Source organism: Cibotium barometz, chromosome 62 (genome assembly GCF_041138505.1).
Source record: "Cibotium barometz isolate CiBa-2024 chromosome 62, ASM4113850v1, whole genome shotgun sequence".
NCBI lineage: Eukaryota > Viridiplantae > Streptophyta > Polypodiopsida > Cyatheales > Cibotiaceae > Cibotium > Cibotium barometz.
The window spans coordinates 36,237,835-36,382,013 of NC_141107.1; the positions used below are offsets into that span (position 1 = coordinate 36,237,835).

The 144,179-nt window shown below is 41.4% G+C and overlaps 1 protein-coding gene across 1 annotated transcript; it reads right to left on the reverse strand.

Moving 5' to 3' along the window:
* Positions 1–35,404: 35,404 nt before the first annotated feature.
* On the reverse strand, positions 35,405–95,887 carry LOC147604422 (uncharacterized). Its single transcript, XM_086795135.1, has 3 exons — positions 95,002–95,887; positions 37,084–37,124; positions 35,405–36,928 (listed from the first exon to the last, which is right to left on the reverse strand). The coding sequence occupies exons 1-3, from the start codon at positions 95,525–95,527 to the stop codon at positions 35,945–35,947; spliced, it is 1,551 nt and encodes a 516-aa protein (XP_086651261.1). The 5' UTR covers positions 95,528–95,887; the 3' UTR covers positions 35,405–35,944.
* Between the last annotated feature and the right edge of the window lie 48,292 nt (positions 95,888–144,179).

The following is a 144,179-nucleotide window of genomic DNA, read 5'->3' on the forward strand; positions in this document are numbered from 1 at the left end:
TACCCAGGATCGACAGAAGCAGTATGCAAATAAGAAGAGGACAGACAGAAAGTTTGAAGAAGTAGATATGGTCTTCATTAGAGTACGACCCAAAAGAAGTTCTCTATCTCTTTGGAAGTACAAGAAGTTATCCCCCAAATATTGTGGACCATATTTGATTACAAAGAAAGTAGGTGATAAGGCCTACGAGCTTCTTCTGCCTCCTCATCTCAAAGTTCATAATGTATTTCATGTAAGCCTTCTAAAGAAATATGTGCCAAGCCCAAATCATGTGCTTGATGATGAAATCCTAACCTCTTCAACCCAAGGGCAGATGGAACTCCAACTTGAAGAAATTCTTGATGTTCGAGAAAAGATTCTCAGGAATAGAATTCTCAGAGAATTATTGGTAAAATGGAAGTTCTATCTTTTTGAAGATGCCACCTGGGAGAATGAAGCCGATCTATTTTGCGGGATTACCCCCAGTTTGCGAGATGGAGGGAATCTCGCATTTTTGAAGTGGGAGAGAATGTAAGATTCCTCCCCACACTCTCAAGATGTCCAACATCTTCCCCTGTAATCAAATCCCTCTTTAGAAATATAAAAGATCTTGTTTCTACCAATTTTGGCTTAGAGAGAGAAAATATTCTAGAGAGAGAGATTATTCAGATTTTAAATATTTTTGGATAGAAAAATTTCTCATCTTATTAAAATAAGTTCCCCTGAAAGAGAAGTTCAAAAATATTTCCAGAAGGTGCATTAGAAATTAAGTATAATCTGTTCAAGAGGCATTATCCTGAGGGTCAAGATTTTTTTAAAATTTTAAATTAAGGTTCCTATGGACCAATAAGATTCATCCAAATGCAAGGAGGAGATAAATAGAAGAATAAAAGGAAAATCTCCCAAAAATGAGTAAATATTCACATAAGATGAAGAGTTGACTAAGGACAAGATTAATAGTTAAAAAAGAGAGATATTTAGATGAAATGATGCATTTTTGACACCTCAGTATGGGGGAATTCCCCTCATGAAGGAGGTGCCTATTTCACATGCTTGAATGAGTTTTAAACTCCCAAGTAATGAGATATTTTTATCTCTCCTCTCTCTTGTTTCAACTAGATCCAAAAAGTGAGCAAAACTGACCTAAAAATGGTCAAAAATTGACCAAACTGATCTGGAAAATTCTAGAATCAGTTGGCTTGGTTAGAAGCTCACTTTTTCCTATAAATTGAAGAATTCCCCTTTGTTGAAACTCAATAGTGTTTTGTACTGTTACCCTACCTCTCCCAAGTGCCAAAAACTGTGAATTTTACTCATAATTCATTAGTTTTTGACCTTCCCTCTTCTAAAAGATTGGTGGCCACTTGTTTCAAACAAGAGTAGAACCCTCAAGCCATCAAGCCAAAGGAAAGCTCTCAAATTATCTATGTAAGTTGGAGATTCTTCTCTTTTCTAATTCTTTTATGATTTTTTTATGATTTTTGCCTTCTCTAAATTGAATGGATGTTATGCCTCATTGAAAAAAGGCATTCCCCTCTCTTTATCCTAGATGATTGATTATTGGATGAAATCAAGTTTTTCATAATGTTTCTCTTAAATAAGTAGAAAATGTTTACATTAGAATGATTTAAATACTCTTGGTGAACTTCTAATTAATTTTAGAGAGTTAAAAAACAATTCTCAAAGATGTCATTTGGATCAAAAAATGGTCATGAAACCTCTTGATTTTTATCAAATAATTACTTTAAAAATTTATGAAACATTTTCATAGTGAAATTACACTTATATGCATTAAATAAACATTCATGCATTATTAATCCTCCCTATAAACATGCACCCCTAGGTTTTGTATGAAGCATCGGTGTGTAAGAAACCCTATAAATAACAAGGTCATGTGTATAACTAAGATAGTTGAAAATAATTTTAGAAATAATAAGGTTAGGAAGCATGGACAAATCCTTGCTCAAAACTTTAGCAAAAATTAGAAGGATGCGACCTTAGCTTAAGTAGCCTTTCTAATAAATGAGTTAGAGAGTGTGGGATACTTTAATATAAGGCTATGTGAATATTAAACTTACATATGAATATTAAACCCGAAGTTGCATAAGTGAGACCGTGTGACTATTAAACTTACATATGTGGGGATACTTTAATATAAGGTTGTGTGAATATAAGGCTCACATATGAATATTAAATCAAAGTTGCATAAGTGAGGCCATGTAAATATTAATCTAAAATGTGGCACACTTTAATTAAAGGCTATAATCTAACCCATTGGGCTTAAGCTTCTTCGTTTTTGCAAAATTTGTGGGATTTTTCCTACATGCTTGTGAGCATTGCCTTGCCTCAAGCTTGAGAGCTTCTTGTCCTCTATTCCACACAAGCTTGACAATTTCTCTTCCTCTACTCCACATAAGGTAATCACCCTACTCTTCTCCCAAGCATTGCTAAATATGTATAAGTTTAATTAAGAATTAAGATTTTGCTTAGATGTTTGATTTTCTTCATTTATTCTTGCTAAGAGAGGTGGAAATTTCACTCTCCATTTTCTTGTTTTTGAGTTCATTTGAGTCCTTAGATGCCTTGTGCATGAAATCATTAGCCTTACAAAAATACCAGTTTAATTAATCTAACCATTGGATTGATGTAATTAGCAATTCTAAACTTCCTTGACCTATTTTTCTAGTGTTAGATTTCTTCTTCCTTCCCTTACTTATTTGGTTGCTTTAACCACTTGATTATGGCTATGTGTGGGCTGTATATACACCTCAAATGGTGCATTATTGGAGTAATTGGAGCTTCACAAAGTAAGTTTTTCTCTTCCAAACTTTGAAAATTTTAGAAATTAACAAGTGTTCAACCCTAAGGTGAGTTGAATTCTTGGATTAAGATAAGCTTGAATGCATGAATGCTTAGGTTAAGACAAGCTTGAATGCTTGAATACTTGGGTTAAGACAAGCTTGAATGTTTAGATTAAGATAAGCTTAAGTAATTAGATTGATATGTAAGGTAAACACTTAGATTAGTGAAAGATCTTGTATGATTGCTTATCCCATATGACTAATCTCACCTCTTGTGAGAATGAAGCCTTATTAAAAAGGGATTTTACCTTATAATACATTTTTTTATGAGACAAGTGATAGTGAAGGCATGTTTACTTTCCGTTACATATTAACATGGTCAATGTGCATGGGCTACTGTGCATGCTTATTTTCCATTACATATCAACATAATCAATGGGCATGGTCTAAAGTTAAGAAAAAGATTGGATCAACTATTAATTCATTTATAAGGCTCATCCAACTTATGTTTTTTTCTTTCTGTGGGTTAATGTGGATGAGCCCTCTAAGATGTGGTTATTTCGTATATAGAGTGAGATGCCCAAAGAAGCTAGTTGTTGTTATGCTAATATTTGTCGATGTGTGTGACAAGGTGGCTTACTAATTAGATACAAGACGCGAAGAGCCATTGGTATGGTAACATGGTTTACTTATTGGATAAAATGTGTTGAAGTAGAAACATGAATCATGTGTTGAATGTAATATGTTGAGAACCTAACACAAGGTTTGTTTAATCATTCCATTGTGTTGAAGTAGAAACATGAATCATGTGTTGAATGTAATATGAAACATGAATCATGTGTTGAATGTAATATGTTGAGAACCTAACACAAGGTTTGTTTAATCATTCCATTGTGTTAAGTAAAAGGATGTCTCACATGAACAAACTTTAGAAGGCAACATAACTAAGTTTCCTTTCTTTAAGTTTATACATTAAGTAGAAGTAGATATCTTAAAAAGTAGGTTGTTATTTCTTAAAAATAGTTTAATGTTTTACCTTAAGCATATGGGTAATATCAAGGTTTAATAAGTATTGATTCAAGGACAATATCAGATATAAAATCCCACAAGAGATAACCCAAGATCAATCATTTAATGGATGGAGGAGCCCTCTAAGTTCAGGATCTTTCTTCCTAAGACTCAAGAAGTGACTTTTTGAGATAGGGAAGTAGTTGCTAGAATGTTTTTTTTAAAGTTAGATTGTTCCTAAAAGATAATAGCCCTTAAGCATTGGTTAATACCCATAGATGTCTTACACATTAATATCCTAGGTAAATAGATGGAATATCAATATTGCACTTCTCCTCGACAATGTGAAAAGGCTTAAAGAATACTCCTAGATGTCTCACACATTAATCTCCTATGTAAATAGATGGCGTATCAACATTGCACTTCTCCCAACAATGTGAAAAGGCTTAAAGAATAGTTTTTAGTATTGATTCAGAGATAATATAGGATATTAAATCCAATATGAGATAACCCAAAGTCTGTTATTTTGATTCAAGGATAATATCATATATTCAATCCAACAAGAGATGACCTAAGGTCTTAAGGTCTATCAAGATAGACGAGGTTCGGGATCTTTCTTCCTAAGATCTAAGAAGTGAACTTTTGAGATAGGGAAGTAGTTGCTAAAATGTTTTTTTAAAGTTAGGTTGTTCCTAAAAGATGATGGCCCTTAAGCATCAGTTAATACTCCTAGGATATCTTGCATATAAGACCTGCAACTATGTGACGACATTCAATGGGACAGTGATATCTTCCCATGTTGAACACTGAACACGTTGAGGGATGGCATGCCTTCGATTGTGGAGTGAGAAACTGATTGCAAAGGGCAATCCTTGAAGTAATAGTCGATCCCATAGCTGTGTTATTATGGTGTCACTGTAGGCTTTTCTTTTGAGGGCATTCAGCCACTTGATGGGGTCCTTGGTAGAGGAAACATTGAAGAGGTGGTTTTCCTGCGGCAATGCTGCGCACAATTGGTTTAGGGTCCATTTGAGGCATTGACAAAGGGAGATGATGGGTGATGGGTGCCTTAGGGGTGGCGAAGCCCATGGGCTCCGAGGGTTTAGCAATGGACCTGGTTTGAATCTTTCAATGATCAATGGGTTTTTTTGGAGAGGCAACGGTTGGAGTGGAAAGATGGGCACTGGAGAAGGTCGCGGTGGCGCTATGGGTTAGCCAACCACCCAACCACTATATTGATAGGACCCATTTAGAAATTTGGTTATGTTTTGCCTCGGGTACTAGGGAAAAGAGTTCCCGGGCCCCTTGCCGGCACTTCAAGCAAAGTTCAAGATAGTCACACCACTTACACACCCAATATGAAATTGCCTTTTTCACAGATCCAGCTATCTTTAAAACAATCTTTTAATGAAACCATAGTATCACTGATCATAATCCTCCAAAATATCTAGCTTGAATTCCAACTTTCAATCATCCCTTCATCGGTGTACCTATGGCTTTATTGGCAACCAGAATGCTCACCACCTGCTCACTCAGGGGCCTTTTCGATAGTTCCTAGCTCATAGTACCCAGAAATATAATCACATAAGAAAATCCAGATGGACTCTCCGTTGAAGATCAGCAAGATCAACCAACAGATCCATATAAAAGAGCCATGGACTCATCCGTTGAAGACCAGCAAGGCCAATCAACGAGATTCATGCTCGTGTTCAGAAAGCAACTCCAACTCATTGTTCCATTTTCTTCCTCGACGCACGTGTGGGTATCTTTGGCACTGACCCAGAGCCTGAGCACCGTATGGTCAGCACCCTCTAGGCTCCTTCGTAGGTCACCTAGCGCTTCACTCATAGGCCGCTTCCTTGGTCCCTCATCCACCGTACTCGAAGCTTACCATTTAAATCGAACTGAGGCTGGTCAAGACCTCGGCCGACCTTGCCATGCAAGACGTCCTCCATTGACTCTCTGTCAGCTATTGCAACTTTATCACTTAGGTCCCCACACGACCTCATTCACAAGATGGTCAAAATGCTTTCCCAGCATTCTTGACATAAAACAATCTTTTAAAAACAGGTTTCATAAATATAGTTTCTAATAACGAACTCTCATCTTTCCACATTGTTCCACATCATTTCTCGTTATTCCACATTCTTCGACATCAATTCACATTGCTTTTTTCACATCCAGTCATATCTATTCCCATCGTCCTTCATCCATTTTCTCATCCAATCACATCTTATTACATCTCATCACATCTATCCACATGTATCCACATCACATCCAGTCATATTTATTCACATCTATCCACATGTATCCACATCACATCCAGTCATATCTATTCCCATCGTTCTTCATCCATTTTCTCATCCAATCACATCTCATCACATCTATCCACATGTATCCACATCACATCACATTCATCCACATCACATCTCATCACATCCATTTACATCTCATCACATCCATTTACATCTCATTTACATCTCATCACATCTATTTACATCTCATCACATCTATGTACATTCATTCAGATCCACATCACTTCTCATTACATCCATCTACATCCATTCAGATCCACATCACATCTCATTACATCCATCCACATCACATCTCATCCATTCACATCTATTCAGGTCCACATCACATCACATCACACTCACATCCATTTACATCTACCCAGATCCACATCACATCACATCCATTCACATCTCATCACATCACATTCACATCCATTTACACCCATCCACATCTCATCACATCCATTCACATCTTATCACATCACATTCACATCTCATCACATTACACTCACATCCATTTACATCCATCCACATCTCATCACATCACACTCACATCCATTTACATCCATCCACATCTTATCACATCCATTCACATCTCATCACATCCATTTACATCCATCCACATCTCATCACATCCATTCACATCTTATCACATCACATTCACATCTCATCACATTACACTCACATCATCACATCCATTCACATCTCATCACATTACACTCACATCCATTTACATCCATCCACATCTTATCACATCACACTCACATCCATTTACATCCATCCACATCTCATCACATCCATTTTTAGTACGGTTTCTCTACTTTTGATATACTGATAGGACTTTTCTAAGTTTCTGCCAATTGCTTGGCTTAGTTAAAGGCACTTTTTCTCGATCCCATTAAATCTAAGTATTAGAGTGTTGTTGAAGGTTCAAAAAGGAAAAATAAACCTTATCAAAATTTTATAGTAAAAACTCAAAAAAGAGCATTTACATATTGTGTTTTCATTCCTTAAGCTTCATTAATGAGGATTAATTCTAAACTTTTGTTTACTTATTGGATCCTCGATCCTCCCAGGGATTCCAGATTTCCTTTTTCTGATTAAGAATTATCCAAGTTTTCTCGATGGATATTTTCACATTCTTTCTCAAATTTCTCAAATAAGATATATTCAATATTCTTCTTTTTGAATAAAAAATTCATGGGATTTACACAAATCAATTCCACCCATATTTCTCAATAAAAAATGATAATACTCAAAATTCCACTTTTGATAAATAGTCATATTTTGAATCATGCCAAAAATTCCCCTTTCACCATTTAATTGTTTGGATCTCGAATATCATGGGAATTTCTCTTTTTGCAAAAAAATAAATTTATCAAAAATTTCTCTTTTCTCATAATTAAATAATTATGCATAAATAGTTAAAAAGCAATTTCCATGAATATGATGAAAATCATTCTTTTTGCATAAGATATCTAATCCTAGAACATGGTAGGAATTCCTCTTTTAGCATTATGCATAAAAATAAGATATGTATTTTTTTCTGAAAATTTTACCATAGCTTCACTCTGCTATAATTGATAATTCTCAATTTTCTTAAAAGAATAAAAGCTTGTAATGAAAATATGATAGAAGTTCTTTTTTTAAGCTTAAATTTAAACTATGTATTCAAATCATAATTTTAACCATAATTATGATTATTCCACTAGATTAAGCTAATTTAGACATTCCTCCTTTCCCAAATTATTAGGATAATCCTTTTCTCATTTAGAATGAGTTAAAGTAATTCTTTTCTACTCATAAATAAAATTTAAAGGAATTAACCATTATTTTTACTAACTCAAAATCATGAAAATAAAAATTCTTAATCTCTAGCTCATCAAGCCTAGAGTTTAGTTTTGAAATAAGAGATTATCATTGAGAAACATTCTTTTGCTAAAGATTTAGCCATAAAGAGGACTACTCTTTTAGAGAGAGAGAGAGATTTACTTGAAGAAAGCATTATAATTAAGCATAAAGATTAACTTAATGCTAATTAGATATTAAGAATCTTAGGGAAAGCTTGATTTGAATAAAAACATTCATTTTGAAAGCTTCTCAAGCTTGAGAGGGGTTGAGAAGAAGAAAGTCATTGAGATAATTGAAAAACCATAAAAATTAGTTTTACCTCCAAGTTTGGCTTGATTCTTAATTTAGTAGTGAAGCCCCCAACCAATCAATTAGTCCACCAAGAGGAGAAGAGAAACTTCAAGAGGTGTTGGAGAGAGAGAGAAGCTCCAAGCTCCCAAGAGAGAAAAATTTAAGGGATAATAGAAATATGATTATTTTAAGATAATACTGGCATGGTATAGCTCCAATATAAGGGTTTATTTATAGGTGAGGGAGGCCACTAACCAAGTCCAACTAGGTTCTAGAATTTTCCAGCTTTAGTTTGACTCAATTTGGACGACAAGATTTGGACCAGTTTGGCTCCCTTTTTGATCTAGTTTGCTCCAAGAGCGAGGAGAGATAAAAATATCACATTTTTTTGAATTAAAAAACCCAACCACACATGTGAAAAAGGCACCTACCTCAAAGGTCTCCCTCTCCTTACCAAGGTGTAAAAAATGCATCATTTCTCCAAAATATCTTCTTCTTCTTTTTTGTAATATCTCTTAATTTTTAACTAATAAACCTTGTACTCAGTCAACTCTTCATCTTATGTGAGCATTTACTCATTTTTGGGTATTTTCTTTTATTCTTTGGATTTATCTCATCCCAACACTTGGATTAATCCGATTGGCCCCATTGGAACCTTAATTGGACCATAATCCAAAAATTTCTAAAAATCTGGACCCTTAGGCTGAAGGCCCCTTATACCATTTTTAATTAATTCCTAATGCACATTGGAAAGTTCATTTTAAACTTATGATTCAAGGGAATCTATTTGTAGACATTAGGAGGATTTTTGTATCCAAAGATATCTCAATTTTGAATTCTCTCTCTAGATATTTTCTCTCTCTAGGCTAAAACAGGGTAAAATAAGATCTTTCTTCTATTTCAAAGAGGGGAATGATTACAAGAACAAAAGGGGAGGTTCTTACACCTTTACATCTCAAAAGATGGAGGGAGGAATCTTATAGTAAGTACCTCGATTCACGTTGCAAAGCAAGGAAAAAATTGAGTTACAAGCACTTAATGGACCATTTCCTCTCGGGCTTGCACAATCCAAGACTTCACGACCACATGTTGGAAAAGGGCCCCTCCACCTTTGATGAAGCTTGTAAATGGGCGATCTCTCTTGATGATAACATGTGAGAAAGCTATTCCACGCAACCACTGCACCAATGACAACCCACCATTTAGCTCATTTGTAACATTACCTTGCTCTCCTCTCGCACACCAAGTCTTATTGGTGGCACCACCCCCAACTAACTACTCACACATAGTGTCATTACGGCCTTCTCTAGTGCCCATCTTTCCATTCCAACCGTTGCCTCTCCAGGTAAACCCCATTGATCATGGAAAGATTCAAACCAGGTCCATTGCTAAACCCCTAAACCCCATGCGCTCTGCCACCCTTGAGGCACCCATCATCCATCATTTCCCTTTGCCGATGCCTCACATGGACCCTAAAGCAATTGTGCCCATCATTGGTGCACCTATAGGAAAACCACCTCTTCAGTGTTTCCTCTGCCACCAAGGATCCCATTGACTGGTTGAATTCCCTCAAAAGAAAAGCTTGCCAGTGACACCACAATGTCACGGCGCTGTGGGATCGACCATTACCTCAAGGATTTCCCTTTACAATTAGTTTCTCAATCCACAGTCAAAGGCATGCCATCCCTCAACGTGTTGAGCATTCAACATGGGGGAAGATATCGATTACCTCATTGAATGTCGTCACATGGTTGAGGGCCAAACTCAAGAAGGCCATATCTAAAAAGAAACAATGCTTTGAGCACATTGGCCAAGGTGACAATCGGGTTAGCATCTGCACTCGGGCTCAACAAAGACCACATCATCCTTTGAGCATCCTCCTTCGGGGGAGCGATGATTGTGCGCCGAAATGTCACTCCCCCATGCAGCCCCCCAAAAGCTCACTAAATGGCAAAAATGACTGGCTACATATCTTAATGCCTATTAAATTTGCAGCAATGTGATGAGCTATGGTGGATCAAATGCTAGAATCAACATCATTAACAAAGAGATTAGATGATAATTAAGATGTGATTAGTGAGCAATTAACTGATAGCTTAATGTAGGCATGGATAATAAAAAACCAGCAAATTCTCATTAGGCCAATGCCTCAATTTATAGAGTGATTAGTGAGCAATTAATTGATAGCTTAATGTAAGCATGGATAATAAAAAACCAGCAAATTCTCATTAGGCCAATGCCTCAATTTATAGAGTTTACATCTAAGCATCGAATCCCACTGATTTCTCCTTGATTCACTCCACCTCTTTTGCTTGATTCTCTCCACCTCCCCAGAATATCTCCACACCTCCTAAATCTCCTCATGCTACCCTTTATTCTCTCCCAGTAGATACTTCTCACCTTTTCACAGGTTCTCTCACATTTATAGATTCTCTTTTACAGCCTCTTGCCAAGGGCTTGTTCCCGCACACACCCTATTCACTTGTATATTTCAACATCTCCCCTCAAGTGAATAATCCTAGCACACCTAGACCCTATACTAAGTTTCCCTCTTAATTGATAGTCCGTGACCATTGCCTCAAGTCCCTAAACTCATAGTCCTTGACACTCTCTCTCTCTATGTGTCCAAGGCTACTACAAGTGCCCGCCCGTGACCTTGACTAAAGTGCTCACACATACATCTACCACATGGCCTACATCATCGGTGGCTCAGAGGTGGTTTTACTCTGTTGGGACATGTTACATTGGGTTGTGGAGTTTCACTCTCTCTCTCTCTCTCTCTCTCTCTCTCTCTCTCTCTCTCTCTCTTAGAAAAGATGATATGACTCCACTTCCTTAGGAGCCTCCATGAAGTTTGCTGATGTCGTTCCTTCTCCACTGGGTTTGTTGTAGCAGTCTCTTGCCATGTGTCCTGGCTTTCCACAGTTGTGGCAAGTGAAGGTCCTTCCTCCTACTCTGCCTCTTCCTCATCCTTGTCCTCGAGAGAATCCTCCTCGGGTGAAGAATGTTTTTTCTTCTCCTGCTGTTGAGTCTAGCCATTTCTTCTCTTTGCCTCTGGTCTCTTGGTCTAGTAGAGCTCCTTCTATCTCGTGTAGCTTCAATTCACGTACATTCTTTAATGTTTCTATAATGTTTTCATATTCACCTTTGTCACACTCTTCAGAAGCATTGCTAGTGCCTCATCATCTTCTACCATTTTGCCAATAGCTGCCAGTTGTGTTGCTTAATGCTTTTATATCTGTTCAAGTGTGTGATTAAGGTTCACTTTCCTTCATATTCAATTTGTAGAATTGCATTAACAGATTTATCTTTGATTTTTTAGCTTGTGTGCCAAATAATTTATTGAGTTCATCCCATGCATCTTTTGCCCATTGTATCCCTGTGATGTGATGAATGATTTCATCATTTAAACTGAGTGCGATAAGTCCCAATGCTTTTTCATTCCTACTCTTTCACTCATTTTCCCCTCTCACCTCTTGGCATTCATCTCTTCCCTCAACTAGCCCCCACAGATTTTTCCTCATGAGCAGATACATGGTTTTTGTTTGCCATGTGTAAAACTGCTTCCCATTAAATTTGGCTATCTCTTGTGCCGTACTCATAATGATGTGAAGGGGGTCTTACCTCTTGATCCAATTTCAAGATTCAAGGGCAGTGTCTACCCTTTTACAACTCAATCTAGTGTTTAGGTGATGATTACAAACAGATTTATCAGCATAAAATCACCAGAAATTACATTAAACCAAGGGTAACAAATCTATACGGAATGATTGGAGTATCAAACCATCTTCGAATTGCAATATGAAGTTATAGGGATGTGTATCAGATACCTAATGGATAATTTAAACCCTCAATTGCACCAAAAATATAGTGATTAGTATTGATTAATCATTGGCAAATTAATCCTCTATTTTGTGTGCAAAAAACAGAGTATGCGAGGAGTCCAGATCTAAGGCCTTAGAGTTCAAATTCTTTCAAGGCCATCAATAGCAATAAGTCTAGTAGAGGATTAAGCCAAGAAACACAAGATTTGACCAAACATTGAATGCTTAATCTCTATTTTACGAAAGTCACCTGCAGATTTGATGAAGAGCTTGGATCTCACTGTAGACTTGATCAAATCAAAATACGTCTTCACCAGCTTGTAGAGCACCCTTGAAAACCCCTAGGGCCAAGAGGAATTAGAGCCATTGCATCTGGAGCAGCAGAGATCTCATATTTTCTTCAGAAAAGTAGCGCTGGAAAAATCACGAATTTCTCCAGCAACGCTTGGCGGTTTGATGTTTTGATTGAATGGGCTGAAGCCCAATGGGTATGGCTATGTGTGGCTAGAGTGGTTTGGGCTAATTTGATGTATGAAAGGAGAGAGAGCTCCTCCACTAGCTGGGGGTACAGAGGCTACTTTGAAAAAGAGGTAAAAATCTTAATTTTCTACTAATCCTAATTAGCCAAATGATTAGCAAGATAATGGGCTCACAAATTGATGGATTCTAGGCTAGGCTCTGATACCATGTTAAATTTGTAGCAATGTGATGAGCTATGGTGGATCAAATGCTAGAATCAACATCATTAACAAAGAGATTATATGATAATTAAGATGTGATTAGTGAGTAATTAAGACATGATTAGTGAGCAATTAAGATGTGATTAGTGAGCAATTAACTGATAGCTTAATGTAAGCATGGATAATAAAAAACTAGCAAATTCTCATTAGGCTAATGCCTCAATTTATAGAGTTTACATCCAAGCATCTAATCCCACTGATTTCTCCTTGATTCACTCCACCTCTTTTGCTTGATTCTCTCCACCTCTCCCAGAATATCTCCACACCTCCTAAATCTCCTCATGCTACCCTTTATTCTCTCACAGTAGATACTTCTCACCTTTTCACACGTTCTCTCACATTTAGAGATTCTCTTTTATAGCCCGTTTGCCAAGGGCTTGTTCCCGCACACACCCTATTCACTTGTATATTTCAACAATGCCATCCTGGAGAAGCAATGTCTTTAGGAGGCCCAAGCACTGGTAGAGAAATACCAGGCTCAACTTGAATCACCACCCATTTTTGTGACCTTTGACCTAGTCACTGTGTGTGTGCCACCCCCATACCTACTCATGTCCGAGATAAGACCCTGAACTTTTGCACCAAGTAAGGCAGGGACCCTCGCTTATGCTCAAGGCTGAGCAAGGTCCATTAGCTAATATGATCAAACAAAGATCTTGCCCCACATTTGCCTCCCAATCCTCTAGTGCCTATTCCACGGGCGGCCAGGCCCAAATCCCACATTCACATTGAACCACTCGATGCGAACAATGACACGGAGTCCGACAGAGACTCACGGGGTGCCCACACAAAATTCTCTAAGGTATTTTACCCTCCTACATCACCCGAATCTCGACCACCGCCCCCGCCAAATAAGGACCACATTGAACTTCTATATAATATTGTTGGTTGACCTTATGATCAGGGCCTCGCACATGTGGAAGCTTCTCATCAACACGACCTTGCCAGACTCTCGGCCTTCCTTTCCTCCCAAATCCAAATGCCCACGGAAAGGTAATCCAAATTAATGGAATGACCTTTGGGATTGGATGGAATGAAAACTACAAGCTTCTATGGAAGAGGGAGCTAACTCAGATTCCTCGGATGAATTTGAGCCCCATCATCCTGAACTACTCCATCACCACAACCCAAAGGTGCACCCACAATTCAAGTAAATACACTGGGCTCTGCTACTTTGAAGGTGATGAAACAAATGTAACCCTACCCATTTCCTATAACCAGACATGTGGTTGGAGGCATCCTTTATGGAGGTGCTGGCGCGTAAGCATCCTCACATTATAAATAGACCCTCATTCCTTTGTATTTTCATCTTTGAGTAATTACATGCCAGTATTATCTTCATTTTCATCTTTGAGTAATTACATGCCAGTATTATCTTCATTTTATTGTAATTTCTATTATCCCTCTATTTTGCCTCTTCTTTTGAGGGCTTTGGAGCTTCTCTATTCTCCATCCTCTCTTGAAGATTACCCTCCCCCTCTTGGTGGCCAAGGACTTACTTGTGGGCTTCACTTCTATCCAAAGAATCAAAGCCAAAATCAAAGGTAAACCCTAATTTAATGGTTTTTCTATTCTTCTAATGATTTTCTTCTTCTCAACCCCTCTAATGCTTGAGAAGCTTTCAATGGAATGGTTTTCTCTTGAAATCAAGCTCTCCAATGATTCATAATGTTTAATTAGATTAATGCTAATTTTTATGCTTAATTATAGTAATTTTTGTGCTTAATTATAATATTTTTTTATTAATAATAAATCTCTCTTTTAGAAAGATATGCCAAGAATTCCACTTTTACCATTTAAATGATTGAATTCCAAATGTCACGGGAATTCCTCTTTTATCATTTAAATTTTCTCATGCATAAAAATAAATTTATCTAAAATTTCTCTTTAAATTTAAATAAAAATATCCATTAATTCAATTATGCCAAGAATTCCACTTTTACCATTTAAATGATTGAATTCCAAATGTCATGGGAATTCCTCTTTTATCATAAAATAAATTTATCTAAAATTTCTCTTTAAAATAAATATATTCATTATTTCAATATACCAAAATTTCTCTTTTTCCATTTAATTACATGGATCTCCATTATCATGGGAATTCCTCTTTTTGCATAAAAATAAAAATACCAAAAATTTCTCTTTTCTTTAATTAATTATTTATGCATAAATACTAAAAATTAGTTTTCCATGAATGTGATGAAAATCATTCTTTTAGCATAGGATGACTAATCCTAGAATATGGTAGGAAGTCCTCTTTTCACATTATGCATAAAAATGAGTTATGTATTAATTTCTAAAATTTTACCATAGCTTCGCTCTGCTATTACTAATAATTTTAAATATTTCTAGAAAGAACAAGACTTTGTAATACAATTATGATAGAATAACTATCCTTTGACTTAAATCCAATTTATGGAATTAAATCATAAGTTTACCATAATTTTATTGGCATAAAAGCATAAAAAAGCCATTTTCTTAACCTCTAGCTTAACTAGCATAGAGTTTGATTTTTGAATTGAGAATTTATCAATGAGAAGCATCCATTTGAATAAAGAATTAGTCATAGGAATGACCATTCTTTTGGGAGAGAGAGATATACATAAAAAGCATCCTAATTAAGCATAAAGACTAACTTTTTTATGATTAATCATTAGAATTCTTATAGAACCCTTGATTTACATTGAAAACAATTAATTTGAAACTTCTCAAGCTTGAGAGGGGTTGAGAAGTGAAATCATTGAGAATATTAATGAAAACCATAAAATTTCTTCTTACCTCTAGATTTTGTTTGCTTCTTTATCTTAGAAGGAAGCCCCCAACCAATCAATTGGTTTAGTATGTTGAGAAGAAAGCTCCAAGAATTGTTGAAGAGAGAGAGAAGCTTGTATTTTCATTCCTTAAACTTCATTAATGAAGAATTTTAATCAAAGAATTTGGATTTATAGATGGAAGTTCCACACTTATCTGGTGTTCTCGACGTCACCCAGTCACAAGATATGACTGCTTTCACCGTCGAGCATCTCATCTCTTCCGCTACAACTCAAACGAGCCGAGCCAGACTTGCAGGTCATTTTGAGGATTTATATTTCCCTAACCCTGCGGAGAGACGACAGCACAAGTGGTTTGCAGGATGGGCAGTATGTCTATGCATGTTATTTTATATCACCCGACGCCTCGAGATTTTAGACTTTCCTGCCATATCTACAGACTCCTTAGTTGCTTTATTCCTAAAAGGAGAAGATAGTAGCTTCCTTGGCAATAAGGGAACATTTGTATCGGGGCATGTCTATAGCCCAATACCGCCGTCTTATGCGTCTCTCGAGGAGATTTTGACTTTCTGGGGCCGAGCTGCTCTATGTACATATTGTAACCTTTATTTAAATAAAGAAAGGTTTTGTGGAAAAATTTCCTGTTGTAGTGATTGTTATTAAGTGATGAATTGTTGAAGCAAAATCTGTTGGGCGATCTAGCTTATAAACTTCTTCTGCCTCTCCATCTCAAGGTACATAATGTATTCCACGTGAGTTTGCTTAAGAAATATGTACCCAGCCCGAGTCACGTGCTTGATGATGAACAATTGATTTCTCCGACTCAAGACCAGATGGTACTCCAACCTGAAGAAATCCTTGGCATTCAGGAGAAGATTCTCAGAAGCAGAGTCCTCAGAGAATTTTTAGTAAAGTGGAAGTTCTTGCCTCTAGAAGACGTCGCATGGGATAAAGAAGAAGAGTTGGCGAAAGATTACCCCCACTTTGCGAGATGAGGACATCTCGCGTTTTTTAAGTGGGAGAGGATGTAAGATTCCTCCTCAGCCTTAATAATGAATAAGCTTTACTTCAATCCCCTGTAATCATTCCCTATTTCTAAATGCAAAAAATATTATTTTTTCTTGTTTTTGCCTAGAGAGATGAAAAATTCTAGAGAGAGATAATTCAATATTGAGATATTTTTGGATATAAAAATTCTCCTAATATCAAAAATATATTTCCTTGAAACATAAGTTCAATATAATTTCTCCAAGGTACAATAGGAATCAATTAAAAATGATTTAAAAAGACCTTAGCCTAAGGGTCAAGATTTTCATAAATTTTTAGATTATGGTCCAATTAAGGTTCTAATGGACCAATAGGATTAATCCAAGTGTTGGGATGAGATAAATCCAATGAATAAAAGAAAATACCCAAAAATGAGTAAATGCTCACATAAGATGAAGAGTTGACTGAGTACAAGGTTTATTCGTTAAAAATTAAGAAATATTACTTTAAAAAAATGAGATATTTTAGAGAAATGATGAATCTTTGACACCTTGATAAGGAAGGGAAGACCTGAGGTAAGAGGGTTTTTAATTCAAAAATATTAAGATATTTTTATCTCTCCTCTCTCCTGGATCAAACTGGATCAAAATGGGAGCTAAACTCGTCCAAATCTTGTCCAAATGTGAAAAGAGGACTTCCTACCATATTCTAGGATTAGTCATCCTATGCTAAAAGAATGATTTTCATCACATTCATGGAAAAATAATTTTTAGTATTTATGCATAAATAATTAATTAAAGAAAAGAGAAATTTTTGGTATTTTTATTTTTATGCAAAAAGAGGAATTCCCATGATAATGGAGATCCACTTATTAAATGGTAAAAGAGAAATTTTGGTATATTGAAATAATGAATATATTTATTTTAAAGAGAAATTTTAGATAAATTTATTTTATGATAAAAGAGGAATTCCCATGACATTTGGAATTCAATCATTTAAATGGTAAAAGTGAAATTTTTGGCATAGTTGAATTAATGGATATTTTTATTTAAATTTAAAGAGAAATTTTAGATAAATTTATTTTTATGCATGAGAAAATTTAAATGATAAAAGAGGAATTTCCATGACATTTGGAATTCAATCATTTAAATGGTAAAAGTAGAATTCTTGGCACATTTGAATTAATGAATATTTTTATTTAATTTAAAAATGAATTTTAGATAAATTTATTTTATGATAAAATTCCCATGACAATTGGAATCCAATCATTAAATGAGACAAATAGAATTTTAAGCTTATTCAAAAAAATGGATATTTGTACTTAGTTAAAAGAAGTTTTTTTATGGTATTTAAGTAGAGAAAGATTTGAATTAATTTTTGGTGACAAAAGAGGAATTTTCACCAAAATTCCACCTAGAGAATTAGAGTTGATAAATTAAAGTGGTAGAAAGAATATCTTTAGATATTTATGTGAATAATTCACCAAATTGATATTTTCCCAAAATTAGATTAAATGGAAGAAGAGTATTTTCATAAAAATCCGATATTCTCATATGAAACCATTTCTTAATCTATTATGGTTAAGAAGGAATGAAATTCATAAAGTTGAAATTTTCTTACGGTTAGAAGTTTAGTAGATGTTTATCAGAAGAAAATCCTTGTAAGAACTAAACCGAATGATTTTGGTTAGACCACGACTATGAGAGGGACGGTCAGTAAACCACTTGTCCATCTCTCGATCTGAATCAAGCAAAAACTTTGTGACCAATTCCAGTTCTTAATACAAAGAATAGACTATGTTGACTTAACCTAGTTTTCCCTTGACCGAAATCACCAAGAATCTAATTGGACATTCACTCAAATGATGGGTAGATTACCCTGATGAGAGATCAATGATTCTCATTATGAAATTATGGATTAAGGAAAAAGGGTTTTGTGGAATCAATCTTAAATTGGGAATTTTACTTGCATAGAACCTCTATTTTCTTTTAAAGGATTGTTTTACGCTAGAATGCTGGAGGAAGCATTTGGTATGTGTTTAACTAAGAAGAGGTTTTTTGCAACAGCTGGTGGGGAGTTGTCGAGGGATGTCACTCTCGCGGCGGCAAATCGTGCCGAGGTCTGGAACCAGTCTCGGTACGGTTAAAATGGTACACTTCCGGTACGATGGGCAAGGATCGATGAAGCGGTCCTCCCTGAGTGAAGTGCTAGGACACCTAAGTAGGATCCTAGAGGGTTTTGACCAGGTGATGCACGGGCTCACAATTTCTAGGACACCCATGCGTGCGTCGAGGAAGATTCGGATGGACTAAAAAGAATGACTTTTGTGAATCAAATTTTGATATTGGATCTCCTTGGTTGGCAAGCTGGTCTTATTTTGTAATACAATGGACTCAATATTTTGGAGGATTCTGACCAGTAATACTATGATTTTCATTGAAGGACTGTTTTAAAGACAGCTGATTCTGTTATAATGGCAATTTCATATTGTGTGTGCACGTGGTATGCCTACCTTAATTTTTGCATGAAACGTCGGCTAGAGGGCCTGGGAACTCTTTTCCTCGGTACCTGGGCAAAACATAACCAAATCTTTATAAAGGAATCCCACCAATACAGTGGTTAGCATGCGGTTGGCTAACCCATGGGCCGGTTGGGTTAGCCAACCGGGGGGATTAGTTACGTTAGTTAGATTAAGTCCTAGGAAGACCCTTGTTCTATGGAAGGGAATCAGCGGCGGCGGCGGCTGTGCCTCGTTAAAGGAGAAAAAAAGCGATGATTTTATGGACCAAGTGCAAGTCTCTTTTTGATCTGACCATGTGACTTCAGGTTCGGTCGGATCAGTTTGAATAGTTAAGACTCTGACTCGTTAGATTAATTCTTCCGTTAGATGATTTTTCCTAGCAGAATCGCCCGTGCCTTCCAGGCGAGGGAAGATTTTTCGGTTTCGATTTTGGAGGAACCGCCAGACTAGTCTCTTGTCCGAACATCCGTGGTGGGCAAGGCCCTGAGTGTGGATCCTTGCCCCGCGCGAGAGGCTGACGCTGCTTTCGTCGCTTGCGCCCTTGGAGGGGCCACTGCAGCGGGGGCGGGGGTCTCACAGCTGGTATCAGAGCTTTGGTGAAAGCTAATAAGGAAAATTAATTTCTTTTCATAAATTTGTAATAAAAACTCAGAAAGAGCATTTACGTATTGTATTTTCATTCCTTAAACTTCATGATGAATGAAGAATTTTAATCAAAGAATTTGGTTGTATAGATGGAAGTTGCACACTTATCTGGTGTTCCCGACCTCACCCAGTCACATGATATGACTGCTTTCGCCTTCGAGCATCTCATCTCTTCCGCTACAACTCGAATGAGCCGAGCCAGACTCGCAAGCCATTTTGAGGATTTATATTTTCCTGACCCAGCGGAGAGACGGTAGCACAAATGGTTTGCAGGGCAGTATGTCCACGCCTTGTGACCAGCATGCGATGCTGAGGCAGAATATCTCTTTGACCATGATTCTGATGAGGCTGAAAGTGATACATGGTGTTATTTTATATCACACCCGACACCTCGAGATTTTAGACTTTCCTACCATATCTACAGACTCCTTAGTCGCTTTATTCCTAAAATAAGGAGAAGATAGCAACTCCCTTGGCAGTAAGGGAACATTTGTATCGGGGCATATCTATAGCCTAGTACCGCCGTCTTATGCGTATATCGATGAGATTTTTACTTTCTAGAGCCAAGCTGCTCTATGTACATATTGCAACCTTTATATAAATAAAGAAAGGTTTTGTGGAAAAATTCCCTGTTGTATAAGTGATTGTTATTAAGTGACAATTGTTATTAAGTGACAATTGTTGAAGCAAAATCTGTTACCGGACATATGACATATGTCATAGATCTCCAATAAGATCATTTATCTTGTTTAAGAAATTATTTTCCGAACCTCTTAAGTCTTAGGATCTTGTGGACGAAATCAAAATAAAAATTTAATAATGTATCATTTTTGACCCCGATGTTCGTAAGGCTCTTCACAGAACTCAGCCAGGACCCTTCAAAGGTGAAGGGGAGAACTTGGGCGAGGCTGTGGAGGAATGGGTTGAAGCAATGGAGGAATATTTTGATGTTACCGGATACAACGAAAGGAGCAAAATGGCTCTTGCTAGGCTGAAAATTGTGGAAATAGCCAGGGTGGCATGGAGAAACCATTGCGACACCAACCATCTAGATAGGAATACCCAGTCTTGGAATGATCTTAAAGCCTATCTAAGGAAGAGATTTTGTTCCCCGGATTTTTAGAAACCAAGATGGATGAATTTTTAGAGCTAAATCAAGGGAGCAAAACCATTAAAGAATATCACCAAGCATTTGCTCTTCTCCTCAAATATTCACCACCGCTAGATGAAGAGCAACTCATGGCCAGGTTCATTCGGGGAATGAACAAACCTTTAGACACTCTGGTCAAGAATGCCAAACCAGTCTCCATGGCAGAAGCTATAAGAATGGCAAAGGACTTCGCCAAAGCTTTCATCTTAAAAGTCCCGTCGCCCAAAGCCAGCTCCCTCATCCTTCAAGAGATTCCAGACACCGAGAAGTTCTTCCAACCTTCTGCCTCCAAAGAGACACCAAGGTCCCAACCAGAATCTAGAGTCAGGAAGTTTCAGGAATGAAGGAAGACCTTTCCCTCAAAGTTCTTTCTCAGGAACTCCGGATCTTTCAAGAATGCAAAGGGAAGAGCTTCGAAGTGAGAGAACAAGTGCTTCAGATGTCACGGGTCAAGGATTTCCCATCTCCTTCTGTGGGCCAAGAAGGCCAGGGTCCCAGAATTCAGAGACAGGCTCCTTCGTATCAGTTCAATTAGGGTCCCCCGTGCCAAAATCAAGGCAACCCCAGAAGAGCGCCAGCTAAGCCTGCAACCTCCATGCAAATGAGTCTCCGAACTCCCTCCCAGAATTGGGGTAACCAAAGAGAGAGAGTTCCATCTCAGACTGTAGCACAGCTAGAGCCGTCACTATAGCTGAGGAAGTGGAGGAAGAAAAAAAACAGATCTATGCCGCAATAGAGTATCAGGGGAATAATCGTCAATTTTCTTTCAGTTCTCCAGACTCCAGCAGAGTACGAAGGTAAGCAATTGAAGCTTTTAATTGATTTAGGCAGTACTCGTTCTTTTATTTCCCCAGGATGTCTGCGTAAAATAGTCCTAAATCAAAAATCAGGGAAACCTATGCAAGTGGAATTGGCCAGTGGAAAGATTCTTTTCACATACCTTGAGACATACCTTATTCAGTTTAGTCTAGATGGGAACGTAACAGAGTGCTAGTTTAGAGTCCTACCCTTGGGAGTCTATGATGGAATCCTTGGAATGGATTGGCTCCATAAGAATCAAGCTAACATTCAGTTTAGTCTAGATGGGAACGTAACAGAGTGCCAGTTCGGAGTCCTACCCTTGGGAGTCTATGATGGAATCCTTGGAATGGATTGGCTCCATAAGAATCAAGCTAACATTCATTGTCACAATAGAACCATCTCTTTCCTTGACCTTCCACGGGAATAAAGTTCAAGGAACTGGAATTTCCAGATCCCCAGTGCTGCAATTAGTCAAGGCTTCTAAATTGTTAAAAGGGCTCAGAAAGAGGCAAGCTGTTTATGTAATTAAGATGAATCCAGTAGACATAAAATGCAAGGCTAAAGAACCAGAGTGGTTAAGTGATTATGCAGATGTATTCCCTGAAGAGCTGACTGTGAAGAAGTAGATCATGAGATCGAGTTAACCCCCAGAGCTCAGCCAGTAGCACAACGTGCATACAAAACGCCACTCCCTGAAGCCATAGAACTTAAGGAGCAATTAAGACAACTAGCAGGATTTGTCAAACCCAATGTCTCACCTTGGGGTGCGCCCGTTCCCTTTTAAAAGAAGAAAGATAGAATGTTAAGACTGTGTATTGACTACAGAGGATTGAATCAATTAACAATTAAAAATAAGTATCCTATCCCTAGGATTGATGAACTTCTGGATCGGTTAAGTAGGACCCAAATATTCACAAAGATAGATCTCAAATCCGGGTACTACCAGATCAGAATCAAGGAACATGACATCCCGAAGATGGCATTCAATACTCGCTATAGGCATTAAGAGTTCACAGTCATGCCGTTTGGATTGACTAATGCCCCGGCAACGTTTAATCATCTTACGCAGGATATTCTCAGAGAATACTTGGATGATTTTGTTCGTCTTCTTTGATGATATCTTGGTATACTCAAAGAATGCTGCAGATCATGAAGATCATGTGCGCAAGGTCCTAGAAATCCTAAGGAAACACCAACGCTGCGCAAAAAAGAGCGTGTTCTTTCTCTGTTGACTAGGTGGAATACTTAGGATTCATAGTATCAAAGGATGGGATTTCTCCTGTTAGATAAATTTATTTTTATGCATGAGAAAATTTAAATGATAAAAGAGGAACCCCCATGACATTTGGAATTCAATCATTTAAATGGTAAAAGTGGAATTCTTGGCATATTTGAATTAATGAATATTTTTATTTAATTTAAAAAGAAATTTTAGATAAATTTATTTTATGATAAAAGAGGAATTCCCATGACATCCAATCATTAAATGAGAAAAAGATAATTTTAAGCTTATTCAAAAAATGGATATTGGTATTTAGTTAAAAGAAGAATTTTTATACTATTTAAGTAGAGAAAGATTTGAATTAATTTTTGGTGACAAAAGATAAATTTTCACCAAAATTTCACCTAGAGAATTAGAGTTGATAAATTAAAGTGGTAGAAAGAATATCTTTAGATATTTATGTAAATAATTCACCAAATTGATATTTTTCCAAAATTAGATTAAATGGAAGAAGAGTATTTTCATAAAAATCTGACATTCTCATATGAAACCATTTCTTAATCTATTATGGTTAAGAAGGAATGAAATTCATAAAGTTGGAATTTTCTTACGGCGGTTAGAGGTTCAATAGATGTTTATCTGAAGAAAATCCTTGTTAGACTAAACCAAATGATTTTGGTTAGAGCACGACTATGAGAGGGACGGTCAGCAAACTACTTGTCCATCTCTCGATCTGAATCAAGCAAAAACTTCGTGACCACTTCCAGTTCTTAATACAAAGAATAGACTACGTTGACTTAACCTAGTTTTCCCTTGACCGAAATCACTAAGAATCTAGTTGGACATTCAGTCAAATGATGGGTAGATTACCTTGATGAGAGATCAATTATTCTCATTATGAAATTATGGATTAAGGAAAAAGGGTTTTGTGGAACCAATCTCAAACCGAAAATTTTACTCGCATAGAACCTCTATTTTCTTTTAAAGGACTGTTTTACGCCAGTATGCTGGAGGAAGCATTTGGTATGTGTTTAACTAAGAAGAGGTTCGTTGTTGCAACAATAGCTGGCAGCGCGGGGATTCGTCAAGGGACGTCACTCGTTGCGCAAAGCCTTCCGAGGTCTTGATGACCAGCCTCGGTACGGTTAAAATGGTGCACTTCCGGTATGATGGGTGAGGACCGACGAAGCGATCCCTGAGTGCAGTGCTAAGACACCTAAGTAGGATCCTAGAGGGTTCTGACCAGGTGATGCACGGGCTCGCCGTTGCTAGGACACCCATGAGTGCGTTGAGGAAGATTCGAATGGACTAAAAAGAATGACTTTTGTGAATCAAATTTTCATATTGGATCTCATTGGTTGGCCAGCTAGTCTTATTTTGTAATACAATGGACTCAATATTTTGGAGGACTATGATCAGTAATACTATGATTTTCATTGAAGGACTGTTTTGAAGATAGCCGATTCTGTTATAATGGCAATTTCATATTGGGTGTGTACGTGGTATGCCTACCTTAATTTTTGCATGAAACACCGGCTAGGGGGCTTGGAAACTCTTTTCCTCGGTACCCGGGCAAAACATAACCAAATCTTTATAAAGGAATCCCACCAATATAATGGTCAGCAGACAGGCGGTTGGCTAACCCATGGGCCGGTTGGGGTTAGGCTAGATCGGGGGATTCCTGCGGTACAAATAAGTTACAATTAGTTACGTTAGTTACATTAAGTCCTAGGAAGACCCTTGTTCTATGGGAGGGAATCTGTGCCTCGTTAAAGGAGAAAAAAAGCGGTGATTCTATGGACTTTGATCTCTTCTTTGATCTGACTATGTGACTTTAGTTTGGTCGGATCAGTTTGAATAGTTAAGACTTTGACTCGTTAGATTAATTCTCTCGTTAGATTATTTTTCCTGGCAGAATCGCCCGTGCCTTCCGAGCGAGGGAAGATTTTTTGGGTTTGGTCTCATAGGAACCGCCGGACTAGTCTCTTGTCCGGACTTCCGTGGGTGAGGCCCCGAGTGTGGATCGATGCCCCACGCGAGGCGAGAGGCTGATGCTGCTTCTGCCGCCAGCGCCCTCGGAGGGGGCGGGGGTCTCACAATGGCAATGATATCACTTTTTTGCATGATGATGGTAGTACACATGATTTTATTTCTGAAAAGGCAGTTCATAGGTTGCATTTGGAGACTCATCCTTCATGTTATATGGTTAAATTTACATTTCAAGGCACACGCTACACGAGCACTCGTCGTGAAGTACATGATCTTGAGATACAAATTGGACCTTATAAACAAAAACGAAACTTTCTCATTGCACCTTTGCATTCTAGTGACATCATACTTGGTATGCCATTTAGACATGAATATGGTACTCTCATACAATTACTTGGTGATCATTCTCTTGAGATGTATTTGTTATTATCCCATACCCAAGCTAAACGTGCACTTCGAAAACAATCAGGTGCATACATGATTTTAGTTAATGAAGTGCAAGCATATGAAAATAATCTCACTCCCTCTCAGCAAGCATTCATGGCTCAGTTTCAGGATTGTTTTGTAGATGATTTACCTCCTACCTTACCTCTTTCACGTCTTGAAGACCATACTATAGAGATTATTCCGGGTAGCCAACCACCTCATAGAGCTCCTTATCGTACAAATCCTCTTCAACCAAAAGAAATAGAACGCCAAATTAGAGAATTATTAGACAAGAAACTTATTTGACCTAGTAGTTCTCCTTTTGGTGCGCTTGTTCTTCTTGTTGAACAGAAAAATAAGACTTACCGCATGTGTATTGACTATAGAGCTCTCAATAAGGTCACAGTTAAGAATAGATGTCCCATCCCTCGTGTTGATGATTTGCCAGACATGCTTAAAGGTGCATCTGTCTTTAGTAAAATTGATTTGAAATTTGGATATCATCAAATTCGAATGACTAGTGCTGACATTTATAAAACTGCTTTTTACACTCAAACTCGTCATTATGAATTTTTGGTTTTGCCTTTTGGTCTAACCAATACACGTGCTACTTTTGCACACGCATGATGAATCGTATATTTCTTAACCATCAGAATTGTGTCATTGTTTTCTTTGATGATTTTCTTATCTTTAGTAAGAATCATGTAGAACATGAAGATCATCTTGCATTGCTGTTTAATCTTCTTAAAGAAAATCAACTTTATGCTAATCCATACAAAAGTCTCTTTTTCCAAGATGAAATTGAGTACTTAGGCCACATTGTTTCAGGTGAAGGTATCAAAGTTGATCCAAAAAAGGTATAAGTCATTGAGACGGCCTACACCAACATGTGTTAAAGAAGTCAGATCTTTTCTTGGTTTGGTTGGTTTTTATAGGAAGTTTGTTCATAATTTCTCATTGATAGCACTTCCTTTAACAATGTTGCTTAAGAAAGGTCTAGTTTTTCAATGGGGTGAAAGCTAACAAAAATCATTTGATAGACTATAATATTTTTTGACTCATGCCCCTATCCTTCAACTTCCAGACTTTTCTCGACCATTCATCCTAGTAGTCAACTGATGCTAGTGGCTCGGGAATTGGTGCAGTCCTCATGCAAGATGGACACCCTTTGGCTTATGAGAGTAGAAAATTGAAACCTTCTGAACTTTCATATAGTACATACGATGAGGAATTATTAGCAGTTGTCCATGCCTTACGCATGTGGACACATTATCTTATGGATTCTGAGTTTATGATTAAGACCGGCCAACAAAGTATTAAATATCTTCTTAATCAACCTCTCATCTCAGACCGCCATATAAAATGCGCATCTTTTATTCAGAGTTTTCATCCTCTTATCCAATATCAACCTAGTAAAGAGAATGTAGTGGGCTGATGCACTTAGTCGACGACCTTCTATTTCTAACATTTCAGTGCTTGACATTCATTCTTTGCATGGTACGCGTGATTCATATGTTACAGATCCTAATTTTTTTGATGTTTAGCACAAGTTAGAAACTAATAATTGGTTGCCTCTTCATGATTATCCATATGATGATTGTTTCATTTTCTTTCAAAAGCGTTTATGAATTACACTTCCTTATAGATCTTTTATTCTTGAAGAGATGCATCGTCCCCCCATATATTGGTCATCGTGGCATACTCACTACTCTTCGCACCATAGAAGAATATTTTTATTGGCCACAATTAAAACATGATGTTGCTTATTTTGTATCGGAATGTGTGATATGTCAACACATGCCTTTACCTATTCTTGCGGCACCATGGGAAGAAATTTCTATGGACTTTATAACTGGTTTACCTACCACATGTTCTCAAAATGATATGATATGGACAATTGTGGATAGCTTTAGTAAGCAAGCTTATTTCATTGCCTGTCGTTAAACATTAAATGCTTCACATGCTGTACAATTGTTTATCAAAACTGTCTTCACAAATCATGGATTACCTAAAGTCATTATTTCATATCGTGATTCTCAATTTTATAATTCAAACTTATGCACAAAGATTGATTTTAGTTCTGCATATCATCCAGAAAGTAATGGACAAACTGAGGCCACAAATAGCACTATTCTAGATCTTTTGAGGTCTTACACTATCTCATCTCCTGCAAATTGGGATCAATATTTGCATCTTTTGCAATTTTCATATAATAACACACCTCATACAGCCACTGGCAAAGCTCCTTTTGAGATTGTCTACGACGGTAAGAAACTTCCAACTCCAATTACTAGACTTTCTCATGAAGTTCCAGCGGTCGATGATTTTGCTATGACTCATAACCAAATTTTGGCTGAAGCTCTTTATAAATTCTTGTAAGTCAGGGATCTCTTTGGAATCGATAGTGGGATATTCAATGTGCGTAGCATCAAAATTATTGTACATTTGTTAACATGGCTTCTAAGTGCTTGTAGATATTAGAGTATAGCTTTAGAATGCCAAAAGGATGATATAAAGTAGACTCACATAAGTTTAGATACTGGTGAGTATTATATACTTCGAGCCACCCATGACTTATAATCCACTTGTAGCTATGTGCTACTACCTCATAGTTGGCCGGTGTCTCAGGAATGTCATCTGGGACAAACAGGCCTAATTTTTCGACACTGTTGTCCAGAATTTTAAAATTTTAGAGGAACCGACACACCAACTACGAAGGTTTAGCACTATAAGATGTAAAGGGTAAAAGAAGATGTCTTGTGGATTAGTTAATACTATGTCTCCCCACAAAATTCCCATTATTATTGTAGGGTCAGCATCTCTTTCAGTATTTTGTTTAATTAGGACTAGTTCACCTAGGCCTATGTCTTCAAATAGATTTATATCATACTGAAGTAAAGAGAGTGTTAGTGTAGACAAAAACAAGGTAAGAGTTTGAGGAGGGGCCCGAGGAGTTACTGGCAAACTGACCCAACTCAGAGGCACGCTCAAGGAGTAGGCAGAGGTCATCGTTAGACTCCGACCGCTGGCTTTTGTCTTGGATCACCAAGCGGCGTTCTAACTCTCGTAAGCGTGAGTCAGTGTTGCTAAGGAGGTTTGAAATGGTAGTTTCCCGAACCATCCTTGCAGCATCTAACTCCTCGAATCTTTGGGTTGCATCCTCTTGGTGGGCATGCCTGGCCATTGCTTCTCTTTCTTGAGCTTTGGTGATTTGCTGGAGCCTTTGGGCAACCAGCCTCTAAATGTCGTGTAGTTGTTGTGTAAGATGTGCCATTACTTCTTGGTGGGCCAATTCTTTCCTTTGCACTTCCACCTGGCTTGCACTTATTGTGTCGTTAAGTGTTCTTATTTTTTTTGTAGGGGCCTTGTTTGTTTGTTCCCTCTCTTGCTGTAAGTGAGTTTCCCTCTCCTTTCGCTACCTTTAGATGTGAGGTTAGCTGTTGGATCTGGCTTTGCAATTCTTCTTCTTTGGCCTTGGCAGTCGTTTGGGGCTCCTGTACTACTTGGTGGGCATGAAGTGTAGTGAGCTCATTGGTGTGTGGGTGACCTCTTTCTCTGAAGCTGCTCCTTAGCTTGTTCTAACTTTGCCTTGAGGTCCACATTTTCCTTGATTCTTTGTACAATTGTTTGGCTGAGGACCATGTTATTGCTTTCCAGGGCTTTATACATGTTCTCTTGCTCCTCCGTGGCCTTCAAGATTTTCATGATGACATCCTTATGGGTAGCTTCAACCGTTGCCAAGTGGTCTTTTAAGGTTTGCACTTGTGTGCATGCATCGTTAACCTGCTTCCAAAGGGCGGCATTACGGTCATGGAGCATGTGCATTGTGAGGAGGTGGCACTGCCAGACCTTTTGTTCTTGCTCCCAGATTGCACCTGTGCTTGCACCTTCTTCGAGCCCAGCCTATGGTTGGTTTAGCACCTCATCCAGCCCTTCCATGGTCTCTTGCAAGAATTGTTGATAGTCCATTTTCTGTAGGGAGGCCAGCTGGGGTATTCTTTCTTCCTCATCCAACCGCCTTCTTTTGCTTGGGCGCTGGAGGGCTCTGCACTTCTTTGTCTTTTGCTTGCTTCATTGGGGGCCTCTGTTTCATGTACTTGGGTTGTGGCCACCTCAACGCCTTGTGTTTCCTCAGCTTGTTGTTTGGGTGTTGTCTCTGTTGACATGTCTGCCAGAGCTGAACCTTTGAGTGGAGATAGATCCATGAATATCAGTTGAGCCGGGCTTGTCGGGGGAGTAACTTATTGCATGGGCTCGTGTGTGGCTTGGCTGATGGTGGTCTCTTGTAATGGTTCTTGGTATGTCCGGATTTCCTATGCCACTTTCGCTCTAATCTTTGCGATTCAGCAGCTATATCTAGGATTACCCCGCTTATTTTCTTCTTTGTCTTCTTCTTTCTCCCCTTCTTGATTTCCTTCGTTATTGCCTGGGTCTCCATCAAGATAGCTTACCCCTCTTGCATATCTTCAGCAGTTAGTGTTGGCTGTTCTGGCAGCAGTGCCAGTTGCAAGTGCTCCGCTAGTTCGGCGGACTCTGGGAGAGGCCTTTTTGCTATGTGATTAAGAACTTGGGTGAGCAGGTACGGGTCACAAATCTTGGATCAAGTAGTTTTCCATCTCTCTATGGATATAGTAGGCCTAGTCCTCCTCTTTCTCCTCATGTACCTTTGCAATTCTGTTCAAAGGCACCATGTTATATCTATCCACAGGCTTGACCTGCATCATTAATGACATGGACCTGCAAGCTTTTTCTGTAGCCTCATCAGGGATGTTCTCGTACTCGGCCCCATTGGAGTTGTAAGAACTTTTCTTGAGCATTGCGTCCAGAGGCATTTTGTCAAATGTGTGGGCATGGACCTTGACTACTGGGCGGGAGATGCAAAGCATCCCGTATGAGCTCTTCTATGATGAGGAGTTGCTCTGTAGTGTTGTCAGCCTTTGTGATAGTTCCTTGTTTGGTGCCCTTGTGGTAGGTCTTGATGTATTCGGCGCAGAGTTCTATGTCGATACTTCTTGGGAGTATTTGTGCCATTTTCCCCGAGCCTACCTTTTCCAGCTTCGCTTTGAGTTCAGCCTCTTCCAGAATTTGGAGGCATTCCATGGGCCGTGAGGGCTTCTTTGCTGATGATGGCCCCATGGAAGGCTTGGGCATAAGGGCCCAAAAAATTCAACTTCAGGACCCGCACTAGCTTCTTTTTCTGACTTGCTGGGGATCCAATGGTGCTGGCTTGAGTTGCAGCTGGTGGGGGCTGGGGTCTCGAGAGCTTCCGAATCTGAGGCCAACATCTCTACATGAACAGCACATCAATCTTTCGACGGGTGGGGTTGATACCATTTTTTTTATTTTTTTTCCTTATTTCATTTTTTTGGTTAATGGGTAATTGGTTAGTTAAAATGAGGAGTGTGTTAGTGTAGGAGCAATCACAGGGTGTGTTAATAGACAAGTGAAGGCTGTGGCATGAAGGTGCAGGGTCAGAGTGGTTTCGTGAACTTGCAAGCCGTGAAGTTAAGTTTCGTGAAACATTGAGGTTCCGTGAAACAGTGAGGTTCCATGAAACAAGGTTTCATGAAACACTGAGGTTCCGTGACCTTGTTAGGTTTCGTGAAACAGTGAGATTCCGTGAAACAATGAGGTTCCGTGAAGAACTGGTTAGGTTCAGTGAACCCATTTTTTCAAAGTTGGACAATGATAGGAGTTTAGGAGTTAAAGGCATTCTATCCTTCTCATTAAGTATAGAAAATCTCTTACATCATTTATCACAACATTTAACATTCTCAGTCACATTGCCAAATAATGTTGTCCACCATAAGCGAACTTACATAACCTTGCATTCCATAGTTTCAATAGCATAATGTCCACTGACCGCATAGAATGGAAAGAAATTCATCTTCTCACACACATTTTCTCAATGCCATCCTTTTCTCACTCATAAATTTATTTGGCTACAAAAAGCTTCCTTAAAAGTCATTGATTGGTATGTCATACGGAAGTCCATTAGCCAAATAGTGATGGAGCAATCTCCCCACCCTACTTCAATACTAAGTTAAGTGGAAACAATGGAGTGATATCAAGAAGATCATCGTCGTGTATAATTAGTGGCTCTACATTTTTGTAATTCTTGATAAATAATTAGCATAAACATGTTGTGACCCCTTACAAATAAACATCATGTCTAATTGGTGGCTCTCCATTTTTGTCACTCTTGATAAATGATCAACATAAACTTGTTGTGACCCCTTACAAATTACTAGTGTGAAAACTTTGTAAGGATCAATAAGTAGTCCTTCTAGTCACACAAGATGTTCACCAAATACAATAAAGCTTAATGACCCACAAAGAATACAATTTTTTTAGTCAAAAGATTATGATAATATTTCTTCATAGTGTATGCCATGGCTAACCCTTCTCGCTTTGTGGTGCTATTAGCACTCATCAATTTCCCAATTAAAAAAAGTTGAAAGGAAAATCCATCTTGTGTTCTCGAGGCTATGTAAAGTTTAAAGCATCCACATGGACATGAAAAATCACATCCCATCTTGGTGCTAAATTGGTGCATTTGTGCCAATGCATATTTGAGTTTATCATAAGCTTGTTGATGTTAATTTGTCCACTCAAACATAATCAACAATTTGTATATAGGCCGTGTAAGGTTGGCATAGAAAATTATGAATCTATAATAATAACCCACATGTTCCATGTTGTACTCATTAGTCTTTGGAAACTTGTAGGAGCACTGGTGAGACCAAACAACATAACATCATAGGCATACACCCTCCATTTCATAGCAAACTTAGTTTTATGTTGGTACGTTGGATTAAACTGGACTTGAATATAACATGAGGAGTCATCCAAGAAGTTATAAGTCTCCTTTCTTGCTCTACGACTCTCTTAAGCACATGCTCTACACTTTGTATACAACAAGGGATACTTATATCGAATCATGGTTGCATTGACTTTTTTCAAGTACGCACATGGATTTTTCCGTTCTTTTAAGGCACAATCACTATCGGTAACACCCATTCCGTATATGTTCAGTCTCATAAATAAATCTTACATCGAGTAGCCTATTGATTTTCTTCTTAACCATATGTGAATATTTTGGGTTCATAGAATAAGGGCATTGTTTCGTTGGTTGTACACCTTCCATGATAGGCTGATATGTTTTCTCTATCTCTAGTGGAACTCTCTTCATGTTGATATACTTCCATATAAAGCAATCTTAGAATTCCCATAGCAAAACTAAGAGTTCATTCTCCTCTTCTGATTTTTAAGTCTTTATTAATGTATACCAATTTTGGCTCTTCCCCTGGTCCTACCAGTTCTGCTAGACTATCATAGGAAATTTCTGATTCTCATTTAGCACTTCCTTTAGCTTTTCCCAAGTAAACATGTTGATCATTGGTAATGTATGGTTTGAACCGTTTTGAAACTTGTCGTAAGTCCTTCCTTGAGTATCTCACTTAGCTTGGGCTTTCTCCTTATTACATTTGTGTCAAGGTGGATTGCAATTGATCAAATACTTTGGTCTCATTTCCTCATCTATTACATATTAACCATGGACAACCAAGGCACAAGGAGAGGAGAGAAAAAAGAAATCCTAGATTTCTAAAAAATAAGAGGAAAAAATCCCTTAGATTGACCCTTTGTATTCCAACTTCCATTCATGTGTTTCGCTTCTTAATGTCTTTTACATACCCATGCGCGGGTTGAGTACTAGCTAATCCAATAGATGTTTCTCAAACCCCTTTTGTGGAAGCTATACATCTCATACGTGCATCGATGGCTTCCACATAACACAAACAATGTAGATCAAGCTCAAGAGTACACTATGTGCTGGAATTACATCTCTAAAATCTGTAATCCTTGGATAAGGATAGTATATCCTCATCCAATTAAGAGGATTCCTCTATGTCCCCTAGTGTTTATGTTGGCTCAAAGAGTTCAACCATATCAAAGGGTATATATAGCAATGCCAATTTCTCATCTAGGGCTAATCTTTTCCTCGTGTCGTTGGAAATACATCAATCGTGGCGCCTTCCAAGGTGTGGCGTGGCGTCAAACTCTTCTACACTAGAAACTCAAAGTGTGCAAGTCTCATCCTTCTTTCATATTAATATAGGGATTATGGTTGCGTATGGAAATTTATCACTACAAAGGGCTAAGCCACCAAAAGTCTTGTTGACTATCTATCGCACCGACAAATCGAATTGATCTTGTCAACGAAGAACAGGATTGAAGACGACAACCCAACCCAATCATGGACACACACAGAGGTGATTCGTTTTCCTCGTTCTCAAAGGAGCCTTGGGAGGTGATGGGGATGGAAATTCAAATAATAATGTGAAAGGCTTAGGGTTAATGAATAAACATGAGGCATCGCTTAGGAATAAAATGAGTCACATGTGCAAAGAAACTAAAAGATTCTGACATGATTGAGAAGTGAGAAGTGCTGATTTGTAGAACCCAGTCCCCCCTTCCCTCCTTTCCCTACACACTAATCAACTTTATTAGTGAAGAAGACAACGCTTATTAAGAGACGAAAAATTCTATGAATAGATGATTCTCTTTTAGTGGTTATTACAATTTTATGAAGGCATGAAGGTTTGATTTTAAGGGGTTATGGGTAACACTTCATATTAGCATACAGTTACCCTCGATTTACTAGCAAATATTTAGAATATTTCCCAACATCCCCCCTCGAGCAAAGCATTTGCCTAAATACATTTCCACCGCATCTCAACTTTGTTTCAATAAGCACCAAGGGATTTGATAACTCCGAACTCGTGTGCATGGAACTTCACCCTCTGCAAGGTGCATCCCCTGAAATCCTCCAAGGGGGGCTCTGCTCTCTCCAATTCGCCATAAGGTCCAATAGAAAAGGTAAGGCATAGCTCTCATCTGCACCATGAACTACCAATCGAATATCATGCCTAGTGAACACTCCCATCCACTATGAGGGAGAAGCGTCCGAGATCAAGGCAAGCCACTCCGAAGGGATGGAAGAGTCAATGTCCTTGCCCCAGATCCCAATAAGGCCCCTCTCCTAGGCCTCCGGGGGCAGCTATCTGATAGTAAGCCAATCTCCAAGTGACCTAGCAAGATCTTTGCCTTCTTTAGGGTCCCCCTCTACAACCAAAACACTGCCAAAGAAGGCCTTCAATTTTCTACCCTTATTAAGCTTTAGATTGGTAAGTTTTATACACTTTAAAAGGTGAAGGTTTACACTTGATCGAGATGGTTTTTGACTCTTATACCATCGTAATTACTTCAGGCTGATTTTAACAGTAACAAGACACCTCATAGCCCAACAGCAACGGGTAATTGATCCAAGGATGAGTCATCAAACTAAGGTGATCCTTTTCAAACACCAAAAGGGTCCCTAAACTACAAAGAGAAGTAATTGGTTTCAATGTGCTAGCACGGCATGGCACACTTTTCTTACCAACTCAAGATGTTCCTAACTAATGGCATGCCTAAACCAAGGTATGAAAACACATAACTATTGGGTGGTCAAATATTGTTCCTACTAAGTCCATTCTATTCATTTAAAAGTAGAATGCCTCCATCTATTTTTCTGAGTTGTATTGCAAATTCAATGGGACAACTTTAAGTTCCTCACATGGGTTACCTGAGGTTTGCACATGCTGAGAGACCCAGAACATTCACAGGAACCGTCTTTCCTCCTTGAGGAGTATTCCAATCTGCGTGGACTTACAGACTACCCAAATTTGCAACATTCATCTTCAATGTAAACAAACACCAAACCACTAGAAATGGAAGATATAAAGGCATGGGTAGTGTGAAGACCAAGAGAACAGAACAAAATAAGGGTAACATGACTCAGCAACCACCGCTATGCATCCTGTTATTTCTCTTATTTTATTTTTTCCTCTTTTTTTTTGGGCACCGCGCCGCGTGGGGGAAGGGGGGAAGAGGGTTTTAACAGAGAAAGGAAAAGTCTACTTCTACCAAGAGGAAAAGCATTCTTTTTCCCTTTGAAAGAAAATAAATCAAAGCCTCTGTTCCAACCATGCATGGATGTGTTGAGCCCACGTTCACTCTGGCATCAATTAGGCCATTTGTATAGGTAAGATACGGCAAATGTTTGCACCCAAACCCATTCATATTAGGGTTACAAGGGATATTTTTATTGTTGCAGAAGAGAGATAGATGTTACAAGAGCAGTGATGCCAAACCTCCGCATGGCATTCCAATGACAGCAACACAGATTTAGAAAAGAGAAACATAAGTATGCGCATTGCTCAGAGACATATCCAAGTTAGCTACTGGAAAATACCCCTTTTTAAAGTTGGCCACTGTTTGGCCTAACACCATGTAAAAAAGAGTGTCGGCTCAAGAGGTAAGCCTCTCGACTCTTTGAGGTTTGCTCAGCAGTCCCCTGAAGCGTCTTTCACAGAAAGAAATTGATTGTGCTTCAGTAAATACTTTTTTCGAACTGTTGAAAGTTGTTACCTTTGCTTTCTTAAGTGCAAGACAAAAGTTCTAATCATCAAGAGTAACCAGGGCATCCTTGTCTCAAGGAATATATAAAGTCAATACCTCCTTGACCAAGACTGCTGCATATGCACCACTCAAAAAGAGGCAGACTGATGATGCCTCTCCATGCTGGTGATCAAATTCCTCTTAGAATTGGTTCTCTGGGGATACCTGTGCTGGAGAACTAAATTTCTTTGAGCACGAGCTTTGTGAGCTCACATCTTTGCTCGACTTCATTCGGAATGAGAACTGTCTCTTTGACAGCGATCTGTGGAAAAACCCTCGTTCTCCAGACGAACATACAGGCCCTTTTGCTCGATCTGGCTCCATAGCTGAGGACGACTTTACACTTAGAAAAGATCTCTTCCATTGCTGAGGACCAATTTTTGATAACCTGCTCTTGATAGGTTCACTTGTAACTTTAACACTATCAAATCCAGAAAGTATGTGTGCCTTTTCATGTGCATTTTTTAGTTGATCACACTGAGGACAGGGAGGGTTATGCTTGAGTGTTTCGGGAACAGCTTTCTCGAGACAATCTGCATGGAAAACATGGCCACAAACAAGAACACCAACCACTGGCAAGTCTATATTACCCACCAGCATTCTTTGAGAGCTCCAAGGTGACCTCTGAAGCAACCACCTCGAACATAAACCACACATCTGCAAATCTCCTTGTAAATCGGGAGACCCACGTTGTGAGTTTTGGGAGGAAGCCACCCTTATTCTTTCCAAGGACAAGGGCACTCCCTCCTCTAAACTTTCTGTTAAACTGTTGGTATCCAACATTCCAAAACCTTCTCTCTGTGAGGAAGCCACAAGTTGAGAGAAAGCTTGCATTGACCAGTCTGTGCCACCTGCTTGTTGACCTTGTGACCACAGACCCTCTTCTAGAGCAGCAGCGTGACTGCCACTTCCAGCACTTCGAAGGGATGTCCGACTATCAGAATTCTGCCTACGGAAAAAGCCCCTCAATCCAAGCTTAGATAAAGAGGAGTAACTACCACTTAAATTTCGGCGAAATGATGAACGGTGACTGTTTACTGCAACTGGTGTTGTGTCCCTTGTATACCTACAAGAACTGGCCTCTGAAGTTTCAGGGAGTGTCAAGACCCTGGTCTGCACATGTTCCTGAGCAAAAGAACAAAAATTTACAGAATCAGGTCTATCAAGCAGCCCGAGCACATTTTTCGGCTGAAGTACCCAAACTGGAGTAAGAATCTTTGCTCAAATATAAAATTTGATTCAAATCTCCACAGAATTTTAACTGCCAAATCCAGACATACCTCTTTTGTAGCAACTGGTTCCTGTGTCCTTGATAGAAAGTCTGTGATACAAAACGCCAATTTGTCTGGTCAGATGCAAAAGCCATGTCACCAAGTCACAGCATTTAGCAACTTCACATGTAAGCCTTGGAAAGCACTTTTCAGCATGTTGTTACAAAAAAACCTGAGCACCTGAAGGTATATCCTGACTAACGAGTTGAGAAAGGAGTCTAGTAATGCAGTACTACATACACCATAGAACTTTGATCAACTGCCACATGAGGCCTCTTCTGTATTCTCAGAGACAAAGTCTTCAATGCAAACCTTAGAAGCAAGGCTCTTTCCCAGACTTAGCAAGAATATCATCAGCTCCATCATGCAGAGCATCAACATGTTATGACAGCTGTACTCATGCTGTCAGTGCTGAAAAGTGGGTGGAGGTTAATACCATAAAGATAGGTCCACATTGGTAATCAACATATGAAGACATAACATCCACTTTAATATTCATACTCAAAACACAAGGGATCCACTCCTCCACAATCCAACGACAGCCAATCCCATCAGAGGAAAAACTGTAAAGATACAGCTGATCTCCCCTAGAGGGAATGGGAGCTGTTGTTTCACTAGACCAAAAACATGTTTGTCAAAGGGATATTTTTTTAATCCCTTGTGATTTTGGCCAACTAAGATACCCTTTTCTTTATCGAACTTACAATATTTCTGAAACGGAAGTTTAAAACCCCTTTTGCACGTTTTTTTTTTTGGTAAAATACATTTACATATTTTTGAGTCATGCAAGATCCCCCCCCCTCAGCTTGTTTTATTATATTGTAATATAGCAGAGTCAAACTCTAAAAATAGAAACTAAAAAAACCTGTTCTTAGGGTTAGAAACTCTACAATGTTTCTAGATAGAAACACTTCTGAAACAACCCCCAAAAAAAAACCAGAAGATCAAGATTGAAAATATATCATACACAACTTTTTTACCTCCTCCTGCCAGTTTTGTCATGCCTTTGCCTCTTTGCAATCTTCTTCTCCTCTGCTTCAGCCCCTATGTAACCTGTTTCTCCTCCCTTCCTCTTTTCTTCTTCTCACTCTTCTCCCTTCTCTTTTGAAAAAGCTTCGAGTACTGTTTATGATTTTTTAATCTCAAAACCTCATAGTTTTTGGCCAAGGGACGGACGGACGTCCGTAAACAAAACCTAAAAGCCCTCGGAACACAGACCTCAAAACGTTTCCTGTGACAGTGTGTATGGCTACTGGTCTAGTGCAAGTGTTATGAGCAATGGTCGAAGCCACGGAGTGTTTTCTATTATAACTACGAGCAAGCCCTTTTTACCCACAAAAACACCCGCCCTCTTCACATTTCACCGCCTGCTGGCTGCCTAGCCCAGGCATGGCCGCTCCACAAGATTACTCGAGGAAAATTGGATGCATCTTCCAATGGCTTAGCATCTCCTGCCTAAAGACCACATCAATAAGATTCTGGATGATCTTCAACGGACCTCTCGTTGGAGCAAGTTCCAAAGAAACGTCACCAAATCACTATCCTTGTCCCCTTCGTCTCCGCCCCCTGCCCAGCGTTGCCCCCCACGCCCGCCAGCAGTTGCCCTCTTTCCTCCCCTCTGCCTGCACACTGCCATTTCCGCCCCTTCCCTCTTGCCTGCGTGCTGCCCCCTCCCTTTCCTCTTGCTGGCCCCCCTTGCTCCCCATCTCCCCCTGCCTGCCCTCAGCCATCCCCCCCCTTCCCTTTTTCTTCGCCACCCGTCCGCCTCTCCCTAGCTTTTTCTGGGTTTTTTCCTGTTTTTCCTCCTGCTCCTCTTCCCCTTCTCGCCTCTCCTCTTCAGTGTTTTTCAAGGCAATTTTTCAGGTCTCAGGCAACATTTCCTTCCAGCAAGTTTCGGCCCCTTCTGGTCTTCAACCCCCAAGAGTGCTCCATGGCAACCGCTCCATCATCCCCAACTGAGGCTGCCGTCCCTTGCCTCTCCTTTTTAGAAGCGGACCTCCAGCTCCTCGCTTCAACAGTCGCATCCTTAGAGGCCTCCACTTTGGTATGCAAGATTGTTGGTAGCCGCCCGGCACAAAGACAGCTCAGGATCTTTCACAAGCTAGCCTCCTTGGTGCGCCTGAAAGATTACTGATATTCATCCTTTGGGGTGTGGCTACTACCAGGCTGATTTTGACTCGCCAACGACGTCGGACAGAGTCATGCAGCTGAGCCCCGTCGCATTGTGTATGGCCCAAGCCTTCTTTGTGAGGTGGTAGCACGGATTTGACCCAGCATCCGACCCTCTGGCTAGCATTTCAGGCTTTCCTGTGACAATCTGCTTCCCAAGCCTTACGAAGGCATACCTTCCTCTTCTCTTCTCTCGGTGATAGGAATCTGAAATTGGCCTCTGGTAGAAACCAAAGAGCGATAGACTAGCAATCACCCAAACACAATTGTAGTCAACCATATAAGACAGACAAAAGGGAGCTAGAGTGCTCCTATACAAAAAAAACAGTGGCACCTGTTAGCCCCGAAGCTTGGCGCCCCTTTCGGTATTTCTTTATTCACATTCAATGGAAGAGTTTAACTGAATACATCATGGCCACTCATGGCTTATACATATGCATGTCCAATCTGCCAATCCTCTAGACCTCTTAGCATAGAGGTTTCACACAGCCCTGTGCCCCAAAACACCATACTATTATTCACCTCTAATCAGCCAAGATAGTACATCCATGAGGCCTTGAATACGCATCTAACTGACCCATGCACATAGCCAAAAACACAACCATACATCAGCTTGTAATCTCTTCCAAAACATGCTAAGTTTACTCCAGTTTCTGCCCTCTTAGGTTGCAAATCCCTCCTCTCACAAGGGACCGGGAGAGACACTCCCAAACAACCCACGAGCCAGAAGAAAGAGGAGTTTGAACCCGTGTGCGTTTGACACCGCCCACAAGCCTGTAAAAAGAGAGAGAAAAGAATAGTCAGTTGCCTCTGCATAGTAGCAGTCCACCGCCTTCCTTTTACTCCTCCTGCTGTCCACTATCTTCCACGAGATAGAGATAGAGAGAGAGAAGCGTGGAAAGGGCCTGCAGTCCAGCCCGCCTATTGGCAATAGCATGCCCAGCACTGTGTGCCTTCTGTCCTGCCAGTCCGCCTCCTGCAATCCAGCCGGTCTCCTCCAACCGTACCTGCTCACAGATGCTGCAGTCCGACTGAGTGCCCAAGGCGATAACCAGCCAGTCACATGTGTGCCTGTCTCCTACCCCGTCCTCACGAGTGTGAGAGAGAGCCAATTCAGCATGCAGCCCAATCAAGCAGCCTCCAAATGGATAATGATGATCACATGACATATGCAGAACGCAGAAAGCAAGCTCAGGAAGCATGCTTAGCTTAGTTGAATGTCTTATAGGGTTACTGGTTGTGATTGAGCCTCATAATGCTAATCCTAAAATAGCAACCAAAATACAAAGCCCAGAGGAGTACTGCTTCCCCTTTCAAAAGGAAGACATACTCTCAGAAGAGTCATTTGAAACAGTTTGTATATGAATTATACACTTGAGAAAGCATGTGAGGAATTAGATAATTCCCTTATAAGATTAAAACATTCTCTCAAAACCTCATTTGGAGGAATTCTCCTCTTATGTTAAAGCCAGCATCACATCAGCACTTACACCTTTAAGGGCTCAACCAACCTGAGTTATACAAGGACATAATGAACTCCATAAAACAGGACTATGAGGATTTGCAAGTTTCCAAACAGACCTCATTAAGAAGCCCCCACGTATGCTGCAGCCGCCTTTTTTCCCAAAGAGAGAGTTTCCTCCCAAAAATAACGTAGGCTTCCCCTAAAAAGGGCCACAATTCCCTTCAAAAGGTTTTTCTTAATTTTAAAGGCTTTAAACCTTTGTCCCCTTGTCCCCTCCACACATGGGGTTGTTTTAATAAAAACCCTTGCTCCTAGTTTGCTTTAATAGTATGTCTTGCTCACCGACCACCATGCTCACACTTGTGCTGCACAAATTCACAGGGTCATGACATACACCCCTCTTGAAAAATGGCAAGCGTCCTCGATTGCATTCTGGTGATACAACAACAAGACATCCAAAGCGGAACCACACTGATAACGAAGGCTGCCCAATACATTAAGATATCAGCCATGTGATCCAACTAAAAGTGAAAAGTACAATATGGCAAGAGCAACGTCTCAATCTCTGGGAGACATGCATATGTAGCAACATTCACTGCAAGACAATGGTGTAGTAATAGTCCAAGTTGTATACCACTGGGAACCATACATAACCACAACATCCAATGTGACTAGTACACATATATCATAGGAGTCCCATAAGCAGATGTACTGTCAACTATCAGTACCTTCAGGTGAGACATAAGCTGCAGCAAGTGACCTCTAGATGACATCCGAGCCTGTCTGTATCAAGGGAGCGGAGGTGCTACCCCCCTCTTGAGCATCAGGCAATGCTCCAGACCTATGCTCTGTTGAGCCAGAATGAGTCGTAGCACGAGTCAGCTCCAACTCAAAGGCATCAAGATAAAGCTGCAATACTTGAGGTGAATCTGATAAGTCACCCTCCTCCATCCACTTCGCATCCATCGGTGAATAGTTCTTGAACTTCACAAGATAGCGATGGGAAACTTTACCTCGTACCTTTCTTTCCTTATGTGCCAGTATCTGCTCAGGAATAAGAACCCCATCAAGTTCCTCCACTTCTGGTTGAGCCTCATATTATACACCCTCAGGCACATCTCCTCGGAAAGGTCTAAGAAGACTCACATGAAATGCATTGTGAATCCTCCAGTGATCTGGTAGCTTCAAATGATAGGCCACCTCACCGATCTTTTTCACTACCTGAAAAGGTCCATAATGGCGCATGCCCAAATATTGTGGCGGCCAAAAACTGGGCACTGGATAATATTTGGGCCTTTTTCAAGTAGGTGCCTCCTTCTGGACCTAAAAAGCACAAGCTATTTTCGGCAGAGAGCCTCTATTATTGAGAAAAACTCCAGATTGGAGGAGGGCGCATGCTTTTCAATGGTGCATGAGGGCTGGTCGGCTGGTTTTCAGCCTGTTGGCAAGCTTCTACAGCCATCCATCGCAACTGAAGTTCATCGAATGCATGGGAGAAGTTGGCCGACTCTTTCTGTGTCTTCTACTGCTAGCCGCTGGTTTTTACAGCCTGAACAAAGGCTGGATAGGGGATAAAAACAGAGAGGAGAAAGTGGTCGGGACGATCTGGACAAGTTTCCTTCCGACTTGGAGCTTGCAAGTTTGTGTGCTGCTGCTGGTCGCATCTTTCTGTGGCTACTGAGAGCTGGTTGACTGCTGTAAACAACCTTTCATGGCTGGTCGACTTGCCCTGTGAGCAAGACATGAGGAAAGTGAAGACACTAGGTTGTTCCGGGCTGATGCAAGAGTGCTATGGGCTGTCCCTAGTTGTCCTACATGTACATGATGCCAGAAGTGCCTTTAATGCTTAGGATTTTCATATTGTACTGGAAGAGATATGTGCTAGCCAGTGGAGAATCCTTGGGCACCCATGAAGTTGTATTTGGAAACAGACTCCTTTTTGGTAATCTAACTATAGGGGGGGGGGGGGGGGGGGGTCAGCCTATCTTCTGGCCCCTAGTGTGGTGTACTATGCAGATTTGTCGTCTCTTTTTGTCTGGCACACTTACATGTATTTTCAGTTTTCATGATTGGTAAGATTTTCCGTGTACAGTTGCCTTTCCATTTACAAATTTGTTGAATTGACAAGAGACACACAATGACCCAGAACCGCCGGCCCCTCTCTCAAATAAAGTATATTGATCTTGGGAGAATCAAGTACATAGTGTCATGGGCATTTTTGACCAGATTTCCATACCAATGCATATGAATACAGTATTGCAAACAAGTGGTTCTCGATGTAGACTTGCAACTCACACTACCCTCTCAAGTGCCCATGTTCCATACCATATGCTCTCTATTGTTCCACCAACACATAGTAGCAACAATCTACAAGAGAGCACGTAGGACAAGAGAACACTACACATGGTATGTGATCTTGTAATCCGGTTCCTCCCTCCTGCTACTTGCTTCCATATTTAAACATAAAAGCTTACCAATTGCAAGTAGAGTCGATGACAGCGGAAGTCTTCGCGATAGAAGTCCTTGGAGTGATGAGATCTTTGATTTGTCACATTTCTTCGCAACAAAAGTCTTCAAGAGGATGAAGGGAACCCTGGAAAGGCTTCCCCTATGGTTCAACTTGAGAAAGGAGGGTTGAAATTAGGGTTTTCAGCAAAAAGACCAAAAATTACAGCAATAAAGAAAACTATTTTGTTGAATTTCAGTCATTGGGAGTGTGTAGGAGAGTGATTAGCACCCGAAAACACTCTTGGAAGCTTGGGAAACACCTTAGCAAGCTTGAGTATGGAGTTGGGAAGGAGAAAATGCAGAAAATACAGCCCAAATACCCTCATGAAGGACGCGCCTACCTCTAGAGAGAGGAGGAGTGAGGCGGTGAGTTGTCCACTCTAGGTGGCAAGCAAGTGCTTTGTGGAGCAAGCTAGAGAGGACACATGGCTAGTTACTCCCTTTGTACAAAGGGGATAAGGTCTGGGCAGTGGACATTGGGTTTTGTCCACCTCGGGACATCAGTGTGTGTGAACACCAGACTGGTCATAATTTATAAGTGAGTTTTGGTCGCCCAAAACTTAATGAAGTGTGTACACACTCACTTATAAACTAGTGTTAACTCCTAAGGCTAGGTTTATGACCAATACTTACTACCTGTCACATACCACATAACCATGTCAGCAGACAGTTTCACACGCACGATTCACGGGCAAGTGTTCCCTTACCCGGAACTACACATCGGGCAAGGTCAAGCAAGCATGAAAACAACATGCAATTTCAATTGCAAGCAAGCCCATAAAGATGTTATGCAATGCAGCATTGGTATGGACAATCCCCGTTCATGAGACTATACCAAAATAGACATGCTCCAGGCAAGTACACAAAGTACTAGACCCAATGGAACACCAATCCACCAAGCATTTCTGGGCATGTACACGGATACACAAGTCCCAACGGAAAGCCAAGTCCACAATATCACATGAGTGGCGTCAATCCCTGGCATATACAACTGCTATGGATACCAGTCCAATGTACATACATGATAAGAAAGCACGGGTGGATCACTTGGGTGGCCAAATGATGACATCCCCCAGGCTTCTAAATAGTTGTCCGCAACTGAAAAGTATCCAAATATTTCTAAAGCATATGCGGGCATTTTCTGAAGAACTCTTCATCTACCTATTTAGCATCAATGGAAAGATAGTTCTTAAACTTCACAAGGTAACGCCTAACAACTTTGCCTGCAACAAGCTTGCATTCCTTGTGATACACAATCTTCTCTGGCTGCAAGATCTCCTCAAGCTCATCCACTTCTGGTGGATCTTCAATAATGACCGTTTCACTGGGCTCCGACCCTACATACTTGCGAAGGAGATTCGCATGAAAAGCATTGTGTATGTGCCAATGACTAGGTAATGCTAATCTGAAAGCCACTTCATTGATCTTCTCGATCACTCGAAAAGGCCCATAGTATTTGGTTGCAATCTTAGGATATGCACCCTCTTTGCAAGTCTTGCTTTCTCAAATTTCAACAATACCCAATCATTTTCTTTAACATCCAATTGTCTTCTATGCTTGTCGGCAGCCTTTTTATGCTTGTCTTGTGACCTTGCAATGGCTGTCCACACCTGAGCAAAAGCAATATCCAAGTCTCTTATATACTCATCAACTGCTGCAAATATCTCATCCTTTGTACGAAGGATGGGTGGCAAAACCACCTTACCATAAACAATCTCAAACGAGTCCTTTCCCTAGATGCATGCACCGTGTTGTTGTATGCAAACTCCACAAGCGGTAAGTACTTCTCCCAAGAAGACTTCTAATCCGCCACAACATTTCAAGAGATCCAACACGGCTGAATTTACAGCCTCACTTTGCCCATCCGTTTGAGGGTGATAAGCTGATGAGAAGTCCAATTTGGTGCCCATGTTATCAAATAAGGCCCGCCAAAAGAGACTTGTAGACCTGGGATCTCTATCCCCCACAATGGACTTCGGCATTCCATGATGTTTGAACACTTGTGCAAGATATATTTTAACCATATCCTCAGCTTTGATGGCCTTTTTGACCGTCAAGAAGTGAGCTTGCTTGCTAAACATGTCCACAATTGTCCAAATTGCATCATTACCCTCTTGGGTCCGTGGCAAGTCCATAATGAAATCCATAGTAATACTTTTCCATGGATGCGTGGAAATAGGCCATGGCTAAAGCAAACTTGGTGCCTTTTGCCTATCAAGTTTCACCTTTTAACAGGTGATACATGCACGTACAGGTGCCGCTATGTGCTTCCACATACCTGACCAAAAGAAATACCGCTCAATCATGTGCGTAGTAGGCATTATGCCTCTATGACCAGCATATGGAGGAGCATGGTACTCATCCAAAATCTTTTGCCTCATGTTAGACACCACACATGCAATTATCTTTCATGAGATAACCCTCTTTGATCATATAAGAGAAATGTGCATGACCAGCCATCAAATCAGCCTAAATAGTGGCAAAATCAACATCCGTATGATACAAATCATGAGATAACCCTCTTTGATCACATAAGAGAAATGTGCATGACCAGCCATCAAATCAGCCTAAATAGTGGCAAAATCAACATCCGTATGATACAAATCATGCATGGCAAACAAGTCCCCATGAGAGGAAACCAAGATAGCTGCTGCATACGGCTTTCGTGACAATGCATCTACCACTACATTCTTCTTTCTTGGGGTGTGCAAGATCTGAAAATGAAACATAGAGAGGAAATTGGCCATCCTCATATGCTTCTCTCTAACAACTTAGTTTAGGTAAGAAAATACCTCAAACTCTGGTGATCTGTTTTCACAGTGAAATCAACCCCAAGAAGGTAATGTTTCCATATAGTAAGTGCATGAATTACAGCCAAGAGCTCTCTCATAAATGCCAAAAGATAGCTCTGCATCATGCAATATACGGCTCTCACAAGCCACGGCATGCCCCTCTTGATTTAGGACAGCTCCTATGCAATTTCCAGATGCATCACATTCCATACTAAAAGGCTTTTGCAAATCCAGAATGATCAACACTGGACCATGGGTAGTTGCATCTTTCAATTTGAGAAATGCATCTCTCTCTACATTAGTCCATTTGAATGTGGCCTTCTTCTTTGTCAAATCATGCAAAGAAGAAGCAATCCATGCAAAGTGCCGAATGAACCTGCGGTAGTAAGAGCATAATCCAAGAAAACTACGGATCTCATGCACCGAACTCAATTCAGACCAATATTGAATTGCATCAATCTTTGCAGGATCCATTCGCACTCCATCTTTGGACACAATATGCCCAAGATAATGTATCTCTGACAATAAGAACTCACTCTTCTTTGCATTTATAAAGAGTTTATGCTTATGGAGTTCTTCAAAAACAATAGCCAAATGAGCTTTATGCTCTTCTTCGGTCTTCGAGAAGACTAGAATGTCATCAAAGAAGACACCTGTAAATTTCCTATACCCACGAAATATGCGATCCATCATTCTATTGAATGTAGCCGGGGCATTCGTAAGACCAAAAGGCATAACAAGATACTCATAAAGCCCAAATGCTGTCTTGAAAGCAGTTTTGTGTACATCCTCAAGCACTACACGCACTTGATGATACCCACTCTTAAGATCAATTCGGCTAAAGCATGCCGATCCATCCAACTTATCAAGGATGTCTGCGTGGAATCGGAAAACGATTCTTGATAATAAGCTTATTCAAAGCTCTATAATCCACACACATACGAAATGATTCATCCTTCTTTTGAACCAAGAGGACGGGCGAACAATATGGGGAAGAGCTTGGCTGAACCAAACCCTTCTCAAAAAGCTCATGTACCTGCTTCATGATCTCCTCTTTTTGGGATGCACTTACACGATAGACTGGCCTATTAGGTGGTAAGCTATCCGGCACAAGATCAATGCGCTGATCTTTCGGTCGTTCGGGTGGCGACTCATTTGGTAACTCATTAGCAAAACAATCATTGTACTCTTGCAAGAATTTCAAACTATCATTACTAAGAGTGTTTACATCTACATTATTTTTCTAAATATGATCTCGTACAAAAAACACGTACGCAAAAACACTCTTTTTCATTACTTTCTTAATTTGTACATGAGATACAAGGGGAATGATATCACTCTCTTCACCAACATCAATTACATGCTCTCGGCCTTTATGCATGAGGGTGATCCTGTTGGTCTTGTAGCCTTGCACAGATCAATACGTGTATGCCAAGGCTTTCCAAGCAATATATCACAGCCATTCAAAGACGCCACAAGAAAATCTGGATCGACTCAATTTGAGTTCCAATTGCTCGGTGGTAGTAGCGGCTGCGATTAGTTGGTGTAAGGTGTGACCAAGATACATTTGTAGTCCTACTTTGAACACGGGTTGCAATCCTAATTGAAACCTCCTCTTCCTTTCCGTCTCAGTGAACATGCATAAATGGAGACACCTCCAAAAGCACCTTCCAAAACTTTTGTACATATGCATTCACTGTTTCCCCCTCATTTTGCTTCACCCAATCCCATTTCATGGTTATCTCCTTCAATGCATTGGGAGACAAGAATTCAGCATAGAACCTCTCCTTGAACTCTTCCCATGATCTAACAAGATTCGGTGAGAGCTTCTCCGTGAGTCACCAATGGGCAGCAATGCCTTTCATGAACATGCTTACATGCCAGATCATGGATTTCTGAGTGAAATCCTCATCAAACTGGGCAATAAAAGCAAGTACCTTTGATGCATCACATTCCCCATGATATACGTCAAACTTCACAGATTTGTGTCTGGCTTTAAAGTCACGAGACTTTGATACATGTGCCTGCATCTCAACATGTTTTCCCCCATGTTTGTCCATTGGGACAGCCCTGTGACTGGCATCCTTTTAGAAGAAAAAGGTGATGCATAAGGCATAGATACATGTGCCCTGTAAGCAAAGTCTTCTAGAAAGGATGTTAAGAAGGGGGTTGATAAGCCTGAGAATAAAGGTAAATGAAACTATTATTAGCATGATCTTCTGGCCTTTCCAGACGAGGTTCTCCTAACAATGACTCAGAAAAGCAATCTTGGTACTTACGTAGGAAATCGGTCCTCTCTTTATCTAACATAGACAAATTAGATTGAGATTCATCATCTTCTGCATCCTTAAAAAAAACCACGCGGAAAGATGCTTTTTCATTACTAATGAAATGGCCAAAGCCAATACAATAGAAACAGATTCCCCTTTAAGCTTTACATCCAAAATGTGCTCTTTTCCTCTATGAGTCAAAGTAAGCTTCCTATTGTACGTATCCACCACCGCATGTACTCTATGGCACCATGGCATACCCAACAAAACATCACACCCATCAAGTGGCATGATATAGAATTCCTCATTGTCCACATAACCCTGCACATGAAGCCTCAGCTTCCCAATAATAGGAACGACAGGTTCTGCATACCCAAGACAAGCCATATTAGTCTCATACAAAGGCCCCATCTCCTCTGCACGGATCCCTAATCTGCCAGCTAAATCTGGTGAGATAAAGTTGGCTCTAGCACCTGTGTCAAAGAAAATCAAAGCATTCTGATCTCTAACTTTGCCCCATGCTCTGCACAACTCAATCTCCTTACCACCTGGTTGTTCCCCAACAAGATCAAGAACTAACCTTGCAAAAGGCTTTGCTTTCTTAGTTTTGGGCTCCACTTTTGTGTCAGAGTCCTTGTTGGACTTAGGTTTGGGACAATTGAAAGACATATGTACCTCTTCGGTACAGAAAAACATATTGGAATACCATGTAAAGTGTTTCTCGTGCAATCTGGTATGACAAAATCAAAGTGTCATTGTATGTCTAGCACTTAAACAGATCTCCTTTATGTATCTCCTCTTTAACCGCCCAATCCTGTCCAAGTAAATAATCAAAGAAGAAAGCTTGAACATTCTTACACATCCACATTGTCTTTGTTCTATGCATCCCGGTTTCTTTGAAGCATGCCCCAAAAATATGGAGTGGTAGAAACCATGAAAGCTTCACCCTCTTGGAAATCCTTCCAACTTTCATTGCTAATTGTATGTCAGCCACCGTTTTCAACTTAAAAACATCAATACTCTATTTATCCGCGGTCTATTAGTCTCCTAGAGTTTGTAGTGTTGGCAAAGGTACTTCTTCTAATCTTCCATAATATGTGGAATGAGCTTGCACAGTATAGTTGGCATTGCAAAGAAACAATCCTTTCTTTTTTTTAATGCCGATGGCTAATCAGGATATAGAATGTTCCCAAGCTCGGAGTGCATCACACACTGTACTGGTAAATGACTCAACATGCTGCCACTCAATGCTTGTTGATGGGAAAACATCTGCACGATATATTCAATGACATAGGCATAGAGGAATTCAATTTTCCTTAATAGATTAGAGATAACAAATACCCACAACGTGGAGGAATTGGTCCAATTGTCGAGGGATCCAAATTCATCTCCATCATTGTGTACACATGCTGCTGTCACAAATCCCTATATTCTAGGGACATGCGGATGCGTGTCAGGCCTAGAAACATGCGGATGCATGTATGTATTATACCTGGGCATGTGTATGGATCATATGAGTGGATGCATATGAGTCCAAGGACATGGCAGGACATTTGTGGACTTTCGGGCGGTGCCCGTGTGGATTCCGGCCATACACACATGGTGTGTTATGATGGCAAGCGGAATATTTTCAAGTACAAGAATGATGATAGGTGGTTCTCCAAGTTTACATGTGCACAATGCATAAATGATGCATGCCATAACTTTATTTTACTTTGTGTGACATTGTCTTGCTGCCTGGACAATGCTTGTTATTTTGGCTTGTGAAGTCCGAGGGACCGGGGACGCCCGGGCACCTTGTGGACACGTGTGTGCACTCCTGCTTGGGCCTAAAACTGTGGGCTTATGGGTTTTGCAGGTGGTAAGTGCGTCCACACTCAATTTACAGCTTATTTCATTTACTACTAAAGTTTATTGGTTTGCAGGTCCACACTCATAAATAAGTGGCCGGACAACTTATAATGCGTTCGCATTTGGTTGGACCAAAATTAATGAAGTCCGGACAGCTTATGGCCATTTCCCATTTGGTTGGACCTAAACTTATACAAACAGGACAAATGGAGCACTATGGGCTGGACACCTACCTGGACACCTTATGGGGACACTTGTCAGCCTGTATGTGTACCCACCAAGCCCCATAGGTGGCACTGAAGAAAGGCGCCTCCCTCAAGAGGCCATTTGGGCTGTTTTATTCATATTCAACACATTGGAGAGCTGATTGAAGCTTTGGGAGTTGCTACAGGGCTGGTTGCTTGCTTCCCGGACTCACACAAGCTTGGATAATGATCCCCACACTCTTCTAAAGGGCTGGTTGGTAAATTTCAGACCTGTATTTTCTGGTTATTGCGAGTTTTGGGCTGGTTACAGGTGTCCAAAGTCAACTTGGACAATACAGGACAGCTCTAGGGACCTCCACAGGGCTGTAGGACCCTTTACAGGTGGATTTCTCGCGATGGAAAGTTGCTGTTTTGGACTGGTTATTGCATAAAACAGGCCGGACAGCAATGGAATATGTGAGCATGGATGTGTCTCAAGGATTCCTGGTGTAACAGGTGTTTAGGGCAAGCATTGGGAACACTTGCTCGCGGAGAACACAGGTTTCTGGATCAGTTTCTCGCGTGGAAACAGGGCCTAAAGATCCATTTACATCCTGTGCAGGGCGGAGTACCTGTGAGGATTGTGATACTCTTGTGCAGGGCGGATGTACCTGTGAAGAGGCTTGTGCAGGGCGGATGTACCTGTGTGTAGGGCGGATGTACCTACAGATTCTCTTGTTTGAGATGTATTCATACATGATGTATTTGGAAGAATCAGGTGCAGGCTGGTGGTGAATCCCCAGGCACCCATAATCTTGTACTTTGCAGACTCTTTTGGTAATATAACCGAAAGGGGGGGGGTCAGCCTATCATCGGCCCCTTTATGTGGTGTGCTGTCATTTTCAGCTTTGTGGTTGTAATGCTCAATTGTTAAGTGCTCAGAATCTTGTTCACATTTATACGATTCCAATTCACGCTTCCGCCTCCCGTTACATTGGTATCAGAGCTCAGTTTTTCCCCTCATTGGAAAACGGTCCGAGGCTTGGAATCATAAGTGGTGACCTGACTTGAGTGTCATGGACAGCCACATTTCTGACAGTGTGGAGAACACACAGGACCGTGAATTTCATGGTACAAAGGATGCAAGAGATGCTGCAGGCAATGATGTCTATGGAGATGCAGGTACTCATGACACTATGCATTCTGATTTGGAATCTTTGAGGCGTCAAGTGCGACGCTATAGGGCTGAAACCGAAGAGCTTAGGTCATTGAAAAATGACCCGGATGTACAAAGGGTGTTGGCTGCGAAGGCAAAGGCTTCGGTCCATGAAGTCACTTTTGAAGCAATTGCAAAGGAAATGGATGTTGAGAAACCCCGAGAGCTTGCACTTGCATACCTAATGGTTAAGGGTGATGTATACACTGAAGCAGATGGTAGTTTGGCTTTCAAGAAGCCACCCCTCATGGCTGCCCGTGGTGATGCACATGATGCACAACAAGCAGAAAGAGCACAGCAAGTGCCAAATGCTGAAAGGACAAGAGTCCCTGGTGCTAGGCTTGATGCAGGTCAAGAGAAGAGTAAGGATGAGGGATCCTCTACTCATTCCCGCTTTGCTCCAAGAAGACATGTCCGTTCTCGTGTTGAGCTTTCCACTCATTTGGAGAGTGTGACTCAAGAGAGAACGAAGAGGGATCGTGAATCTTCATCGCGGCATCATCATCATGCAGATGAACAGGATGTACATAGGGATGCTTATAGAAGGAAGAAGCCTCGAGAGTTCAAGTCCGGTGACAAGGATGTAAAGTTTGAAAACTTTCAGGGACGGATGGACTCTACCAAAGCACTTGCTTTCATCAGACAGTTTGAGATAGCTTTTTGCAATGAAGACTTTTCGGAAAAGTCTATGCTCAGGCATGTGGGAATGCATCTCAAGGATACGGCAAGTGATTGGTGGCTTGCAAAAATACTTGATGGAAGTGCTGCCCCAACTTGGTCTTCTTTCAAAATTCAGTTTTATGATCAATTCTTACCACCAAACTTTGCAAAGGATGTACGCAAGGAGTGGGATTGGCTGTCCCAAGATGAGGGAGAGTCCGTTGCTTCATACATAGCAAAGTTTTGGAAAGTCCTCCTCAAGGTTACTCCCTTCATGAAGATTGGAGAGGACGAGAAGAAGAGAAAGTTTGAATCGGGGCTCCATCACATCATCCAGCAAAGCTTGGGAGTGTACCCAAATAAGACCATACAGGAGCTTATACACTCAGCCATGATTGCGGAGAACTTGCACATAAAAGCACCCACAAATAAGCCATTTGCAGGTCAAAACAAGAGCAAATTCAGGGCTGGTTATGACCAGAAAAAGGGTGGACAGCCACCTAAGAATGCTCCCAAAGATGGCCGAGATGCAAAGGATGACTCCGAAAAGAAGCCGGGGGGTAAACGCCACAATTTTGGGCTCTCAAAACAGCAATTGGAAGAGTACAGGAAGGCTGGAAAATGCTTTAAGTGTGGCAGTAAAGATCATATATATCCTAAATGCCCACAGAATCCCAAGAATGCTGAGCCTAATGTGCAAAAACCTCTTGTGAATGTTGTACCCGATGTGCAGGGTAATACAGGGCATGAGCCCAAGAGTAGAGTCATATGCAAGGCTTGGGGCAAATTGAAGGATCAGCCCGCTTTGTTTCTTTTTGATGATGCTTCCACAGATAACTTTATATCCGTACAGATGGCTGCCGCCATAGGTCTTAATGTGGAAGACATGGGAATGCAAATGAATGCAGATGCCGCCTTTGAGGGCAAACAGGTTGATGTAACTCCGGTCATTGGTAAGCTCCGTGTACATATACAGGACTACCTCGACTATGAGAGCTTTCTAATGGCTCCTCTTACAGGTTGTGATGTTTTGTTGGGGATGCCCTGGCATCACCGTTTAGAGCCTGTTAAGGCTTACAAAGAGAAGAAAATCAGCTTTGTACATAGAGGCCGTGAGCACTCTATAGATGCTGGTACTACTGGAAGTACCATACCTCTTGTAAGCCATGTACAAATTAATAAGGCAATAAAGAAATCAGCTTGTTCTTACTTGGTTTTTGTACGTGATACCATTGAGCATTCTAGTGTTGATGTTAGTACATTAGATCAAGACAAGCTTAACTTTTTGAATGAGTTCAAAGATTGTTTTGCGAATGCTTTGCCAGCAAGGTTGCCACCAGAGAGGCCGGAAGATCATTGCATAGATCTAATTCCCGGTAGCTCTCCACCTAATAGGCCACCATACAGGGTGAGTGCTAGTCAACAAGAAGAGATTATGGCACAGGTGAATGAACTTTTGGAAAAGGGTTTGATTCGACCTAGTTCCTCGCCATATTGCTCGCCGGTACTTCTTGTTCAAAAGAAGGATGGTACTTACAGGATGTGTGTTGATTACCGTGCCCTCAATAAGATAACCATCAAGAATCGGTTTCCCATTCCGCGCATTGATGACATCTTGGACAAGCTTGAAGGTTCCGCATGTTTCAGCCGAATAGACCTCAAGAGTGGGTATCATCAAGTGAGAGTGGCACCTCAAGATGTACACAAGACTGCATTCAGGACAGCCTTTGGTCTTTATGAGTTTTTGGTGGTGCCTTTTGGCCTTACAAATGCACCCGCTACCTTCAACAGGATGATGGACAGGGTGTTCAGAAAGCATAGAAAGTTCACAGGTATATTCTTTGATGACATTATTGTATTCTCAAAGAATGAAGCCCAACATCGTGAGCACCTGGCTATTGTGTTTAAAGAGCTTAAGGAAAATCAGCTCTACATAAATGCAAAAAAGAGTGAATTCTTCCTCCCAGAGATTCACTATCTTGGTCACATTGTATCAAAGGATGGTGTGCGCATGGATCCCGCAAAGATACAAACCATGCAAGAATGGCCAGAGCTGAAATCAGTCCATGAAGTGAGGAGCTTCCTTGGTTTATGTGCTTACTACAGGAGGTTCGTCAAGCATTTTGCTTTCATTGCCGCTCCGTTACATGATTTAACGAAGAAGAAAGCAATCTTTAAATGGACACAAGAAGAGAGAGATGCCTTTCAAAAGTTGAAGAGTGCAATCATCTCGGGACCGGTACTCATTATTCCGGATTTGCACAAACCTTTTGTGGTGGAATGTGATGCATGTGGGGACTGCATAGGGGCTGTTTTGAACCAAGAAGGACATGCCATTGCCTATGAGAGCAGACGCTTGCAACATGCAGAGCTTCACTTACAGGTTTATGAGAAGGAGTTGTTGGCTGTAATTCATGCCCTTACTATTTGGAAACACTATCTTTTAGGGGCTGATTTTATGGTCAAAACTGATCATCAAAGTTTGAGATACTTTTTGACTCAAAGTAAGCTCTCAGAGAAGCATATGAGATGGGCAAATTTCCTCTCAATGTTTCATTTTCAGATTTTACACACTCCAGGGAAAAAGAATGTGGTGGCAGATGCCTTATCTAGACGACCACAGGTTCATGCTATTACAGTTGCATACCATGAGGACTTATCGGATATGCGTAATACTTATCATTTGGATGAGGATTTTGCACATGTATGGGCTGATTTGCAAGAGGGTATTGCTGTCCCATCTTATGTCATAAGAGATGGATATCTCATGATGCAAAATCGTATGTGTGTGGTAAAGAACCTTCGCCATAAGGTTATGGATGAGTGCCATGCTCCTCCATATGCAGGTCATAGAGGCATTTTGGCCACAGCACAAGCTTTGGAGAGGTATTTCTTTTGGCCACATATTCGCAAGGATATTGAAGCATATGTACGTGAATGTATGGTATGTCAAAAGGTCAAATTTGACAGACATAAAGCACCTGGATTGCTTCAACCTTTGCCTATACCAAATGAACCATGGGAAAGCATTGCTATGGATTTCATTATGGATTTGCCAAGGACGCCACAGGGAAATGATGCTATTTGGACCATTATTGACAGGTTTAGCAAGCAGGCACATTTCATTCCTGTGCGCAAGACAATAAAGCCAGATCATATGGCTAGGATGTTTTTGGCACAGATATTCAAACACCATGGCATGCCTAAATCTATTGTGGGGGATAGAGATCCTAGAACCACAAGCTTATTTTGGCGCGCATTGTTTGACAATATGGGTACAAAGCTGAACTTCTCATCAGCTTACCATCCACAGACAGATGGGCAAAGTGAAATAGCAAATTCAGCCGTCCTCGACTTGCTGAAATCTTATGTATCCGACCGTAAATCGGATTGGGAGAAGTATTTGCCACTTGTGGAGTTTGCCTACAACAATACGGTACATACTTCTACGGGCAAGGCGCCCTTTGAGATTATCTATGGCAAGGTGGTACTACCACCCATCCTTCGTACAAAGGATGAGATTTTTGCAGCAGATGAGTATGTCAGAGACTTGGATACTGCATTTGCACAGGTACGGACAGCCATAGAGAGGTCTCAAACCAAGAATAAAAAGGCAGCTGATAAGCATAGAAGGGATGTACAATTCAAACAAGGTGATTGGGTCTTGCTGAAATTTGAAAAGGCACGCCTTTGGAAGAGGCCAGGAAAAGAGGGAAAGTATCCTAAACTTTCCAACAGGTACTATGGACCTTTTCAGATCTTGGAGAAGATCAATGATGTTGCATTTCGGCTTGTACTCCCAGATCATTGGAACATGCATAATGCTTTTCATGTGAGCCTATTGAGGCCTTATGTGGGACCGACACCGTTTGAGCCGGTTTTGGAAGACCCACCCGAGGTGGATGAGCTGGAAGAGATTCTTCAACCTGAACAGATTGTTTTTCACAAGGAACGAAAGCTTGCGGGAGGCAAACTTGTTCGTAGGTACCTTGTGAAGTTCAAGAATTATTCAGCTTTGGATGCGAAATGGATGGATGAGGCCTACTTCGAGGATTACCCAGATCTTTTGAAGGCCTATCTGGAGGCTTTTCACTTGCGGTCAACTGATTAGAAGCCGGGGGGATGTCACAAATCCCTATATTCTAGGGACATGCGGATGCGTGTCAGGCCTAGAAACATGCGGATGCATGTATGTATTATACCTGGGCATGTGTATGGATCATATGAGTGGATGCATATGAGTCCAAGGACATGGCAGGACATTTGTGGACTTTCGGGCGGTGCCCGTGTGGATTCCGGCCATGCACACATGGTGTGTTATGATGGCAGGCGGAATATTTTCAAGTACAAGAATGATGATAGGTGGTTCTCCAAGTTTACATGTGCACAATGCATAAATGATGCATGCCATAACTTTATTTTACTTTGTGTGACATTGTCTTGCTGCCTGGACAATGCTTGTTATTTTGGCTTGTGAAGTCCGAGGGACCGGGGACGCCCGGGCACCTTGTGGACACGTGTGTGCACTCCTGCTTGGGCCTAAAACTGTGGGCTTATGGGTTTTGCAGGTGGTAAGTGCGTCCACACTCAATTTACAGCTTATTTCATTTACTACTAAAGTTTATTGGTTTGCAGGTCCACACTCATAAATAAGTGGCCGGACAACTTATAATGCGTTCGCATTTGGTTGGACCAAAATTAATGAAGTCCGGACAGCTTATGGCCATTTCCCATTTGGTTGGACCTAAACTTATACAAACAGGACAAATGGAGCACTATGGGCTGGACACCTACCTGGACACCTTATGGGGACACTTGTCAGCCTGTATGTGTACCCACCAAGCCCCATAGGTGGCACTGGAGAAAGGCGCCTCCCTCAAGAGGCCATTTGGGCTGTTTTATTCATATTCAACACATTGGAGAGCTGATTGAAGCTTTGGGAGTTGCTACAGGGCTGGTTGCTTGCTTCCCGGACTCACACAAGCTTGGATAATGATCCCCACACTCTTCTAAAGGGCTGGTTGGTAAATTTCAGACCTGTATTTTCTGGTTATTGCGAGTTTTGGGCTGGTTACAGGTGTCCAAAGTCAACTTGGACAATACAGGACAGCTCTAGGGACCTCCACAGGGCTGTAGGACCCTTTACAGGTGGATTTCTCGCGATGGAAAGTTGCTGTTTTGGACTGGTTATTGCATAAAACAGGCCGGACAGCAATGGAATATGTGAGCATGGATGTGTCTCAAGGATTCCTGGTGTAACAGGTGTTTAGGGCAAGCATTGGGAACACTTGCTCGCGGAGAACACAGGTTTCTGGATCAGTTTCTCGCGTGGAAACAGGGCCTAAAGATCCATTTACATCCTGTGCAGGGCAGAGTACCTGTGAGGATTGTGATACTCTTGTGCAGGGCGGATGTACCTGTGAAGAGGCTTGTGCAGGGCGGATGTACCTGTGTGTAGGGCGGATGTACCTACAGATTCTCTTGTTTGAGATGTATTCATACATGATGTATTTGGAAGAATCAGGTGCAGGCTGGTGGTGAATCCCCAGGCACCCATAATCTTGTACTTTGCAGACTCTTTTGGTAATATAACCGAAAGGGGGGGGGTCAGCCTATCATCGGCCCCTTTATGTGGTGTGCTGTCATTTTCAGCTTTGTGGTTGTAATGCTCAATTGTTAAGTGCTCAGAATCTTGTTCACATTTATACGATTCCAATTCACGCTTCCGCCTCCCGTTACAGCTGCACTTTTTCATACCACTTCTTGTCCTCTATCTTAAATAACAAAATGCGTCCTTTTCAGTGGAATAGAACATTCTCTCTCTTGCATCTCTTTATTCTATGGGGATCTTTGTAGGATGGAAGCATAGTTACCCAATCTTGAAGCTTGTATACTACTAGTTCCCATTCCCTGCTTTCAACCTATTTGTAAACAGTGACAACATGAATCATGTTTGAAGGACGTCGATCTCATTAGCATTGATTTTCATGTGGGAACATCAGATTCATCACTATTTGCAAAGAAAATAGCACATGGTATTGTGGTGATTCTTGTCATCCATGTAGATGACTTGATTATGACAGGTGATTCAAGCAAGGATATTGCTCATGTGAAAGCTTCATTATGTGGTGAATTTAACATGAAAGACTTGGGAGAATTGAGATATTTTCTTGGCATTGAAGTGGTGAAAGCAAAGAAAGGCATTTGGTTGGTTCAAAGACAATATGCATTGAATATGCTAGAAAAGTGTGACATGAGACAGGTTGTAAGCCAATGAGCACACCATTGGAGAAAAATGTGAAGCTAAGGGATGATTTTGGTGAGGAGATTGAGGATGTGACAATGTATAGAAAGATGGTTGGTAGTTTGATATACATGACTATCACTAGACCAAATTTATGCTATGCGGTTGGGCTTGCGAGTCAATTTATGCAAAGCCCAAGGAAAGCACATTTGGATGCAGTGAGAAGAATCTTGAGATATGAAAGATACCGTTTCTCCATTGCTGTGGTGAAGACAATGTGGCACTGCACGCTCAATCCTAAAATTTGCTGAAAAGAGAAACTCTAGTTCGAAGCATTAAAGTCAATAAGGGGACAAAAAGAGAGATACGAGGACAGATAGGGAGACATGATGTCAGCAAAATCACATTTGAAACGGGCGAGAAATTTGAAATTTGAATTTGGAGGCAATCCTCTAACTTTCTTCAAAACTAGTTATAGATACACAAAAGTTGGTGGTGGGGTGAAATGTTACATTTGACCACAGATGGCATATTTCTATTCGTCCCACCAACTAATCTTTCTTTAAACATGGGCCTAATTAGAGGGCCATTTGTTTTCACATATTGGCCCTAATGTGTGGTTGAAATTTTGTGTCAAAAATAATTTTAACACTCCAAAGAGATTTGAATCGTTATGCTTTCTATGCATAGGAAATGTAAAGTTCTTGAACATAATTCATGAGAAAATTGACATCATAAGAATAAAAATATAAATTGATTATGGATATAAAGATAGGAGAAACTTACCTTGAGTTGAAAAGATATTGGAGTGGATGTGAGATTTTAAATAAACAATGGACAGAATTGACTTTCCAATACATCAAAATTGAAGCACAATGTAAACATGAATATAATAAATGAGTAGCAACAATTCTAACAATCTTGATTAATAAAATGAAAAGATGAATTTAATTATTTCACGATAACTCTCTCTTATGAATCAAAATAAAAGGTTTAAGTCATAAACGAGTTAATGTGAAAAGACATTACTGGTGAAAGGTATAATGTAATTGCTTAAAGTCATCATGAAGGTCTCTAAACTAAATAGGACTTAAGGTTTGTACAACCTTTCAATTTCAATGAAAGAGTTCTGATCACTCACTTGTGTTAATGGAGTTGGAAGCGAACTCACATGTTCATAAACAGAAGATGATAAAATTCCTGAAACATCTTCTAGAGTCTCTAATTCAAACTAGGTCAAACAAAATAAACTTGTACGTGGTTTCCTTTCTAGGAATGGACAAAATCTATGGTATAAATTCTATTGAATCTTGTATAAGGACCTTTACAAGGTATTTATAGCAAATGTCTGTCAAATTTGAGGAAGCAACCTTTTGGCCATATTTCCCCAATTATCATAAAATTTTAAAAATAAGTCTCTAATAATATTTTCTCTTAATGTCTCATGATGGAAGATCCTGCTAATTGTTCCACTATCTCTTGGTTTTAAAAGGATAGTCTTATGGTTTCGGGAAACTTAAATGTTACTCTAGAAGCTTTAATATAAATGAGATGATTATGAAAAGATTAATTTGCATTTGAAGTTATGATGCAAATAAACTACTTCATTGGGAATTAGAAAGAAAAACGAGAGAGCAATGTGAACTCATGATTGAAAGTTCTTTCTTCTAAACTATAAATATATGAAAGAAGGTTACAAAAATAATTGAAGTAAAGATTTAATAAAATAGAATGTTACTCAAAAATTTTACCTAGGGCCAAGGGTGCCATGAGTCTCATTCATACATACAGTATGAAGAGATGACGGGGAAAATTATTTATAAGGCGGGTAATGGCTATTTAAAAATTCTTCTTTTGCTTTAGGGATGCAGATGCGTATTTCCGACACCATATTAAAGAAGAATAAAATCTGTAATTTGGATAAAGCATCTAGGTAAGCGTTATGGGTTAAGGATGTGATGTCATAATCACCTCTTTTGTTGCCAGATCCCAAACAATTCCATGTGTCCATAACATGAGAGGTCCCCATCACAGAGAGACTAAGGAGGAGGCTCGTAGTAATTGATGAGTTTTTCCACCAAAAAAATAAATGTTTGTCCCCAAAGTGTTTCGAAAAACCAAAAGCAATGGTAGTATCGAAGACTAATTGGCCATTGTTAATAGAATCCAAGCCAAGTATATGGCATCCAACAAAGCCTGCATCTCCTCAGGAGTTCTCTTGGGCATTGGTAACATCTTACGCCGCTTCTCTGCAACCATTGTTACATCCCAAGATGCATGCCCTGACTTCTCAGTTTTCTTGCCAATGCTTTTGTTGCCCTTAAATCCAGTTGAAACTCCAGTGAGTAACGCATTTGCCATCATGGCATTCTCTATTATCTGCGACATATTTGTTACTTGGGTCTTAATGCAATAGTCACACACTTCCTTGGGCAACCCACAACAATACTTCTCAACCTGCTCAGACAGTGGCACTGCACGATAAGAAGTAACTGGGAGTAGAGCTTCCCAAAACTTATTGTTATAGTCTTCCAGATTTTCACACTTCGATGTATCCAACTTATGCCATGCTATCATTACATCCACCTCAAATGTAGATGTGAGCCACACGGAAGAGAACACCTGTTTAAACTCTACCCATGTAGATAGTGCTATGCCCCGCAAAAGAAGAGTGGACCACCACTGCAATGCATTGCCCTTGAGAAAAGTCGCGGCTTTTCTCACTTTCGAGGACTCCGTGTAATTTCCACCATAAAAAGCAACATCAAACTGCTATAAAAAGGTAAAGAGCCTTGAGTCTGTCTTTGGCCCCACTGAATGTGTCAAATTTCACCGCAGCTCCCCCTTCCTTATAATCCTTCACCTTGGCGTTAGATTATCGTAAGGAAGTGGCATCACAAGATTGCTACCCCTTGCATTCATGCCCATACTAGGGTCAACATTGCATACCATGCAATCCTGCTGATCCTCCCGTGTTTCCAAACACGCCACTATGCATACCAGGATGCATGCCCCCATACATGTTTCCTTGCAGTCCAGGCTGCATGCTCCCATACACATTCCCTTGCATTCCGTGCTGCATACCACCATACATGTTGCCTTGCATACCAGGCTGAAAACTAGCTCCAAAATTCCCTTGCGTTCCCATGCCTCCTTGAGGGTAACCCCCAGTCACAGATTGAAACACAGAACCACCGCCAAAATAGCCTTAATGCATCGATTGCTGCGGAATAGGTGGTTGCCTGAAAAAGGAACTCTGTGGGTTTGCACCATAAGTGCTATGCATGTTGGAAAAAATGTCCAAAAGCAAGATCCTGTGGGAAGGCACCACACTATTGCCCTGAAGTGGGTTCCTAGACGGGCTTTGAATTAGGCATCATCTTCCTCTTTACTTGGCATATCCTCTAGCTATGTTACATCCTCACAAAGTGCACCTTCTGCAGCCTGTTCTCCTCCAAGTACATCCTCAGATTCAGTCCTCTCAAGAGTGGTCTCCTACTCTTCCTCATCATCATAGTCATAGTCATCCTCATAGTCTGACATCTTGCTAAAATTTTCAGCAACAACTTTCCCCGAGACAACCACAAGCTCACCCCCTTAGGAAAGTTGGTGATGGTCCTAGCAACGGAACCTTGAAACCGGTCTCTAGTAGAAACCAAAGTGCGGTAGACTAGTAGTCACCCAAACACCCAAAGCTTGGCACCCCTTTTGGTATTTCTTTATTCACATTCAATGGAAGAGTTTAACTGAATACATCATGGCCACTCATGGCTTATACATATGCATGTCCAATCTGCCAATCCTCTAGACCTCTTAGCATAGAGGTTTCACACAGCCCTGCGCCCCAAAACACCACACTGTTATTCACCTCTAATCAGCCAAGATAGTACATCCACAAGGCCTTGAATACACATCTAACTGGCCCATGCACATGGCCAAAAACACAGCCATACATCAGCTTGTAATCTCTTCCAAAACAAGCTAAGTTTATTCTTGTTTCTGCCCTCTTAGGCTGCAAATCCCTCCTCTCACAAGGGACCAGGAGAGACTCCTGAACAACCCACGAGCAAGAAGAAAGAGGTGTTTGAATCCATGTGCGTCTAACACTGCCCACAAGCCTGTAAAAAGAGAGAGAGAAAAGAATAGTCGGCTGCCTCTGCACAGTAGCAGTCCACTGCCTTCCTTTTACTCCTGCTGTCCACTATCTTCCACGAGATAGAGAGAGAGAGAGAGAGAGAGAAGCGTGGAAAGGGCCTGCAGTCCAGCCTGCCTATTGGCAATAGCATGCCCAGCATTGTGCGCCTTCTTTCCTGCCAGTCTGCAGTCCGACTGAGTGCCCAAGGCGATAACCAGCCAGTCGCATGTGTGCCTGTCTCCTGCCCCGTCCTTCACAAGAGTGTGAGAGAGAGCCAATTCAGCATGCAGCCCAGTCAAGCAGCCTTTCCCAACGAAAAAGCCATCCCCCACGTATGCTGCAGTTGCTTTTTTTCCCAAAGAGAGAGTTTCCTCCCAAAAATAGCATGTGCTTCCCCTAAAAAGGGCCACAATTCCCTTCAAAAGGTTTTCGTTAATTTTAAAGGCTAAACCTTTGTCCCCTTGTCCCCTCCACACATGGGGTTGTTTTAATAAAACCCTAGCCCCAAGTTTGCTTTTATAATATGTCTTGCTCACTGACCACCATGCTCACACTTGTGCTGCACAAATTCACAGGGTCATGACAGAATCCCCCTCCACCATCGCTTCAGTCACCACCGCTTCAGTTCTTGCTCGGTCAGCCGGGATTCCATCCCTTCGTATGTGCATAGCCTCTCCGGAGACAGTGCCACACGCCATGTCTCTTCCGTGCCTCCGGGGAGCCCCTATTCTACAGAGAGTAGAGTACTCTAGCCTCTCAAGCCAACGCTTCATATGCAGGCAAATGGGCATCTCGCTAGATCTTGTCCTCGTTGACAGTCCAGGAGACCCTCCCCCCGGTCCCAGCTCAGATCCTCTTCAGGGGGGATTGTGAGGGAAGCTAGCCCTTAGGTGGTAGAGCACCAGGATCCAGTCACAGCCGACATTGATGCCGGAGAGTGGCAGACTGTTGGCCCGAGACGGAGTCACCAGCCGACCTCCAGAGCTGAGCGGTGCCGCCGACCGCGCCAGGCTGGCAGAGTATAGGAGGATACGGTTTTTTCAGAGAACCATTCCAAGCATTTATCTCAACAACCACCAGACGGCAATTGCCCCCCCCCCCCCCCCCCCCCCCCCCCCCCCCCCAAAAAAACCCCAATTACCTGTCAGAATATGCAGCGGAGATAATGACCAAATCTGGGAACACAAGAGCAAACACAGTGCAGAAAAAAAAACAGCACAAGAGAAGGAGAGATAGAAGCGTGTAACTCTGCTCTATATACACAAGAAGATCCCATTTACAATACAATACAAGACAAATGTGGCAAGGGGCTGTGGGGCCATTTTATATGGCCCCCAAACCGCAGTCGGCCTGCTCTAGGACAGCCGACAGGACCATGTCCACCACGACCAGCATAAACACCAGTCGGCCAGGTGTGAACTGTCGGCCAGCATCAAGGAGGTGTCCATGACCTGTCACACACAGTTGGCCAGCACCAACCAACTCACAGATGCAGTCGGCTACCAAATAAGACCTCCTACCACCACAGGGCTGCCTCCCAAGCCACAGAAAAAATGGGAAAAATGGGGGAAAAATACGGGGAGTGAGGAAAAATGAGAAAACACCTACAAAGGGCAGGCACACCCCCACAACAGAGGTCCTGGTGTCTAGGTAAAGACAAGAGATGACTTCTTACATTACCTTGAGAACGCACCTCCAGCCCCTCCAGTTCAGAGGTCGTTGCCCTACCAAGATTCCTCTCTAAGTTCGTAGATTCCAATGAGGCCCTCTGGCCCTACCGAGCCTTCGGTGGACCCTTCCTCTCAGGAGGATTCCTGCCTTCCGCCTACCTCTCTCTCCACTGTTGGGGTAAAGGCATAATGCCCACCCTTATAGTGTGTACAAGCCCATAAGTTATAGTACATATTACACTTAGTACTTTTAATGTACTAAGTGCACTATGTGTACTAGTGCAATATACATGTGTGATAGGGGAGTCACACACTCATATCTCATGAGTAGACTTATCCCCACAACTCTCTCTCTCTCTCCCTTGTTCTCTCTGTGTATGTCTCACACACATGAATTAACCTAACCCTAATTCTTCCTTCTCCCACACAACTGGTATCAGAGCCAGTCTGCAGCTCTCTGCATGTGCAGTATACTTCCAACATGATGGTGGAGCTAGGCGCATACAACTATCTGTGTTGAACGTAGGAAAGCGTAGCTCTCTCTCTCTCTCTCTCTCTCTCTCTCTGCAATTTACGCAGGCTGCAGCTGAATCAGGTCGACTAGTAGTTGACGTGGTAGAGCTACATGTAGCATAAGCCACAAGTCAGCAGTCGCGAGAGGTGGCAGCTCGGGCACGTACACGGGCAGGCGTGTCAGGCGCCTACTACAACCAGGCGGATACGTAAGCCAAGGCGTCTCCCATTCAGCGTTGGTCGCTAATCGTTCAACTGGCCACTAGGCGCTAGGCGAAGGCAGGCGAGCGAAGACACGCAGTGCAACGGCGAAGGCTTTGGTCGTCTGCGCTAGGCGTCAATACAACAGGCGCATACCTACGTGGATAGGCGAAGCAGGCGGACAGGCGCATATCTATTAAGGAGCGTAAGGCTACAACGCTACGTGGTTCTGGTCAACGTAAGTAGGCGCTCAGGTCCACGTCACCTGCTGAGGAGAGCTACGCAGCCCAGCCCGTACAGTACGTGCAGGTGATCTAAATCTGCAGTGCAGCCAGCTCCCAGCCTGCACACCTGAATCCGTACCTGCACAGCAGCTCCTTCAATTGCTCATTTCTGCAAAAGCAGCACCAGTATCAGCACACCCCCCTTTCCTGCAACAAAAAATCAGAAATTACAAGGTATTCTGCTTCAATCTTTTTTTTTTGGGATTTGCAATTGAGCAAGTACAATCATCAATTGAGCAGGTACAGGTGTCGAATTGCTTAATTTTGAGCAAAATTGGCAGAATTGGGTGACATTGGTCACAATCAGGATCAATTTGCAGGAAATTGGATGTCGAAATTTGGGGCTTTTGATGTAATTGTGCAATTAAGCATTCATACATGCTGTATGATGTGAGAAATCGCACATTTGGGCAAAATTGCAGCAAATTGCAGTGCAAATCAAGGAGCTTTTGTGCCGATTTGGTTGATTTGCATGCAGGCAATCGCATTTGATGCTGTGGATAATGTGTTGATGCCTTACAAGCACTCAATGTGCCTGTAAATCAAGGGGGTTTCATGTATTGGATGTATATGTGGCCAGGGGAAAGCACTGTGAACACTCTGGATGCCTTCATGTGCGTCAATGTACCATGTATGATCAGAAATTGATCTTAAATCAAGGGGCTTTTCAAGTTCGTATGCTTCTTGAGCTTGGCAAAGCAGCAAGCAAGACATTTATGCCTTGAATCCTCAAAAATCAGCTTGCAGTCAAGGGGCTTTTGCCCAATTTCTGTTCGGGACTGTTGTATGCAGTGTACAGGACTGTAAAAGTCTGATTTTCACTCATTTGGACAGCCAGAAGAGCATTTATTGCTATTGTACCTGCTGGTACAGATTTGGCACATCTTTGTGCAAGTTTTGGCATGGCTGTACACTGTTTTGAGTGACCAAAAGGTTCAATTTCAGCTGCTGTACTTGCCGGTACAGGTTTGGTACATCATTGGTGAGCACTTGGTACTGCTGTGCAGTACTTTGGAAGGGCAACAGAGCACATTTAAGGTGCTGTCCAAAATCTGCAGCAACCAGATTTTGGTGATTTCATCACAAAAAGTGGAAGAAAAGTTGCATTCGTGCTTCCGCAGTGGGAGATAAAGCTTGGGAGAAGAACTGTGAGCACTTTGTGTGCTTTTGGTGCAGTGTTTGCACATTTGCAGGGAGTCAGGCATTGACAGGTTGCATTTTGCTATGGCAACCACAGGTGAGAGCTCTTCATTGCTTCACATCAAGAAGCTTGAAGGCTCGCATAATTATGATATTTGGCAAACCCAGTGCTACAATGTGTTGCTCCAGAAAAAGCAGCACAAGCCTATCAAAGAAAGGGGTGTAATGCCCGCTTCTCTTACTGCTGAAGAGTGGGAAGATATGGATGAGCTGGCAAGATCTACTATCATGTTGTCTGTGTCAGACTCATTACTTTTCAGCATTCGTGAAGAGAAGACAGCTTGGGGAATGTGGCAGAGATTGCAGGACTTGTATGCCCAACAAAGTGCCTCAAGCAAAGTGTATTGGTTGAAGAAACTCATAGGTCTTCAGATGAAGGAAGGGGCGTCTATGACAGCCCATCTAAATGAGTTTAATGGTATTGTCAGCCAAGTTATAAATCAAAAGTTGGCAATGGACGATGAGTTCAAAGCCACTTTTCTCTTATGCACTTTGCCAGAGAGTTGGGACACATTCAAGACAGCCACTAGCAATTCGCATGCTATGCTGTCATATGCAAATGTTGAGGGTGCTCTTCTTCAAGAAGAGATGAACAGGAAAAACAACTCTGTTGGAAATTCCAATGCAATGAATGCACGTGGGAGATCCCAACAAAGGGGAAAAAGCCAAGAACGGGGAAGGAGCAAGTCTCGCTCCAAAAAGGATTTGGAATGCCATTATTGTGGCAAGAAGGGACACATTAAAAAGCAATGCTACAAATGGAAAAATGATCAAAAGGAAAAGGGAAAAGGCAAAGACAAAGACAAGGATGAAGCCAAAGATGTAAAGCCAAAGGGCAAAAGTGGAGTCAAGATTGAAGAAATCAATGTGTCACATGCAGGTGGCAGTGAGGATGAGGTCCTATTTACGTCTTCACTTGATGCCCATTCACTTCTTACAGGTGGTCATGGTATGCACTCATGGATCATTGATTCAGGTGCCTCCTTTCATGCCACAGGTTGCAGAGACTTGTTTCACAGGTTGCAGAGACTTGTTTGTCAGGTATACTGCTGGCAATGAAGGAGTGGTTTATTTGGGTGATAACCATGCATGCAAGATTCTTGGCAGAGGTGATGTGAGGCTTGTGTTTTCAGATGGCTCACAGCTTATGCTCCATGATGTCAGGCATGTGCCTGAGATCAAGAAGAACCTGCTTTCTACTGGACAGCTTGATGATGCTGATTATGTTACCACATTTGGTAGTGGAAAGTGGAAAATTAGTAAGGGCTCACTGGTTGTTGCCAGAGACTCTAAGGTGGACACTCTTTACTTCATGCATGCAGGTGTTTGTCACCATGCTAATGTAAATGCAACCAAGCTGCCGGAAATTTCTATGTGGCATAGCCGGTTGGGACACATGAGTGTCAAAGGAATGGAGCAATTGTCTCGTTTGGGTTACTTGCCTTCTCTAAAGTTTTCAAGTTTTCAGTTTTGTGAGCATTGTATATATGGCAGGCAACTACAGTGCCCCCACAAGAAAGCTCTTGGACAGAAAGATGCTCAGTTAGAGCTTGTGCATACAGATGTATGTAAGATGCCTCAGCTTTCTTTGGGAGGGGCAAAATATTTTGTGTCTTTTATTGATGATGCCACACGCAAGGTGTGGGTCTATCCTCTTCGTTTGAAGAGTGATACATTCTCAGTGTTTCAGAAGTTTGTTGCTCTTGTTGAGAATCAAACTGGCAAAACACTAAAGGCTTTGCGTTCCGACAATGGTGGAGAGTATATGTCCAAACAGTTTCAGGACTTTTGTGATGCTAAAGGCATCAAGAGGGAGCTCTCTACTCCTTATGATCCTCCACAAAACGGGACAGCAGAGAGGATGAACAGGACCATACAGGAGAAGGTCCGTTCTATGTTGTCACATGCTGCATTACCTCATGGTTTTTGGGCTGAAGCTGTTATGACAGCCGTTCACCTTATAAACAGGTCACCTAACACGAGGCTTGGTGGGAAAGTGCCAGAGGAAGTATGGACAGGGAAGCCTCCGTCATACAAGCACTTGAGAGTGTTTGGTTGCGTTGCATACGTGCACATACGCAGGGAAATGCGCACCAAACTTGATCCTAAGTCTCACAAATGTATATTCCTAGGATATGGTGACAAAGGTGAAATGGGGTATAGACTTTGGGATCCCGTGAATAAAAAGATCATACGCAGCAATGATGTCATTTTTTATGAAACATGCATGTATAAGGAGCCTGCAAGGCAACAGGAGCCTAGCAGAGTCAACTTTGATGATGATGGACATCATGGACAACAACCAAGGGCTGTAATCAGCCATTACAGCAGGAAATCCAGCCCTTAAATGGTGCTGAAAATGGTCCAAATGGACAGCCAGAAATGGCAGAAGATATCCCTATGGATATACCACAGTTAGAAGAAATACCGGGCATGATATTTCAGCCTTATGGCATGGAACAGGAGCCACCAATGGGTGATATGCAGGCTGGACAGCAACCTGCAAATGATGGTCATTGGGTACGGAGGTCCACTAGACCCTCCAGAGCCCCTGACAGGTTTGTTCCAAGGGTTGACTACTTGATGCTCACTGACTGTGGGAAGCCCTCATGTTATAAGGAGGCTTTACAGAGGGCAGACAAGGCTCTTTGGGAGCGTGCCATGAAGTCAGAGATGGATTCTCTGCACAAAAATGGAACATGGAAGTTGGTGCATTTGCCTGCAGGCAAGAAGGTTTTGCCATGCAAGTGGGTATACAGACTCAAAGTTGCACCAGATGCAAAGCCAAGATACAAAGCCAGGTTAGTGGCTAAGGGCTTCAAGCAGGAATATGGTGTGGACTTTGAGGAGATCTTCTCTCCACTGGTCAAAATGACCACACTTAGAGCTGTGTTAGCTTTGGTTGCGCATGATGATCTGGACTTGATTCAGATGGATGTGAAGACTGCTTTTCTTCACGGTGATCTCCATGAGGAGATATATATGCAACAGCCAAAGGGTTATGCAGTAAGTGGAAAGGAGAAGCTTGTATGCAAGCTGAAAAAGAGTCTTTATGGGCTCAAACAGGCACCAAGGGAATGGTATCATAAATTTGATACATTCATGAAATCCCAAAAATTCAGGAGAAGTGACATAGATCACTGCTTGTACACCAAGAAAGCTTTGGATGGCAGTCTATTGATCCTCATCTTGTATGTTGATGATATGTTGATTGCCGGGAAATCTCGTAAGGAAATGGATACCTTGAAGCAGAGGCTGCATCAAACCTTTGATATGAAGGATTTGGGTGATGCAAATCACATTTTGGGTATGCGGATACTTCGGGACAGAAATCAGCATGTGTTGTATTTGTCTCAGAAGGAATACATTGGCAAAGTTTTGCAGAGGTTCAATATGGACAGGGGGAAGAAGACTAGTACTCCTTTGCCTCCATATGTGAAACTCAGTGCTATGGACAGCCCACAGTCGGATAGAGACAGGGCTGATATGGCCAAGGTTCCGTATGCTTCAGCTTGTGGCAGTCTCATGTATGCCATGGTTGCTACTAGGCCGGACATTGCATTTGCAGTGGGAGTGGTTTCTAGATACATGGCCAACCCTGGCAAGAAGCATTGGGAAGCAGTGAAAGGTGTCATGAGATACCTGAAGGGCACACAGGATATGTGCATTTGTTTTGGCAAACAAGATGCATTAGTGCATGGTTACACGGATTCGGATTATGCCGGTCATCCAAATAACCGGAAGTCTACTACCGGTTATGTATTTACATTCACAGGAGGTGCTGTGTCATGGATATCTAGGATGCAGAAGTGCACAGCCTTATCTACTACAGAGGCCGAGTATATTGCAGCCACAGAGGCTTGCAAGGAGGCATTATGGCTATCTCGGTTAGTGGTTGATTTGGGCTATACAGGGGATATTCCATTGTTGCATTGTGATAGTCAGAGTGCCATCCAGTTGGCAAAGAACCCTGTCTTTCATGCAAAGACGAAGCATGTGGATGTGAAGTATCACTTCATCAGAGAGGTGATAGAGAACAAGCAAATTCAGCTTGTTAAGATTCATACGGATGACAACCCGGCTGATCTGTTGACAAAGAGTTTGCCTCCGGAGCGGTTTGCTCATTGCAGACACTTGATGGGCATTGGATGAGGCCAGTTTCAGCCTTGATATGGCCTTGTATATTATCATGTACATGCTGATTTTTCTTTTCCTTCATTTAAGGGCACTTTGCCTTTAAGTGGGAGGTTGTTGGGGTAAAGGCATAATGCCCACCCTTATAGTGTGTACAAGCCCATAAGTTATAGTACATAGTACACTTAGTACTTTTAATGTACTAAGTGCACTATGTGTACTAGTGCAATATACATGTGTGATAGGGGAGTCACACACTCATATCTCATGAGTTGACTTATCCCCACAACTCTCTCTCTCTCTCCCTTGTTCTCTCTGTGTATGTCTCACACACATGAATTAACCTAACCCTAATTCTTCCTTCTCCCACACATCCACCCCCACTGCCCCCAGCATCACATGGAGGACAGGATCCGCGCCCACGTGGCACGTCTTCGTCCTAGGACTGACTGTGATTGCTCCCTGTCAAAACCCACACCCAAGACTCTTCGAGTGGAGGGCAGTTCCGATAGTTTCGCTTCCCACAGGGATTAGATATGCGGATTGCCTCATGGAACATCCAAGGTTTGGGGGAGCCTCAGTGCTTTCAGAGGCATAGCGTCCTTAGAGGAGAGCTTCATAGAGCAGGAGTTGGGGGACCCATTGATATTCTCTTCCTCCAGGAGCACCATCTTTCAAAGAGGCGTACCCGCCACTGTGAGAAGATTCTACCAAGCAGGAGTCACACTTTCTGGTCTCCTGACTCGGAGGAGGCATGGCTACAATTTCTAGCTCAGAGTACTCTGCTTGGGAGGAGTTGATCCTAGCTCTTAGGGGACATGACCCTTGGCACTTACTAGAGTTTGGACACAACCTCAAGAGGAGGTCTGACAGGAGGAGCACAGGCCCCAATCTTTCCCGACTTGATAGATTCTACGTGGATGAGTGGGCTTGTGGTCGTGGGGACATGATTGGTATTTTGCCACGCACTACATGCTCTAGTTATTTTGACCCTAGAAGATCCCTAGAGGTAGGACAAACACTTGAGCACTCAGATCCCTGACGGCCTCATACAGGACTCCGAGACATGCAACAAGATAGAGGAGATATGGGAGGGGCTGGATTTTCTCTCACGACCTTGGATGCAGGCCTTGGGAGGGGCTAGATTTTCTCTCAGGATCTGCCGCAGGCACCTTGGATGCAAGCCTTGGTGAGACTAGCAGTTTACTGCAGAAGGCAGCACATAGCAGACTGGCTAGATTCCGTGAGAGCAGGAGAGGAGCATTTGCCAAGGCCTTGCTTCTCCTTAGCAACTTCAAGAGAGCTCCCCAGATAGCCCATGGATTAAGGGTCGGTTGGCGGTCGTGCGTACAGAGCTCAGATCCATAGAGGAGCAGAGGGTGGAGTACAGATACCACGCCAGAGCTTCCTTCTGGACCTAGGCTAGAGATAAGAGTCACTGGGGATTTCTTTGAGATTGCAGGCCCCCACAAGCAGAGAGATGGTATCCGCATGTTGCACAGCCAAGATGGATCTATCTTTTCTGACCAACCCTATGTGAGAGCCATAGGGACAGACTTTTCAGATCCCTTCTCACAGGTGCCCCCTTATCCTACAAGTGGTGGATGCACGAGAGCAAGTCTAGCCGCACACGAGAGGTGGTTTCCCCTGCTCTCCAGACTTTCCTATTGACTCCCTTCACAGCTGAGGAGCTAGTGGAGACCTTAACGGCTCTTCCTAGGGGCAAATGCCCGAGAGCGGATGGGCTTCCAATTTCCTTTTTTCTTCATCACTGAGATCTCATGGAAGGCGGTCTTAGAGCAGCCTTCCACGAGATTATGACCACGGGTGCCATGTCAGAGAGGCTTTCAGAGGGTCTGATACACTTGATTCCTAAGGAGGGTGGTGACAACTTGGAGATTCAGCACTGGAGACCCATCACCCTCCTCGAGACCACCTACAAGATTTTGGCCTAGGCCATCAAGCAAAGACTTCAGCCCTTCCTCCCCAACTTGATTCATGATACTCGTACAGGTTTTGTTCAAGATCGGAGCATTTTCGACATCTTCACTTTCTGGGAGGCAACGGATCTCATGTGCTCCTCCTGGATTTCGCAAACGCCTATGATAGAGTTGATTGGGGCTTTCCAGAGGTCATGATGTGCCGCATGGGTTTTCCAGAGGAGTGGATCCATTGTGTTTCCAGACTTTACTCAGCCTCTCACAGTTAGGTTCTCATTCAGGGAACCACAGGTGCCAGATTTCCCCTTTCTCACTGAATTTGGCAAGGCTGCCCTCTAGCACCCTATCTCTTTCTATTTGTTGCCGAGGCCATGAGCACTTTTCTCTCAACTCAAGAGACTGGGTTCAAGGGATTGCGTCTCCCCATCCGTGCATAGCAGGAGCTGCTAGACTCAAAGTTCGCAGATGACACAACAATATACTTATCCAGAGATGTGGGGAATCTTCAGAGATTTGCAGACGTGATAGAGATCTTTTGTCGTGCATCAAGAGCGCAGATCAACTGGTATAAGTCGTGTGGATTTTGGGTTGGCCCTCTGCTTGCCCCGACTTGGCGTCTAGTTGAGGCTTTCAAGTGGATCCCGAGGGGCACTCCAGCCCGTTATCTTGGATGCCACGTGGGCATCAATATCTCCCCAACGCAGCAGTTAGCCCCTCTTCTTCTAAGCATTCGGAAGAAGCTTCTATACTGGAGTTCAATGAGGCTTTCCTTAGCCGTGCGAGTGGTGGTGGCGAACCAAGTTCTTCTTGCCACCATGTGGTATATTACTTCTTGCTGGAGCTTCTCCTCGGCCTGGTTCAACGGTTGGTCTGCAACTTTCTATGGGTTGGCAACAACAGGAGGCTTGCTTGGGCCAAGGTGGCCTGGAGAGTGATCATGCAACCGCGCCACATAGGGGACTTGAGCATATTGACCCCACCATTCAGAGTTATGCCCTATTGTGCAAGCTGATTGTTAGAGGACTTCTTCCAAGCGGCGAGCATGGAAGGATTTCCTCTTGGCCATGATATCCACCTGTACACTAAGTCTAGGGGACCCTTGGCCGCAAAGCACTACATGGATCTTCACGGAGATGAGGGTCCGTGACTTTAGCCCAACTTTTGAGGACACATTTGTAGCTAGCCTATTACGAGCTTGGGACCACCACAAGCCGGCCATCCAGGAGTCTGTTATGATAGCCTCTTCGACAGCCCTTGATTTGGAACCCCATGATCCACTTACCTACTAGTCACATGCTTGGGGCTCAGCCTCATGTATCCTGGGGAGCTTTAAGCATGGGACCCGCTAAGTCCCTTGGAGATTGGCTTGCCCTTAGACAGCTTTCCCTAGTGGCTCAGGAGAGAGGCCTACGTAAGATCAAGGGCAGAGAGGGACTCAGCCTCGACATCGACTCTCCCATTCCTCCGCAGTGGCTGACCCCAATTTTCGACCCTATTCCCCCGCAGTGACCAAGAGTGTTTACTAGGCATAATATTCTCCTAGCATTTCATGGCACGGATGAGAGCTCTGCATTGCTCACTTTTTCGATTGGGCCTCATGGGAGATTAGTGAGATCAGAGCTCCCCTTGGAGGACTTCAGTGGATGCACGTCACAAAGGGTAAGGGTGATCGGATTCCATGCACATGAGTGGCACATAGACCCACTTCCAGCCAAGGTGGCCAGGAAGAGACATTGCAATTTGGCGTTTATGGATTTGGGAGAGCCGGCCCATCATGCGCCTCCAGTGGGACCCGGGGCAGAGGACTTGGTGTGATCCTACAGACATGCAGGAGACTCCGAGTACCCCGTTCTTTGCATACACCGCACGGCTAGGCCGTAGGATCCAGATGCCCGACGTAGGATCTAGATGCCTGAGGTCGAGGGCACTTCGACAACAGCAGGACATTGGCAGACTCAGGACCTATCACCACGCTTTCTCCCTCTCACTGCGCGCTCTCTCAAATTTTTGGAAGAGGCTCTGAGACAGTTTTCGCCCTTGGAAGATCACCCTCTTTTTGTGGTTGGCACATAGGAGTTTGGTGGTTGGCCATTGGTGGTAGACGAGCACCATATCCGAGATGTGGCCATCCCCGGGAGTCTCAGCGACTTTGTCTTTGGGACTCCTCGAAGGCTCTGCAAGTTTGGCAGTGGATTCTCTGCATCTTTACTATGGACAGGGCCTCTTCCCGTACTATTACATGGGGCACTGTCGCTTGGGCCACTAAGGCCAAGGTTGTCATGGCTTATGAGGAGGAAGGTGGGGGCCTAGCCCTTCAGGTCTCTCACCTTCGCATCTCAACAATACCAATCCCATCCCCATCTACGGGTCATTGGACTCCTGGTTCGAGCCAGAGACGGGAGATTTGCAGCAACATTGCCACATGGCACATCTGGAGAGCTCGATCCAGCGAAGCCATTGAAGGCACCCACACTCTGCCTACGGAGTCCATCAAGAGCATCTGGCTCGACATCATTCATACCCTCCGCGGACAGTGGGGGAAGCTTCAAGGTGGTTTTGACCGTATGCGGAAGCGTCGGGAAGGCTTCCTGAGGCTCTGGTGACTCCGTTCTTTTCTCACAGATAGTGGTGGCGAGCCCACTTAGCACTACAAACCACCTGTGTGATTATTCCCTCCCCCACCCCTTGTATGAGATAGCCTTCTCCTCATAAAGCAGCTAGCCAAAGGAGAAGTTCATCCTTCCCCCCCCCCTTTTTTGTTCTTTGATCCTTGCTCCATACATGGAGGTGAGTTCATATCTGGCCTTTTGAGGCTATTCTCAACAAAAGCTTGACACTATCCGAAGCCAAGAAACAATTTGGAAAAGAAAACAAGAAAGCTTGCTACAAAGAAGAAACTTGTAGATCTTGCCAGGACTGTAGCATGTAGCCAGTATGATCGTGTAACACACAGCAAGGCCTTCTTTATACTTGTGTGTTTGAGTGAGCTTAAGCAATCCACTTTAAATACTGAACAAGGTGATAGAGCTGCAGAGATAGAAGATGGAGAGTTGACACCAGATTGGGTCCCAACTACCCACTTAAGGGCCTCCCCTTGCAAGCACGAGTATTTGCTTTTATTACTATGGAGAACTTATTTACAATGCAAACTTTACCAATAATTTACTGACGACGGTTGACTGCAGAATGCCAAGTGCAAGAACGAGGTAGACCAAATGTCATACGGTCTGTAGAGACAACTTAGAAGCCAGTTCGGGCACCAATATGCACACCCAGATCTGCTGAGGCGATGCGTGACTGACTGATGGCTGAATGCTGAAGATAACTTCTGGTTGCCTTGGACTGTAGCACACTGAGGTGCTCTTCTGTACAGATGTATGCCCAAGTCAGAAGACTCAAGCACACATGATAACTGCTGTGTTTCACTGCTGAATTATGCAAGAATGAGATGATTTATGAATGGGACTGAAGGGCTGCTTGTATATGCACTTATATATGCAAGCCCATACCAAGTCGGCTGGATCATATGATGTCGGCCTGTTTATAATGCCCACGACATGCTGAATTTTCTGTTTTTATGCAGGTGCCTTCACACGTGTGGTTGCGGGTGTTCTACTGCTGGCCGACTGGACCTTTCCCATGCTGGGCATGCTGGCCGGCTGCTGGCCGACTAGGGCTCTCCCATGTTGGGCATGCTAGGCTTGATGCCCATGGGCTGGCTCTTGGGTAGCCCATATGAAAGGCTTCCTGAGGCTGGCCAAAGGCTAGCCTAAGCCTTTGTTTTTACATGCTTGTTGCATGCATCTACTCTAGGATGACCTAGATGCTCTGTTCTCCAAGTGGGTTAAGTGACGCATACAGACAACTAAGGCTTCAAATGAGACCTCTACTGTGAAGCTCGCATAGGACCACCTGACACACAAGCTAAACACACAAGGTTAGAACATATAGAAGGGTGCAAGAAACCTCCCAACCATAGACTCCATCAAGAATCTCCCCTAAGCCGGGGACTAAGGTTACACTTCCCACAGGCCAAGCCAGTCGGACCTGGCATCCCATACGACCAGAGCCTATCCTAAGGGACCTTTGGCAGCAAGACCACTTGTGAACCACCATGTCCATGGTAGGAGTCTGGTCCAAGCACAGACCGTCGGCCAAGCAATATGACTAAATGAATCACAATAACCCATAAGTCACTTATATAGTGACTACAGCCACTATAAATAACAATCCAGCTATGAATAGCCAGTAACCAAGGATTATCACTAAAAATGAACCCTAGCCACCTGTAACCTCCTTGTGGCCTTCCCCTAAACCCAGGGCTCCCCAACCTTGACCAGATTAGCACCTAATCTCGAGGATTAGTGTTAGGTACATAACATACGTCCCCTTTCCTCTCTAGGAAACAAAATCACGGTATCTCCAACCTAAACTAGCAATTGTCTCCCAAGTCGAGTCCTCCATAGCCCTGTCTTTCCACTTGATCTTATACTCAAGGATTAACTTATTCCTAAGCTTCCTCTCACTGAAATCCCCTGGCTCATGTGGAACAAAGGACAAGTCCTCAACCTCTACCAGCTCTTGAGGTGTAACAATGTTATTCTCAGCTCCCAATTTCTTCTAAAGTCTACTCACATGGAAAACTGGAATTAGGAGGCAATTTTAATTTATAAGACACCTCGCCAATCCTTTTCAGAATTTGATAAGGTCCACAGTACCTAGGGGACAACTTCCCAACTTTCCACATTGGCAACGTCTCAGAACTCTTGGGGTATCTGTAGACAAACAAGCATTCCCTCAAAAAAGTCCATCGGTGAACGCTTCCTATCAGCATAAAACCATGCTCCATCCTAAGCACTTCTGATAGATTCCTGCACACTAACTAGCATCTCCTACATATCCGCTAAGAAATCTCTAGCTGCATCAATACTTACACCCTTAAGTCCCGATATAGTTACCGGATATCTAGGCTGATAATCGTACATCACCATAAACAGACTATAACCAGTACCCGAATGCTTAGCACTATTATAGGCAAACTCGACCATTGGGATATACCTCTCCCAATCGGATAGTCGCCTAGTGGCGTATGCACAAAGCATATCCTCCAAAACCTGATTCACCCTCTCCATCTGTCCATCAAACTCAAGATGATTAGAGGAACTCATACTCAACGTAGTCTCCAATTTCTGGAAAACTAGCTGCCAGATGTGCCCAGGAAACTTTCACTCACTATGTCAGAATCTGAACAACTGCTTAAACTATTGAGCCACATCCATTGCTCTCACAGTTCACCTTGTAGGTAGGAACCTTGCCATCTTTGTCAATCTGTCGACCACCACCTAGATAGCATCATGCCCTCTGCTAGTCCGTGGCAATCCAACAATAAAATCCATGAAAATAATTTCCCACAAAGGAATCTCTAGATGATGTTCCAACTCTTAAGACACTCAGCCTTATTCACCTGACATTGACGACATTTCACCTGTCACCATTTGGCTCCCTGAACAACAAGGTATCCTTAAATGAATGCAAAGATAGATTCTCACTTGATCTTTTTTTGCATTTGGACACCAGTTTAACTAGTGAATCATCCTCAGGAAGTCCAATGTTTGGGCTTTGCTAATATGATCATGTGTCTTGTGACGTGGACTAGTATTTCCAGAGGGATGGGAGCTTTATTGATACGATCAGTAGCATGTCTGGCAATGCTAGTATGACTAGTAGGCCTGGAGGTGTGACCAGTATGACTAGGAACAATGGTGCTTGGGGTCATCTACTATGACTAGATCCCTAGGTGAGATACATGGCTTGAGAACGAAGGATTTCCAATGTATATTTGCATATGCATTTCATTTTGTGTCTGTGCGAAGATAAAAGATTTATTAGATGCATGACTTGTTTTCGTGTCTTGCATGTTTGCTTATGTCCGGTCTCGTGGCGTTGGGACGCCCAGAACTACTGGCTACAAGACTGTGTGGATGCCTTTGCTTGTTGATTTGCGAATGGCTTTTTGCAGGCACCAAAACTGGCCGTCAAAAGACTCAAAAACCATATCTAAGGCTTAGTTATATTTTATAAGGTGGAGTGTTCACACCCACATTAAAAATGGGTGTGAACACCCCAATGGGCAACCAAACCTCAAAAGTTTTATTTAAGGGAAAGACTTTAGTTATTAATGGAACCCAATATTGTTTGCGTGGGTTCTAGATACATTAAAAATAAAATAATAGGTAAAGCATGGTTGGCCACGTGTAGCTTTCTGCATGGTGGTTGACGTGGGGGGAAGAAGGATGGCTGGCCAACGATTGACTTGTTCTCTCACCGGCCGGCTGAAGGATGCGATGCTGTTTTCATTTCTCTCACACACCAGCCAACTAAGCATTCAAACTAGGAGGGTTTGTGAGATCCACATAGCCGGCAGACTAGGGCCGTCCTACAAGATCTACATTAGACTAGTGTTAAGCTAGAAACACCCCTTACCTTGGGCTTGGGCGGTGGACTTGTTTATTTTTGTTTTCATCATTGATATTTGGAAATCCAGTGCAAGAGCAGCCTCTACATGTATCTGAAAATACTCCCTGTAATAAAGTCTTATTTATAGGGGGTAGGGGGAGGGGGGGGCAAGGTTCCAGACCCATTGTGTTGTCACGTTTTCCACATCTTTTATACTCCTTAAAATGAGTGTGGGTAGTGTGGTTGTAACTGATAAAGCTATCTGTACTTAGTGTCTTTAAGGTGAGGTTTAATATTCCTAGGAATTTGGATTGTACCACCCACCTCAGTTTCATTGGTATTAGAGCCCGGTTTCTTCGCTCATACCTTGGTGTAATACTAATCCAATTTCAAGGGATAGCTCCACATTAAGGTTGCTAATTGAAGATGAATGACCATTCACCCTCTCATGTGAGTACAAGGGAGACGCCTAACGGTCCAGCTAGAACTTGACCTTGGGGAAGCTCTTAGACTAAAAGAGAGAGAAGTGGAGGAACTTCGAGCCCAGCTTTGCATGGAAGAAGAGAAGCTTGAGAAGAGCAAAGTTGATGATGATTGAATACCAATTTGCCTACTCATTTGGTGGCTTTTACAACATATGATTTAGGGTAGTGGTTGGCATGCTCGTATGGAGTGAAGTAGTTCTCACTTTAACCAAGTAGTAACTCTATCACATACTCGTAATGATCCACTGAATTTACAATAAAGACAATTCATCAAAGTTTGAGATTCTTTCTTACTCAAACACAGCTTTTTGAAAAGCATATGCGGATGGCCAACTTTCTTTCCATGTTTCGTTTCCAAATCATTCATACCCCTAGAAAGAAGAATGTAGTTGCCGACGCACTCTCCCGAAAGCCATATGTAGCTGCTATTTCAATCGCATCACATGAGGACTCGACTATGATGTGTAATGCTTATGCTACGGATGATGATTTTGCATCTTTATGGGCTGATTTGCAATCCGGGACAGCACATATGCCATATGTATGTAAAGATGGATATCTCATGTATGCTAATAGATTATGTGTTACCAAAGACTTCAAGCAAAAAGTTTTGCATGAATCTCATGCATCACCTTAAGCAGGGCATAGAGGAATTTTGCCAACCACTCAATTTATTGAGAGGTATTTCTTTTGGCCTACTATGCGCAAGGATATTGAGGCATATGTACGTCAGTGTATTACTTGCCAAAAAGTAAAGTTCAGCAAGCAAAAGACCCCAGGGTTACTTCAGCCCTTACCCGTCCCAAATGAACCTTGGGAAAGCATAGCCATGGATTTCATCATGGATTTGCCTCGTACACAGTATGGCAATGATGCCATATGGACTATTGTGGACAGATTCAATAAACACGCTCACTTCATACCAATGAAGAAGACCATTAACTTATTAAGCCAGACCACATGGTTAAACTTTTTCTCTCACAGATCTTTAAGCATCATGAAATGCCTAAGTCCATTGTGGGTGCCAGACATCCCAAGACTACTAGCCTATTTTGGAGGGCTCCTTTCGACAATATGGGCACAAAACTTAACTTATGGTCAGCTTTCCACCCCGAGACGGATGGACAAAGTGAAGCTGCAAATTCAGCCGTACTTGATTTGCTTAAATGCTATGTTGCCGAGCAAAAGAGCATGTGGGAGAAGCTTTTACCATTGGTAGAATTTGCCTACAACAATACCGTACCCTCTTCTATGGGCAAAGCCCCATTTGAGGTTATGTATGGCAGAGTAGTCTTGCCTCCCATTTTGCATACAAAAGACAAAATCTTTGCGGCAAATGAATATGTCCGTGATTTGCAAGATGCTTTCACAAAAGTACAAACAACCATTCAGAAGTCCAAGAAAAAGCATAAAAAGGCTGCAGATAAGTATAGACTACACATGGATCTCAAAGAAGGAGATTGGGTATTGCTGAAATTTGATAAGGCCAGACTTCGGCCCTTTTAAAGTCACCCAAAATATTAATGAAGTTGCATTCAGATTGGCTCTCCCAGATCATTGGAAGATTCTTCGAAAGTATATGGGACCAAAGCCCACTGAACCTATGGAGGAGAACCCTCCTCAAGTTGAGGAAATGGAAGAGATTCTCCAACCTGAGAAAATTCTTTTCTTAAAGAAAAGAGGCTCCCTGGAGGCTGTTTACAGCGGCAGTAGAATAAAACCTCAAAAATCCAGAATCCCTCTCTGACTTTATTAGACTTTGCTTCCAAAGGGGGATACATTCCTTTTGCCAGAGTGTCAGTGTGGGACCCTGACATCGGCAAAGGTAGTGAAGGTGAGTTGATGTAGATGGGTTGATCGTCTCCCAAAGAAATATCTTGAACGAGGCTCTCCTCTGAGTAAGAAGTCCCATTCCTTGTGTGGTTTAGATCAAAGTTTGGAGAATCAACTTCTGGTGAGAAAAATTGGTCCTCCGAGAGTACAGGTAGACGATCCATGCTATGTGCTCTCAAGATCTTCAATACCTTTGCTCACGATAGCTCTGATCCCTTAAATAAATGCAATGATAGATTCTCAATGGATCTTTCTGTGAACATGACTAACGGCCAATACCTTTCTGTGAACAAAAGTTGTGGAAGGCTTTGGAGATGAATTCTTCTCCATTGTCCAAACGGACTTGTTGAACCTTCTTTGTGGTCGCATTCTCGACCAAAGCCACCCACTCTTGAAAGTGGGAGAAAGCCTAAGGTTTTTATGCCAAGAGATACACCCAAACTTTACGTGAGAAATCATCAATAATAAGCATGAAGTACCTGGCACTAGTCTGCATGGGACTACACAAGTCCATATGGAGAAGCTCCAGGATGTGAGAAGCCCGATGTGTAGCCTCGTGAGGGAAAGGCTCTCTGTGTTGCTTGCCATGCAAACAAGCCACACAAGGTGAGTGGGAGGGTTTCAACTAGACAAGGGGAGTGGGAGGGTTTCAACTGCGAAAGACCCTCGACCACCCACTGCAAAGACAGCGGCTGAAGAGAAGCATAGTTCAAGTGCCCATAGCGAGCATGCCACAAAATTGCATCCTATTGAGCTACCAAGGCATGATATCTTTGAAGAAGTTGTAGCAAATGAGACTGTGACTCATTCAAAGAGCCACCAAAGTCCTTTCAACCTGTAAAGACCACCTTCTTGTACACCTTTGGCAACAATCTGCAATGTGCTAATGTCAATGATCTCAAGAACTGAACTGTCAAAGTAGACACAATAGCCAAAGAAGACAATCTCCTTGGTTGGGTAGACGAAGAGGTTTGATTGGTGGGCTTCTTTGCAAAACCACCTTCTCTCTTTTTCTTGCGACAGTCAAGCTGAATGTGACCTTTGTGACCACAATAATGGCAAGTAAGATCCTTATATGAGCAAGATTGTTAGCAAGTTTAGAGTCAACTTCGTTGCTAGTGGAACTCTTAGACTGCAATTTACCTTTTCCCTTGACCTAAAGTAGTGTCTCAAAAGCACCCTAGCTTGTTTTCTTTCTCATAGCTCTATCATGAAGCATGCCAACAACATTAAGCAGATTGGGAGTAGAGGGAAGAAGTGAAATAGTATCACACAAAGATGAGAAAGTTTCAGGGCAATTTGGCAAGGAGTCAACAAACAAAGTCTTCATCAGTAGCCTTGCTCCCCAAAGAAACCAACTTCTTCTCTGGATGGTAACAAACTCCGTGATGGAATCCATGATGTTGGTAGTATCAGAGATCTTCACGCTGGCAAGCTGATTCTCCAAGGCAATCTTCTGAGTAGAGTTCTCTCTATGATACCTCCTTTGAATGGCATCCCACAATTCTTCTGCGGTCTCATCGTCGTCATCAAATTGACGAGCAACAGATGGTTAAAAGTTGAAGATGATGAACACATGTGCCCAAGCATCCTTATCAAGCTAGGCATCAATCTCAGCCCGAGAAGAGAAGTTGCAGTTGGCTAAGTGTCGGCCCTGATAACCCATAGTCGATGATACTGGAGTAAAGACTTCATCTGCAAAGACCAGTCAAGGCACTTGGTCCCATCTAGGATGGATTCCTTGGGAAGTTCGGGAATAGATGAACGAATGACACTCAGCGTAGAAGCTATGGAATCCTCCTCTTGAATTTACAACGGAAAGGCTGCAAGTAGGTACTCGGGGGGCTGCCCACTCCTCCCTAGATGCTAGGTGAGGTGAAAGAAAGATGTAGAACTGTACTCCTTCCCAAGATCAAGGCACACGGGTGAAGATGGAAGCCGACCCGATGCACGATGAAGTAAGGGAGGGAGAGGCTAATAGAGTAAGTGCACGGTGCTACCACTGGTCCGGGGAAGGAACACAATACAAAAAATAGGGATGCTGCAAAAAAAAAAATGCGTTAAATTGCACAGAGAAAGGGGGGCTGGAAAAAAAAAAGCTGGTTGATAGTCTTCCTACATAGCCTAGCCTGAGAAACTCAACGCTCTAATACCATGAGAGAATGGTTGAAGGCAACAAGAAGAAGTAGAGGAGTGACTTGGAGCAGCCACCTGAAACCGGCCTCTGATAGAAAACCAGAGTGCGGTAGATTAGCAATCACCCGTCCACTTGTAGTCTAGATGATAAAACCAAGCAGATTGGAGCTAGAGTGCCCAAATCTGAAAACACAGCGACACCTGTTGGCCCCAAAGCTTGGCGCCCCTTGCGGTATTTCTTTATTCAATTATAATAAAATGAATGGCTGAGTACAACACAAAGATCAGCCAAGAGTTTACACCTGTATATCCAATCTGACGGCCCACAAATCCTTCTCAGCACAGAGGATCTATGCACACAGATCTGTGTCTTCAAACAACACACTGTGCCTCCCTCTGATCAGCCAAGATCACTAAGCAGGCCAGCCATGGGCATACATCTGGCATAACTCAAGTGCATGATACATCTTCTCAGCTCAAACATACATGCGCTGTCCAAACTCTGTCTCAACCCTTGTCAATCTGCCATATCCCTCCTCTCACAAGGGGCCAGATAACACATATCTGCAACAGACATCAAGCAATAGAAAGAGAGATAGATGAACAGAAACAAGGCTTACCACGTTCAGCTCGTGAAACAGTACTGGAGAAAGCAACAGCACCAATTTGTACTTAAAGCACTTGTATCCACAACCCTGCTTAACACATGTGCTTGTACTTGCCTGTACCCTCCTCCTGATGTTCACTCTTATGCTGTCCTTGGAAGTACAGATCTGAAAATCAGCACTGTACTTGCCTGTACTTGACGGTACGATCTTTCTGCAGAGAATCAGAGGTAGCCGCCTGCTGGATTTTGCTACTGGTTACCTGCGCCATCCTGCTACAGTACTGTCCAGCACCTGTACTTGCCCTAGAACTGGCCGTACAGTGTACCTGCAGAAAGTACAGGGCTGTACTTGCAGTCGTACAGCACTGTACAGCCTGTATTCTGCAGTTGCAGGCGCCTGTACCAGTCCCACAGACCTGCGCTTCTCTGTCCACAGCAATCCCTGCAGTCGTACAGTACTGTACGGCTGTTGTACAGCCTTCTTCAACACACAGTTCACAGAAAAACAGCAGCTAGACCAGTCTTCAGCAGCCGCCTAGAGCTTCCTCAGCTTTTCCACGCTTGTGAATCCTGCGCATGAAGGCTCCTCCACTTTTGCTCCACGACTCCCAAAAAAGGGAAGAGAGATATAGAGGAGAGAGAAACACTCCTCCCCCAAATTAATCCCTAGGGCCCCAAACTTTAATAAGTTCCTAGGGCCACTAAGGCCTAGGGGGAAACTTTAATAAACATTAAAGTTTAATGTTTCTAGTTCCCCCCTTCACACCTAGGGATGTCCACACATCTTAAACTCTGTCCGGGCACCCCCCCATGTGAATCATAAAATATTCTGACACACTTGTACTGTTCCATTTTCACAGGGCCATGACATACCCCCCTCTTGAAAAATGGCAAGCGTCCTCGATTGCATTCTGGTGATGCATCAAAATATCCAAAGTGAAATATACAATATGGCAAGATCAGCGTCCCAATCTCTCTAAGCCATACACATGTATCATCATTCACTGCAAACCAATGGCATAGTAATAGTCCAAGTTGTATACCACTGTGAACCATACATATCCACAAAAATCTCCATGTGACTAGTACACATATATCATAGAAGTCCCATAAACAGATGTACTGTCAGCCTCAGTACCTTCGGGTGAGATAAAAACTGCACCAAGCGACCTCTAGATGTCATCTGAGCCTGTCTGTATCAAGGGAGTGGAGGTGCTACCCCCCTCTTGAGCATCAAGTAATGCTCCAGACCCATGCTCTGCTGAACCTGAATGAGCCACAATAAGAGTCGGCTCTAACTCAAAGGCATCGAGATAAAGCTGCAAAACCTGAGGTGAATCTGTTAAGTCACCTTCCTCCATCCACTTCGCATCCATCGGTGAATAGTTCTTGAACTTCACAAGATAGCGACGGGAAACTTTACCTCGTACCTTCCTTTCTTTATGTGCCAGTATCTGCTCTGGAATCAGAACCTCATCAAGTTCCTCAACTTCCGGCTGAGCCTCATCTGATACATCCTCAGGCACATCCCCACGGAAAGGTCTAAGAAGACTCACGTGAAAAGCATTGTGAATCCTCCAGTGATCTGGTAACTTCAAATGATAGGTTACCTCACCAATCTTTTCCAAAACCTGAAAAGGCCCATAATATCGCATACTCAACTTAGGGAATAAGCGCTCTTTACCCTTCATCTTCTTGAGTCTAGCCTTTTCAAAGCGCAAAAGAACCCAATCACCCAATGCAAACTGTAAATCACGTCTGTGACGGTCTGCGGCTTTCTTTTGCTTCTGCTGAGTTTTCTGGAGGGCCAACTTAACTCTCCGATAAACTTCATCCAAGCTCTCCACATACTGATCAGCCTCAAAGATCTTATCCTTTGTATGCAAAATGGGTGGTACTTTCTTCCCTCCTCCTACAATCTCAAAAGGCGCCTTGCCTGTCGAGCTATGTACAGTGTTGTTATATGCAAACTCCACTAGAGGAAGATACTTTTCCCATTGTTGCTTGTGCTCTGACACATAACACTTGAGAAGATCCAACACTGTAGAGTTAGCCTCTTCTGACTGACCATCTGTCTGTGGATGAAATGACGATGAAAACTTGAGAGTTGTACCCATGTTGTCAAACAACCCTCTCCAAAACAAACTCGTCATCCGTGGATCACGGTCACTAATGATAGACGTGGGCAAGCCATGATACTTGAAGATGTTCGCCATGAACAACTTCACCATATGATCCACTTTAATTGTCTTCCTCACGGGAATGAAATGAGCCTGCTTACTGAACCTGCATATGATAGTCCAAATGCCATCATTTCCCGTTTGTGTCCGTGGAAGATCAAATACAAAATCCATGGCAATGCTCTCCCAAGGTCTATCCGGAATAGGTAAAGGCTGTAATAACCCTGGTGTCTTCTGACGGTCAAACTTTACCTTCTGACATACAATGCATTGCCTCACAAAGGCATCAACATCTCTTCTCAAGGTTGGCCAATAAAAGAAAGTCTCCATTGCTTTGACCGTGGCGTCAATACCTCTATGACCTGCATACGGTGGAGCATGACTTTCAATCATAACCTTGAGTCGCAATGGCCTGGTAACACACAGTCTGCCATGCATCAATAAAAACCCATCTCTAAGAGTGTAATGCTCATGTCACTGACCCTCAGACATATGATCATACAACCTTTCAAAATCCTCATCATGGGCATACTGCTCTTTCATTTCATCAAGCTCATGATGATAAGCAAGTGAAACTGCAGAGACCTGTGGCTTGCGTGACAAAGCATCTGCCACTACATTCTTTTTGCCTTCCACATGCACAATCTGGAAGTGAAACATTGACAAAAAGTTTGCCCAACGCATATGCTTCTCTGAAAGCTTAGTCTGCGTGAGGAAATATCGCAAGGTCTGATGATCTGTCTGCACAGTGAAATCAGCCCCAAGCAAGTAGTGTTTCCATGTAGAAAGAGCGTGAATTACAGCCAACATCTCTTTCTCATACACCTGTAAATGCTTCTCAGCATCTTGCAAAACTCTACTCTCATAGGCTATCACATGTCCCTCTTGCATGAGAACTGGAAATGTATCTCCTGCAAGAAAAACTCACTCTTCTTGCCATTAACCACCAATCTATGGTTTCTGAGTTCTGCAAACACAATGGCCAAATGCCTTCTATGCTCTTCCTCAGTTTGTGAATGCACAATCATATCATCAAAGAATGTGCCCACAAACTCTCTATGAGGTCTGAAAATCCTGTCCATCATTCTGTTAAATGTGGCAGGCGCATTTGTCAAACCAAAGGGCATAACCAAGAACTCATACAACCCAAACGTGGTTCAGAATGCTGTCTTATGCACATCCTCGGGTCTAATGCGTATCTGATGATACCCGCTTTTCAAGTCAATACGACTAAAAACTGTGGAGCCCTGTAAGCGGTCCAATATGTCATCGATCCTCGGTATGGGGAATCGATTCTTGATGGTATTCTTATTCAGCGCCCTATAGTCAATACACATGCGCCAAGAACCATCCTTCTTCTGCACTAAGAGCACAGGTGAGCAAAAGGGTGATGAGCTAGGCTGAATCAACCCGTTATTTAGAAGCTCCTGCACCTGACTCATAATCTCTTCCTGTTGGGCTGCACTAACACGGTACGACGGTCTATTCAGTGGAGTACTACCAGGAATCAGATCTATGGCATGATCTTCTGGCCTCTCAGGAGGTAATTCTCCTCGCAATGACTCGGAAAAACAGTCTTGAAACCCACTTAAGAAATCAGCCCTGTCCTTATCTAACATTGACAAATTAGACTTAGACTCATCATCCTGTGCATCCTTTACATAAATCAAGTACGCGGAAAGATGCTTTTTCATTACTGATGAAATCGCCGAAGCGGATACAATAGGAACAGATTCCCCTTTGAGTTTTACATCCAATACATGCTCTTTCCCTCTATGAGTCAGAGTAATTTTCCTATTGTAAGTATCCACCACCGCATGTATCCTGTGGCACCATGGCATCCCCAACAAAACATCACAGCCATCCAAAGGCATGATGAAGAACTCCTCGCTGTCCACATAACCCTGCAAATGAAGCCGAAGCTTCCCAATGATAGGAGTAACGGGTTCTGCATACCCTGGACAAGCCATATTTGCCTCATGTAACGGCTCCATCTCCTCTGCGCGAATCCCCAATCGGCCAGCCAAATCTGGTGAAATGAAGTTGGCTCTAGCACCTGTGTCAAAGAAGATCAAAGCATTCTGATCTCTCACTTTGCCCCATGCCCTGCACAACTCTGTAGCTTCACCACCTAGCTGCTCCCCCACAAGATCAGGAACTAAGCCTGCAGAAGGCTTTGGTTTCTTTGGCTTGGGCTCTCCTTTATTGTCAGGGTCCTTTTTGGACGTTCTTTTGGGACAATTGAATGACATATGCCCCTCTTCAGTACAGTAAAAACACTTTTGAGCATCTCTCAAAGCCTGTCTTTCCTCATAAGTCCTCTTGGGCATTGGCAACTTCTTATACTTTGTCTCTGAAGACCCTTTAGTATCACGAGAAACATGCCCAAATTTTTCAGCTTTCTTACCCAATTTCTTACTGCCTTTAAATCCAGATGAACCACCTATGAGTAACGCATTAGCTGCCATAGCATTTTCAATCATCTGTGACATGTTCGTTACTCTTGTCTTTATACAATAATCTCGTACTTCTTTGGGCAGCCCACAACAATACTTCTCTACCTGCTCAGATAATGGCACGGCACGATAAGAAGTCACTGGGAGTAGAGCTTCCCAAAACTTCTTGTTATAATATCACACTTTGAAGCATCCAGCTTATGCCATGCGGTCATAACATCCACTTCAAATGTAGATGTGAGCCATACGGAAGAGAAAACCTGTTTGAATTGGACCCATGTGGTGGGTGCTATGCCCTGCAAAAGAAGAGTAGACCACCACTGCAAAGCATTGCCCTTGAGAAAAGTGGCAGCTGTCCTCACCTTAGAGGACTCTGTGTAATTCCCACCAGAAAAAGCAGCATCAAACTGCTGTAAAAAGGTAAGTGCCTTCAATTTATCCTTGGCCCCACTGAAAGTGTCAAACTTCACTGCAGCTCCCCCTTCCTTGTAATCCTTCGCCTTTCCCATAGGCGTTAGATTATCATATGGAAGTGGTTTCGTGAGATTGCTGCCCCCAACATTCATACCCATCATTGGGTCAACATGTCCCATTCCCATGCCAGGCATACCATACATTCCAGCCATGTTTCCATACACTCCATTATGCATACCTGGCTACATACCACCAAACATATTGCCTTGCATCCCAGGTTGAATGCCTGCAAACATATTTCCAGCCATACCGGACTGCATACCACCATACATATTCCCCTGCATGCCAGGCTGAAAATTGGCTCCAAAAGGCCCATACATACCCATGCCTCCCTGAGGGTAACCCCCAGTCATGGATTGGAACACCGAGCCACCACCAAAATAACCTGGATGCATATTCTGTTGAGGAATAGGTGGCTGTCCATAGAACGAACTCTGAGAGTTTGCACCATAAGCATGCTGCATATTCGGAAACTGGCCAAAAGATGGTTCCTGTGGGATGGCACCACTATGACCCTGTGGAAGATTCTTCGAACGAACCTTCTTCTTCTTTTGCTGGGGCTCTGTGCGGGGCTCTGTGCGAGATCTCATAAATTCAGCAAATCTCTCACTCTGTGTGAGCTGCATAAAAGTATCCATAACACTAGCCAAGCGATCTTTGAACCGAGCATCATCATCCTCTTTACCATGCACATCTTCTGGCTGTGTTACATCCTCATAAGGCTCCACATCTGCAGCCTGTTCTCCTGCAAAGATATCCTCAGATACATCTCTCTCAGGAGAAGTCTCTTGCTCTTCTTCTTCATGACAGAAGTACTCATCCTCTGTATCAGACATGATTGCTGAATTTTCAACGATGGCTTTCTTCAAAGCAACCACGAGCTCACCCCCTTCAGAAAGTTGATGATTGGTCCCGGCAACGGAACCTTGAAACCGGCCTCTGATAGAAAACCAGAGTGCGGTAGATTAGCAATCACCCGTCCACTTGTAGTCTAGATGATAAAACAAAGCAGATTGGAGCTAGAGTGCCCAAATCTGAAAACACAGCGACACCTGTTGGCCCCAAAGCTTGGCGCCCCTTGCGGTATTTCTTTATTCAATTATAATAAAATGAATGGCTGAGTACAACACAAAGATCAGCCAAGAGTTTACACCTGTATATCCAATCTGACGGCCCACAAATCCTTCTCAGCACAGAGGATCTATGCACACAGATCTGTGTCTTCAAACAACACACTGTGCCTCCCTCTGATCAGCCAAGATCACTAAGCAGGCCAGCCATGAGCATACATCTGGCATAACTCAAGTGCATGATACATCTTCTCAGCTCAAACATACATGCGCTGTCCAAACTCTGTCTCAACCCTTGTCAATCTGCCATACCCCTCCTCTCACAAGGGGCCAGATAACACATATCTGCAACAGACATCAAGCAGTAGAAAGAGAGAGAGATGAACAGAAACAAGGCTTACCAAGTTCAGCTCGTGAAACAGTACTGGAGAAAGCAACAGCACCAATTTGTACTTGCAGGCACTTGTATCCACAACCCTGCTTAACACATGTGCTTGTACTTGCCTGTACCCTCCTCCTGATGTTCACTCTTATGCTGTCCTTGGAAGTACATATCTGAAAATCAGCACTGTACTTGATTGTACTTGACTGTACTTGCTTATACTTGACGGTACAATCTTTCTGCAGAGAATCAGAGGTAGCCGCCTGCTGGATTTTGCTACTGGTTACCTGCGTCGTCCTGCTACAGTACTATCCAGCACCTGTACTTGCCCTAGAACTGGCCGTACAGTGTACCTACAAAAAGTACAGGGCTGTACTTGCAGTCGTACAGCACTGTACAGCCTGTATTCTGCAGTTGCAGGCGCCTGTACCAGTCCCACAGACCTGCGCTTCTCTGTCCACAGCAATCCCTGCAGTCGTACAGTACTGTACGGCTGTTGTACAGCCTTCTTCAACACACAGTTCACAGAAAAACAGCAGCTAGACCAGTCTTCAGCAGCCGCCTAGAGCTTCCTCAGCTTTTCCACGCTTGTGAATCATGCGCATGAAGGCTCCTCCACTTTTGCTCCACGACTCCCAAAAAAGGGAAGAGAGAGAGAGAGAGGAGAGAGAAACACTCCTCCCCCAAATTAATCCCTAGGGCCCCAAACTTTAATAAGTTCCTAGGGCCACTAAGGCCTAGGGGCAAACTTTAATAAACATTAAAGTTTAATGTTTCTAGTTCCCCCCTTCACACCTAGGGATGTCCACACATCTTAAACTCTGTCCGGGCACCCCCCCATGTGAATCATAAAATATTCTGACTCTGCAACCACCATGCCCACACTTGTACTGTTCCATTTTCACAGGGCCATGACACCACCAATGACCCAATACTTGAGCAAAATGATGAATGAATTATATGGCAAAAAGCCTGTTCTTATATACATCATGAAGAGGCTAGTCGGCCAACATAAAAACCCATGACTGAGGACAAAGTCCACGACTACAAAAAACGCCTGATAAAAGGTGAAAAAAATACCCAAAAAAATATCATATAAATATGCTAAATAAAAGGAACATAAAAGGGATCAAGCCGCCTCGAGATGATCATTCCAACATCTATCACCACACATGCCACATGTCAAGGCATGATGCCAAATGTCCCTAAGAGGTGTCACCTTTACACATCATTGCTTACATAAGATCCTTCTAAGGGGCTATTCCCACACACAAATAAATCTACACACTAGCTACTATTCACACACACTAGAGCCACTTTATTTAAACCTAAGCTTACACTCACTAGAGTGCTAGTTTACACAACCACCTATTAATATTTAACATTCCCCCCATAGTGATAATGTGGCTAGAAAGGCCAGTCATCATTGACTAGGTTTTTCTTCTAGCTATTGCTTTTTGTTGTCGGAGGTAGAAGTGGCAGAGTTTGCAGAGTCTTCATCATCTTTTTGCTTTGCAAGTCTCTTCCAACACTCTTTGATGTAGTGCCCTAGCTTGTGACAGTAATGACACTTTCATCTTTTTGCTTTGCAAGTCTCTTCCAACACTCTTTGATGTAGTGCCCTAGCTTGTGACAGTAATGACACTTTCCTTTCTTCTTGTTGGTGTCACCCTATGAGACAAATCCACAAATCCACTTTGCCTTTGTTCCTAGAGAAGAAGGCTTTTTTCGTTCACGGCAGATTTAAAATTCGCTCACACCGGAGATGTACTGTTTTATTCATGTCGTATTTGAATTTGGCTTACACCGGATTGAAATTGTGTTTCGTTCACGACAGATTTGAAATTCACTCACACCGAATTTGAATAGTTTCGTTCACGACGTGAGCGAAATTTCACTCACATCAGATATAATGGCCAACACCGAACACGCATCACGCACAGTTTGGGCCATTTTTGGGCAGCAATTCAGATTTCAATGAATTTAAAAACATTTGAGTGCATGGGAAGAGGCAACCGATTTTTCTTCCTCATTTTGGGTTGGCGCTTCTACTCAAATCCCTTCTGATTAGCTGTATGAGCTGTTGTGCATTCCCCGAAGCTTTGGCATTTCCCCATTTCCACCCCCTCAAAAATGTCGGTTCCGTTTCATTTTTGTTTTCCCATTTTCCGTAACTATGGTATGTCCAGCCATTTTTCACCCAAGTGCTCTTAAATGGCTGTATGTCTAGCTGCACAGCCTATTTCCCTCTCCTTAGTTCTGTTGTGTGCAAGGACTCATTAGAGAAATCCTCCAACTCATACCTGAGGTTGATTGCTCTCATGGCCTTCCTTCAATGAGGAAGGTTCATGATAAGAAAAAACAAAGTGCATCGAATAAGCAACTTTGTCAATTCTTTCGTGGCATTGTTTACTACCTGCTTCTGAATCTTCTCAATCCATGCTTGATACTTGCCCTCTTTAGGACAGAGGCAATGAGCAAAGCAGCCCTTTGGGCAGAGCTAGAGCCAGCTTCAATTGTGTTACTGCTGATAATTTCTGCTTGGCTCTGTGTCCTCTAATGAATCAACCCTCGCTCTTTTGAATACGTCCTCTATATCCATATTAGAATCTGCATTGTTAGGCAGATTAGCATCTAATCATTCCTACTCGCTCTTCCCTTGCTGAAAAGAGTCTTAAATCTGCTGGAGCCTTTGGGTGTGGTCCAATCCCATCCCCTTTCAAATTCAAAAATTGGGTTTCACATGAGTAGTGCTACACTGAAGATCTCTCCACAGAAATTGCATTTCTATTATCGGAGAAAAAGGCCCATATTTTGTCCAGGGAGTGACATGGCTGCACATAGCATCCCTAGAGCAAAGTAAGTCAGAGTGAATAGCTGGCCAAAAAACTCAAATCTAAAAATTTCTTATCATCCTAGACAAATGGGTGGACCTACATAATCGTCACCCAAAGATTCAAATCAACTACTCAAAAACAGCAAGCTGTGATTCAGCCCTTTTGGTCAAATGCAAAGTTTTGTTCTTCAGTACCAAGTAATAATGCAGATATAGCAGCTTGATTATGGAGAGTATCCCTCTCGAGTAAAAAATTTAAAATGACGCATGCAGGTTCTTGGCACTCCTACATTGTTGTGGGCATGGATCTAAGAATGAGTGAACGTGTCCTCTGTTCTATTGCAACTAAATATTTTGAGATTTGATTAGAATTGATTCAACAATTGATGATTAAAAAAACTCTGCTCTTAGTATAAACCTACTTTCCTGTAGACTAATGACAACGGTTCTTGTAGGACTTGGTTTATATGTACACAACATGTTAGAATTTTGACGATGGTTCTTGTGGGGTTTTGAACCCAAGACCTCCTGATCCTAGACAAGCACCTTTACCACTTGAGCTATCACCTCATTGGCCACTCTCAAAAGACTTAACAAGCTATAGTATTTCAAACTTTACATCAAAAAAATCATTGATTCCTAAATGAGGTAGGAGATTCCCCTCAACCCCACGGGGTTGATGTTGTGTTGCATTGGATTTAAGCTCTATTTCATAATCTAATCTTTATTCATGTGCATGTTATTGATGCAAGTCAACAAATGTCTGCAAGGGAAACCCTTCTCATGCATCAAATTCCCAGGATCAGATACATTGATTATGCAGATGTTATAATAACTTCCAACTCATGAAGACACGAGTTAATAATCTATCAATTCTTGTGGAAGCCTCTTCAGTGTATAGCACCACGTTTATTGTGTAGATGCATAGGAATATAATTTGAATCTACAAAGCAATGTGCACTGATTTTATTCATTAGACACCAGTGGAAGGTAAAAACAGCACCATAATTCTTGGGTATCCGGATATGTTGGAACATAGCAAAATCCACATAACACTATTAATAGTTCACATATCAGGTATGCACACCTAATAGTTCACACTTGTATTTAAAAAAATTAAGGATGTCCATGAACTAAATTGATCATGAACCATGCTCAACTGAAATGGCACAATGGATCATATAATAAGCACATGCTAGAAAAACACACACAGAAAAATAACTGTGACATACACTTGCTGTAAGGGGTTCATAAACCTGAGAACATACAGAGGTTGATTTGATTCCTTAGTCAAAAGCTTGAAGCTGTGAAGAAAGTAAATGAATGCTAAGAAATTTGCACAAAGTGTAGGAGGTGAATTCAACACAAGGTATTGCAAGACTAATGGAATGAACCTAAATCTGCATGTCCTTTCGTCTCCAAGGCCATGGGAAATGAATGGTAAGAAAGGCCCACAATCCAAAATAGCCAAGAAATTAACACTTTGACTCCAACATAAGAAGAGGGGAAACAGATGACTTACCTGATGCAAATGAAAGAAAATCAATCTATGCAATTCCAGCAAGCTATAGTTACCTGATGATGCAGAGGCAAAATCGCCTATGTTGGCATCCCGCGAAGTCCAATGGGGACCCCTAAAACTGTCTGGAGGGCTGCTGCTGGAAGAGACACTGTTGTTGTCTAAGAGATCACGCTGGTGATGGTGGAAGGGCTCATTGAACCGCCCGCTTCCAGCTCGGCTCTCGCTTCTGCTGAGCGAGGAGGTGGCCCCATTCTGCCGTAGTTGCTGCTGTCGCCACTGTGAGGAGAAGGAGCAGTGGGCAGAAGATACCAAGTCCTGCGGTGGCTGCTGATGATGATGATGGTAGAGCGATGAGGAGGAGGAAGGGTCCCATCGAGACGAGAGAGGTGGGGAGAAGCCGCCATTGGCTCTCCACCGATGCTGGAGTTCCACGGAGGAGCAGCCATCACTGGCCCTCACCGAGGAGGAGGATCCTCCCCGTGGCCTTGACGCCACACAGCACACCGACCCCGTCTTGGAAGATTTTGATTGACCTTGATGATGAGCAGCGCTTCTCCGCTTCAGGTCAGAAAGTCCCATGCTTCGATGTTGCTCTTGGAGAAATCTGACAAAGCCAACTTCGCCATATCTCTCTCTCTCTCTCTGTCTCTCTCTCTCTCTCTCTCGGATGCTTTTTAGCTCGGCCTCCTTCACCTTGGCACAGTGTTCTCGCTGCTCTCGTGAAGTGAACCTCTTTCAAAGCCTCAAAACGCCTAAGCAGAGCTGAATGAACTCCGACTGCGAGCGAGAAATCGGCCGAGGCCTTGTGGGAGACGACGATGCTGAAAATAATGCTTTGAGAAGAAACATTCCCCCACCGCAGCGAAAAACGAAGACGAAGACAAAACAGAGTCGTTTTTTCTCTTTTGACTTACTTTGGAAATGGTGCAGTCGCTTCTTAATTTCTCCTAGGGTTAAAATTTAAATGGTTCAGCTTAGTAGATTGAATCCACCCAAATCTCAAACTCTCTTTTGGTGAGAATGACATGACAAATGCATGCTTCATGTTGGTGACCAAATAAATATGTATGGCCCCCCCGCTTGTTTTTGGAGGCATTAAATAATGAAGGGCTAGTCATGAGTGCAAGAAAATGGTTACACTCTTTGAATTGTAAAAATAGTAATAATTGCTCTTTTTAGCAAAAACATTGCAAATATAATATTTGTAGAGTGAAGATTCTCTCCCCCTCTCTCTCTCTCTCTCACACACACGCAAATACTTGTTACTTTATGAATTCATTTTTACACTTTTGGTCACATGGACCTTTTGGTCCTTTGTAAACATTAATATCTCTCTCTCTCTCTCTCTCTCTCTCTCTCTCTCTCTCTCTCTCTCTCTGCAAAGAAGGTCTCCCTCTCTAGCACAAATGATTTGTAATGGTAGAATGATTCTAGAAGCTTCAATGAGCTTCCACCAAATTTCACTTATTATTCATAAGTGATTCAACACATCCTCTTCATTGATGTGAACACACCATGGACCCATCTTGAGCCCAAAACCTTGCTTAGCCACATCCAAGCATCTATGTACCTTTACATGATTCTTTTGCGATTGTAAGAATCCGTGAGACTTTCAAATCCCATTCACATAGCAACCCTTTTCAAATTGACCATTTTCCCATGCTCAAGGGAGGTTTTGAGGTTGGGGGGAGAAGGTGTGACAGGTCCTACCTTTGTATATGTAACTGCTGGTGAATACGTATACATGACAATTCTAGTGTTTAAAAATGCCAACTCACAGTCAAGATTTACCCCTTTGGATACAGGTTATCTCATTAATCTAAATGTAGAAGAAACCTACAAAAAGTGCTCGTGTACCAAAAAAAAAAAAAAGAAGAAGAAGAAGAAGAAGACATGTCGGGTGTTTAGTATGTGTTTTAGCATCAACTAATATCCTAGCAGTGCTTTGCATAAGAGAGACCATGTGATGTGTGTAGGCCTTGTGTGGGATATCGAATGGGCATGCATTACACAAGTTTTTCTACACATTATTGGAGGAAACTAGCAATGGAATGAATAGTTATGGTTGCAAGCGTGGTAGTGGAAACTAGTAATGGAATGAATAGTTGTGGTTGTAAGAGTGGTAGTGGTTTTTTGAAATTTACTGTAGTTCATATTTCAATGTTGCATAGTAGGTTGCTAAATAGACCCTCAGTCCAAAATGCAAACCTTTCAACTCCAATATACAATGCATTTCTGAGAACCACCTTCTTAAAAACCTTATTACTACATATTTTTCATGCATGAATTTCTTAATAACTTTTTGTACTCTAGGTGTAAATGCTAAATAAGCCTTGTAGAATTTGTATTTACGTTGGGTCTTCTGTCATGAAATGCTTACTTATAATCTCATTTACTAGTAGTACCTCCATACACTACACACTAATCTATCCTTGTGTTGAAACCCTAAGACATACATACTTGGATGGTTAATGACGTTTTACAAAAATGAGACTCTACATTGTGTGGGTACTAAAATGTAATGCCTTGTCTATAGAAAGGAGATTCAACTTTAAGGGCTTTAAAAAACATAGTATCCATTGAAAAATTTATCGTGGTTTTCTTCCAATTAAAAAAAAACAATGCCATATCATAAATACAAGTGCATACACTACTTCCATGACATATGACACTACTTCCATGACATATGCATACACACCATTGGCCTATTTTGTCACCTTTGGCTTGTCTATAATGCTTTTAACAAAAAATGCATACACTACTTTTCATGGCATATGTATACACACCATGAGTCTAATTTCATGACGTATGTATACACACCATAGGTCTATTTCATCACCTTTGTCTTGTCTATAATTCTTTAAACAAAGAATGTGTGTATCGGAGGCCTCTGTTCCATTGCCTTGAGTTTATTTCTGGTACATGCAAAGCATGGATCTATTTTGTCAACTTTGGCTAAATGTATCATGGGCTTTTTTATTGCCTTTCATAAAAATGCATGCAACTAAATTTTTCAAGGTCTCTTTATCATTTCATCCTATTCATGTATAGAGTCAAAATATATATGCATTAGTATATGTGTAGAAACTTTAGAGATTACTTTAAAGACCTAATAATCAGGACTTATTCTTGTTTTTGTAGTGGTATATTCTTGATTTCATTTTGTGAGAACTATGGATAATCCGATATGGTTTTTGGTGATTGCATTATTTATTAGCCATAACTAATAATGACATAAGACCTATATGCATTGAGTGATGAGCAAAACATTTGTTACTTTACGCAATCTCAACAACCCATTTAGGGATAGTTTTAAACTTTTAAGCATATTTTTCTTTTATTTCTAGAGTGTTAAATTGAAAAAGAAGAATTAATATGGAAGATTAACAGAAAAGTGAGCAAGGTTCCAATTTTTGAAAGAAGGGCACACACACATTAAAAATAATGGGATGTTTTGTGGTGTTAGTGTGCGTCTGCATCTACGAGAGAGAGAGAGAGAGAGAGAGAGAGAGAGAGAGAGAGAGAGAGAGAGAGAGAGAGAGAGAGAGAGAGAGAGAGAGAGAGGAATGGAGTAAGGGATTTTATAAGATTCTTATAAGATTTTAAGTGTTTCAAAAAGCAAGCAAGTCATAAATCATAAAAAAGCAAGCTACAAATTTGATTAAGAATAACATCATTTGCATTTGGAATAATAAGGTAGCGAATATTGCTGATGGCTTGAGAAATATCTTGTGAGCGGTGTACAATTCAACCATGAAGTTTACCATTACATTCAACATCTTAGTCAATTTTCAATGACATGTCAAATCAACTTTTTTGAGTCTTGAACCTTTAAAGTGCCATGTTTCACATGTGTAGGTCTAGTACCACCTACTCACACTTTTTGGGGATTTAGTATTGGATTTTGAAATGCCCTCAATTATCTCATAGTATTTTGTAAAGGGGTTCTTGTGACCTTCCAATCGTGGTCCTGGGTCAGGTCTTTAGGAAAAGAAAGGTTTTGTTTTTCAACTTATATTTGAATTATATACAGTCTAGGAAAGGAAAAATATAACGTGTTACAAGACCATGTTATTAAACAAGTACCAAAAGTATAATTGGTTTTTTACAATAAAAAATGCTAGGATTGTTACTTAATCCCACCCATTAGGGGATGGGAGGGGTGGGGATGAGGAGTCCATTGGAATTGAGCCCACCCCCAATGATAGAGCTCGATGACTCTACTGCTTGGCTACTCCCCCATCCCCAAAAGTATAATTGTTGACTCATATGACATATGCATGCCAAACCACCTTCATAAGCTATAAAAACTATTTACACAAATAACATTAGAACAAATGATAAAAACTACTTGGCAATGTTGAGAATACTAGCTTGAGAGCTATAAAAATGGCTCTTTGAGGTGCAAGGATGTAACTTTACAATATGTTTACAAGGCAACAACCCTAATCTATTATTTGTTGTGTGAAGCATTCAAATGATTACTGAAATTGCAATAGTTTACTCTGTATGAATGGGCCTTAAGAACTCAAACAGAAAACACGATTATAATGTCCATGTCTATATTAATAAATTTTCCACCGTGCAAAACTTTACTTTAAAAAAAGATTTATTATTAGCTAATTTTTATAAGTAATCAAATAATTCATTTCTTAAATTGGTTCTAACCTTGTTAATGCATTAAAATAAGAAAGAGATTTAGTCTAATTAATTATTAATTTAATAGTTATCTGTACATTAGTGTTAGCTCGGTCAAAGGTCAACAAGCTCAAAGGGCTCACATCATACACAATTTTGGGCCACAGCACTTACCTAAAAATAACAAGTTACAAGGCCTGAAATCCAATGGTCAATAATAAAGACTACTTGTTCACTGAATCTATATGATCCAAATCACTTACCAAAAATTATAATTTTCATAAATAGTAAGTGGGTCTTATAGTAGTCATGATGGTGTCCAAGATGTTATGGGCAACGCATGGTCCAAGTTTGGGCAAATTCAACAGTTGTTGGAAGGTAATTAAAGCTTACAAATCCATTAGACTATGGAGACAACGTTGTCCAATGTGTTCACAATGTAGATTGAGCATAACTAAGGTGGATTGGATCTAAACATTGACCTGAGATAAGTTCTCTCAATGTTGGATGTGCTACAGGGCCAGACTACATGGATATGAAGATGTTTTGGCTCACTCCATTAAACGATAGGTAATTGTGCTTATAAAAGTTCATGACATCACGAAATGCCTAATAACATGTCATGAGCTTATTTATTTTGTAGAACTTAGAGTAGAGAATTAGATTAAGGTATGAGTGAGTGTTGTGGACATTGGAATACTTACACTTATCTTATCCACATGGATATAAGTCAATTTATCTACTTTGTAATGAACCACACATTACATAATCTAAAACTTTGTGTTGTTTTCTAGAATTTCCTCTTGCTAATTTTACTTGTTATGACCTAATGGTGCATCTTTTCTCAATTATTTGGAGCTCCATTGCATTCGTTTGTGTCTTGGCTTTAATCTAGGCTTTTATTAGTGTGATTTGTATGAGATTGATTGTGATCAGCTTGAGATTTAACCACAAGTTTAGTTGTTGTGCTTATTGAGGTTAAGTCTCTGTGAGAGTAAGTTACTTATTGATATTCTTGAGTGAATGTGCAATTAACTTGAGAGTTACCCCTAGGTTAAGTCTATGTGAGAGTAGGTTGTTGCTTATTAAGGTTAAGTCTATGTGAGAGTAGGTTACTTGTGAGCTTGAGAGCACACCTTGAGTAAGCGATGAAGTAGGGTGAGAGATAGTAGTAGGAGAATTTTGGAGAATTGAGAAAAGCAGTGTAAGGCCCAATGGGAGGAAAATCACTCCCATTATGATAATCTAGAGGAGCTTGCAAAGGAATAGGTGTAGGGAAACACCATCACCATAAGAAGAAAATTGGAAATAAGAGAATAAGGCTAACTTGAAAGTTGTGAAAAATATATTGGTCTTTAAGGCCATTGTAGCAGGGATTGCATAGGCCAATGCAAAGGTAGGAGGGTGACCATAGGGCCTTCACTCAACCATGACTATTTCTATAAAACAAGAAAGCCTATAATAATTACATGTTATAGCGGTTGAAATCTCCATGAATGGATACACTACTTAGGTTAGGAGGAGGGAAGAAGAGTGTGTACAAGTGAGAGTAGGGGTAAGTAGCTTCGTGGTGTTAACACCACATCGTAACATGGCACTAGCTCTTCTAGGTAAAGAGGGATAAACATGTGGTGTTAACACCACATCGTAACATGGCACTAGCTCTTCTAGGTAAAGAGGGATAAACATGTCATCGCCCCAACACCCACCAATGGCCTAAGGCCTTATTCAACTCCATCAATTCACTAGCACCATCACAATAGTGTGTAGTAGCTTACAACTAGCCTATGAACCCTAGAGAAAGACATTTGTGCACTTGAAGAGATCGAGTTAACAAAAATTTGGCCCAATTATTATGGAGCAACGGGCATTGTATGTGGCTAAGGCCACTTAAGTACTAGGTTATAGCACACACATAAGGATATCAATCTCAATAAAGGCAAAAATCTTCATTTACAACACAAAACATGCGAAGAGTAATTTTTTTAGAAACTTGTTTTTTTGCTATTTTATAAAGTTTACAAGAACATGCGACCGAGAGTAGGGGTGCTGTCTATTAAGAGACTAAGGTTTTGTAAAAGGGGAGAAGAAGGGTGTGTGTGTGAATGGACTTATGGTCCTAGAAGGCATTGTATGTAGCAAGAAGCCTAGTTGTATTTTGAGCAACTTAATAAGCAAGATATTTTCTTGTATTTTGTGTCTCTCTCCTCCACATAATGATCTAGCATGAGCACCACGAAATTCTAACATGGTATCAGAGCTTGGCAAGATTAGGTCACTTTTGTGGTGTAGAATAGGTCAATTTTATCCCTTTTTCTTTTGTGGAGCTGAACCTCCTGCAAGTGGAGGAGCTCTAGCAACTCGTGGAGGCAAGATCTCAACGTGCTATTAACTAGGAAGATGAAGGAGACTCCTGGGCACTTAGCCTCGTACGATCAATTGTGAGCTTCATTCTTAGGACGTCGCGGCATTGACCTTTGAGCAGGCCGGCGTCGTTTTCCTGTGCAGCTGATGTCGTACAATAATTCACCGTGTGTAGGCATTGGCAGCCCTAGAGAGCTTAGGGCTTTTGAAGCCCAAGGTCCCAAGATCCTACAGCTCGAATCTTAGCCTTGATGGCAGGCTGAATCAACTGTGAGAGTGAAAAAACCAGGTGCCTACTCTTTCTCTTCTCCATGAAAGCTTGCTCAAGCTTGTTAGTGCTCATAAACACTAATAGTGTTGATTAACACTAATGAAGCTACTAATCCAGCAGAGAGGAGTCATTCCAAAGTGTTTCTAAACACTAAGAGTGTTCTTAAACACTAATGGTGAATCTAATCACCAATGCAAGTGTCATTAGTAGATGCTAGAAATGTGCTCTTAAGCACTAATCGTGTTTCTACTAATGGTGATCTTAATCACCAAACAAAGTGTTCTTTGACACTAATGAAGCTCTCCCCATCAGAATCAGTGGTTATGCACAAACCCTAAGTGCTAAACCATAAAATTAACCATCTTAATCTCCTTTTTATGCAACATCCTTGGCTTGATTAAGGGTTGTTTGCACTCTCATAAGCCTTTCTCTTTCTACTTAAGCCAAAACATCAAAAGTTTCTGGTTTTTTCTTCTTCATAAATCAGCCCATTACTCTCTAGTAATCTCCTTCAATACCCAATGTCAAAGGACAACACCCAAATTAAGAAGTTCTCAGGAGAGGGCTTCCACACTTGGCAAGTCCTTGTCAAGTACAAGATGATGTCCAAAGGTTTTTGGCCATTCATCTCCAGCACTAAGGTTATTGATCGAACTGAGGCTGAAGATATTGAAGATGATGAGAGGGCACAAGCCATCATCATGCTTCATCTTGATGAGGCTCTCATTCACCATGTGGACCAGCTTCCAACTGCAAAGGAGAAATGGGATGAGCTTGATAAGCTCTGTGGAGCTCGTGGTAAGAATTCCAAGATCTCACTCAAAATTGAATTTTTCAGCTTGGAACTCAAAGAGGGAGATGGCATTGGAGCCTTCATCTCTCACTTGAAGGGCCTTATGGCTCAACTTGCATCAGTGAATGCGAGAATGGATGAAGATGATGCAGTGGCTGTTTTGCTAAAAGCAGTCAAGAAGGTGTATCCCACCTTAGTCACCACCCTGAAGAACATACCTAATCCCACCCTTGAAGGAGTCATTCATTGATGAAGAAAAGAGGCCAAAGGGAGGAGCTGAATCTTCAAATGCAACAACTTCATCGAATATTGAACAAGCTTTGTCACATCAAGTGATCAAAGTAAGATGTGTCCATTGCAAAAAGGTGGGTCATTTGGCAAATAATTGTTGGATCAAATATCCCAACAAAATGAAATGTAACAAGTGTAAACAAACGGGACATATCACTTCTAAATGTCCTAACAAAGAGTCAGAGGCTAACTTTGTATCAGCCTCTAACTCCACTGAGAAATTGTTTTAAATCTCAATGTAACCACACCTATATTCCTAACCTTGTACGCCTAATGTTATAAAGGCAACCTATGTCCAATACCACCTATTCCCATTTTCTTTCATAGTTGGTATTGAGGGGGGGTATTAAGAGACTAAGGTTTTGTAAAAGGCGAGAAGAAGGGTGTATGTGTGTGAATGGACTTATGGTCCACTAGCTCACCTATTTAAAGGTGGAGCTAGAAGGCATTGTATGTAGCAAGAAGCCTAGTTGTATTTTGAGTAACTTAATAAGCAAGATATTTTCTTGTATTTTGTGAGTCTCTCTCCTCCACATAATGATCTAGCATGAGCACCACGAGACTAAGGTTTTGTAAAAGGGGAGAAGAAGGGTGTGTGTGTGTGTGTGAATGGACTTATGGTCCACTAGCTAACCTATGTAAAGGTGGAGCTAGAAGGCATTGTATGTAGCAAGAAGCCTAGTTGTATTTTGAGCAACTTAATAAGCAAGATATTTTCTTGTATTTTGTGAGTCTCTCTCCTCCACATAATGATCTAGCATGAGCACCACGAAATTCTAACACTGTCTACTTGGAGATATTCCACTTTTTAACTCTAAACCAAAAAGAGGTAGGTGAGTTGCTTGGAGATATTCCACTCTTTAACTCTAAAACTCCACTTTTTACCTCTAAACCAAAAAAGAGGCAAGTGAGCTACTTAGAGATATTCCACTCTTTAACTCCAAACCAAAAGGTAGGCATGTTGCTTGGAGATATTCCACTCTTTCACTCTAAACTAGAAGTTGGTTCATAGGAGAACATTCTAATCGGTGAGAAATATGTCAAAGCCCCTAGCCAAGCATATGCAAAAATATATAGGGTATGGTGATGCTTAGTCTTAAAGTGTACCTACAACACTTTAAGACCACTTGGTTGGTGGTAGTCATAGGGTTTACCGACGTTCTTAGGCATAGGAGGGAGTTCTTGTATCATTGTGCTTAGTAGGTAATGCAAGTGACTTATATGTGGATCTACTTGAAACCACATATATGGAATAGCCTACAGGCTTTTGGGATCCAGCCAATTCTCTAATCATGAGAAATGGAGAAAATGTGTTTTATTAGAGATAAGAAACCATGTACACACACCTAAGTAGTTGGCCTTCAAATTACATGGTTGTCGGCGGCAGTAAACCAAATACAAGACATACAAAGCCTAAGGCTTGAGCCTGGATAACTACCATACTTTTAACTTAAAAGGCCTCCAATGTCATGGAAACAAAAAAAAAACCCACAAACTTTAATAGAAGGTAAAATCTCTTAACTAATCCATATAAACCAGACACATGTATAACACCTTAAAATATTGATATAATTGATGATATCTAGCTCCAAGAATATACTCTAAATATTTCCATATTTTGAAGTATAGTGTTTCAATATATTTGATGTGATAATAAGCTCATGTGTTTTGTTAGAGCTAAGCTTCAAAGCCTCAGAGATTATTCCTTAAACTCCATTGGAGAAGATGAGAAACAACAACACTCTCAACAAGTAAGCAAGAATCACATCAGATAGAAGATGCAAAAGAAACTAGGCAATAAGCATTACAAAACCATAGACTACAGTAATGGAAGTATATAATGTAGAGGGTTTAAGTTTGACATAATAAGAGAGCTATGGTGCTATTAAATTTTTTTCAAGCTTATAATAGAAAGTACATTATTTGAAACATATTTTGGATATTGAATTTAATAACTTTATTATCCCAGACAGTTCTTTTTTTCTCATGGTTTTAAGTTCTCTGTAAATTTTAAGTAATTGAAAAATTAAGTATTACACTCCTAAGTTATCGTCTAATTATCCCCATTTTTGTATTTTTAAAAATATCATTTATCACTTCTTTTTTTAAAAGCTTCACAACACATATAATATTTTATGTGTGTCTATTTTTAAACCAATTTCTAAATATATCTCATTTTTTAGATATTTTTGGATAGATAACTTGTGCATTTACCCATCATATTAGAAAGTGTGTCTCTGCATGGCCATGGTATTCATTAACGACAAATTCCCCCTTTTATAAGCACTAAAGAGATCAATTGTTTCTTTTGAGCTTACCAATCCCAAGATTTATCTTCCAACCTCTCATTTGTGTAAGAGTATGGCACAACGAAAACAATTTGAGCGAGAGAAACAATAGAGAGAATGGAGAGAATTTTAAAATTTTGATTATACCAAACAAGAGAGAGAGGTGTAATATGATGGTGCTATCTACACGTGCGCTCTAAACAAGAGAGATAGGTGTAATATGATGGTGCTATCTAAGCTCTAGTGTAGAGCTTAGATGGTGATCTAGACAGACCCTTGATAGAGGGTGTATTGAGAGTATAAGGAATATGCTCACAAGCATTGGATGCCTTTGCTTGTGCCAACTATGTCCATTTATAGTGTTGCAGGTAGTGCAGTGGACGCATCCAAGACGTGGGCGGCTACACTGCATTGACGTGGCTCACTGCCTACATATTCATAACATGTCCTCCCAACCGACCACCACCCACTAATGATGAAATTAGCATTCGAGGAATATTCCCTACACCTTTTTTGCAGTTAACGCTTGTACCCCTCATCATCTCCTAGCCATCAATGGTCACAACAACTACAACCCCTTCCAGCATCTAAGCTGGGGTGCCCACTAAAGATATGTGCACCAATGGCTTCTCCTCATATTGGGGGCCATACAAATGTGCACCATACATCAATGTGAGATACATGCTGAGAGGCGGGCATCTTATTAAAAACAACGTTGAACATATTGCAATAGGGAAATGGAAAGTCAAGAATGTGAATAAGCACGCATCACCTTTCGTAGTGGATTTCACATCTATGGTCTCACTGTAAAACTCTGAACATTTCAAAGCCCTTGCAACAATGATAAAATCTTACTTTTGGTGTAGTAGTTCATGACTATCCAAGCTTAGGATTTTGTTCTTGTCTCGTAGGAAATGGGCAATAAGCATGCCTAACAGATGGCCCCAATTTAGATCTTGAATCTAGTAAGAATATGAAGAAAGTGGTATATCTACATTATAAAAAGTTTTGTGTATGGATTATTTATTTAGAAGAAGAGACAAATGCTTTTTTCATGGGTTCATAGAAGCTAAGGGAAACTTGCCTAGAAGTGGGTAGCTTTCAAAGAGGTACATGATTTCTATTATAAATTTTTAGCTATAGGTAGATGCATGCTAATCAAGAAATCTCAAATAGTTGTTGATTTGCCTTTCCATGTTCTCAAAATTTAAAAATCAGCTTTGAGCCACTTTTGTGGTGGTGGCAATTACAGGACTGGTGTTAAATATTCATTTTAAAGGAATGTATACATATAGGAAAAGATATAAATACTCACAAAAATCATGTGAATTGATCTATTTTTTTAATTAACATTAAAGAGCACAACTAAATTGATCTATAGAGTAATATTGTTGGGTTCAAGAGTCCCTAATGTCGCAAGTGGGATAGATTCTTGTGCATCAAGATCATGGAACAAATATTATGATGTGAGATGATTTATAGATGCATTGTTACAAGGAAAAATAAAAATATCTCCCATAATTTATGATAGATGCATTGTTACAACAAGGAAAAATAAAAATATCTCCCATAATTTATGATAGATGCATTGTTACAACAAGGAAAAATAAAAATATTTCCCATAATTTATGATAAAATAAAGACCTTTGTCTTGTACAACATGGAGAACATGTGGAAATGGATAGATCTATTTGAAGAAGAGAGGAGTCTTAGTGGCTAAAGAGTAAGAAAAAGGGATCCCGATCAAGTGTGAGGAGGTGCTCACACAAACATGCCAACAAAGTATTCTTTGCATTGGTTGAAATAAAGTGTAGAGAAGGCCCAAACCAAAACTACTGGGTGGAATACATTGTATAAGTATTCTTTACACTTGCTGAAATACAATGTATAGAGAAGTTATAGTCTCACAACGAGCATGTCAACACAAGGAGTACAAAACTGTCTAGAGTCGTGGCAGTGCATTATTCATGGGAATGGAAACTTCAAGCATGGTCAAGCCCTCAAGCTTTACTGATCCAATGCTTGGACCTCTGTAATCTAATCACACACAAGAGGGAGAAGCTAGAAAGCTTCCTTTCTACTTATTCTCTCTCTCTCTCTCTCTCTCTATATATATATATATATATATATATATATATGTATATATATGTATATGTATATATATATATATGTATGTGTATATATATATATGTACATATATATATGTATGTATATATATATATATATATATGTATATATATATATATATGTGTATACACACACACACACACACACACACACACACACACACACACACATATATATATATACATATACATATATATATATATATATATATATATATATATGTACATATATATATATATATATACATACATATATATATGTATGTATATATATATGTATATGTATATATATATATATACATACATACATATATATATATATATACATATACATATATATATATATATATATATATATATATATATATATATATGTACATATATATATATATATGTACATATATATATATATATGTACATATATATATATGTATGTATATGTATGTGTATATATATATATGTATATGTATATATATATATATATATATATATATGTATATGTATATATATGTATATGTATGTATATATATATATGTATGTATGGATATATATATATATATATCTTTCATTCACATTCAACACCTACCTATTCTCAAGCAAGAATCAAGCAAAGCAAGCACGCACACACACACACTAGCACTAGCAAGCTCACCTCACACACACACATGCACTCACACATGCAAGCAAGCAAGCTCCACAAGACTCCATAGCCAAAAACATACATAGACATGGAAGCATGGAAGAATCAAGAAAAGAATAAGATAAACAAGGATTAAGGAGGTCCTAAGCTTGAGCCAACTCAAGTAGGTTGTATTAAAAAAGTCACCTTCCAAACCCTCATAAGTCACTTATATATGTGTGGGATTTGCTCGACTACACACACTTATGGGGTGACCAAAACATGTTCTCTTTATGTGTACAAGCCCTATATGGTTGGCTTCCATTAATAGGGTGGGCCCCTAGCCATATGCAATGTGAAATATTTAAGCTAAGGTGGGGATTACAAAAAATGTATGGAAAAGGAGTAACGTACACTATATAGAAGGTCCAAACCAAAACTACATGGTGATGTCACAAGGAGAGAGCAATCTCTTTAGATTATGATTGTGATTGACATGAGAGTCTTTTGGGTGGGTGTTTCTTCAATCATGTGTATATGCTTTCACTATTTTCTACTTAAGGGGTCATGCTTATTTTCTAAAACCTACCTTATAAAATGTGTTTAATGCAAAAACAAATCTATAGTAACACTTTTGCATTGAAAGAATTGAGATAAGACATGCCACTATGGACTCTATGATGATATCTTCACTTGGACTATAAAGTCAAGCAAAGAACTAGGACACAAATCATGTTGAGAGTGATGTGGGATGTGCCGAAATACTAGAAAACATTATGAGTTTCAATGATACATACTTTCAAATAACTTGACAAAGGCATGTTTGGCTTTGGTGGATTTACATGGGCCCTAATAATGTGACTATTAAGAAGAAAAATTTGGGTTTTGGGAAAATAAAAATAAAGCCACAAAACACAACATGCAAACTATTTTTTAGGTATAAAATGTCATTGTATATGGAATTCATAAAGGAGAGAACAATGCCAAGGATATATGGTTAAAGAAGACATTGCTTATGAACTATATGGAATTTAATATTGGTATAGATAAAGATATTGAGAATGAAGGAGAGATTAGTAAGAACAACAATTAAGTAAACAATAATATAGTTCTTAAAGAGTTGAATTTAATACTAATATAGATAAAGATATTAACAAGGAAGGAGAGATCAACAAGAACTAATACAGATAAAGATATTAACAAGGAAGGAGAGATCAACACGAACAACACACAAGCAAACAATAATATTGTTCAACAAAAGCAACTGGAATTTGCTTGAAATTAGCTTGAGGACGAGATGATCTTTGTAGATATTAGGTGTGATTTATAGTCTTGAAAATGTTAAAATGTAAGAGGTTACAAAGGATGCTTGAAATTATTGTATATAATCAAAGGGCCTCCTAGTTAGTCCTTGTTAACGCTACAAAAATATAAGCCTAATGTAGAGACCACAAGAGCACTTGATAAAGTCATATGCAACGAGAGAGCCGAAGTACTAAAATTAGTCTTAGCTCTATGGTTTGAGAGATTTGAGTACTAATGAGTCTTAGCTCTAGGGTTACTTAAACAAATAACAAGTTTAGAGGTCATGGGGAACTTGACACTATTGTCTATAATAAGAGGAACAATCCTAAGTCAAGGTTTTATCAGTATTACGAAGATAAATACTAGGTGTAGAGGCCATAGGGGTGCATCATATAGAACAATTGGGCCTACTAACCAATCTTAGCTCTAGTGTTTAGCCAATGTATAGGCTAGAGGGATGATACTAGCAAGTTCTAAGTTAAGGGCTATCAAAAATATTTTAAAAAATAACTGGTGTACATCATCATATATGTGAGCTCACCTATTAATTGGCCTTAGGCCTAGGGTTATAAACATTGTCATGAGGGGCACTTTTTGATAATGTGGTATGCAACAAGATGTCCTACTAACAAGTCCTAAGTGACCTAGGATTGTAAATTTTCTATTGACCTACAAGCACTTGACATTAGTGTTTATGATGAAAGGGCCCATTCATCAGTTTTAGGCCCATGTTTCAATACATGTTTTTACATTAGAATTTACCTAAGCCAAGAGTTCTTACATTTTGTTCTAGGGGTAAAACATCCAAGTTACCATAATCATTTTGCTAAATTGAAGAGAGAATGGTTTTACATTAGTTTTACATTTTGTTCTAGAGGTAAAACATCCAAGTTACCATAATCATTTTGCTAAATTGAAGAGAGAATGGTTTTTACATTAGTTTTAATTTAACTTTTAACAAGTATATTATACAAATAGAGACTCTCAAATTAGTTTTACTGTAAGTTATAGGTCCATATTTCAACACATATTTTTACATTAGAATTTATCCAAGCTAAGAATCCTTACATTGTTTTAGGGGTGAAACATCCAAGTTACCACAATCATTTTGCCAAATTAATGATTATGGTTTTTACATTAGCTTTAATTTAACTTTAAACAAGTATATTATCATACAAAGTGAGACTCTCAAATTAGCTTTACTATTAGTATGCACTAATAGTAGTTATACTTTGCACTATTTTCCATATGTCTTTGGCACCCTTGCATTTCCTCTAGCATGGAATCATGGTTCCATCCACTATCATACTCCCCCTTGAGTTGCACAAGGACAAATTTTATTGTCTATTCCTTGACATTCTTACATTTACATATACATTTTTTATTGTTAGCAATAAATAATGCATAATCATTTGAAACTAAGAGGAAAAGATATCAAAATAATATGGGCCTGGGCACATGGGGCTTAGGGCACCTTTATGCCTGTGGGATTTGGGCTCATGTGGCCTTGGGACTATAAAAGTAACATGGACTATGTACTTGGGATACATTTTTACATATGATACAGATTACTTTCTTGGAGCTTATGGCCCAACATTTCATGGTGGCTACTCCCATGAGTGGAAGTCCCTAATAGACTTTGTTGTAGTCTAATATGGTCTCAATAGGATGATATGGTTAGTTCGTCATTTTGGACCAAATAGTTGGTTGGTCGACATACATCCATGCCAACCTTGGGCACCATATATAGACTAGTTTGGTAGCCTTTGTTTAATCAAGTTCGTGATAAGCAAGCCATCTTCCATCTAGATTCTAGATTGCCATCAAAGAACCTTATCCTGAGCACATGGGTAGGCACAAAAGCACCATTATTTTATAGTCAAATCTCCTTATTCAAAGTGCATGAGTGGGTGGACAACCTTTATCAGTTTATAATCAAAGTTTGTAAGAAATAATATTATTTAATCTCCACTTTTTTTTTTACAATTTAGTCCTTGGTATTGTGAAGATCCTACTTTTTATATTGCAAAGATCCCACTTTTTGAATTGTGTTTTCTTAAAATTTATAAATCACACACCTGAGTAGACTCTCCCCCTACCCTCGTGCAGATGATGCCCGATGATTGCATAGAAAATGGGGTTTGAACTATTCTTAGAATTTTGCCATTCTTGTCAAACTATTGTTGGCATAACCCTATATAGTAATCAATTAAAAATAAGACTATCTATACATAACACCTATATAATAATCCTTAAAAATAAACCAATTCAAACATTAAAAATATATATTTTTTGCTATTCCCTTAATCTAATATATTTTCTTTAGTAAAACTATTTATTATCTTGTGGATAATCCTTGTGTTGTTGTATCTATTATTTTTTGTCTTGTTGATAATTCTTTTGTTGTTGTATCTATTATTGCAATTTTGTTGTTGTGCATCCCAAAGTAATTGTTAGCCACTATTATAGTTTTTCAAAACCATTCACTAGCATGTTATCATTGTAGATGAAACTTACTAGCTCCTTTTCCTCTTTGACCTCCTCTCCATCTTCCATTTTCTCTTTACCTACTTACTCTTGCTTAGATGAATTTCTAGACGAGGTCTCATGTCCCAAGCTCACTTGAACAAAGAATAAGCTCTTGGAATGTTGGGTATTTCTCCTTTACTAAATTAGATAAATGGCTTATAACTCTTGCCCTCTATTTTAGCTACTTATCCTGTGTTCTCTTCAATCTGAGTGTAGCTCCTACTAAACCATTTGAGGCAGAATGCACCTTCTCTTGCTTACCTTCTATCCTGTCCAACCAATTGATGAAGTTTCCGAACAAGCTAGAGTTACACCCCAGGTCTAGAACAAGAAGGTCCAAGAAGATAGGACGAGACGACAGAGGTCCAACATCTCTTCATCTTCCTCGGAGGAAGAATTGAACCCTCAACCCATCAGAGAGCAAGAAGAACAAATCATAGACTCTAGGAACCTACCCAAGAGGCTAGCAGAATATTCCTATCCTATTGACAAAAAGAGCAGACTAGAAGTATTTCGAGAAGAACTGGTAAAGCACAAATGGATGATGGACCTCTAGTGGCTCCCATGATTGAAGAGGATGCTAATGTGGAGATGGGTTACACCTTGCTCAAGAGAAGACTAGGAAAGGAACAAGTTTGCTCCACAACCCAAGAGAACTTGGAACAAGGATTAGGGGATAAGGATAAAATATTTGAGGTCATTGCCTCCAAACTCTTGGGGGTAATGACATAATAATTCCACACACAAAGGGACCAACACATATTCCATATACCATTATATCGACCCTAAAAGCTATGTAAATGATAATGGACAAGCACACCGAGAGACATAGCAGGTCTAACCGCCTTCCTTTTCTTGCAAGTCTAAATTTCTTTTGCCTCCTTATTACTAACGACAAGGAAAGCCCAAGCTTATGGAAGGACTTAAAGGATTGGATGGATGAGAGGTTAAGAGTGGGAATGGAAGAACAATCAATTCTAGACTCCTCAGCAGACAAGTCAAATAATGATGAACCCGCTAAGGAAGAGGCTGTGGTACCAAGCCTTCTTGAAGGTACCCGTGTGAATAAGTTAGGTCTCACTACTTCGAGAGTGATGACATGAATGTTTTCCTCCTTGTAAAATATAAGGGCAACCAAGTTATAGCCATCCTAGATGGAAGAGTTGGGGGGTTAGTATCATGACCAAACAATGCTAGGAAAAGTGGGGCAACCAGCACACCAGCCTCATTGTCAAACTCGTTGATGGGGGCCATAGCAAAACCCATGGGGCTATCGCAAAATTTTAGAATCAATACTTTGGTTCTAAGTTTCTATCCATCTTTTGTGGTGATAAACTTTTCACAGAGCAACCCAAAACCTATGATTACCTTGGCAAACCATTCATGAGAGAGACCCAAATGGTCCATGACTGGGACATAGACCACATCTATGTTTGGAAAAGGAATGAAACCCTCAAAGTAAACTTACAAACATTGAAAATGCATCTTATGTGAGTGGTGGACCTTTTTCCAAAGACTTGATAATCAGCACAACAACACTATTGAGCAGAATAAGTGCCATACTTATTATAAATGAGGAATGTGAAAGCTCAGAGTTTGCATCATTTCCAGAGCCAGAAGACTTTGAAAATTGGATGCACATACTAGCAACTATGGACATCCTCCCAACAAGGATAGGCACAAGATATGCCATATCAGGGAGTGCAAGGAAATTACTTCGATATATATGTTGAGCACTGCAGCAATACAACACATGCTAAAATTTGAAGGCAATATCTGTGGCCAAGATATGATAGCATTGAAGGCCATCCATCAGAAGAAAGAGGAGAAAATAAAAGATGTACAATCAAATGAGAAACATAGTGAGAATCTAAGGCTAGATAAGAAAAGCTGTGCAACCGCCATGTGACTATTAACATTGCCCAAGTTGCTAACTTAGAAGAGGAAGACTAGGAGGTGAAGCCCACCAGAATAATTTGGATGTCCCCATGAACACAAAGAATGGGTTTGAGAAAAAGCTCGCACTTGTCGACATGGGTGCTAGCCATAGCCTAATGTCCCATGCAACTTGGTGTGCGCTACAACAACCATTGCTAACACCCATGAAAGCTAGGGTGGAAGGAGTAGACGCATTCAAAGCCTCATGCATAGGTTCTTTCACGTTGTAAATAATCCTTTGGAAGGAAATTTCTATGTTATGCCTGCTCTGCAAGTACAACAACCATTATTAACACCCATGAAAGCTAGGGTGGAAGGAGTATATGCATTTAAAGCCTCATGCATAGGTTCTTTCACATTGGAAATAATCCCTTGGAAGGAAAGTTCTATGTCACACATGAAGAATACTTTTAGGACAAGGATGGATGGGGCACAATCACTACCAAATAGATTGGGACTACCAAATAGGAAACCATTCTAATGACGGATGAGGAGCCCATCTCTTATCAAACCTCAACACCAGAATCCTAGTCTCCCACCATCACATCAAAAAAGTACCCCAGCCCATCAACCATCCCAAGGTGCCCCACAATTTAACCATGCCACTTAAAAGAGGCCTCTTCTATACTTGACTGGAAAAGATGAACATACTACATTTAAGATCTCACCTATCCAAGATCAACCCTCGACGGCATCAAGTACCTCCGCAATGTAAGTGGCCTCTCTAAGAACAAACCCTGCTACTAATAACAATACTCCTAACATTTCTAACAAAAATACTGACATTGTTAACCTTGCATATTCTAAACCACATGTACCACCCAAGAGTCCTCAGTAACACCAATGTTCCATTAAATGGTGAACACCAAAATAACTGCTCATGGCATAAGCTTAGTTACTCTGAGGGGCAAAAGAAAATCTAGATACCCAAGAGAAACACTCAGCCTCTGCCAGTAACATGCATGAACCAAGAGAACAACCCAGCATCTACTAGTGACATGACCCAAAAGAAATCTGGATACCCAAGAGAAAGACCAAGCCTCTACTAGTAGCAACCATGCCACAAAATTGCCACCAACATGACCGCGTTGCAAAATACCAAAACCTAACTCTAGGCCCACAACATGGTACTTTAAGAAGGGGTTAATGGAAGCCAAAGGGTACTATTATTAGGCCCACAACATGGTACTTTAAGAAGGGGTTAATGGAAGCCAAAGGGTACTATTATGGTGGTCACACACTACTCTGGTTGTCCAGGGCAACGATGTCAAAACCCACCCATCACATAAGGTGATGAAGGAGTGCTACCAAAAGATGTTGGGTAGTATTGGACACTCTTTTAGTGGCCCAAGGGTATTATGAGGAAAAAAAGAATTTGGGTCTCAAGTCACACCAATGCTACCCCCAACCTCTTTAGTCACGTAACAAAAAGTTCCAAGGCGAAATGGCAATGGGAACTCAAAGCTAGCAATGCCACGGCCACCCCATGTCCAAGCCTATCAAAGGGAAAGTCAAAGCTTGCAGTGCAGCTAACTTGAGTTGTTATAGCATACCCTCAATAGAACCCGAGATTGATCCCTATGTTCGTTTCCAGCATGTTTGGGGGTGACCAAAAGCAAAAGACCCAAGCCATTGAGCCTTCATGCCCATATTTGTCCATACCATGAACAAGATATGCCTTCCACATCAAACTCAATAGCCTATGGTTTAGCGGAAGCACCACTACTACTCATTCCTCTACTGCAACTAGCATCTCTCTCAAGCCTCACTAAATGGGCTAAAAATAGGCACCTCACCCTTGCCAATCCCAACCAGAAAAACTAAATGTCGAAGAAGGCAAAAAAAGGTCGAAGAAAGTAGAAAAAAACGTCAAAGAAAACAGAAGAGAGGGGACAAAGAGAAAAGCATAGCAAGAAGAAAGCAACGGTGATGGAGATCTATGCATGAGAGTCCCCAAAGTAGGGTAATACCTGCCATGGGAGCCGTCCTCTACTCACTAGCTTTTGAAGTATATCACAGGATGGAGGAGCCATGGTGGGTGAAAACCCGATCCATGGTACAGCTCACCATCGCCTCACTAATGATTAGAACACTACTCAAGGAGGAAATCCATCACCAAAACAATAATTATGTACCAGATGTGTACACACGTTCTCATCTACACACGCACATTTCCACATGCTCATCTCCCCATGTACGTCCTCATTAATGCATGCACATTCTCATCTACTCATGATTGTTCTCATCTCCTCCCGCACGTTCTCATCTATGCCCACGTTTCCACATTCACATTTGTGTATGCACATTCTTATCTCCCCACATACGTCCTCATTCATGCATGCAAGTTTTCACGTTTAATCTACGGATGCACGTTCTCATCTCCCCAAAGCCTCCACTTTGCAAGAAGTTCGTCCCTCTCTCCCCTCTTTGATCTTAGACAAAGGAGAGCTACTAGCACCCCCCATAGGAAAGTTGCACCCCTTGTGTGCCTATTCATTAAAACTAGCATGATCCTCTCACGGGATCGACATTAACATAGCCCCAAGGATCCTAGACCACTGGCAGTACCCCGCACCTACACTCCACACCACCCATAGAATCATTGATCATCTTGACATAAACCTCATAAAGTTTTATCTGGAGTAGAAGTTTAGTCATTGGTCCAGGACTCATCACAAGCAGGAATGTGGGGGATACAAAAGACATGAAGCCCAAGCAACCCCCATAATGCATGATCTCATGAAGGAGCAACCTACGTGGCAATGACCTTATCTTCTCTAGCCAAAGTATTGGAACAATACTACTATGCCCCGAGGTACCTCAAGATAAGCCCTATTTACTTCCCCCTCAAATGAAGATGGGCCCGAGACTTGTTTGAGCAAGAACGCAAATCGCGAACTTACAATTTAACTTCCCTTGGATACCTCCACCTTGACCCCCTTGACCCTGCCTACTTCTGCATGAAGAATGGATTCTTTGCACAATGTGTAAGTTCATCCAAGACTATGATGAAGTGCTTGACCCTGACCTGTTGACCCTGACCTGGTCATTACCATTCACTTATTTTGGCTCATCAGTGTCCTCTTGGTGGAATTCCTTAATTGGCATTCAACATTAACAAAGGGCCACTACTCAAACATAGAATGTACACTTATGTAAAATGATTATGGGAAATCTTCGAGCTTACGACTTAGTAACACCGAAAGATAGTTAAACACCGAGCTTGTCTAAAGCTGGTAATGGACACTAGACTAGGAAATAATCCTAGGCTAACTTATTGGGCCCTCGAACGTTACTTGGGCGGGCATTGTACAAATGAGTCTTGTATATAAGGCATTTTGACTAATGAGAAAAGACATATAATCCCATTCTCACAATTGAGTTTGTCTTCTTGCTCTTATGATTAAAGTTCTTACATGTTTTCTCTTCTCCCTCTTTGTTGCATGTTTGTTAGGATTGTGTGGTGATGAGTGATGGTGTTGATGTATGCTTCCTTCTCCTTCTCTCCTTTTCTTGTCTACTCTCTTAAGCTCTCACTCATCGTGGCATTGAGGTAGATATTGATCTCTTCCATAGCTCTTTCCCTCCTTGCTTCCCACCCATTTGCAAAACTCTTTTGTGGGTGACAACAAAGGAGGCAAGGTTGAGGACCCTAGATCCCCATGAGAGAGTTACTCTACCAAGAATGGCTTTAGGCGCAAGCCGGTAAGACCCTTACACTCTCCTCTTGTTTTAACAACCATGCAAGGCTCAATTGTTCTCAACCAGTGAACAACCTAAAACACATATTTCTTTACCTCACCACACACATTCCTTCACTTGGCCATGCACGTTCCTTTACTTGACCATACACATTCCTTCACTTGGCCATACATTTTCCTTCATATTGTGAATGCACATCCTTTCACCTGGTCATGCATGTTCTTTCATCTGGTAATACACATTTATTCATCTAGCCATGCACGTCATTTCACCTGTGAACATGTTCTCACATTGTCACTCACATGTGGACACATTGTACGTTCACATTCCTTCAATTAACTACCTTGTGATGTGAACACAAGTTCCGTCACTGGATAGGAGGGCAATTTCTCGCTATTCCATATATTTCCTAGCCAAACTCTTGCTAGTTTTATCCTTGAAATCATGCACACTTGCCCAGCCTCTCTGTACTACCTTCAAACTCTATACCCATGGGATGAGTCTCAACCCATTGGCAAGGTGTGAGGCTTCTATGTTACATGCCCTGCAAATATCAATTAAAGCGGTCCAAGCAATTGTGTCAGACTTATTGGCAAGAATGCTTGACCCATGGATGAGTCCTCCAATTTTTCAAGTTTATTTTCAAAGGACTAGCTACCCTTTGTTGGGTATGCTCCATCACATGCACACATGAACATCCTCTTTGTGGAGTTCAATCTCAAAGGTTATTGTGAGCGTAAATGTAAGGAGGAGTAAAAGGATGAATGCCAAAGTCAAAGGGTAGATTCCCAGCTTGATGTGAGTGATGATGTGTAGGCAAGATAAGCCACATGGGATAATTGAGAGAATCAAGGGATGTGGAGATATTCATGGAAAAGGTGGAGTAAATCAAGGAGATAATTATGGGATGAACTCGGTCACATTTGATGCATCATTTCATGGCTATTTAAGTGCCTCAAGCTAATGAGAATGTAAGCCTTTTTTGTGTCTATCTTATGTCCTCTTTATAATGATTTTAATTAACTTGTAATTAAGTTAATTACATCATAATAGTTGTATTTATCTTTGATCCTCATTTCAACATGGTATCAGAGCTTAGGGTTTTCTCAGCTTAGATTAGAATTTGTTTCCTTCTCTTGCTGGGCATTCTAAAAAAAGGGGTGTGGTGTTCTCCATCCATGCTTTACTTCCTCTTTGTTACCACTCATTCTAAAAAAAGGAGTGTGTGGTTCTCCATCCATGCTTTACTTCCTCTTTGTTACCACTCATTGAAGAGGCAACCATTAGCTTTAAAGCTCACTCCAAGGGTGGCTTGGACTCTATCAAATAGCGCTACAAGGCGGTGAAACAAAGCCCTAACAGAGTCTGTAGGAGGTGCATCTCAAGCCTAGAAAGAAACTTCAAGCACAATCACACAAGTAGAGAAGGGCATGGAATCTACAACAGCTAGCTGGCCAAAGCATCTTGACGAATTGTTCTGCAACTTGGGAGGCACAAATTGGATTTCTTCATTTTGACGAATTGTTCTGCAACTTGGGAGGGAGGCACAAATCGGTGGCGATAGCTTCAATTCAAGAGCAAAAAGCGCAGTGGGAACAGAGCGTCGATGCATTATATTCTTCACCATCCTTCATTCAACAGCCGATCGGTGCGCTGAAAACCGCCACCTCTACCAGCTATTTTTTTATCAAAAATAATTTTTAAGATGGTGTAAATTGTCCTTCTTCACAAGGGGTATTTCACATGGGCGGTGGAAAATCTTGTGCATATGGGTTTAATGACAAGTTTTCAAGGGCATCATCCACCAGGACTCCATTACCACGAAAGTCATCATCGACATTGATGGTAGCATCATCGAATTTGTTCATCAAGGAAATAATCTTCATAAAATGGAAATTTCAGTATCTTTGATATTTTATGATTGAAATGTAATGTAATTTCATGGTTCTCACCTCTTATGATGATGAAGAGGCATCATGGGATTTTTTAAGCCATGTAATGCTCTCCATTTCCCATATGTAAATCACATCTAAACCACGTATGATGTAGGTTATGTAATACGTCTATGCCCACATTGTCTCTCACTTGGCCATGTAGCCCTCAAAGGGGATATTGATGGGAGTGTTGGGTCTCCATGCCCAACTCATGATAGTGCACATGAGACACTATGTTTTCATAGAGTTATGATGGGGCTTTGGAGGGATACACTATGCTTAGAAATACCTAGGACTCATGCATTTTTTCATGTAGAGCTATGCTATTACATTATGTTTTTATTTCCATGTATGGATCAAGGGGGGTGTTGTATATGCTCCATCACATGCACACATGAAATCCTCTTGGTTGGGTTCAATCTCAAAGGTTATTGTGAGCGTAAATGTAAGTAGTAAAAGGATGAATGCCAAAGTCAAAGGGTAGATTCTCAGCTTGATGTAAGTGATGATGATGAAGGCAAGATAAGCCACATGGGATAATTGAGAGAATCAAGGGATGTGGAGATATTCATGGAAAAGATGGAGTAAATCAAGGAGATAATTATGGGATGAACTTGGTCACATTTGATGTATCATTTCATGGCTATTTAAGAGCCTCAAGCTAATGAGAATGTAAGTTGTTTTTGTGTCTATCTTATGTCCTCTTTATAGTGATTTTAATTAACTTATAATTAAGTTAATTATATCATAATGGTTGTGTTTATCTTTGATCCTCCCTAGATCCTCATTTCAACACCCTTGCATCTATAAATGGTACTGGTTTCCAATTTGTGAACTAGCCTTGTGTCTCTCATATAAGGCCTTTTGCATGTATGATCCTCTGGAAGTTTAGCCCAAAGGGCTTAATCTTTTAAGGATGCCCAAAGGTTTTGTTATGTTCTTGTGTGGGCAAGGCTTGTTACCCTTGCATATGTAAATGGTATTGGTTTCCCAATTGTAAACCAACCTTGCATCTCTCATGTAAGACCTTCCACATGTATGACCCTCTTCTATGAAAATCCATCACCACGAACATGCATGTAAATGGTATTGGTTTCCCAATCATTAACCACTCATGTAAGGCCTTCCACGCGTATGGCACTTTTCTCTAAAAATCCATCACCATAAACATGTGGTGAAAGCTTAGCCCAAAGATCTTAATTTTTTCATCTTGAAGGATGCCCAAAGGTTTCGTTGTGTTCTTGTGTGGGCAAGCTTGACCACAAGGATCGTGTCTACAAGTGGTGGGCTTCCCCGGGCCTCTCCCAGTAATCCTTGGTGATTATGCCAACACCTGCACCACTATCCAAGATTACAGAGACTGTCATTCCTTTATAAACAACAGGCAACATGACGTTCATTTGTCACTTGCAAAGCAGTACCCCACTAGCACTTTTGGCTGTCCTTTTGTCTTGGGTATGGAAGGAGAGTGCTCGATGTGGCACTATTCACCCTCCTCATCTTCAAGTTCTCGTTCAATTATATGAGCTCTTAAACTTCCATTCATCGAGTTGGATAAGTCTCTCCAAAGTTTTGAATTTCCTTTTAAAAGAGCTAATCGAGACTCGAACTTTTGTGGAAAAGAAGGTTATGAGACTTGTTATGTCCCTAGTGTCATATTTATGCTCACTTAGCGATACTCACTCGAAGGTGGACTTGGACCTACTAATGTGTAGGGGATGTGCATTGATCCTTCTCTAGGAGATGGTGCCTTTGATGGGGTCGAAATATCACATTGGAGAAAATAGTATGGTGACTATGTGACCCATGAAAGGCCAACTTTGACCTCCCACTAAGTCCTCCTTTCGTGGCATCACCTAGCATTGCAGAATCTAGAGGCAATGGCTCCGAAACTAGTTTTGTTTGTAGCCTCTTACGAATGGTTTCAATTTCAATCAAGGTCTTTAGGCAGGCATTAAGGTTCCCTCATTGGTTCTATGTGGTTAGCTCTAGGATGGGGTCAGGGAACGACTTAGGCAAGGTTAGTGGCATGTATTTAACCACTTGCTTAAGTATTTATTGGATCTACAACCTACACCTTCCTTACAAGCTCCTGAGCTTGTTTCATTCGCTTCCTCCAACATAAGGATAGGACACTCTTTGAGTTTCTTTGAAAGGTTTTCATAGTCAATGGGTTTCTTCTCCTTAGAGCGAGTAATGGGAAATTGCTAGTTATCTCCGCGAGGGAGGAAACTTTGGAGCTATCATTCGTCGAACCACTTTCAATGGTCACGATGTTGTTGCCCTTGACAATCAATCATTCATATCATTTCCATTGTGTTTCCATGTGCTCTTTGAGATCTTCTTCTTTTGGACCTTTGGTTCTGGTTCATTAACTTTTTTAGGGGTTGTTGTTCACTTTGGGGCTTGTATCTCTTTGGCTGTTAGCTTCAAGGCCAAAGCTTGAGCTTCTACTTCTTCATTGCCTTGGATATTTTCTTGCCTCGACTTGGTATGAAGCCTTATGAGATAACAATAAGGGGACTGTATGAATAATTCCACCTTATACACTTAACAAGTTAAGGCTCATCAAAGTGGTTGCTAATGCTTCTGCCCCACTCTTCTTAAACAGGGAGCACCTACCCCCTTCAGGGCCTACTCTGCCCTACTCGGCAAAGTAAGCCTATCTCTAAAGTCTCTGGCCTTTTCCCTTCTGGTGAGCTTAATGGTGTGATTGTCACTATGTTGGGATAATCCTTGAAGGCATGTTCGAATCCACACTTGTAACATCTTCCTCCGTATGAAATGACATCAGAGTTTGGCAATGGGTTCGGGGATGGAGTTGGGGCACTAAGTGCAATGGTTCTATGAGGACACTCAGCAACACAATGCGTACCCTTACAATGGAAATATTACATCCGTGGCCTACGTGCCATATTGATGATGCCTCTTGCTCTTTGTAGCACCATGGCTTCAAACACAAAGGTGTATTCAATGGTGTATAGAGGTTGTTTTGGATATCCATATGAATTATATTACTCATATAACTCAGAGCTCTCATGTTTCACTCACAAAGTCTCCTCATACTGTTGTATTGGTGTATTGCAAGAGGAATCGGTTGGGGTGGTAATATCAGAGGTGGGTATTACATTGGTGGTCTATACATCCCTCTCTGTATGTTTTCTAATGAATGGGTGCTAGATTATGTGCCTACTGAGAAGTATTTAGGATGGGTGGTAAGCCTAGTGAACATCAGAAGCATAGGTTGTGGTGTCGTGATGTTTCCCTAGTGCCAACGAGTTGGGTCATCGTTCCCATGGCATTAGAAATGTGCGCTTTTGCCGCACAGGTCGTAGCTGGGGACTTGCCGGACACCGTATGCGAGCCACAAATGGCTGCAAGCATACAACCAGGAAGGCAAGCTCAAAACAGAATGCAAAAGGTGTGTCACTCACCGCTTAACTGCCGCCTTGAAGGATTCCCGCGTCGCAGCCGTGAAGGAGGAGCCGCCGTCGCCGCTCTACCGCCTCGCCGCCGCCGCCGTGCCGCTACACAGTGCGCTCGATTGCTCTCTCACTCTCTCTCTCTCTCTCTCTCACACACGCAGGAGAAGGAAACCAAGGAGATAAGGCAAGAGCACTCTTGTATTCACAACACATGAGAATGAGGATTTTAGGGTTACATTTGACTCTTATAGCTGACTTGGCCGTTCACACTTGGGCGCCCATACATGGCCGGTCGACCCTAACCCTTATCCTACTGATATTCAAGGTGCGCCTCTCATCGGCGATCACCCAATCCCTTCATCCTTAACATATGGTGCCGACAAGCCCGGCCCATGACTCAGAATATTTAAATTAATGACGTAAAATATAGTACGTCGCAATGTCCGCCATGGGTTAACATGCCTCCCTTCCTGATGTAGATTCCGTCCTCGGAAGCTATGGTATGGTAAGCTCGAGAGGGTTGTTGTGGTAGACCGTCTGCAAAACAGGGAAGTAGAGTGAAGGTATGCTAGAATTCAAAAGATATAAAGTGTATAAATTCAAGCATGTGAGACCACAATGGATGTTGCTATGAGAACTTAGTTTAAAGGTCACATGAGTGAGCTAGTGTAGCAAATTAATAGGAGTTTAAAATTATTAAAAGGAATTCAAGAGTTAGCAAGGTGTCACAGGTTAATCAAGGTTTATAACTGGCCTAAGTCAAGGAAAATAACCAAGCTTAATAAATAAACAGATGACCACACTGTGTCTAGTCTAAGAACAAGTTAATACCACACGTCTAGGGACACAAGAAACATCACAGTTACAGGAGCCTTTTGCCTCTTTAAAAAAAAAAAAAAAAAATGCACGTGACAATTTTTACACACAATGGCGGCCTTCCTAAGGCAAAACTAACATCGATCCTGGTACCATGTTTAACACAAGGCATTATCCAGGAATCTATTAGCTCACTTTAGGCAAGGCTACCCCCTACCAACCAAGGCATCGGTCTGGAGTAGAATACTCCTCGCCTACCAAGTATCAATAAGGCGATAGGCCAACATTAAAGCACATTAACCCTTGTATTGCCATTTATTGTAGGCTTTTTTTTTTAAATCTATTTCTTTTGATCTTTGCTCCTGAACTAAAATGTGTTCTTACATCCTTTCGACAAGGGGTAAAAGCTATGTCCTAGAGGTCAACAAACACATGGCCAGGTGTCAAACATTAAGATGGTTTGACCCTAGACCTAAGACAATCGTATTCCAAGGTTAACTAAAGACATCATGCTGCCTAGGAATATTTCCAATAAAGTTAAGCTCATTAATGTTTTACACTAGCATGCAAGCAACTTCAAAAACTAAGTAGTACAGTGACAATTTCCATGTGGTCATGCCGTATAGTTTATGAAATTAATTGAACAGAAAAAACGAAAGAGAGTGGGTATGGAAGAATTACACCTGAAATTGGAGATCTCCTTGATTTGATGAGACAGCTTGCAATGTGATGTAGATATATTTTGATGATCGTTGCGGCAGTCTCAAGATATGGAAGCGAACCCACCTCAAACTTTTTAACCTGTACAATCAACTAACAAGCACTATACCTCGAGAGGCACATCAGTGTGAAAATTTCAAGACTCGTTTAAGGAATCTAAACTAGAAAAAACTTGAAAACACTAACCTACCTACCAGTCACCACACTACTACTGAGAATACGGTAAGAGGATGTTGTAGAGTCCTGGCTCTAGCCCTAAGGCTAAGCCTCTATCCGCATCATCCAAACAAATAAAGTCAACCTCAGTAGTGCCATGAGTTTCATCCGTCCATTCATCATTGTCAGATATTTCCTTTTCATTTTCCCATCCACATAAACTCATCAAGAATATAACCATGCGAGGATAGTCATCTTGTGGAAAAGGGAAGCATTGGGCTATCGGGGATATTTCCTCTACGGAGTAGGGGTCAGTCATGGTCAATAGGCGAATTAGCCATTCTAATTCTTCAACATTTTCCTCTCTGGCCAGTACATCTATATGATCCCATTCAGTTTCAATAACAGGATAGCACATGTGAAATATCTGAGAAAGGTACAGACGATACCTCTCATCAAAGGCGGGAGTGGATGAAGTGTATGATGATCGTGCATCTACCATATCTGCAAACACAGATATAGCATCAGTAGGTTTGTGAGACAGGTCAATCTAGTTCTTGATTGTATACAGATATTTATCCTCTTTTTGTGCTCTTGCTCTTTTTACTATTTTTTGTTTTTCTTTTCTTTGTTTTTGTTTTTTTTTATTTTTAAAAATGTATGAAGCTATATATATACATCCCCTTGAATTTGGCAATTACATGGTCAGGGGAGAAGGTTAAGGAGAAAGCATTAGAATGTCGAGCATGAGTACATGCTCCCCCTTTCCTTGGGTAGATCATATTATTTGCAATGATGTTGCAGCCTCTTGGAACCAATTTGTCCAGCGGGTCATAGGTTGTGATGTGGGCAGATAGCTTTTTATGACCCTTGTGGCCACATCCAATTGTAGAGATGGTAGTGTATGCTCCCATTGACGAATGGAGGAAATGGTTTCCGACGATACTATTACAAGGGGAGACGTAGACTCATCAGTTTTTTGTTGGGTGTTGACAAGAGTAGGTGTAGAGCATGTAGAAACTTCTATATCAGCGTGTGCCTGGCATGAGGAGCTAGAAGCTTCATGTGGCTCCCCCCTTCCTGAGCTAGGTGGTAATGATCGATATCGTTTGGGAATCCAAACTAACTCTGGAAGAAGTGGTGTGGAGCACTCTGTTACCTTTCCCTTACCACGATCTTGAATTATCGTTGGGGTGGCAACAATTGGTTTGCAAGGTTTTATAGGTGATGTAGAGGGATTCACCTTATGTTTAGGGACCCAAATCTGGTCATTCCCCTCGTAGTACCCTTGGGCTACTAATAATTTTTTAGGGATCCATCGCGATGTTACATTGCCCTTTCTCGGGTGGGTAGCTGCTTTCCTTTTACGAGGCTTCTTGGTGGCTGAACGAGATTGAGCAGGGAAAGTAGCTGTTAACGAAGCTTTGGGGACCCATTTGTATGTACTCTTTGGCATAGTAAGTGAAGCATTAGGGACCACCTTGCCTGTTTCCACTCTTGGCATTGAAGCGTTAGAGGGGTGGCCAACAATCGAAGATGATTTTGCCACTGGACTTTGTGATTTTTCGTTATCTAATATTTGAGTGGATGACTTAGGTGCGGGATTTTGAGCGGTCAGACCTAGTGTTGGTTCTTGCGTTGTGACTTGTCTGGTTGCCCAATCGATATTGCACTTGGTGGCCATCATCCATTTGCGCCCTAAGATTACAGTCCCTCCCATGGTACCAGTAGGCATCACCAAAAAGCTTTGAATTATGGTTCCCTTGTCATAGGCAACCGGAGTGTGCAGAATTCCTGATACAGGGGTTTTCTTCTTGTTGATTCCTTGAACTTGGATAGAACTCTTGGTTAAAGGTGGTTTTCCCAGTTGACACCACACGCCATATGATAGCAAATTGTGTTGAGCTCCTGTATCCAATAATGCATTATACAGTACCTCCCCGTAAGGACTCTGTAACTCAATTGGGTATCTTAGAGGTGGGTCAGATTCCAGTGCATCCTCTTCTGCTTCCTCGAAAAATACTTGCATAATTCCCAAGTTGGCTTCTCGTTGTCTCCTAGCACGCTGTTGACGTTCTTTGGCTTCGACTCTCGCTTGTATCTTTTTAAGCTCAGCTTGTTCTTTAGCTGCCTTCTTTTGATGGATTGCATGTAACTCCTCCTGGCTCAGGGGGTCATAGTATCGTTTGAATTTACTCCCATTAAGGAATCCAATGGTTTCAACTCCGTCGAGAGTCTCCACTCTGATGTACCTTGCGGGGTGATTTCACATACTCTATATGGTCCCTTACCAGCATATTTGAGCTTCTTCTTTTCATTTCGCACTCCATACATCAGGACTTTATCCCCCACCTTGATGTCCTTGTCCTTTAAATGGCGATCAAACCATTTTTTCCTTCTATCTTTCTCCACAAGGGCATTGTATACAGCCAATTGTCTTTCTTCGTTTAGCCGCTCAAGGATATACAGACGCTCTGCTAAAGGATTACAATTCCATCCGTCTTGAGTAGCAACACGAAGACTAGGAATGACAAATTCCCATGGCATGACTGCTTCTTGGCCATATACCATTTTGAATGGTGTGCAATTAATAGCCACTTTGTACGCAGTACGATAGGCCCATAAAGCTGTCGTAAGCTTTAGATCCCAATCCGTGCGATGAGCTTCAACTGTCTTTGTCAAAATAGAGATTAAAGTCTTGTTGGTACTCTCGGCTTGGCCATTCGCTTGCGGATAGTAAGGAGTAGATTTATGATGCGATATCATGAAATTTGTTGTGAGCTCCTTAATCACTTCATTTATAAAATGCGTACCATTGTCACTCACAAGTTCAAAAGGACAACCGAATCGTGTGATTATATTTTCAAAGAGGAACTTGGCTGTTGTCCTCGCATCTGCCTTACGTGTCGCTTTCGCTTCAGCCCATTTGGTCATATAGTCAGTGGCCACAATAATATAGCGAGATTGTGTGTTTCGGGCCGCTGGACTAATTGGACCTACAAAGTCTAAACCCCACTTTTCAAATGGTTGGTTTACTTTGATCGGATGTAGGGGCATCTGATCTTTCCTCTGCGGTTTCTTGTATCGTTGGCATTCATCGCAACCCTTCACAAAGAGTGATGCATCTTGGAACATAGTGGGCCACCAATACCCTGATTGTAAGATCTTTCGAGCAGTTAAGTCTCCTGAGAAGTGACCACCGGCTACGCCCATATGTGCCTCTTGCAAAATGTATAGATACTCATCCTCTCGGGCACAACGCCTAAGAACGTCATCCTTTCCTCTTTTATAAAGAGTCCCTGCTATCAGGCAATAGGGTTCGCATTCTTTGATTAGCTTTCGAGCTAGATCTTTACGAAGCTCCTTGGGTGGAAAGCCATTAACCAAAAAGTTAACAATCTTCTCACTCCATTCAGGCATTGTCTCCACCATAAACAAGGAAGTGTCCGGTAAGTCATCATCAACCCCCGTAGGAGCTTCACCATTAGGTATGCGAGACAAATGATCAGCCATGACATGTTTTTTGCCAGGTCTCACAACAACAGTGAAATCAAACTCAAGAAGAATCAATAGCCATCGTGTGATTCTTCCTGTGGAGCATGGTTTGTTTACTAGATACAACAATGCTTGATGATCCACATAGAAAACAAACTTGGTGGCAAGGAGGTAATAACGAAATTTCCTTACTGCATATATCATTGCCAACCCTTCTCGCTCCGTAGTGGTGTAGTTCATCTCAGCATCGTTCAACTGGCGACTGGCAAAGCTAATGGGGTAGTCTAGCTTGTGTTCTCCAGGTTGAGTTAACACACACCCAATAGCAAAGTTTGATGCATCAATATGCACATGGAAGAGTAAATCCCAGTTAGGCATTCTCAAGATTGGAGCACTCGCCAAGGCCTTCTTTAATAGCTCATAGGCACGGTCACATTCTTCGGTCCAAATAAACTCGATGAGAAGCTTATACAATGGTCGAGCTATCTCGGCGAAGAAGAGAATAAACCTTCGATAATAACCAACGTGGCCCATAAAGCGTTGGACTCCCTTGTAGTTGGTGGGTGGTGGCAGTTCCAGAATGACCTTGATTTTACTCTCGTCTGTGGAAATCCCATTTTTGGACACTATATGCCCTAAGATAACTCCGTGTTTAACCCAGAATTGGCATTTGAAAGGATTCAATGAGATGCGATATAATCTACACCTTTCAAATATTTTTCGTAAACACATCAAGTGCTCATCCCAAGAGGAATGAACACAAAGATCATCTAAGAAAGCTTCACAGAAGTCCCTTAGATATTCCTTAAAGGCCGTGTTTATCAATCGTTGGAATGTTGCAGGTGCATTGGTCAAGCCAAAAGCCATGACGCGAAAGGCAAACACTCCAAACTCCGTGATAAATGCTGTTTTAGCTTGGTCCTCGACTGCAATTGTGATCTGATTGTAACCCGAGTACCCATCTAAAAAGCTATATGCCTCCTTGCCTGCCACTCTTTCAAGCACATGTTCAGAATATGGCAAGGGGTAATGATCCCTTCTGGTGGCTGCATTAACCTTTTTGAGATCAACGCACACTCTGAGTTTCCCATTCTTCTTTGGCACGATGACTATCGGAGAAACCCATTCTGAGTGCTCAATTGGGTATATGAATCCACATTTTACAAGCTTTTCAATTTCCTCTTGTACAATCTTTGCGTACTTAGGATTCATTGGGTAGGGACGTTGCTGGACTGGTTTAGCAGTGCTAATCATTGGAATCGTGTGTTGCACCACCGAGGGTGGAACACCCTTCATATCATGATATGTCCAAGCAAATATGTCCTTGAATTCTTTAAGAAGCTTCGTAAGTGCAGCTTCTTCTGCCTTGGTGAGGTCTTGAGCAATATAAACTGGTTTAGACTCCTCATCCGGATCTGCTAAGTCTATCTCCTTAACTACCGCAGGGCCATCGTAGACACCGCTACTCCCATTGGTAGGCGTTCGTTGGGCTTTTGTGTAGACCACTTTACGTTCCCCTGTGGTGAATGATTTGAAATGCTCGGGTGCGGGGTGTAAGTCTACTGGTTCTTGTTGTGCCAGGCTTTTTTCTTTCAATTCCGCTTCCTTTTGTTGCTGAGCCAACTCTTGGTTTTGCCGCCTTCTTGCAGTACGACTTAGTTTCGGCTTCTCTTCGATTTCTAATTGGGCGACGTCATGAGGTTGCAGAATACACCACATGACACTTTGGAGGTATTGTCCCCAATTATCCGCTATCTTCCGGTGAGCATCAATGGCTCCTACATAACTAAGCCATTCTGCAGTGGATCACTCCTTGTTTATTGCAGTTCGTACATTAGCTCGATAGCGTTGGCGCTTATGTCTCGTTTTCTTCTTACCAAGTTTTTGATTTTTGTTTCTATCAGATTCGAACTCACTTGGTCGATCTTCACTTTCGGATGAACTGCAAGAGGTCACTGTCCTAGGCCTTGAGCACCTTGCTTCCACCTTTGGGTGAATATTTGATTCATTTTCCCCATCAGGCTCAGGGTCAGTTTCTTCTTGAGATTCATACTCAGAGTTGCATTGGTCAGAGTCTTTGCTACTTTCAGTGTCGGTGGAGTTTGCCACGTTCTCGCCATCAGGAGTCAAGTGCATAACACCTATCATGTTTATTGGCACTAACGGTGGCATATCTTGCCCCTCAGGTGTTACCCAGCTTGTGCCTCTATTCCCCCATGTGTCTATGGTTGCCGCTAGGTGTACCCAATCCACGTTATCCGACTCAGTCATACCCGGTAGGACATCCATATAAGGAGAATCTTTCCCATCATCAGTCTCTTTTTTGCATGTATAGCAATACCTTAATGGGGCGGAATGAACAGTGGTATCCGATCGATTATCGATGATAACCTTGCTTCCTAAAGGATGTGCACGACCATTCTCAAGATCAACTCGAATGACAGAGTCCTGGAATTGTAGGTAGACATGGTTTTTCGACCAGTCATGTACCATTTGTGCTTCCCTCATGAAAGGACGTCCTAAGATCATTTGATATGACATAGGATGCTTGGAGAAATCCATTACAATGAAGGTATGTTTTACCTTGTATCCCAGGACCTTGATCTTGAGGTCCCTTAACATTCCAATAGGTTTAGCTATGGTTCCGTTTGCCATCTTAACCACTATGTTTGTGACTTCGAGGTGAGGCCTTCCCATAGATTCCCAATAGTTTTTAGTCACAATGCTCACTCCAGCACCACCATCAAGGATTCCCTTTAGAGTTAATCCCTTGGTAGTAATGGGGAGGGTGGCATTAGATTCGTCACCTTCAAAGTACTGTCCCAACTTGTTCACAGGTATTTCAACGACCGAATCTTCATCTAAGTTGGGTTGTAGGTCCCAATGCTCCCCTTCATCTTGAAGCGTGTCAGGTCTATCCATATTTGCAAATTGTGGTAGCCCCGCCTTTAGTTCTCCATTGAGAAATGCCCGAAGAGCTAATAATAGCTCAGGATCTCCGTATAATTTGGATATGATCGTGGTTCTGATCTCAGAGGACATGAAATCCATTAGCTTAGACACATTCAACGGTACTTTTCGAGACATCGCCCCTTGACTAGGGACTGGTGAAGATGGAATCACTTCCTCTTCAATGGGGTCAGGGATTCCCTCACTAAACATTCTTTCCAGCAAGAAGGGTGTTTGCCCACTTCCGGATGTCCTATCCTCACTTTCTTCCCGAATGATACTAGGTATAGCTAACGGTTTATGGTTCCGGTGAGGCTGAACTTGCGTAGGAAACACTGTGTCTGGAATTTTGATTTTTCTCGAGTTTGGCTCCAGTTCTCTTTGTGTTTCTTCCACCAAACCCCTTAAGTGTTGTACTTGTTCAATCTCCTCAACTGGGTTTGGGTAAGTTCCAATCTTTTTCTTGAGGGTTTTTGGCCCACGTGGCTTGTCTTGGGGAGTCTCAGTCAGTTTGGGTGGTCGAGAGGGCATTAACTGACTTGGTTGTGGGGCCGAGGAAGTTTCCTTCTGTTTCCCCTTATTTATGTACTCGCTTGATTCTCCTTCATTGAGCTCCCGTGTGGGTTCCTCCCTTAAGGTAGTGGCTTTGGTCCCCATGGTTTCTATTGAATCAGAATCGTCTTCAGGATCATTCATATACACGGGGTCGTCTCCTGTCCCTATGTTAGTCTTTGAACTGGGCTTGGAGCTTGTGGCATTAAGCGATCTCTTTCGCCGTGTTTTCTTTTTCTTTGCCTGAGCGATTGATGCAGTATCCCTCTCTTCAAGAATGTAGTTTTGATTTTGAAGCATTGACCGTGTAACTACATTCGCGGGTACAACGGGTGTGGTTCCTCGTGCTTGGTTGGTGACCTCAACCAAATTCAATGGCGTAATCTTGGGTGCATTAGGATTATGTGGACATTGAGCGATCAAATGATCTATGCCACAACGATTACATGTAAGTACCGGCATTCCCGATGTGCTCCCTTGATTTGGTTGCATCTGAGTAGAGATCTTCTGTAGCTTATTAGGGCACTCTGCTACACGATGCGGTCCACCACACTCGTAACATTGAAGAGGTGGTCTCCTTGCCAAGGTATTAAGGTTTTTCCCTCTTGTGGCGAGAGCAGCCGCTTGATATACAGGCTTAACTTGCCCGAAATGATCCTCCATGTAGTACTGGGGAATCATTTCAAACGTATCAATCCCGTATGGAGCAGTAGGGTCTATCGCCTCTTCATAATCCCCACATGCACTATGTGACTCACAACCCATCTGGTTTATTGGGGTAATCCTTGGATGTGGAGGTTGTGGTCCTAGCACTGGCGGTGGTAACGGCACAGACTGGACTACATTCGGATTCCTTGGAACTATGTGCTGTGACGGTTGCTCGATAGGTTGTGCAGGCATTAGCGCGGGTACTTGAGGTGTGTTTGACCAAGCTAGTGGTGCCTGGTTTGCCAACATTCGCTTAAGTGTCAGGCAATCTTTAGATTGATGGCCATACTTACCACATGCATTGCAATTCCCATTGAATTTGACTCTAAATGTGGAACATTCACTCGTGCTATGTGGTCCTAAGCACACCGAACACCATTGTTGCTCTCTCCTTGGGTACATATGGCTATTCTGAGGAGCTCGATTACCCCTAAAGTATTCTTGGAGAGCCTTAGTAAGGTCGGTCACAGACATTTCAGATATCTTGGGCTCCTTGGCAATAGGTTTTACCGTCATTGGCTCGTGCCCAGATACTTGCGAACTAACGGATTTTGTTTCTGAAGACACCTTTTTACCTGCAATCATCAAGTTGTCTTCTAACTGGATTGCATTGGCAGTGACTGCTTCCCACGTTGTAAGACCTCTAATGACTAGGCCATTGTAAATGTCCTCGTGGCGCAATCCTCGGATGAATCTATCGAGGAGTTGGTTGTTATTGAAGCGTTCATCGGGAGTGCAGCGAGAATTTAGATGTTTCAATCGACTTATAAAGTCTCTCACTGACTCTCCTTCCTCGCGTTCAGCTTTTTGGAGTTGAGATGCTACCCCCCAAAGCACACCCTCGCGTATGTATTCTTTCAAGAACAATCTCTTGAGAGTGGGGTAGTGAGTGCGCTCTTCAACCCTTAAGGTTCGATACCAATCTCCGGCCTTCCCACTGAAGGTTAAGCCTAAGGCTTTACACTTGTGCAGCTCATTGTGCTCTTCCAAGGAATCACACACGTGTTCAAAGACTTCAATGTGCTTCCTAACATCCTCGTTACCACTGAAGTTTTGAGTGAGCTTAGCCACTTGTACTGCCTTGCTTCTAGGTTCTCTCTCAGGCATACCCCGCATGTTTTCTGCAATGGATCGTCCGATCGTCTGAGCAAATGCTGCGAGATCACCTAAGTGAGCAGGCATAGTTGGTGGAGGCACTTCTGGGATAGCCTGGCTGATAGGAGTTGGCGTTGGTCTGAGTAGGTTGGCAAATGACGTGGGATATGATATGTGGCTAGGCCTAGCTCCCCTTGGATAATGGTTATGATAAGGCAGTCTTGGAGCATACGCCATTGGCATACTAGGAGGCGTAGGAGCTACATGAGCATGAGTAGCAATAGGTACATAAGGCCGATAGGCACTGCCACGCACTGTTGTAGGTACTGTTCCACTAGGTAGTGGTGTCGTACTAACTACAGTGGTAACAGGTGCGCTTTCTGTCATGCTCATCATTGGGATAGGCATTGCAGATTCCCTAATGGAAAGTTGAGCCAAGGTTGGAAAGCTAAAGTTACTGCTCGTGGGCTCAACCAGCATTGAGACTCCAGGCGAAACAACATATGAAGGGTCTATGGGACTCACCGAGGGAGTCTCCAATTGTGATAGGGTTGGTTGTTTTGCCTTGCCCGTATCCAAAAATCTCATAGGGCCAGTGGAAACTAAGTTCACTCCCCTATTTTGCCTCTCAATTTGGATAATTCTATGAATCACCTCACATATCATGTGTTGTTGCTCCTCTAGATTAGTGGCGCTAGATGTAGATCGTAGGACTTCTAACCAACCTACATGATATGTGTAACCCGTGTATAGGTCCGTTAGAGTCTCTGTGTGTAGATCATATTCCCAATTTTCATTGAGAAATATCCCATCTAGACTTGGTGTGCCAAACGGTTCTCTTGAAGTGGACGCAATGTCACTTCTTATGGATTGGCTTCTAGGGACCTCTACTTTAGGAGGAGCATCGGAATGTGGTAGCTCAGTAGGGCCCTCATTGAACGAAGTGGGTAGAATATCCACATGGACACTCTTTGGGAGGGTAGGGTCTACATAAGATGTGAATGGCGAATCTACTACCCCTCCTTCCTCATTTACTTCGCTTGTCGCATGTTCAGAGCGTGTAGCTCTACTAAAGGTCTCTATTAGACGACTAAACATGCTAGATCCGGGTTGTGGGGCCCACACTGGCATGTTTTGGCTTGTCTCCTCAGGGTTCTTGGTAGGGTGTCCTTCCATGGCTTCTGAGTCAGAAGACGAGTCACTATCCACTATTCGTGGATCTTGGGTTGCACTCCCTTGGGTTCCAGCCGAAGGCCAAGATGCCAACGTGGAGGGATGGTGTGAGCCTGCGTAGACTGAAATGCTTTCTAGTGGCTCAGACTCCAGCACCCGACCAGAGCGTAGATGCATGTGATGTGGGTACCCTACGTGCGTTGGTAACTACCCTTGAAACTCACACAAGTGGTTTCTTAGGTGTTTCGCACCCCGTTTTTACTTGTTTTTAGATTGTTTTTAACTCGTTTTTGACCCCCTTACTTACGGTCGAACTTGGACTAGGGCGTGTGATAGCTCGAAACGAGCGTATCGTTTAAAGGGTCCTAGTGTGCTTTACAGCACCATGTTCGCCTATCTAGAGCTCCTGTAGTCCTCAAAACAGTCCGTTTCCTTTGGGGGGAAAGGGCAAAAGCCTATTTGCTTGTGGAGGAAAGGGTGAGGGCTTTATCCCACATGCTCACTTTACTCCTTGGGGAGTGGGCTACATATAGGGCACAACTTCCCATAAGCTCTCACTTGAGAGAAAGCTATGGAGGCTCACTCTCCTATATATATATATCAAAAGACCGAGACCGAGGCCGGGGTCGTGGGTCGTGGGTCAATTGGGGTTATTTCTTTTCAAAATTTTTTTCTCCAATTAGAAAATCTTTCCTCTCCACATGTTTGGTTCTTTCTTTGAAAATAAAATTTAATTTTTTGTTTTTTGTTTTTTATAATTTTTTTATATTTTTTATTTTCTGTTTTTTTTGTGAGATAAGTTTTCTAGGGTTTCCTTAGGGTTTAGCCTTGGCCGCGGTGCAGTTCGCACACATCCTTGACATATGGTGCCGACAAGCCCGGCCCATGACTCAGAATATTTAAATTAATGACGTAAAATATAGTACGTCGCAATGTCCGCCATGGGTTAACAAGAAATGAGCACAATACTTTGTTATTTAGGCCTTAGCATTAGACACTCTTTATATTTATTATTTTGGTGACAAATTACTCGTCATACCATGTCTCTTTGTGGAAATAGGTGTGGGTGTCTTGCTTGAGGTGATGGCTAGGATTGACCTTAGCGCTGTCCCCACCATTGCTAGCCTAAACGGTTGAGCAAATTCTCTACCAAATCATCCATTCTCATCCTTAACTAGGACTCTAGTTGGTACTAGTGGAGCACCCTTGGCCGATGTGATGAGGCTTTGGATGAGGCGTCCCCTATCTCTTGGATTGGGTGGATGACTTCTACATCCTTGTCTTGCAATTTGTCTACTAGCTCTATTGATTCATAGTAGCACTCATCGAAGATATAGTGCCTAGACCTATAGAGATGGTCGTGAAGCCTCTTTCTCTTGAGATCGATCATAAATTGATCTATGAGGGATAAGTCATCTAGTCTCTCACATAGCAAGTGCATGAGACTAGATGACATCAAGTCTCTCACACATCGTGTTGCATCCCATATGGAGATACTTAGATCTAGCAATATAGTCTCGCATCATTTCTCTTGAGATCGATCATAAATTGATCTATGAGGGATAAGTCATCTAGTCTCTCACATAGCAAGTGCATGAGACTAGATGACATCAAGTCTCTCACACATCAAGTGTTGCATCCCATATGAAGATACTTAGTTCTAGCAATATAGTCTCGCATCATTTCTTCCTCCTCCTTCTTGAGGTTTATATCTATGCAATTGGCTCCATTTAGATTCACTAGGTGAGAATCACATAATCAATATTGTCTCAAAACCTTATAGCTAGCCTTTAACTGTGGGTTTAGAGACCTAAACCGAGGTTTGGGTGTGATGTTCGTCTTCATCAGTGAGGTTTTAGATCTCCAGGACATGGATGACATGGCGAGGTGAGAGAGTTGTTAAGTGTTAAGGGTTACTTGAGGTAATGGCTAGGACAAGGCTTGGGATGTTGATAAGTGATTGGTGCTCATCCACCAAGGGTATGATAACCATTCCATGGAGAAGCTCGAGTGTTTCGATTCTTTTTCGCCAATTGACTACATAATCATTATACATTATACATATGAAGCTCATATAAAACTTGCAAGACGTAGGTTTAATTTCGCGTTAAAATTCAGCTTCAAAATAACCAACAGTCATAGATTATGAATTTTTTTACTATAGTAGCTGTGGATGAGGTCCACGTTTCCCAAGATAACACATTGTGGCTAGCCCTAGAACCAAAGTGCGAGATGCAACTAGGTGGTCTTTCTTAGGGGACTCTAGATCTAGGCGAGCACGTTCCACCACTTCTTCTATTTTAAATGCATCAAGCACTAACAGTGATGTGATTTCATCACCGCCCAATCATGCAAACCTTATCCCAAGCTTATGTGGACAAGTGTCCATGGTTGTTGTTAGAATGTGAATCCAATCCTCGGAGTGAAAGGGGCTCATATTCTGAGTCAAGCTCTACAGATATCAATTAACATGGTCTGAGGGGTCATGTTAGACTCATTAGCAAGAATGCCTTGACCCATGGGATGAGTCTTCCCTATTTTCAAGTTTATTTTTAAGGACTGGTTTACCTTTACATATGTAAATGTGATTGGTTTCCCAATCGTGAATCAACCTTGCATAAGGCCTTCCAAGGCTAATGGTGTATGACCCTCTTCTCTCAAAATCTATCACCACGAATGTGTGGTGGAAACTTAGCCCAAAGGTCTTAATCTTCACATCTTGAGAACGCCTAAAGGTTTAGTTGTGTTCACATTGGCAAATTGTTTAGTTGTGTTCTTATCAACAAATTTGACCACGAGGCTCATGCCTATGAGTGGTGGGCTTCCCCGTGCCTCCCAGCGATCCTTGGTGATTATGCTAACACCACCATCACCATCCAATATTGTAGAGATCGTCATGCTTTTATAAACAACAGATAACACAACATTTATTTCATCACTTTTGAAGTAGTTTCTCGAGGGAAACGTTTGACTGTCCTTGTATCTTGTGTATGAAAGAAGAGCTCTCAACACTCATGTCTATACATTCACGTCCATATGCTCACATCTCTAGGCTCACTCCTATGGCTCACTCCTTTTTTTGTATAAAATAGGCTCACATACTTATTTTTTGTGAAATAGGCCTAAATGGGACACAGACGTTTATGTTATAAGCCTATGATAAGGTGGGTAATTATACTTTAACATCCTAATAATTACAAAGGACAAGAAGTTTCCTTGGAAATTGTAGCTAGTATAGATTGTGTAACAAGAAAATCCTAACAGGATATGAGTAGATATGTTCTTACATGTCTTTCCTTAAGGAAGTAATAATTGGTTGATACAATATTGGGTATACCTACCTCTCGACTCACATCTAGTTAACCCATGTATGTTGACTCCCATCTCATGGCTCACAACTTATATCTCTAGGCTCATGTGCAGTCTCACGTCTTTTTTAGAGTTTTTTAGATTTTTTAGACTTAATGGAGGTGATTTAGGATCCTAATCCTAGTTAATGATTAATTTATAAGTGTTTGTGTTCTTTTATTGTGTTTTTTTGTGTTGCATGCTTCTAAGCTACCAATTTTAACAATGCACAAAAAATTATGAAATGGAGCTTCAATAGCAATTGCTAAGCTATTTCTTAAGCTCAATGCAACAAGATCAAAGCCTTATGGGCTTCAAAATCATGTAAGTCATTAAGAAACCAAGGTTTTTTCCTTATAAGATATAAAGATAGAATGCCCTAATGTAAATAAACTTCAAATCAAGTCAAAAGAATGACTTAACACATTCAAGGCTTTAAAACAATATGTTTTTTGGAATTTAATCTCCTAATAAATACTAGATATTATTGGGTAATCCCAATAGCATGAATGAAGGAGGTAAGTCCTCGGTAGTAGCGGAGCGTAATACTCATGTTTTCAGAGTGGAATCCATTCCTAATAGCAATTACTTAGCTATTTCTTAACTCAATACAATAGACCAAAACCTTATGGGCTTCAAAATCATACAAATCACCAAGAAACTAAGGTTTTTCCTTTCCAAGATATGAAGATAGAATGCTATAATGTAAGTAAACTTCAAATCAAATTCAAAAGCAATAACTTAACACATCCAAGGCTCCAAAACAATATGTCTTTTGGAATTTAACCTCCTAAAATCAACATGAAAAATATTGGTTAATCCCAATAGCTTGGATTAGATAGATGAATGGAGCTAAGCCCTAGGCTAGTCCCCACAGCGAGACGAGCAGCGCCACATCAAGAGCCTACCTTAGCCGTACCGAAGCATGTGTCATTGGGCCTTGCCTTAGAGCCACAATTATAACTTCTTGATGTGGGTGCGCTAGCTCGTCCAATGACCATCACATCCTCACTCCGTGTCACACCAGAGTGAAGGGAGAGCTCTCTATCCCTGGAGGAAAATAGAGATAGCCTTCATGATGCTTCTCTCTCACAAACAGTAGAGGAAGAAAAAGAAGCTAATGCAAGAGGGAAACCTACGATCAAACCTATATAGCATGCATCCATCAAGCAAACAAGATTTGATAGCATACATAATACAAGAAAGAAAGGGAAGAGAAGTGCTCACAAGTATGTTATTGTAATTGCTCATTGTAAAAAATGATCGATATACAAATGTCTAGTTTTCACTAGGCCGACCAAACTAAAAAATGGCAAGATTTGTATTTCTAATCTTAAGCAAAAGTATGTACACACTATCCTTAGACTTTCCCTATTTGACATTAAGCACAAGGGCACTTTATATGTTCCAATGTCGTCTTACAAAGGGAAATGCAAGGTAAGATGCCAAAGGCCTTATGATAGGTCGGGCATGTGAAACCATGTTAACCTTCAGAGTGGTTAATAGTTGGACAAGGCTAAAGGTGTCCACTGGTGACCTTTTCCTCCTTCTTCTAGGTGTCATCTAGAAGAACTAGTGTCAAGTTACTATGAGCAATGATACCATCACGACGAATACTACTCCTACTAGTTCACACCCTCCTCTCCTGCCTGTTTGTGCTCATCCTAGAAGAGTGTTCTTGGGCTAGGACTCACTACTTGCTTTTGGGTGTTCAAGTATGGATAAACTCATTGTTTACAACCATGTGGCATTCACTCTTAAGCACCATGTAGCATTCACTCTTGTAAACACCATGTGGCTTTCACTCTTGTGAAACTCATGTTGTATTCACTCATGCAAACACCATGTAACATTTAAATTAATCACAAATATAATGGTACTTATAAATCACAAAGAAAGATACACCCCTACTTAAACATAGCATTAAAATTACAAGATGAAAGCTAGAAAATAGCTTGCACTTTAAGATAATGCATGTGTGGCCCATTACAAAGTGGAGGAAATAACTTACATACAAATGGATGAGATAACTATAGATATTTCACACCTATCTTAGGCCCAAAGCTCACTTATACCTTAGTCTAGCTCTCTACCTTTTATTTTCTACAAATTAACTAAGTCTAGGAACATTATACCCTAGTGTTGTCATAATCTTTTTGTGCTACACATTACCCTTTAATTGATGGACAAGGCCAAGTCAGCTTCCAGTCATGCAATCATTTATCATTAGAAGAACCCGTCTTTGGTTCATGTGTAGAAATTGTGTTGAATCTGAACTATAAACACATCTTGAGCACCTAACCCTTGGCATAGTGGTGCCTATAAGCTTAAATCACCTTATCAGAGCTTTCAATCTTGCCCAACTACTTGTTTAAGATCAAAACCATGTGTGATAAGATTTTTGTGATTGGTACCATGGTTGGAGATGAAGACGACCTAATTCATGCTTAAAGGACTCAAAAGGATTTATATATTAGAGAGAAATTCCCCCTATACCAAGACCTAGTGAGTCTATTGGTGCAAGAAGAGGAAAGAAACATCCCGACGTATTTACTATATAAAAGCATACTCTTACAAGGAGCAAGCATAGAGGTTTAACTTTCGTAGAGAAAAGAATTCGAGAAGGTGTTACCTTGATAAATAACTACATCAATATAAGTTGGTAATGTTATTGATACTAATCTTATAAAAATAACCATTTTGTGGCTTAAAGAGACTTTTGTTTCTTTAAATCTCTTTTAGCATATTGTTTCGAAGAAAATCCTACTAAAGAAATTGCTCTCATCAACACAAGATATTAGTTCAAAAATTTATCAAGTGTTTTCAAGCGCTATAAATGCAATTTAAAAGCTATATGTATTTAGAAAATTGGCATACACCTTCTAATAACTAAAAACAATCTTTCTTATACATATCTCCTTGAAAAATAGACTATTGTAGTATAATTATGCTATTTTAATCATTTATAAAAATATAAATTCGTTAGATCTTTTTACCCCCAAAACTTTTACCATAGCTAGATATATGCATGCTCACCAAACATTCTCAAGTGGTTTGATAAAAAAATTAGTTGATTTGCCTTTTTAGTTTTTCAAATTTTATTTCAACCTTGAACCACTTTTCTAGATCAATTAGAAGACTAGAGTTAAAGGTTGTAGTATGAAAAAGACAAAGAGAGAGATAAGTATTATGACTAAAATTGAATATATTTATACTGGTAAACATCTATAGAATGTTCAAGTTTGAAAATACATAAATAAAATATAAATATATATTTATCTACATAATATACAACGGAGTCTTATTTTAAGATAAAACATATACAAGTGAATCTTCTCTATATTATCTTAAGGAAGAGTTTCACAAAGTTGCCACGTGGCAAGAATTTAGAGGTTCGAGAAAAGGAGGAGGAGGTTAGGGTAAATTTTGATTTTCAATGCCTCAAAAGACGAGCACGGGTTCCCAACTAGTCATCTCTCTATATTATCTTAAGGAAGAGTTTCACAAAGCTACCATGTGGCAAGAATTTGGAGGTTCTGGAACAGCAAGAGATTGTTTGGGTAAATTTTGATTTTGAAAGCCTCAAAAGAGGTGCCAAGCAAGGGTTCCCAACTAGTGATAATAAAGAAGCGTGTGTGATTTGAGCTTTTTTTCAAGTGTGCATTAATCCGTTGCCCGCTTTCAACGGGCACCCAATTATCCAGCATGAACTTTAAGTGTGTTTCAACAAAAAGCTTAGCTAGGTAGCCTAAGGTTTCGAAGCTTTGTACAAACTTCCTCCCTCCGCCATCACCCCCCTCGCCTGCTGCCTCCCTCGCTCCCTCTATTGGCATCAATTTGACACGCCCTCCCTACGGATAATAGCAGCCTCCGCCCTACAATCATCGTCACGCAGATGGCAGAACGCTTCTCTAAAGGGTGCTGCATCATACCTTCTTTGGTGCACACACCTTCTCTATCGATGGAAAAGTGTCCGTTCTCTGAAAGGTGCCGACCTTCTTTGAGGGGCACTGCAAAGGATATCACGAGACAAAGAGAGACGGGGACAAGGGATATCGGCTGTGCCTTAAACAGAGGAGGAGATGACCTAGATAGACAACGTAGCTCCAGCCAGAACAAATGCATGAAAAATATCAGCCATGTTTTTTCACATGCTAAAAAAGGCAGATTGCCTTGATACGCCCTAGAAGAAAATAGCCTCCCAAAACCTCAAAAACAACTTTATCAAGCGCCCTTATAAAAAAATAGCAATTAATATCAGCACCAGGAAACGTTTTGGGTGCTTATTTGATAATAAGAAGTATGTGTAAATCTCATTTATAATTTTAATTAAAAAAAACATATGACCTCAGTTGTATGATCCCAATATATATATATATGTGTGTGTGCGCGCGCTCGGTAATCGAATGTTTCTGATGTCTTTTGATGGCGGCTGGACTCTGTAGAGGGTTCAGGCAGAAATTGCTAAGTGAAATTTGTTCAGGTATTAGTGCGCCCAAATCCTCTCTCTCTCTCTCTCTCTCTCTCTCTCTCTCTATATATATATATATATATATATATATACTACAATTAAATATTTCACCTCATTATCATTCACTATATATCATCATCATCATTATAGATTATAGCCAACATTTCTACCTACTTACTAACAACACCTTGGCAAAAAAAAAAAGAAAAAAAGAAAAAAAAGAAAAGGACATCCTCCAAGGTTTTCACCATTGTCTGGTAGGTACCCCATGCCATACATAAACAAGAAGGTGCCGCACCAAGTCTGGTACATCTAGAAACTAAGTTTGTAATTCCCTCAGTTCTCATCAAATGGGTTCCCACCATCCGCTCAAGACTATAAAAGCTTTACAGGCACTCCTTCTTGTAAAGATATCAATGTTGTGGCAGATTTTCGATCAAACGAGATGTGATTTCACAAGGGGTCAGTCAATATATAAATCTTGTGGCAGATTCTACCAACAATTACACTGAGAATATTGCAGTTCAGCACCATGCTACTACTGCACACAATCAAGCTCCTAGCCAAAGTGTGACTCCAAATAGCAAACTCACATACAGTGGTGTGGCATGCTTGGCTCCCAACCCAAGAACTTTCTTTCGGACACACGATTTTTCTTTTTCCCCTGTAATCCGGCCAAAATGTGACTCCAAATAGCAAACTCGCCAGTTCCTAGCTATTATGTCTTCATAGAAGTGCGCACTGCCGCACTCTTGCATCAGTTCCAAGCCCAAAACCTTGATCTAATAACGCACCACATAGACGACCAATACACCCACCAGCAGCAAGATTGGAGTGCATTCGCATGGAGTAAAAGCTTCTTCAACCCTTCTCTCAAACACCAATCCTCCACGGCTCATCTCCTATCTTGCACTCAGAAAACTAGAAATGAAAAATTTGCATAAACAAGATCAATAAAAGGGGATGTACCCACAAGATGACAATTGAGTTGCTCTAACACCAACTGAATCAGGCAAGCGCGTAAGGGCTCCCAAGTGAGTCTCAAACATGGAAAACGAAAGACTACATGAAGAAAACAATATGTAAAAACGGTATCAACAAGGGATGTACTCACAGATGATACTTGAGCTGCTGTGATGCCAGCAAAAACAGGCAAAGCATTAAGGGGCTTCTTGAGCCCCCAGACAAGTCTCAAACATGAAGCCTTGATTTTCTGTCCTTTGTCAAGACCACTGCTCCAGCATGTAATCCCATAGAGGAAAGTCCACCCTCTAGTGCACGTATTGACTCTTCTCGTCGATCTTCGGGCTCCATGTTCCAGACATAGTTTATGTGGAGCATCAATAGCTTATCCAAAATCCTGAGTCTTGCATGTAATGTGCACACATGCACTTGACATAGTGGAATTTCCAAGATTGGGTTCCAAGCATTGTCCTCCTAGTCACAACTAGGTGGCTTGCTCTGGTCACAACTTAATATGCCATTATGCCATACCTTTGATCCTTTCCTCTGTTCAGCATAAAAA

Bases quoted from the DNA above. Each gene is read 5' to 3' on its own strand.
- LOC147604422 (XM_086795135.1), bottom strand. From the start codon at position 95,527: ATGGGACTTTCTGACCTGAAGCGGAGAAGCGCTGCTCATCATCAAGGT. The intron at 37,125-95,001 runs GTAACTATAGCT...TTTGTATCACAG, and splicing joins TTTTGCCTCTGCATCATCAG to ACTTTCTATCAAGGACACAG. The intron at 36,929-37,083 runs GTATGTCTGGAT...TCTTTTGCTCAG, and splicing joins AACCAGTTGCTACAAAAGAG to GAACATGTGCAGACCAGGGT.